The following is a 144,179-nucleotide window of genomic DNA, read 5'->3' as shown; positions in this document are numbered from 1 at the left end:
CCACTACTAGTTGCACGTGAACACAGATGTACCATGGGTACTGCTATGAGAGTTAGTCTCAACAGTAGTCATTTAAAATGAAAATGGGGGCATCCATAGTAAATACCAGGTGCTGACATCACACCAAAGATACTCTTCCCTTTCATCTTAAGTTACTCAAGTTGCTCAAGGAAGTTAGAGCTGCTACCAATGCCACATGTTCCCAATGTCTTTTTGTGAAGATAGGTTAATGATATCTGTGTGTTTTAAGTGCTACTCTATAAAGACACTCCTAGAATATTTTAAAGCCAGCACCCAAGAAATTCTAATCTCCCCAAAAGCTTGTCTGGTCTGATAATGTCAGTGAAGGCATTAAGTTCCACAAGCAGGACCTGCTTGCAGCAGCAGACCTCCAGCAAACAGCTGTAAAATAGCTGTCGTTAATACCCTACAGACAAGGCAACAGAAGCCTCTGATGACCTTCAGATATAGTGTAACATCAACTCTTATGTTTGTTACCATAGTACTTAAGAAAGTGGAACTTGAACAATACTCAGCATCCCTGCTCCATAACAACTTCTTATATAACTAGACAAGCAGATAAAAGCTGGAGAAAAGGATTAAATATACAAACAGAGAAAGGGGAGGATCAGCCTGCAGATTTCATGTCAGTTCAGCTACTCCAGTTTATTTGTCCTTCGGGTAGATTTTAATTAGTAAGGGATTAGCTGATAGACAGAGGACAGGGGTCGGTAAAGAGAAGATGAGGTGAGGTAAGAGAGGGATGCAGCATCTGGCACAAGGCTGAAATGAGTCTGTGAGAAAGAAGCTCAGGGTGTTGTAGAATGTGGCTGTATGGTGCATGGGAAATGAATTAATAACCCAAATTGTTTAACAAAAAAGAAAAAAAAAAGAAAGATAACAGCTGTGGTTTTACCTGAAGAGGGACAGATGTTCTAGCCTGTCTTGCCATTTGGCATATAGCAAAAAGGCAGCCCTGAATGGGTAGTGAGGATACTCAGACTGTCCACAGCATGCCTCATGATCTTCACAGAGATACAGCTGACATGCAGAATGCTATTTGTTTTTACCATCCTCACAGCCAAAAAAGGAGAAAAAAAAAAGCCTTTAGCTAACTCCTCCAGAAGTTGTCTGGCAGAGTGCCAGCGCAGCATAAAGAGCTGGTGCATCCCAGAGGATATCTGAGCCTTGCCATACTGGATCAAATTGAGGAGGAGCCCCAGAGATTCCCAGCTCTTAAATTACCATTCCCATGGCTGTTGATGGGAAAATTAAAAAAAAATCCTCTTCTATCCGCTTCAGCAGAGTCAGATGAAAATAACACTTGATTTCTAGAACCTGCTTTGTATTGTGATGCAGGGAGGCTGGAAACCAGTGTGGCGGTAAATTGTTAAGACGGCAATTAATAAGGAGGAGTCAGACTGAAAAAGATGACAGAAAAAGAAGTAAAATAAACTATTGTGTTAATAGAGACCAATGCAGAGAGCACAGAGAAAAGTACAGAGATGTTTCCTTCTCATAAGGAAAATATAAGATATGCAGCCTTTCTAAATGATGATGCTCCCTTGCATTCTAAAGGCAGAAGCTACCTACAGATTGCTGTAGGCTGCAGTGAAATGAAGAGGGAAGAAAAGAGGAACTGCCAGAAGAGGGTGGTATTGTACAACATAAAACAAGTAGTTTCTTCCATCTATGGGGTTACTGCCAAAGGGTAGAGGTTAAACCTCAGAACCGTCTTCCATTCTTAGCTTCCAAAATAACGAATAACTACAGCCCAAGGATGTGGAAGAGATGAGAAAACTGCAGAAAGAAGCAGAAAGAAATTAAGAAACAGGATAAAATGAGGTAAAAAAAAAAAAAAAAAAAAAAGAAGAAGATATAGTGAGTAAACAAACCTGAGGTAAGACCACATAGAGCTGATAGTAGGGCAGGGGAACAAACAAATAAACAAACAAACAAATAAATAAATAGATTTAACTACTGCCTTGGTAGAACACGTGATTTCCAAAAAAAAATCACAAAATAGATTAGGAAAAGATTGATTAATCAGTGTTAACTCTGGACTGAAGAGTGACAAACAACAGGACCTATTTAAAACAGATCTCCTGACCAAGTTTCTTTCTTCTTGTCATGTACATGTATGTAACGCAGCGGAAAGCACAGAAACAGAGTAGCAAAGTCCTAGGCTACAGCAAACGAGGATTTGCTCAAATACAACAGCTACAAGCACTGAAATAAATTAAAAAAAAAAAAAAAAAAAGCTGTTTACCTTCAGAAGACCTCAGGGAGGCAGGGATCTCCAGTGAAATGCCCTTGCCTTCACTGCCAGCCCTTAAATGAGGTCTAGGAGGGGGTGGATCCTGGCATTACATGCACCTGAGCTCCTCTGGGTTGGCCCTGCCTTCCCACCAGGTGCTCTATCCCTTGTTCAGGCTGTGACTTAGCACTTCCACTACACTGTACCATCAATGTGCAGAGAGTAACCTCATTGAAACTGAAGGATGCAGGTTATAAAGTGGAAATAGCTTAAACACAATTCATCCTTCTAATACTCTTCAAACATTTTTAAACTTCTGTCCTAGTCTGACCAATCCTGTACACTTTTTTACAAGAACAGATTGTCTTCAACTGGACTTTTGTATAGTGCACATTGAATTGTTGAAGCCTAATCAAGGAATCATGGTTAAGAATTATGATTTTTAAAATATAAACCTAAACATTTTCTAATGATGCACTCAATGAACCTTTTCCAGACATCAAAATTCTTTTTCAGAAATTAATAAATTCTAGATTTTTTGTTAATGAATCAGAAGTTTTACTTTCCTTAAAATGTGATTTCATCTTTCTAGTCTTAATAGACTCTTAACTGTATACTGGGTTATTCTTCTTGTTCTGGGTAAAGTAGACTTTAAAATGCTTGTATGAGAACAAATTGGCCACATTATCACACTGAAAATACTATTTGGAGCTAAATGTGGCTCATAGAGGAACTACAGCAGGCTGAAGTGGTGCTCAAACAAATTTGAAAATTTTACTTGCCTGATTCTGTACAATCACTGTGAGAGGTTTACAAAGGCATGGAGCAGCTGAGGTAGAAAGGGCCTTGGTTACCATCTTGTCCAATTCCACAGTAAGACCAGAGTGAGCTAGAACAGGTTGTTGAAGAATATCCAGTTGAGTTTTGAATATTTTCAAGAATGGACTTAAAGTATCCCAATAACACTATTCCAGGATTCAATCTTATATAATACATCTGTTTAAATGGAATTTCTTATATTTCAGTGTGTGCCTACTGCCTCCTATTCTTTCAGTGGGTTACTCTGAGAAGAGAACAGTTCTGTTTTCTTTACTCCTTCCCATCAGGTATCTGAAAATGCTGTTAAGATTCCTCTTGAGCCTCTTCATCTCAAAGCTAAATATCCCAGCTCTACTCAGCATGCACAGTAGAGCATATATATAATAGATTCAGCTCTGCAGACTAGTGCACTGCAGAAATACAAATCTGTAAGAAAGAAAAATTAATGGAATTGAGTTGTTCCTTCATAGAAAAGCAAGGTCATAACCTTTTTGAATAATATATGACAACATCTCAAGCTGCTTAATGAAAGTGAAAAAGCAATTCTTAAACAGAATTGCTTCACAGTAGTCAAAACTTATTCTTTTTTATTTTTCTCTTTGGAGTGTATAGTGAACAAGAATGCATTTAATTTATATTTCCCTCAAAGTTTATCAGTAGCCAAATTTCAAAATGAGAAGGGGCAATTGAGCAACACAAACAAGAACTATTAAGTAACTTGACAGAAGAAGCACAAAAATCTTGGTGTCATAAGGCTGCATTAGCTGCATTGCCAAAATGATAGGAAATCAGCTATTGGAACAGGATCCTCAGGGCAGCAGTCATGTCAACAAAACTGCTGGAGATCGAGAAGCATTTGGACAACACTCTAAGACATAGAGTTTGACTTTGGGGTGGTTATGTGCAGCTCTTGACAACCATTATGGGTTCCTTCCAACTCGAGATATTCTATGATTCTGTGATTCTAATATAGCTGGGAGATGCAGAATCAGTGTGCCACAGAGCCCTTTGGAAAGAATGTAAAGTAATAATACAAGTTTATTTAACAATCTAAGATAAGGTCATTAACAATAAAAGGAACAAAACTTGATCAGAGTAACAGCATTGTCATACTGGTAATGTTATTCTCAACAAACCATAAAGCATGTGAAATTCTATGGAGCAATCAGCAATAAGAGCTCTAGAATAAACTGTTTTTGCACAGATATGGAAACCATTATCTAAACAGTAACACATATGATACTGTCAGCTGCAGAAAAGAGACAGGAATGCGTCAAAAGTATAAAACAATGCTGTTTAGGTGGCTGGTCAGTACTTGTAAAATCAGCATGAAACTTCTCAAAGAACCTTCAATATAATAGATTTTTCACAAAATGTATGAGTTCAAATATATTAAGTTTATAACTGAAAGTAAATTAAGCAAAAAGACATATAGCAGAGGTAGCAACAGCGCTTAAATTAAATACTTCTCCAAGACTTCCCAAACAGTTTAATGCAGCCTCCAAACTACTTCCAGTTTTCCTACACTGTGTTAAGAAAATCTTGGAGTTAAGTTTGGATATTTACTCCTGCTAGAATTAAATGTTACCACTGCCATTAACAAATCTAATGACAATTACCAACATATATAGATAGGGAAGTTCAGGGGGGCAGTTAGGACAGAAAGAGTTCTGTTGGTATTGGCACAAGGTTCAGCAAGACAAAAGTAACACTCACCTTTCCTGAAAAAGGAGTGTAAGAAACTGTTAGTAAAGCCATTTAAGCAAAAAATCCACCATAATAAATTAAATTTACATGCATATTGTGTGCAATTTTTATTTATATGGATAGATTTTAAATTCCTCTTCCTTCAACTGTTTAAGTGCCACATAGCATTAGTGCACTATGTTATTTGCAAGACCATTTCTTCAGCCAAAAAATCTTGCTGACCAGATCAGTCCCACACAGGTAATACTGCTCGTACTCATCTCACTCTCATCTAATAAATTTAAAAAGTTAAATATTGATGAACAAATGCAGTCATTCTACGTAGTAAGGAATAGCTTAAGGAACTGTAAAAAAAAATAAAAGAAAAAACTGAACAGAATTAGATTCAGCAGTAAGGTGTAGCATGTCGTGCTAAATCGCTCACAGAGCAATTAACAAATCAAGTAGAAGAGCACAAGCACACAGAACACTTTTCTCTTCTTGGTTCCTCACTCACTATTTAACACCTGCCATCTATCATAAGCCAACAGTGAACTACTCCCATGTTATCCGCTTCTGTTTAGACAACGTATTCTTAAAGACCACATCTCTTCATGCCCTGCTTCATGTGCAGAAACATATTTGGTAATTTTATTTTTTTTTACAGCTGGTAAATACAATGTTCAACTTAATTTGCTACACTACCCAGGTCTATTTTGTGAATAGAATCCATCAACTAACTCCAGATTTACCACTTAGCTAAAAGAAAGATCCGTTCTGAGCAGCAAGAGGAAAATAACTTGGTAGAAATTTGGTAAATTGAATACAGTTCTCCACATTCTAAGATTAAGCAGTTCCAGGAATACCAGAAAGTTTTGTATACATATGCAAGTATGTGATAATCTGCTTAAGTAGATGTACCGTAGTCTTTATCTCCACTGACGGGAAGCTACCGACCAACTTTCTCTAGCTCTGCCCACTAGAAAAAAAAAAAAAGAGGAAGAAAAAAAAACATTTTAATCCTATTTAGGTGTTTGATTACATCAAAGGAATATCATACATGGTTTACAGAGAACTATAGGTGATAGGTGGATGGTCGGATTGGATAATCTTGTAGGTCTTTTCCAACCTTAGTGATTCTATGATTCTATATAAGTGTCAACAAGAGCATAATTTATCAGACTGAGGTATTTTTCTCAGAATTATGATTAATTACTCAGTTAATTCCATTCCTTTTCCATGCCCTTATCTCCCTTATCATCCTAAAACCATCTAAATTCATTGCTCCTTTTAACAAAATACAATACAAAAGCTTCAGAAGAAAACAATGATGATGATATCCAGCAGTTGTTGTAACTCCTTATGAAAATGTATACTCAAAACATTTGTTCCCATTCTAAACTTTAAGAGGGCCCAGCACTACCTAACTGCGTTGACAGTGGCAAAAGAGCAAAGCTTTTCAAAGATCACGGAGATATCTACAGATTCCAGAAGAGGTGTAATGATGTTCATGAAAGAAGACATAGAATCACGTTCATGAATCACCTGCTTCAAGTTAACGTTCAGGCCAGGATTCCACAGTGTTTGCTGAGACTACAGAACAAAACATCAGGCTCCTTGTCTTGCAGGAGAGAGATATCACTGAAAAAAAAGACAAGGTTGCCACACCATTCAGTACGAGCAGGAGTTGTCACAGCTACTATGTAAGTTTGGTGTTAACAGCAGGATGGGCTGAGTTACGACTTACATCTCAGTCCTATCAATAGCCATGTTGGATCAGATCAGATCAAAGGCCCAGTTAATTTCTATCTCAGCTATGTTTATGGCAAAAAGAAGATGGATACAGAAAGAAGACAAATAAGCAAGCACATAGTGATCTAGTTCCTTTTGTGCCCTCATAGTGTTTCATGATCAGTAATTAACTGTTTAAGAGAGTGCAATGGGAAGAGCATGTGTATCCCATTCATAGAGGACCATTCATAAATTTCTCAAATTACTTCTTATTCTTATATAAAGGACATATATTTCCATAAGACAAATAAATTAAAAAAACATTGTCCCAGTAAGCTGCAGAGACTAATAATACAAAAGGCTCAGGAAGAAGATAATAGCTATCTGAAAATTAAATTGGTTGTATTTTCTGTTCTTGTATGTTGAGAAAAACTAGATAATTCAATTGTCTCTTCAACCTGTCTTCTCTCTTTCAGGTCAAAGACTTCCATAATCCTCCAAACATCTTTGTTACCCTCCCATTAACAAATCTAGTGCTTCTAAATATATTATTCCGTAAAAAAAAAAAAACCTATTCATGATATACCAAAATTATTTTAAAAACAGATTTCCTTTGCTTTTTATTCCCTTCCAATAAAGAAAACTGCTTCTAACTTTTATCATGTTTAAACTAGAGTTGCCATTATCAGAAAACTATTCTTTCCAACATTCCTCACCAAATGATAATTATCATTAGATTAGATTAATTATCTGTTAATTAATAGGCTTTTGTTCCTCATGCATCTATTTTTATCTTTAGCTTTGTTATACACAGTCATCAGTGAAACTCAGGTCTGTATCTTTCCCCTGCTAGTGTAAATGGTAATGTTTCTGAAAAATTCCCTACCACCAGCAAATTTTGTCCTCATATTACTTGCTCTCTCTTCAACTTTAAACCCTTATAGTAACAGTTACCTTTTGAAATGCTTATCTCTTTCCCTTAGCTCTCATCTTATGACGAGCCATTAACACACAGTAAATTTTTCTTTTTTTTTGTTTTTTTTTTTTTGTTTTTTCTAAGTACAGACAGCATCAAAATTCACTGGGTATCCAAAGATGTGGTATCAGCCAGCTTGTTCTTGATGTCATGCTTATTTATTTTATCATGATTTCTATCAATTTGGCTAGTACTGAAGTTAGACTTGCTGAACTGCTGTTCTCCAGATTTGTACGGAAACACTTCCCTTGGGCATACAGGATGCTTTAGATAGTCACACCATCATCAATCCAGAATCCTAATCTCTATTTTCTTTTCATCTTCATAGTCATTTAAATCTTCCTTGGCTATTTTTCACAAAATAAGTAAATAAATAAATAAAGCTATTTAAAGCAGAAATATTTCTCTACTATTGACATTTGCTCAAACTAACAACTAATTTAATTTCCACAGCTTTTGATGCATTACTATTACTTTAATGACACAACAATAGAAATGTAGGTAAGACTTTGAATGCATTATATGAGTGCTCTTGATGTCTATGACCACCAGTAAAGCACAGCATATAGTACTCTTCCAGGATATACGCTGAGTTCAGTTTTGAGGGGAGAATGTATGAATTTACAGAAGAAATAGGTTTTAAATAACTATTGATCTGAAAGTGAGAAAATATTTGCAAGCCAAATTTCTGGACTCAAATCAGTTCTTTAAGAGAGAAACTATTTTTATTATAATTATTATTTGGGTTTTCGTGATGGATTTTATTTGCTCCTTGGTACTAAGGAGATAAATGAGAAAGACAAATTGTCTATGAAAGACAAGGAAAACCAGTAAATAAATAAATAAATAAAATCATGATTTTTTAACTGTCCTGAGTGGTATGGGCCTAAGTTCCTGTTTCTTTTCCTATAATATTTATTTATTTACTCACTAAATTTATTTTAGTGAGTAAATAAATAAATAAATAAATAAATATTATATATAAATTATATATATATATTATATATAAATTATTATATATTAAATATAACAGTGTTATATTATGTCAGTAAGAAAAATAGAACCTGATGGCAGGAGAATGGTAGTGGACAAAATGCGAACACTGCTCAACTGGAAGAACTTAAGAAAAAGACATTTTCATCATGACAAGATCATTAATACAGGACTAATGCTGATGACGATTACTAGCTTTAATATAAAAATCAGAACATCTATAAATTCAATAATAATTCAAAACAATTTTTAAGTTTAATATAATACTTTAGATTATGAAATATTTTATCTATGTTTCAGTTGCATGAGAAAGGGGAATAAAGAGACATTCCTTCTTTCTTACAGCTACTATCTTCTTTGTTCCTTCATATTTTTTTCTAACTCTCAGATCCCTTCTATTTGCAGATACAGATGTTGAGAAGGCTTTTTTTTTTAGCCAAACTCAGCAGCAAAGAAAGGAGCAGAAGAGCCAGGTTTCTCCCATTTCAGTCAAAAGCCTACCTCTGTGTCTGCTTTGTGCCCACTGTCAGGTAACACTGTCTTCTACAGTCAGAGAAAGACTTCAGGTTATTTAAAAGATACTTCGTAATTAACAAGTCTCACCCTTGCGTGACTTGCAAGACTTGAGTGGGGCAGATATCTTAGGCAAATACAGACTGAAATTCATAAGAAAAGAGTTGGCTAGACCAGTAGGAGAAATGACTAAGGACATCCTAGTCTCAAGCTAAAAGAGGAGATTTAGATTAGAGGTCAGAGGGAAATTTCTCATTGATAAGGTGGTGAGATGCCAGCACAGGCTGCCCACAGAAGCTGTGGATATCCAATCATAAGTTCATAAGTTCATAAGTTCATAAGGTTGGAAAGGACCTATAAGATCATCTAGTCCAACCATCCTCCTATCACTATCTCTACCCAACTACTAAATTAAGTCCTTTAGCACCTCATCTAAACGCTTCTTGAACAGCGCTAGGGATGGTGCCTCAACCACCTCCCTAGGCAGGCCATTCCAGTGCCTGACCACTCTTTCAGAAAAGAAATGCTTCCTGAGGTCTAATCTAAATCTTCCCTGGCGCAACTTGTGGCCATTCCCTCTCGTCCTGTCATTACTTATCAGGGAGAAGAGGCCTACCCCCTCCTCACCACAACCCCCCTTCAGGAAGTGGTAGAGTGCAATAAGGTCTCCTCTGAGCCTCCTCTTCTCCAGACTAAACAATCCCAGCTCCCTCAGCCGCTCCTCATAAGACTTGTGCTCCAGGCCCCTCACCAGTTTTGTTGCCCTTCTCTGAACACGCTCCAGGGCCTCAATGTCCTTCTTGTAGTGAGGGGCCCAAAACTGAACACAGTACTCGAGGTGCGGCCGTACCAGAGCTGAGTACAGGGGGATGATCACCTCCCTGCTCCTGCTGGCTACACTATTTCTAATACAGGCCAGGATGCTGTTGGCCTTCTTAGCCACCTGGGCACACTGCCGGCTCATGTTGAGCCGAGCATCAACCAACACCCCCAGGTCCTTTTCCTCTCTACATTCTTCAAGCCATTCTGCCCCAAGCCTATAGCATTGCATGGGGTTATTGTGGCCAAAGTGCAGGACCCGGCACTTGGTCTTATTGAACCTCATCCCATTTTGCTCAGCCCAGCTGTTCAGCCTATCCAAATCCCTCTGAAGGGCCTCCCTACCCTCAGGCAGTTTGACACATCCTCCCAGCTTTGTGTCATCTGCAAACTTACTGAGGGTACACTCAATTCCCTCGTCTAGGTCATCAAAGATAATCCCTGCAGGTATTCAAGACTAGGCTGGATGGTGTCCTGCACAAACTGATGTAGTGCCTGATTTAGTGGTTGACAAACCTGTCTGTGGCAGGAAGGTTGGAACTAGATGATCTTTGCGTTCCCTTCCAACCCAAGCCATTCTATGATTCTATGATAGAAAACCAGAACTCAAATTTAGATGGTACAAACTTCTGTTTACTGAAGACAGTCAATTTCATTTGCTTTGGGAACATGACTTAGCTGACACTCTGCTTTTCATACCTAAGTACCCTACTATTCATAACTAATTTCAGATCATCCTTATATGGCACCAGTTTTGCCCATCATTTACATAAAAAGTCTTCAAAAAAAGGTCTTTGATGGTCCAAACTTTTTTTTTTTTTTTTGCAAAAGAAACAGCTTTTGTTGTATTTAAACAGCATGTATATTACTTTAGATATGTTCAGTGATTCAGAGTTGACCATTAACAGGTCTAAATTAAACCATTTACAAGCACTTATCTTAGATGAATGGATATTTTATTATACACTTTTGCCCTTCCCAAGTCTTGGTAGCATATCTGTAATGCACTACTGAATTTCAGTAGAATTTTTTAAATTGCTTCTTTAAGAATATATAATCATTGTCGTCAGCAAACCAACTAAAAGAAGCACTTCTAGATTAATTAACAGTGACCTATAATTAAACACTACAGTACTCGGAGATGGAGTGGTCCCTAGATAATATTACTTTAGCTTTAATGACTGTTTATCATTCTTGTTTGCTTCCACTGTGGCAGTTATCAAGGCTAGTTACAAAATTTCTTAATTAGATGGAAGTGCATAGAATACACTGCCTTAACAACAACAACAACAACAAAAAGCCGGAAATATTAATGATTTAAACACCAACCCAATTTATGAAGATTCCAGCCCTACAATTTTTTAGTTAGTTTACCCATGGAGCTCAGTATTTTCCTGAAATCATACCTTGATGCTAAATAGCATTGGAGGTCTTCTAGGATTGTTCCTGAATATGTTTATTTTAAATTGTCTGAAACATAAAAGCATGTTTTCTTTTTTGCATAGCTTCTCCAACATGTGAGGGGCTCGCTTAATATTTTTAAATTAAAGCTTTGGTGAAAGATTTCTGATTCTTCGTTCAGGCTTCACTAACAGCCTTGCACAGTAATTAAGGAAATCTCTTTATCGCATATTTTCAAAATTCATTCTGATGCTTAAATTAGATTCACAATGGAATTAAAGGATCATATTCCTACTGAACTCCATAGGAAGTTTGGAACTTACATTGCTCTGAGGAAATAAGCTGTGACTTTCAGAAGTACCAGCAATGCGCTTACAAATGGTAGCACCAGGAAAAATTGATTCCACTGCTGTGAGAATATATCTGTTTCCCAAAGCAGGAGATCCAATCCAAAGTTAAACAAGACAAAAATAAGATAACATAGTGGGGAAACTTCTTCATTCAACTGTAACATGTTTATAAATGTGTACTAAAGCTTACCTGGATCATCTAGGTAGTCCTTATATTACTATAATATATACCATATGATTGTGAAAAATGAAATATGTAAAGCCAAGAAATGGTCCTGCTAAAGAATGATCATCCTGTAATACTCAAATTTTATATGGTAGAAATCTTGATCACTATTGCCTTGTACTGCGCTGCTGAAAAGGCCTCCCTAATTTGTTCTGTAGGAGTGGTAAAACAAATGTATACTATACATGAAACAAAATACATAAAGCACTACAATGAACACTGAAAATCAGAAAAAGATTGGGAAAATAAGAAGCAGACTTGGTTTGATCCCATGATATCTTTACTATCTTGTCTGAATAACTAAAATTAGACAACCTCAGGAAGAGAGGGAGGCAGCCATTTTTTAAATCCCAAGTAAAAATAGAATGCTGATGGAGTTCAGATGAAGGTTATTCATAAAGAAACCTGTACTTATAGTGCATGAAAACAGATTCTTGCTACCAGTCTAGATATTTCCTATAATAAAGCTCAGTTGCAAAAAAAGGTCTATTAAGTTGAACAGATCTTTACAAATTCCAAACTGGTAGTTTTTTAGGTGTAATGAAACACTATAAAACACTCTTGAAAACAAAAAGTATGATGTTCTTACACGTTCTAAATATGTAACAGGAATAGTTATTTGGGAAATTGGAACAGAGCTCTTCAAAAATATTCACTTACTGACAGTTCCCACTGTCTGTCTCTTATTTTCCTTCCATGCAGCACCTTCCCTCCCCCACAACTAATTTGGAATCGGCTTGTGCCAGCCCTGAACACTGCTGCAATTTACTGCTGAGTCATGTAATTTCCCCGCTGTCACAGAACAGCAGCACTATCGCCGTGATAGGAATATTGCAACAGCAACCTTTTGGCATGAGGACAGAGAGGGGCTCCAAGTCAAACGCAGTGGGTAAGTTTAATATACTACTTTTCTTTCAAAAAAAAACTGTCTTCTTCTTCAAAGGAAGTTCCTTGTTTTTTGTGATCTCAGGTTTGGAAATAGCACAATCAGCTCTCCCCATTATTTTACCTCTGCTCATGGGCCATACTTCTGCAATGCCCAAATGATCAACATTTGAAGGCAATAGGCAGCAGAAGAGACTTCCGTTGTTTATCATAGTGCTACTGAAGTCTACTGGGGTTGACAGATGCTGCTCCAGAAGGTTAATAAGATGAAGAAAGCTCTTCCAGCTGGACCGTAAGAGGGATTATGTCTGAGCAGCAGATAAAAAGATTATTCCAGAAACAGACACTGCTTTTTTTTTTTTAAACATCGTCACTCTTGTCTTTACCATTCCAGTCCCCAAGGCTAGAAGTGTTTGCTTTGGAGGGGTTTGTCCAGCTCTTGCATCCTGGAACCTGTTGCACTCTTCATTTAGTCGCAATTCAAAGCAGTTCACGGCTGAAGACACCTGAAAAATAGCTAACAAACAAACAAACAAACGACTAACAAAGAAGAAGGAAGTCTCTTGGGGATTTTAGTTTTTAACAAAAAGTCTTCTACTTGACCTCAATATTGTAATTCTTTGCATGATTCTTTTTGAAAACTGTGAATGATCAGTAGACAGCATGCATTTGAAAACTGGATTAATATTCTTGGTCATTTGCCTTGCTCTCCAAGTTCAGGGAAGCAGAGGTAAGTTCATATATAAACAGATTATACTAACTTAGAATGCATTGGTTGAAAAGAAATTGGAAGATCAGGTCATTTTATCACTAAATATATTAAACTTATTACATAATTACTTCTTTGGAATTTGGTGTCTTGACAATTTGAAAAAGCGACATCACAGTTTTGTGAGGCTGCTGTGAAGTTGGAAAGAGAAAGGTTGACAACATTTCTCATGTGTGTTCCCTTAGTTTTATTTTTTCTGTGACAGATGACATTTAGTTTCATTTTACCTGCATATATTCAGTTATGAAAAAACATACTTAATTTCAAAAGCAGTTATATGGAAGAGCCAAAATAACTGAAAGAATGTCTAAGAATGTGCTGTAATTGCTAGAGATTATCCATTATCCTTGAAATGAAGAGAAAGTAGTAAAGTATATTTTTGTATTTTCGGTCATTTTTAGAAAGTTCTGAAACTTTCAGATGCACAAATTCTTTAGGAAGAAAACAAACTGACAAATAAACAAGAAATTGCAATACTAAACAATATTCTGTACAGAACAGAACAAATAGGGAAATGTAGACGTTACAACAGGAAAGTAAAAAGGATGCATCTACTAACATAAGTACATATTTGGGAAAGATGAAACAGAATGAAAACACCTTATAGTCACAGTAATAGGACAGAATGTGCTCCTTTTGTGATATACAGTATGATTTTAAAAATGCATTCTGATAAACAGATCTCAAAGAAAATAAAGTGAAGTACTGATTTTTAAAATTATTTCCAAGTAAACAGAAATACAGACAACTTTGCTGTACTTAGCACAATAGGTAATTACTACAACTTTTCAAAACGTCAGAAAGTTCAAAGCAATTTTAAAGTTTGTTCAACAACAGAAAGTAAAAGTTGGTGATGAGATTTTTCCCTGTTCAGTTCCATATTCAATAGACTTAGAAGTCTGGGGAATGTCTTTAATTCTGAGGGAGTTTTCTTACTAATTTTTCCATCTACACTTGAACATTTATATGATTGAATTAAAAGCCTGCATCACAACCACTTTACATTTTGCTCAGGTTAATGAAAATTTTATATTCTTGAAAAGTCTTTTTTAAATATTATATTCTTATCCTTTCAAATATAACAACTAATGGCAGTGACAGCTATATAACAAAACATATATGTATGATATATGTATATGTATGTAGATATGTATATGTAGATAATTTTTTAATTATTTTAAAGAGAAAAAATATTTTTTCTAACATGAATTGGAAAAATGCTTTCATGGTAGTTTTATAATTACATTTGATATGAACAAATGTATAATAATTACCTTTCATTGTCATTTAATTATGCCATATTTAATATCTTTAAACTATGTTGTTATCTCAAATATATACATAACAATTCAAAAGATTATCAAATTAATGCCTGTCTTAGGAATCTTCTTCACTAGAACAGGGTTGCATCCAGAACTGCTGTTTTGTGACTTAGAATTAGGGTCGGATACTTTGGGAAAAAATTTTCAAAAGTACACAGGCTCACCCAGTCATGTGAATACTTATTTTAATCACTTATTAATAATCCTAACATAGATGATTAGAGTTATCCAAATTTGAAGTATATTTCAACTATAATAAATTAGAAAATAAAAGATTAATATATGAAGGACTTCCATCTTAACCGGAATTAACAACAAATAAAAAATCTCTAAATATTTATAGGGTTGGTTGTTGTTTTCATCCCTAAAAAAAGTTTCTGAAATTCAAATTCCTTTTTCACTTAACTTTCACATCAATATTTCAGGGTGAATAAAAATAGAACTTGCTTAGACATAGTATTTGATCCTTTCTTCCCTACCCCTGTTTCAGGACACCTTGATACTATCAGGGGTACCTCCAATTCCACAGCTAACAAACAGGAAATTGTAGGAAGCAACACAAAGCCCTCAGAGATGGAGTGTTTATCTTTGGTCATGGCTAGTGCCAAAATCCAGGAAATGACCTCAGGACTTGAACTCAGATCTTTGCCACTGTCCTGATGCAAACTGTCACTAATAATAGGAAGAGAAAGTGAGGGGAACAAAATTTGTTTGATAGCAAAAAAGTAAAAGAAAAATATGACAGTAATTATTTACTGCTGAATTTTCAAGCACTGAGTAGTCAGACCATCCAGTAAAATTCAGAAAAGCCTTAAACTCCAATAACTGTGCACTGATTCTGAGTAAATACTTGCTCTTTATACTGAGAATGTAAAGGAGACAGAACATTAATGGCTGCTTAGCGTTAATTTTTAATCAGCAAGCAAATATTCTCTGTCTACTCAGTCATTCTCCAGGCACAAAAGCTTTCTGAGTCCTCTATGAAATCATTTTAATTCATTCTGACTTACTCCTTCCCTCTTAACTGTTCCAATTCAACAACAACCATTTCAGAACTTCATTACTATAATTGCCCTTGAAAAAAGGGTTAAGCAGTTTCTTGCTAAACACAGAACGAAGTCAGAGAGCATATAAAGCTTCAAAGAAAGAAAGAAAGAGAAGACATCTGCTTTCTGCACGAAAATTATTCTCTACATTCACACATAATATATGATTACCAAGTTAAAGCTGGCTGTCCTGGTTGTGCTTATAAACAGATGAGAAATGAAATATTAAAAAATATATATGGGGATTACTCTTATTTAATTCCTATCTATTTGAAAAAGAGCCAAAAAATACTAAAATATTGACATGGAATCTTAAAGATTAATTCTAAATGTCATCACACCCATTAATAACCAATTAGTGAATTATAAATGACTGAACTGTTAGCTGTGTGAGTATTTTTTCTCCGAATGTAACTGTGGACAAGACAAACATTCTTAATAGTAAAATGCTTAATCACTTCACAAATAATATTTTGTAGGTAACAAAAAATACAATTTTAAGAGTTGGTCTTGATTTTAGAAGTTGGATTTGATGATCTTTATGAGTCTCTTCCAATTTAGGATATTCTGTGATTCTACTTGGAGTCTTAACTTGCTAGAAATCCAAATTACCATTTATGTGAATCTCCATTCCTCAGTTATCCGTTAATTGAAGCCTAGTGGCTTGAGTGGCACACTGTGAGATATGGCCTGCATTCATCAGGTGTAACAAACACTACTACTTCTTGCTAGAAGGAAAAATATGTTTTCCCCTCTTCTTTGGTACTTCTGTCCTATTCCCTGCTCCTCTGAGATTAAAACAAAAGACATTTACTCCCTCTCTATCATTTTTCTGTTTGTATCAGGTGCATGTATGTATGCACACTTTACACATTTTACACTTTGCCAGTTTTCAAGCATACCTGCTGCATTGTAGGTGTGTATATAGTCTCCTTGGTAATTGCAGCATGACTTACCACAGTATGCAGGCACATAACCTGACAGAGCAACATCATCGTCCTCACGTCACAACAGCACAAGGACCAGAGGTACTGCAGAGAAACTCCCCTGTAAGAGGCTCCAGAGTCATTAAGCACATCAACAGCAGTTAAGCAAACTGAGTCTTAAACTGCCTAATCACAAAGACATCTGCAAGTCAGTAGGACCCAGATTCCATTTAAAAATTAGGAAAACAGGAGTCTACATAACTAATTGAACTTAGGCCACCATGCTTGTCTTGTCATCAGCGAAGTTCTTTTGGCTCTAAAATTTCTGCTTCAGTGCAGATCTAAGAATATCTCCTTGTTTACCTCTCTGAATCTTTCACTAGCTTTCTCAGGCATTATCCAATCACGTATTAAAAGTCTTAGGATCCCTGAACCTAAGTTACTTGTAATGCCAGTTTTAGTAAGCGTGCTCTTTTCATACGTATTAGTCAACACAGAAATCCTGGCTTTTTCAGGCAGGAGGTAGTAATGCACTCATCTTTCACTTTATGATTTCGTTATGATTCCAATGGTGTCAGTTCTAATACAGTTCTCTTCCCTCTCTTCTCCCTGAAAAGTGGATAAATTTGATCTAGATAAAATAATTGGACGAGTTGATTTCTATCTGTCCTTCCAACCTAACTTGCTTTGTGCTGCTTGACACTTAATGCTTTTCAGCTATTCATCTTGGTTCAGTATGGCAGAGATCAAATCACTCTCTGTCAAAATGAGAAGGAATTAACCATCCTAATCGTCATTATATTTAAACAGAGCTACTTCAATAAGCCCTTTCTGCACAGCAACTCTTTGACCTGTACCATCATGATTCTTGAAGTGTTGATTTATGTGGCAAAATAATGCTTTAATTTGCACTTATGCTGTTTCACTGAATTCTCAGATGCCAGCCATACATTCTGGGTGTGACTGAAAATGAACAGTAGAGGTGCTCAAATGAGTGTTTCACCACTGAAGGTTGGATGTATTCTTCCAAGAACTACTAAAATATTTAAAGCACTTTCTTAAATGGTTTGATGAAAACCATATCAGATAATTTCAGGCCAAATGTATTTAAGATGGCCAAAGTAACACAGATATATATATATATTTCATACATCAACATTAAAAGCATTCATTTTTCAGTACTGTTTCTAGTCTGAATGATGCACCTTAGCCAGACAGGATTCAAATGATAGCAATGAAACCATAGAAGGCATTTGATATTTTCTCTATGAATTCCAGCAGCAGTTAGTAGAGATAAGAATTAAGAATGAACATTCTTCACCAGAACTTGTACTTACCTGTTTGAAAGTGAAGGGATATATTTCTGCTCAAAATGAGACATAGGATGTCAAGGAAAACATGACTTTCGGTTAAGAAAGAAATGCATCAGAATCATGTTTTGACTCTAAAGATCTTAACACGTTCAATATTTGTGGATGGTACAGGCTGCATTTATGGCAAATGTGAATTCATTGCTGGCTAATATATGACTACTCTATTTACAAAAACAGGAGTATCTTCCCAGTGGTATGTTAGTTTTCTGTTCTCATCTGTAGTAGGCAGATAATTCACCAAAGTTCTTACATTCTGAATTGCTTAGTTAGAATAATTCAAGGTTGCTACTAAATTGTCTGTTCAGAGAGGAAGAAATTATTCTGTTGGTTTGTAACGAGACCTAAGGTTACATTTCATAAATATTACATTTCAAATGACCTTTTTATTGGCCTTTCTGATGCTGATTAATTTAACAATTGTGTTTCTTCATCTGGCAATAAAAAAATCACACAAATTTCTGCAAGTAGCTGGGAACAACTGGGGGGCTGTGATGTCTAATTTAGTTTCTCAGCATTAACAACTTGCAGATATGAAATCCTTCTCATTTACTAACAGACATTCTAAAGCACTTTGATTGATGAAAACAGAGATTTTTTGTACAAATTTGTAAATCCAGGTTAATTTAAAGGTCTGTGCCAAAAAGAAAAAAAGTCTAATGATAATTTTATATGTATATATATGTATATATGCATATTTACAAAACAAGTGATGCACAAAGCAATTGCTCACCACCTACTGACCAATGCCCAGCCAGTCACCCAGCAGTGGCTGCCCACTCAGCCAACTCATCCTCAGTTTTCAGTTTTTTCTCATGATGTGATGGTACAGAATATCTCTTTGGCTAGTGTAGATCAGCTGTCCTGGTTCTGTCTCTGTTTCTCATTCCTCTCCTTGCTGGCAGGGCAGTATGAGAAGCTAGAATATCCTTGGCTCTGTACTGCACTGCTCAGCAACAAATAGAAACATCAGTGTTTTGTCAACAATGTTATCTTCCCAAAACTGAAACATGGCATCTTTACATACACCAAATAAATATATCAGCTTTGTCCCAGCTGAAACCAGGATATCCGTGAATGTGTGCAGGTAGCACTTTGTCATGTGGGATGTAAGTGAGAGATAAAGGGACTAGATTTATTGTATCTTCAGTACAGATTTTTTCAGGCAGGGCCTAGCAGTTCCCTGTCTTGTAAGGTGATTCAGAATGTAGTATAACAAGCTACCTAGTAGGTAAAGTAGAGCTTTTGTAATGCTGGGGGTGGGACATCAGGCTCATTATATTTATATAGGAAGTTTTCTAGTAAGCAACTAAACACAGGGTCTTCCACTCTGGAGGCCTGTCCCTGTCCACCATCGCTCTTTGCCATAACCAGATAACAAGGCTCCATTCAATAGGTGATGTTACGGTACAGTGACATGTAAGAATAACATTCGCACAAGCCAGTATCTCAAATAGCTAGATTATTTTTGCCAATATGAACTTTATGGAAATAAAAGTAATTAATTAATTGTTAAGATATTTAACTATTGTTGATACAGACAGTGAAATAACATACTGTATCAAATATAAATACAAGTAAAGCATATAATCTTGAACACATATGTAGGACCCAGACAGAATTTAATGATAAAGTTGTTCCATATTTTAGTTTCTCCCTGTTCATCTATGCCCCTCCAGCATGGTCAGACCCTTCTCTCACAGCTAAGATTGAGACAGTGCAGCATGAAAGGGATATTAAAAGGAAGACAAGGGGAGAACATGCCATAGGCATCTTGTCTGTCACTGGCACGTGCCGTTTGAATTTGGGGTCCTTGCTATTCCCACAATTGGAGAAGCCTGATTCTGAAAGAAGACTCCAGGACACAAACATCCTCTGTTTGTGCTTTCTATGCTCCACGTGGTATTTACACTAATCACTCCTTTCACAGATCTCAGGATCAGCTCCCATGACTAGACATCCTTACTTTTGTTACTGGGTGAACTGTCAATATGGGGGTTGATGATCATGTTAGTGCTACTGCATATTTGATTACATAAACACATTTATGGCACCTTTATTTAATTCTCCCTCTTTGATAGGCCCTTCTCTTGTTTTATTTCAATAGTTCTTCCTAAATAAGGCTTGTCTTTTTATTAATAATTATTTCACGCTGAAGGCAGTGTATCTCATTTATCAGTCAAGCATTCCTCGCTTTCCTAAGAACATCCTTATTTTTCAGATTAATCAGTTTCTTCACACATGTCAAATCTTGTGATGATTTTAACAATGAATTATTCAGACTTCAACAGTTTTTTCCTCATATCAACCTAAATTTTGCTGGTAAAACCACATTAACATATTGTAACATTGTTCTCTGTATAGAATGGTATCTTCATTATCTAAGGTCTATGACTATTAACAACTAGGCATGAAAAGATCTGTATAGAAAGTAAATGAGGATTTAAAGTTTTCGATTTCAGAAATTATTACTTCTGAAAACTTCCTGAAAACAAAATCTGAAGAACCAACATTATGATCTTGAGCGACCTCCATGAACATCAAAGCACTTTTGATTAGATTTCAATATGATTAAAATTTCTTTATCATGTCCTAAAAAGTGCTTAATCACATTATAAAATCTTTGTTATATTTGTCTAAATTCAGGACAAACATTGACTGACATTGACCCCTAGTAAAACTTCATCATTTTTTTCCTCGAATAGACAATTCAGAAAATGGGAATAATTATGCAGATTATTTCATGTGAGTATAAGGAAGGAGAGTAACAACTCTGTACAAGGGACCCTGGAGTTTAAGCTAAAACAGATTAAAATATAAAGAGACTCTGATGATGATTTACTCTTCTGACCTAAAACCATCAAAAACTCTAAAAATCTTAGACTTACCTTTTAAAAGTAAAACTGAAACGATCACCAAGTCAAATTTGCTAGGGTAAACATTAAATATATTAACTCCATATATTTAAGAAAAGATAACGACAACAACAACAAAATATTAGAAAGAGAACCCATGTAAGAATAGTAAAACATGTTAATATTATTTGAATTTCTGTTACATAAATTATGTACCCTGTAAAATTTATACCTCACCAGTTCAGCCTATGGTCATTGTGCTGAACAGCAGAAAGAAAAGGGCTCAATAATATAACAGCAAAAGCCTTTTATAATTTTGTTCAACCTAGGACACTGACAGAAAAGCATTTTATAAGCTGTAGATGGAGTCATATTACAGTCAAGCTCATGGCTGAAACGTCTTACATGAAGTTATCTTAGTCTTAGTACTAAGTTTTTCCATTCAAAATTTCCAATGACATGGGAGAAAGCACAGCTCAAAGGCTTATAAACAAATAATATTTGCATCAGAGAACCACTCTTCTTCCATTCATATTTAGTCAATATTAGGAAATAGGCACTGAAAAACAATTCGGAAAAAAAGTGTTGATGTTTCTCTAACTCACATTGGCCTGAAGTTTGGAAAAAAAAAAACAAAAAAACTAATTTCTAGAGCTGATGGTAATAAAGATAAATTTAGTGAAGGAAGTTTACTAACTGCAAAATATAAATTTAATCAAACCTATTAGTGTATGCATGCTTAAGCAAAATACCCCTCCCATTTAAAAATAAATAAAAAAAATAAGAAATAGAATAATTTAAAAAAGGAAATTAAATGTAAAGACAAAAAGGAAAAGAAAAAATCCCTGACACCTACCCTGAGTAGACCAGCAGAATAGTGATATCTGGATGCGCATAAAGTATAGTCATTTTTCAGACTGAAAAGCCCAAATAGCAGCTCTAGTTTGAGAATAGAGAGAGAATTCGAGGTCATTACAGCAATCATTTGTGAAGAATCTACTTTGTCAGTCTTATGAATAGTATAATTCTTAATTCAAGTTAATGACTTAGGGGCAAATCCTAGGGAAGAAGCAAATCCTTGAAGAAAGGCCTCTGCTCCATGCAAAAGCTATCAAAGAACTTAATGACAAAATCCTCTGCCCCAGTTGGTCAGACTGCCTGGGCAGCTGGGCTGTAGCAGTTAATAGAGCTTGTAACAGGTAATAGACTTACAGCTGGCTTCTTTCCACATAGATTTTTGGTATTTTCTCCTAGAGGATTACAGAAGGCAGCTTTAAGATTTTACTGGCATTGCCTCCTCCTTGACGGTAAATCTGTCACTCTCTCCTCATATATCATTAAAGCCATTCACTGTCTCAAATGATCCAGTGTTTGGTGGTTTCCAGTGGACTCGCAGCCAAGTTTTCACAGTGCAACCTCCTTTTATTCCTTATTTCCGTAAGGTTGCTTTACGGTTAACAATCTGGCATTACCGAGGAAACTAATCACTCCAATTGCATTTTATAACAAACACCATATGACTACATCAACATTTTCCCTTATCTTGAAGTAATTATAGACCTCCAGGCTGCTGCTTCTGGCATTTTTTTTGCTAGGCCATAACAATCACCTGTGTCTTCACTGTATAAACTACTACATTCATAAGATATTCCTCAAAATCAAGAAGTCAACTTATTTCCATCTCAGAGTACCATATACTTCAAACTATATATGTCACTACTATGGCTTTTACAGTGAGCATTGAATGTTAATTCTGAAGTTAAATGTGAATGATATGTGCACACTTATATGCACATAGACAGAGGTGGTAGAATTTCTCCCTTTCTGTGGTTGAAATGCTGTTCTTTTTTGCAGTAGTATGATTTTCTTTTACTTTTCTCTTATCATTTATCTGCCAACTTGTCTTAAAAATTTAAATAACAAAGTTGCCAATTGTTAAGATAATGTGTTTTTAGCTTCCTTAATTTCATGTTATTTATATAAGAACATGATAATTAATGTTTGTTAAACACAGCATAATATTTAGTCTTTCTCCACCAAATTGACAGTGTTTACTCTTTATTATTTGGGGACTATTTCTCTCACTATTTCTACCACTTACTTATCTCAATCTTTTCCTAATGTAGTTGTTCAACTTTGCTGAGAATAATTAAAGACCTATTGAGAGCACTCAGGTCACTATCATAAAGTGGCAAGGATGCATAATTTCAGTCTATTCTGATTAATATTTCAGTTTTGGTGAAGGACAGAAAGAGAAGTGCGCTGTGAAGTAAAAGAGAAAGACTGGAAAAATATATTTCTGTCCCCAAAGACAATAACAACTCCTGTTCAGCTTTTGAAAGAATGTTTTTCTGAGTCTAGTTCCCAGAGAGGGTGCGAGTCTGAACCCACTGAAAGGAGATGTGCCCAGAAGCCTGGAGTGAAGATAAGAACATCAAAAATAGTACAGCTTTTTCTCATATTAGACTTCATTTTATACAGTAATCTAATACAGATGTGCTTCACCTTCTCCGGGCTCCAAATAGTTCTTCATTAGAGTGCTTTACATTTCATTATAAGCTCATATACAAATAAGATGCTGTTGCACAAAGTTCAAGTGCCTAAGTGTCTTTTGTGAATCTGACACAAAATCACTTTTGAAAACAAGACTTAGGGCTTCTGAAACTTGTGTTTCATTTGATCTGGAAGTTAGACGATGATCTATAAGTAAATTAGTTACCAGGTTTTTGATTCCCTGTTGTCCAGTCACAGGACATCTCTCAACACATTCATTAATTCAGCATACTGACAATAACACAAAGAGCCCTTATGTTTGCATACATTTTTCAAACATGATCTTGCATACTACCTATGCAGTGTATGTTCATGCACATTTTACCTTTTATCTTTTTCAGAAATCCCCAGTAAAGCAAATCGTGGTGAAGCCAAACAACTTGCAGATGCCTCAGGGTCAGACAAAGCAGAAAGAACAACAAAGAGGTCTAGAGTGTCAACTATAAGAAGGATATTTGACATGGCAAAACACCGAACAAAGAGATCACCCTTTTTTTCTACTGGTGTGAAAATTTGCCCCCAAGAATCAGTGAAGCAGATTTTAGCCAGTCACCAAGCTTACTATAGATTAAGAGGTAAGATGATAATTGTAGATTATACTTTCTTCCCCGAAAATATTGACAAAGATGTTGCAGAGCCTTGGTATTTAACTCTGGACAATGTATCTGATATCTACTTTATGATTAAATAATACACGTACATTGGTACAACTCAAGACAGGTGATTATCAGAACAGAACAACACAATTCATTAAAAAGACTAATGATCTCAGTGCAATTGTATAGTTTTTTAGCATGGTAGAACATGAAGACCAAATCATGTTTGCATGAAGATGTACCACTTTTCTCAAAAGTGCAGCAGGTACTATCTTTGCTACTCAGAATTAATTCCACTCATTCAAGACAGGTGATGAAATGAACAGTATGTCATTTCACAAATACATTCTTGAATCTGCAGTTTTGTTAACAGTGTGGCAGTGCTGTCACAATACTGACACCAGGATAATTGCTGGAAACACATGCCAAGACTTTAGTCTCATTTGTAAAAATCTTGAAGTTATTTTTCTGCTCTTTTCCAACTCCCACTCTCCCTTCTTCCCTCTCTTTTCTCTCATATCTGTGGAGAACTTATAGATCCTAGAAACCATAGGGCAAACAGCCCTCTGTTCTTGATATTCTTTTCTCTTCCTCTCTCTCTCTCCCATTCAGTGACTATTCCAATTTCTATTAAAAAAAAAAAATGAAGATTTTGGGGCTGCAACTGGACTTTCCAATGCTGACCTTAAAACCAAGTCAGAATTTCAGGATGCAAGTATCTAAGCTGTCATCCTAAATTAACACTCTCGTGATCTTCGAAATCAATTTCACTGATGTGACTGTTCCTATCTACTGATCTTCAGCCATTCACAGAGCTGCTTCCCAGCTCTCTTTCAGGGAACCTCCTATTTCTCTATAAAGTGAAACCTGTACATGGAGCTGCAAAACTTTTACTCCAGCAGCCACTTTCCACAGACAGCACGGACAAGTTACACCAGTGTCTCTGGTCATTCGTATGGATACAAACACATTCAGAATCTACTGTGGTATTGAATTCCAAGTCAGTGGGCATTAGAGAGCATTCTGATACCCATGTCAAAGAGGCTGATCCTCAAAGCCTTTCTTAAACACGAATTAATCCTGAAAATCCCTAAAAATCACTGGTCATGTCCCGGATTGATCTGAAAACACAATCTCATAGGACACACTGGTACCATTAGCCCGAAATCAAAGTACTGTGACTGTGACATCCTCCTTTAAAAACTGACCATCTTGCTAAGTAACACCTTTTTGGAAAGCAGCACATCAACTTAGTGTAAAAGATTGAGTTCTGTAAACCATGTAGTGCAAGCAGGTTTAAAATTACAGATCTTTCCCAACAGAGCATCCTACAATCAGAAATTTCTCTGAGTACATGTCACTCAGTTCTTCAGCTGGAACATTTACCAAAAAGTGCACAAGAGAACAGAAATCTGCAGCTGAACACTTTGTACATGCATTCAGAAAAAAGCTACTTCTTGGATACTTGAGCACGTCCTCTATTACTATGTCCTTTTTTAAAACCTCAACAAATCTTTCTTTCAAGGAAAAGATCAAAAACCAAGGTATTTTTCCACCCAGCTGAGCATGCTAACATATCTTATGAATGTGATAAATGAAGAAAAATAAAAGTAGAAGTGAAAATTTTGTGATGCAAGCATTACTCTTGAAGTGGCACCCAGTAACCCTACTACAAGCCTTCACAAAAGGATGTTACTGTGTAGCCATGCAGGAGTCTTTCAGACTACACTGTGAGACAACCTTATCTTCATTTTGTTTTGCAGACATACCTTCAGGTTTGTTCTCGGTCTTATGTAAAGTCTGGAAGGCTATCTCCGTCTCTCCAAATCCTGTAGCACAATTAGAAATGTAACAACACTGTAGATCATATCTGCTCTCTAGAGAGTTCCACTGCTTCCTTAAGAAAATTAGCTTTTTTAAAATTATATTCTAATTACTTCATGCTAAAATTCTTTCAGGAGTGAGCATACAACACAAAGCTGCTCAAATATATGTGCTCAAACAGTAAGTATCATATAATCTTCATCAGGTTGAAGACAGTCCCTGCAAACACATATGTCCATGCCTGAGGCCCCAATACAAGAAAGACATGGACGTGTTTGTCCAGAAGAAGACTACAAAGATGATCAGAGGGCTGGAGCACCTCTCCTATGAAGAAAGATTGAGGGAGCTGGGCTTGTTCAATCTGAAGAAATGAAGGCTCTGGGGAAGCCTCATTGTGTCCTTCCCGTACATGAGGGAAGCTTATAAACAGGAGGAATACTGACTTCTTACACATTCTGACAGTGATAGGACAAGGGGAATGACTTTAAACTAAAAGAGGGGAAATCTAGATTAGATGCTAGATGGAAATTCTTTATTCAAAGGGTGGTGAGGCCCTGTCACAGCTGCCCAGAGAAAATGCAGATGCCTCATCCCTGGAGGCATTCAAGGAGAGGCTGGATGGGGCTGTCATTGGCTGGGCAATCTGATCTACTGATTGGCACCCCTGCCCACAGCAAAAAGGTTGGAACTTGATGATCTTTCAGGTTCTTTCCAACCTAATCCAATCTATGACTCTATGTAACTTGCATGGAACCAGTTACAAAATCTATTCATCCTGCCATGTGTCATGTTTATCTAAACCCTGAAAATGGGATTGCTTTCCATCAGATATTTTATGTTTATTCAGCAGTTGATATACTTAAAAAAAATAGAGTTGTGAGAAAAAGATAACAGAGTGTAGGCCTAACTGCTAACTCATGAATATATCTTTTCAAAAGACAGCCTGTTGCTTTATGATCTGAACACCTATGCTTCTCATACAGCTGTCTTGTTTGGAAGGCAATTTGTTTTGGAGTTATTATGATGTCCTAACAAAGATATGTGAATACATCCCTACAGCAAGTATGGATAATAACCATTCCTAGCACTGATCACATTAGTTGCAGACACTGGTATATTAGATAATGCAGATAATTTTCTTACCATAAGTCAAAGCAGGTATCAAGTATTGAAAATAAATTTCATCTTACAATAATGAACTATGGAAAATAATGTGCTAAATGCAGCAATTCTTAAATTCTTAAATTATTAAAATGATTTTCCTAACATGCTAGAAATTCCCATTCTCTAAAAGCATTTAACTTCAAATAACATTTTGAAGAAGTCTATTTCTTCATCTCAAGTGAGTGAACTTTATCCCTTCACAAAGTGAAAATACAGCTGGCTTTGTTGAATCTTAAAATACCAGAGGAGTCACTGAGTAGCAACAGATGCATTTACACATTAATGGAAAGGTAGAGTGATATCTGAGATAAACAGTAATGATTCTGCTCAAAACACAATGGTTCTTGCTGTCAGTAGGCTATAATGGCTATTTTCAACAGCTGCATTCAAAACGGCTGCAGGGGACTATTGCACTTCTGCAGGTGATTGGGGATATTCACCCAAAACAGCACATCCTAGACAGGTCTGTACTAGCTTGAGGATCCCTTTGCAGCAACCAGTGATTTTAAACATTACCTAAGTACAAACAGGATTGGTTCAAGGCCTAGCCCTGTGCTGTGCAAAGTTAAGTTAAATCCAGGACTTCTGGGCTTGGGGATAGGCAGGTTTCTGACAGGGATCCAAAGATTATTACTGTTAGCTGAACAGGCAGTAGCTGTCTGAAGGAGAGATCAGTTTATCTTTCAAAATCTTTTTACATTTTAAGTGATTTCAACGTACAGCAAGGAGGAGGCTTCAGCAAGATGTTGGTAAACGTACACTCAGAAGTGTAGTCCCACCTGATCCTCTCTGACTCACAAAAAGTCACTTCTGCAGAGATACTTAGGACCTCTATGCTAGGAAAAACAAGGAAAATAGACCCTACAAAATATTTCTGGGCAGATATTTTATATCTTTGCTGCTGGTGCTTTTATCCTTTCCTACTTTTGCATGTCATGATCCTCACTAAAAATGTTAGAGAGCAAGGTCTTTGCTGCAAGACCCTATTAGTTTTCCTTGAAATGCCTGAAGAGTTCTGACTTCTAGAAAACAGTTAAAAAAATGAGCAACAACCAAGACCAAGCCCAAATATATCTACTACATTTGTAACACCTGAGCAGTGACCCAATAGACTAATTATAGAATTAGCCTCCACTGTTATGTTTTGTACTCTTGAGTAGCAAATCAGTTAACATCCAGTAAATGAAATTCTTTAAAGCCATATATACAATCCTTTCCAAACCTCTTCCACTATCTTATTTTCTTTGTGTTCACTTTGATTTTCCCAAATGATGTATAATGCTACCATTCTCCTCACAGCCACAATCCCTGCTAGTATCCTTTGAGGCAACCTGGCATTTAACTGGATAATTCATCACCTCAGAGGAGATTTTTGATATTAAACATAAGCATGTACTGTTGTATAGAAGGAAAGTTCTTTCCAAAGGAATTTTACCTATACTAAGTTGTTCTATTTTTCCAGAGGTCCTTAAAGAAACATAAAAGTGTGTGTATGCTACAGAAAGTCCTTATGACTTCAAAAACGCTGACTACATCAGAAATTTATAATATAAGAAAATCATTGCAGTGTACTGCATTAGAAAAAAAAAAAAAAACACAATTTAACATTTTCTTACATATATGGCCAATATTAAAATCTTATATGCTTTCTGTTTAAATTGCTCTGAGCCTAGGTATGTATGAAACCTCTGTATACAGTTAAAATTTTTATTATTCCAGAATGAAGACTGCTAGATGTTATTTATCTACTTCCCTGTTTCCTAGAACATCCAGTGCATGTATCTTTGAGGTTAACAAAGTGTGCTTTGTGTTTGCCCTGTATTCATGCTGATGATATTGGGCCAAATTAATTTGTTACTTAAAATGAGGGAAATAACAGTCCTTAACTGAGAGAAAAAGAATCCCTCAGCATCAGGGCAAATGTCTGACAACTTAAAAATACTTAAAAGACCTAGAAATACCAAGATGGATTTATTTACCAAGTACAGTAAAATGTACATATCACGAATCACTTTAAAAGACTTTCACTTTACTTTTTGGTACAAAACATCCATCCCTAGCCCCTTTCTTCTTACTCAGTCTGCCAGGAAGCTGTGTGGGAAGCCTTCCGTATTTTTCTGGATCGGATTCCCGATACTTCTGAATATCAGAACTGGGTTACTGCCTGCCAGAGGGAAACCTTCTGCATATTCGACATTGGCAAAAACTTCAGCAATTCCCAAGAGCACTTGGAAATAATTCAACGGGTAAGGATTACCAATGTTTATTTAAAAACTGAGGGAGACTTCCAAGTCACTCCCCATCTGCTTATAGAAGGGCAAAGTATTGTTCAGGATGAGGAGGGGGCATGTACTCAAAGAAAATCATGAAAGTACAGTAAACAAAGGGGCTAGCAGACTTCTTTTCAATGGTTGGATACGCCCACCAGTAAAATGCTGTTTTTCTTAATCTTTCCACAGCGAGTAAAACATAGAACCTTCCAGGAAAGGTAAGTAGCACAATTAAAATCTCACCACTTAATGTTACTGCCTTTATTGAAGAAGATGATGCATAGATGTGTGTGGATGTGAGCACATTACGTGGGTTGTGCTGCGATGTATTTAGCATGTGCTGTGAGAGATGTGTATGCTTTGTGTTATAGAACTCAGTAATTATATCACAAATAATTAAGGCAGGTAAATACCCATGTTGTTTGTTTAACTTAGAAACATCAAAGGATGTCTTCTTAGGCTAGTATAGGCATGAATCCCTGTCAAAGTCATAGCCATATATTAGACTAGCATTGATGGGGAACACGACAAAAGATTACACACAATTCCTACAATTTTTAAAAGGCAAGTGAGGGACCTGAAAATAAGTTTATCTATCTGGGAGGCTACGGGATAAATAGTTTAAAAATTCTGTGCTTTTACTTTATCTTTTGTCTGTATTTTTACATGGCATGGTATTATAAATGAATACAGTGCTTTTCTCTGATAACTCCATTGGAAAAGGGTAAAGCTCCTGGCAATAATCAGACGTCTGAGATGGCAGGATTAGTTACAATATTGAGCTCCCTCTCATGTGTCAGTACTATAGTACAGCCAAAAATATCACTGTCCACTGTTACTGATGAATGTATTATTTTTCCTTCAAATATTCTTAGATTTTCAGAGGTAGTAAATAATATTTTCCATTCATATGTTGTACTGTCTCAAGAATAAAGAGCTCTCATGTATCTTTACTGATTATGACATGGGAGCTTTGAGTATTCTTCTGTCTATTAAATGTATTTTTAATAATGTAGGACTTAATTAAACTTTGCTGGAAGTCTAAAGGGAGATTTCACTCAGACTAGTGCAAACAACAGCAGGAAGGCAGTAAGTGAAGTGACTGCAGTTCTCATACACTGTGTAAACAGTGTGGTTTTCTCTAGGCACAATTCAGAAGGTGAAGTAAGATCTAAGAAATCACTCATATATTAGATGGAAAGGCAGGTAGCTGTGATTGCGCATTGTTGAACTTCACTATTACTACTATGTGGTTTGGAGAAAAGTTATATAACTTCTGTAAGAAATCAAACAGAGAGATATCTCAAATTATCTGACCTTATGAAAACAAACAATTTATTTCTCACCACATAGGATTACATAGACTGTGGTAAGTTAGAAGCTGTCCATACTCATTATTTATCGAACACCTAGGCTGGTCCTGTTTAAAAACACAGCTCCACCATCTTTACTATTATACAAGCTTCTTGTCTCAGTTAATGTCATACTACACATTTGCAGTGCCCTTAGGTCTTAGTTTTCTTGCATATTCCACTTGTATATTCTGCTTTAATGGTAGCCATTTCTATACAAATGTTAAAGAGCTCTATGTATCCTTGTCAGTTTCCATGATTGGGCTTTTCACTTTCATTCTATTTTTTTTTATTTTTTTCCACTTTCTTTACAACCCAAAAGAAATGAAATTCTTCACCTCAACTTATATGAAAGAAAAGTCTCACTGTGAGACTCAAAAGAATCTTATCTAAGAAACAGTTTAGACAATTCACAATACCTTGTTCATATTATTGTCAGTGGTCAATTATTCAGTGTCTCAGAGGATAGATAAAGAAGAATCTGCACTGTGTTCATCTATGTGACACTTTTTATGATTGCTCAGAAAAAAATTACTCATGAAAACTCATGATCAGATTTACAAGACTGGAAGGAGAAATATAATCTGGTAGATATTTTGGTTCACTGTAAGAAGATTGAAGACGAGGAAAGGAGGCAAGCATTTGTATAAACTGCTGAATATAAAACAGGATCAACTGTTGCATTGACCAGATTAACCATGTTGTCAAATATTTCACTACTTCATTCATTTAGCTACATTTAATGTGGAGGTCACTTCTACATTTCATTACACCTTCACCTTTGCTAGTAAGAATGCTGACAATTAAATCATCCATTTCTGTCTGATTGGTAGGAAAGATGAAATATCCACAGACAAAACAGGTGGCAAAAAGCCGGAAGATGTTCCTTCTGTTTCTACAGGTAATGTCAAATCTGCTTGCTCTGTACCTGCCCATCAAATTCAATTGCTAAAAACAGTGATCTTAGAAGGCCATAATTGAAAGAATGCTGTAGAAGGACAAGTTCAGTCAAGTACAACAGAAGAGGTTTAGCAATATACTTTATAAGAAGTGGTTCTTATTTTTTCTACAGCGTGTCTGCTATGCAAATGTAGCATTTCATGTCTGTTTCAATGCCTTTAAATGCATCTTATAAACTATATTTTGCTAGTTTCACCTGTAGTGAGTAGAGCACATTTTTTTTCAATTATAAAACATCTAGAGCATCTGCTGCTGCATTTTGTTAGCCATAACAATCAATCAGAAGAAAATTGATATTATTTCTGCCAGAAATTCACAGTGAAGCCAAGACATTAATTTGAGTAATTGCTCCATTTAGATATACCAACAGTGCTGCACGCTAGAGTTCTTTAAAATGACAGAAATCTATGAAATGATAAAAATCTGTAAATATGAGCATGTGGTTCAAGGAGGAAACATCTTGCACATATATTTCTATGAGGGCTGAATAGAACAGATTCATTGATTGTGACTTCTAGCATGGTACCTTTGCCTCCAGCTATAAAGCTGTTAAAACCTCTTGTTAATTTAAATTGACTCCTAAGGAAAAGTGACCATAATACTGGCAAAGAACTCTTAGCAAACTGACCAATAGAGAAAGGGGAAGATTTTTGTCCATCCTAATGCACAAACTGCTCTCATGATTTTATTTGAAACCCTGCCAGGTCCCCCGAGTGCATCCCTTTCTACATACACACTGGTACCTAACGGAACACTCCTCAATGAAATTGTCAACGAGACGAAGACTCCTGTGAAGGTGAGATCAAGACTCTCAGCCTGTTTTCCTATCCAGCCTTTTAATTCACCTCTTCTTTTTGAACTTTGCAAAACTAGCAGAAAAAGAAAGAGGGACAGATAAAAGCAGGAAGCCTTTTAAATGCTTAGTGTTTATAAACCATTAGTTCTCACTATTGTTACTGCTAGTGGGGTTTGTCAGCATCTGTTCTACATCAAGACTGATGTTTTCTGCAGTGCAGTAGGAAGTAGAAAAATATTGCAACCGCTTTTTAAGAAAAATATTTATTTTTTTCTTTTTAAGCAGAGGCCTGTTGCTTATTTTACACCATTTTTCATACTTGCTTTTCATTTTAAAACTTCTGGAAGCACTCTGGAGGCAGATTGAGCCCTCTCCTTGCTGGATGGGCCCTGCTGACGAGGAGTCCTCAGCAGGAGACCACACCTTGCTTCTTTATCTTTCATAAGATTTTCCCCTTCTACAGCAACACCTTGGAAATCCTCTCTGTTTTGTTTTTTTTTGTTGGCATGTTCTGAATGTAAACAGAGACTTATGCCACCCTATCCTACTTCAGTGAACACATGGTCTTGACATCAGGATGGAAATGTTATCTGAAACTTCACCCATCACACCACAGGAAATCGACACACTTCACTACCTCTCCCCTGCAAACTCCTCTGCTCTGGCACAGGAATTACACCAGGATAATTCCATATAAACAAATTTATTTATTTATTTATTTTTGTGCTGTCCGAAACTATTGCATCCTCAGGACCTAGGGAAATAAAATCATCTTAAAAGTTTCAACTACAACCTGTAACAGCTGTTGGATGGAAAGAGCGGAAACAAATATGAAGAAGAAATGGTTTTAAAATTGTCTTCTTTTTGGAGAAGTTTGAGATGTACTGTCTGGGAGATTGGCCTTCTGCCAGCCTGCTCTACAGCAGAAATGGAAATCCCCTCTCTCTGTGGGATTTGGGATGATGTTTTCTGTTCTTCTGAACCAGATTCACTTTGATCATCACCTTGCTCTCTTTGTGGTTTTAAAACAAGATATAAAAAGCCTGGATCTGAGTAGAATTATCCTTGAAGTAAATTCAAATATTAAAAAAAATTGTTAAAAGAAAACACAATATAGTTACTAATAAGTATAAATAAGACATATATATGCAATGAATGCAGTAAATTTGCCTGAGTGACATCTTTGTATCACTTCCTTAGGCACTTGCTCCAAGACTTTGAATTATAGAATCATAGAATCACCAACTCTGGGAAAGAACTCCAAGATCATCTAGCCCAGTCATTTACCTATTACTACTATTTTCCCACTAAACCATGTCCCTTAGAACATCTACACATTCCAGGGACAGTGACTCGACCACTTCCCTGGGCAGTCCATTCCAGCACCTGACCACTCTTTTGGAGAAGAAATGTATACTAATATCCAAGATTAATTTGAATTTAAAGCTCTAGTCTGTTTGTGAGTAAGGAACAATACATACCCCTTGGCCTCTACATTAAATTGTACTATACTTAGGATGAGTTAGGAAATCTTTCTGAATGCACCCACAGTGGCCAGCAAGCCAGCCAGAAAGCTAATTAGCTTTTGGAAATTAACATTGTGGAAGGGAAAATTTACTAAGCAGAGACCAAAACTTAACAGCATTGGGAATAAATAAATAAGAGTACTTTTAATAGCAGTAAAGTCATCTGCACAGAAAAGGTCTAACACAGGTAGGGCCAATTCTACTTTATCATTGGGAAATTAAATATGAGTGAACATCACAGAATCATAGAATTGTCGCGGCTGGACCACTAGAGATCAAATTCAACCCCCTACCAAAGCAGCTCCCTAGCCCAGGTTGCACAGGTAGGCGTCCAGGCGGGTCTGGAACATCTCCCAAAAAGGAGACTCCTCCAGCTCTCTGTGCAGCTGTGCCAGGGCTCCATCACTCTCATAGTTCCCACACACATTTGTACAGAACTTCCTATGCATCAGCCTGTGGCAATTTCCTCATGTCCTGTCGACATACAGTGCAGAGAAGAGTTCAGCCTCATCCCTTGGCCTCCCGCTCCTGATAAACTGAAATATTATGAGACAGATTGGCAGTCTTGTTCTTGTTAACCAATGTACTCTTAGAAAAGGATACCAACCAGCTTTTAACATTTACTCGTTCCTCTCCTTGAGGTCAAGAACTGTTCTCCAAGGTGGCAAGTAAAGCCATACCACTTTAATGACATTGGAAACAAGAACTGGGAACTCTGCAAAAATATGGCTTGATCTACTTCATCATCTTCTTTTATGAATAGAAAAGGTAGCTCTCAAGTGAAAGTAATAAAAACTTGTTTGCAAAGGCAGAAGAATAAAACCAAGTGGATGGAAGCTGTCACTATTTGTAGGATGATTCAGAAAGGATTTGGGGGATGGGTTTAAAAAGGGACCCATCAACCTCTTAAATATTGAAGTGTAGAGGGAAAACAATAATCACTCGCCTTTGTTCCTCTCTCTTTTTTTTTTTTTTTTTCTCTCTTCTCTTTCAGGAGCTAGGAACAAATACAGTCCCAGAACTGCCTGCAGAGCAAATGGTTGAATTCAGTGTTACTCTCACTGATCAGGAGTACACAGCTGAACTTAGTGACCCCAACTCCCCACAGTATCAACAATTAGCTGCCAAATTTCAGCAACAGGTAAGGAGGCTTAGTGAATATTGAAATCGTGGTTTTATAAAATGTCTAGATTTATAACATGAAGCTACCACCACCATGAAAAAGAACTAGAATAAACCATTCTCAGTTAAATGAAGTAATTTCTATTGTCTCAAGACCTTCAGTTTTCCTTCAGGTATAACCATCTTTTTGCATTGCTTAGGCTGTCTGTCCAGCTGTCAAGCTAACAAGCAATCATCTTGTTCATCAGTAAACCCTCAGATAACTGATGAGGAGAATGTTGCTCCCACTGTAACTTTAGGAATACCATTTGGAATTAATCAGGAATTCATGGACAATATTACTTCATCATAATTTAATTTCTGTAATAAACATAATGAAAAATGTAATATAAATGTTAAAAGTAATTAGCTACTGTGATCTGAACTATTTTTCAAGGGACTTAAAGTCATTTTTGTTGTGCATTACCATAATTTCTGTAAGAAATGGAACATCTGCAGTGTCTTCATATAATTAATAATGATAACGTAATGTTCAGCTACCGTTTTTAGAGTTAGCAGTTAATGATGATGTTCCCCAAAGCCTTGCTTAGTAAAATTAAATGAGCCTTCTCGTCAGTCTCATGGCATTTCCTCAGTACAAGCTATTTCACTATCCTGGTTCAGTTTCAGGTGTGCACAGAAAAATAGTGAAGAAAATGTTGGCAGAACCAACAAAAATTGGATACTCTGGAAATATCCAGTATTATCCTCAAACAGAACTGCCTGCATACATTGTTACACACGTAATGGTGCAAGTCAGCAATATGACTTTCATTTAATCAATTTTAAAATATTCCTATAGCATAGAATAAGTAGAATATGAGGAAGTTCTTACAGAAGGGAAAAAATGCAAAGTTTCTTGATTTATAAGCTATTTTCCATCGTTGTGAAATTTTATCTAATCACTTTATAGTGTCCATAGCTGTTCTTGACAAGAAATGTTGACAAAATAATGATTTGTAGTCCAGTAGCATGCACTTTCATCCAAAAAAAATCATGAAGGCAATATTATTACTTACATAATTACATAATTATTGCTTCTGCATCATTTTTACTACGTTAGACCAAGCATGAAATGAAGTAGTTACCTCCATGCCTTTCCTACTGCCCTCTTGTGAACAATGTGCAAAGGGCATGTAGACAATAACCAATTTTCTGTGCTGGATATTCACTTATCTTCTGCTTGCTGAAACAACAACAAAAAAGACATCTATACTGATATTGTGTAGCTGATATTTGATATTATTGTGATAATAACTTAATCTTCTTCTTTCAACTTACCTTAGAAGTACCTGTGGGTCTGACTGCTCACTCCCTACCATTTCTGACAAAGGCTCACAGAAGAATGAATGAGTTTTAAATTTGTACAGGGTTTAAATGGAAATATACAGCTAAGGAAGAGGAAAGATCTCCACACTAGTTCATGTACTTTTTAAACAATATGCTGAAATTAAAGTAGCTAGTTCCTCAAAAGGTTTTTTAATTTCTCTTCAAGTGGTGTTTCCTAAAACTCTTCCTGAAACATGAAAAATATACTCTAGGCATTCAACTTGTGGTTTTGCTTTTTAGCAGTAGAAGTCACACTGAATTAATGAGGTTATGTTTTTCTATAGATGCAAAAAATATTTGAGAAACTTCCAGGATTTAAAGAAATCCACGTATTAGGATTTAAGTAAGTAAGAAAACGGGGGTAATTTTTCTATTGGCTATTTGGATTCTATTCTCTCTTCTTTCCTTTACATGAAGAGACCTATTCATAGTGGAACGTGTGTTGCTATAAATAGAAAATAATTGCCCAGGAACAATACAGTAACAATATGGAGAGAAGTGCAAATACATCCTAAGTGAGCTTTCAAATTATTAAGGAGTAGCTTTCATTCTCTGAGAAATCTTATTGCAGGTGAATAAAATAAATGTTTTGAAATGATTTCTTTGCTAGCAACATTGCATTGAAGAATTTCTTAAACGACAAGGAGAGTTAAAAGCAAGACGATTTAGATGGCTACACTTTTGTGTGTAGATCTTGTGCTCTTCATGATCTAAGTGTAGGTGCTTTGGAAAGAAAGTTGCAGGTGGACACATGTTCACAAACAAAATTTTCAAATAGGTTTCTCCCAGGTATGTCAAACAATTCTTTTGATTAGATTCCTGTTCTGTCTTGCCAATTCTGTCAGTGTTAGCTTCTTTCTATGTTTACTGCTGATACAGACTGCAGTATTCTTTTTTCAATAGACAATATACCGTTCCTTTCAAAAACTTCAATTGTTGTGCTTCAGTAGACAAAAATATATGAAGAGCCAAGGGAAAACCAAATTGCTAACAGCAGTAAATAACATAAAATTGAAAGCGAAGAAAGAGAAGGAAGAGACAGAAATGTGTGGGCTTATGGTACAGCATTAGGAACGTTCAACTCTTCTTGTAATATTTAACAGATTTTGAAGAACATTCATATCACAATGCATTTTTTTAAAAAATACACTTTCTCCTAACTTTTTGCTCACAAAATTGCTGGTAAATAGGACTGAAAGAAATAAACAAGTGAAAATGACTTGCATAACATTTTGATAATTAAAGTAAGAAGAAAAAAAAAGCTGGCTACTGCATAACCATAGCAGTCTGCAATAGCTCCTTACAGATAAAACTTACATTAAGTGATCTCTTTCAGTTGCGATCTATGAGATCTTTAATCTACTTCTGTTTAGTATTGCATTCTTAGCTCTCTGTAGCTGATAATTAGGTACATTCATCAATGTGAATGACCAGAACTGCCCATCATCTAGTGACTTAGCTAGCTAGGTCCACAAAAAATAGGCCTTAGATGAGTTGCTATCCATTCTCCTTTGACCATATCGCTACATTTATTAGCAGAATCTCCCACAAGGCAATATGAAAAGACAGCATTAGAGACGCACCAGAGAATTCATCAAAGAATACAACAAGAAGAAGGTCAATATAGGCATGCCCTTCAAAGTGATTAATAGATCATTACCCCTCTGACTAGGATCTGAGTAGGTGTCATGTGCAGCCACAACAATAGTTGCTTCTACTGTCAGAGGTGTTCACTACCACTGTAAAGGAATGATCGGCAATGCTCAAGTTGCACCAGTGGTAGTGAAAAACAGGAAAGCTATTTCAAATATTTCAGACTATCAAGGTAAAGTAAAATTCCTATTTTTCCACTCAAAACATGACAATTTCCACAATTTTGAAGGGAAAAAGAGTAATGCTGGAGAGCGGGCTGTCATTTTCACACAGAAATAAAAATCATAGGTAATGCATAAAAGATAAATTGTCAGAACATATTTTTGATGTACAACTGATTGATTTATCAGTATATATAACTGTTTCTTTTTCTTTCACAATTCTTCATGGTACCCTTTTTTTCTGTGATGAAGACAGAAGAAGGAGAAAGATGGGTAATTTGTTTCTAATTCCTAATGAAGTTTGAATTTAGATAAATCAATGAATAGTATTTATCTTGATATGACCAAGTAAATAGATTTGTATTCTGTACAAGTATAGAAGCTGTGACGTAAAGTAGCAGGGATAGCTTTCACTTTCATCTGCAAGGTTCATACAATCAAGCATGTCAGGATGTCACTCAGGGAAAACAAATGGTCAGACATAATAAAATGTACATTCAGATGGCAAAATATCAGTCATAAAGTTAGAAAGAAAGAAAGTTAGAAAGAAAGAAAGTTAGAAAGAAAGAAAGTTAGAAAGAAAGAAAGTTAGAAAGAAAGAAAGTTAGAAAGAAAGTTAGAAAGAAAGAAAGTTAGAAAGAAAGAAACTCTATATAAAATTTTCAGTTTTGATCATCTCTTTCCTTGCTGTGTTTCCATACAAATGTTATCTTCAGTAAGTATATAGGATTTGTTTGGTTACCTCTGTTATCATGGCAGATAGAATGTCAAAGAGACCAGCTACTAGCTTAATAAAATACAGGGAGTTATTGACGGGTAATACTATCACCTATTTGTCTTCTTTTGCTTAGAAGTGCTGCTGGGGAATAATTTGTATGGCAGATCCTAGAATTTCTCTTTTACACCTAGTTTAAATGGAAGAAATTTCTACTTCTTTTTCTGGATTCTTGCAACATCACATAAAATGAATACATAACACAAAGTAGATAGGGCTTACTTCCTTTCTCTCTGAGAATTTGATATTATAGCAAACAACAAATATTTTAGTTGTAATTTTTCATGTTAATAATGTGAATTTACAGTTTATGAAAAGTCATATATCTTCTGTTAAGTGAGTAAGAAGCTATATCTACTCATTTGAATTTTGAAAAGCTGTCTTCCATAGTGAAATATGATTTGCTTGCCAAATAAGCTAATTTTCCTGACTTATTTCATCCCCCCAAAATTGCCCCAGATGTGATAGGATTTTTGCTTATCTGCAGTTTTATGAACTTTTTAATCCCTTTTAATACATTCCTATGTAATTAGCAAGTGGTTATTGCTTCCTGTAACTGCCAGCATGCATTTACAATTGTTTAAATCTATGATCAACTGTATCTAGAGATATTACCAGCTCCATAGGTCTCTGAGTCATAAACTGGATTATGTTAGAATATTTTTATAATTTTATTCAATATTGGAAGTTTAATTTAAAAGTATAAACAGAAGGAGGAAAGGCTTAGGCATAGTAAAAGTAATTTGAAGATTACAGTGTCATAAGAAAGCAGTATATCTGTGTTATTTCTACAGAAGAGAATATGTTGTAGTTGCATGAATTTTTTGTTTGCTTCTTTGTAAGATCAGCCTTCAGGCAGTAACTGATTTTGCTGCACTGAACTCTTTTGCAACTTCCCTTTGCAGGTCAAGCAGCACTATAGCACGATACATGGTAAATTTTGAGAGAGATGGCTCAGAAATCAAAAGCACCGCAGATGATATCTCAACTATTGGATCAAATAAGGTTGAAAATGAAAAAGCTCCACTTTCTGCAAAGGACGAGAGAGAAATATCAGCAAGCAAACTCACAGTGACAGACCTTCAGCAGCTGGTTGCCACAGCACTCCATGAAGACAGGTCCCTGCCAGTGGACCTTGGGACACTTCGGTTTACTGATGGTCAGTAGGCAGGCCAATACTGGGCACAAGTTGTAAACTTGCCCTTGCAAATAGGTGGAGTTTCGGTACAGCATCCTTTGCTCTGTTCAAGATTATTTTCATTCAGTGTATCTCGGTCACTTAAGTGTTGCACAGTATTTAAAGGATGCACAGATCAAAGTTTAAGTTTGTAACAAAATACAGCTCTGTGTTTATGTAGTCTAACTCCCAATCATATTGGAGGGTCTGTTTTAATTTGTTTAGAAACTCTTGATATTTTGCATGCTAGGGCAAACCAAAGAAGAAAAAATAAAAAATAGCTTGAATATTCATTAAATCATTCTGAATTCCCAGTATGGACAATCACCTGTCTTCAGTAAGATAAAAAGTGAGGGGTTTCTCTAACCTAAGTTTAGCTTTCTAAAAGCTAAGCCTCTACTGTAAGCAAGCCCTATAACTTCCCACTATAAAAACAGACAGGGACATTCATCTTAAAGGGCAGAGAGGAATACAAGCTTAAGATTTAAAAGAAGAGGAATACAAATTTAGAGTGTCAATATAGGTGAGAGTAGCCCTATCTGAAGGGCTGCATCAAGTCCAGTACCACAGCTAATAAATATCCCCTTATAGTCCAATAGTAATTTTTTCAAAACTAGCAAAGCCCTAGTTTTGGGGAAGTGGGTTAAAATCAGGGAAATAATATTAAAGTGTTGCTCAAATGTATACTCGTCAAAATGATGTTCAAACACAGACCATATCACAGTTACATTTCATTTACAGGTAGCAGAAAGTGTGTAGATGAGTTAATACTTTTTGTAGTATTCAAATATCATATTTTAATATAGACTAAAGATGCCAAGACAAATTTTCGTGCACATAGAATACTTAAATAGTGTCTATTTTTAATCAACTTTTCCCTCTAGCTGTGTTTAATAAGCAGTTTTAGAAAAGCAACATGCATGTATGCATGCTTAAAGAGCTCCTCTGAAACAGTTCAAGCAGCGCTAAAGCCAAAACCCTGAGAGTAACAATGGCATGGACTCCTGGTAAAACTGAAAAGAATTTAGGCTTAATGAACAGCACAATGTGATGAATCATCATAACCCATGTGAGTTAAACTGAGTGGTTCAGAGATTTTAATCATTCATCCAGCTATGCCCAGTTCAGCTCTCTGCAGCCCTGCCCTATTCATACTAAATAAAGAATACAAAGAATAATGCATATAAATCTTCTGCTTTCTTCATAATCACCATTTTAATTTGAAATTTATACCTCTCTGTTCTTAACATTAATTTTTAAAAATCATCTTTTTAATGGAGAAGAGTTTTAATGTTTTTTTCTTTGTTTGAACAGTTTTCAGTGTACTATTGATGAAATATTGTTTGTTTTCTTTCTTTCTTTTTTTTTTTTTCCAGAACCTATGAAACCATCAAGCGATTTTGATAATGATATCCAAGGCATGGTCACTATTCCTCTGGCAGGCCCTGATTTGGTGAGTTAATTCCATCTCTTTTATTAATTTACTTCTTCATGAGAATTGACCTTGAACACTGAAGGTGCTTGTAAATATACACAAAAGTGCTCTTTTGCAGAAATACGTATCTGCCTTTTATAAATGCTATCATGATGAGTGTTGTGGTGGTATAATGCAAGGAGATACATGGTTTAAAGCATTTGCAGGTGAATATTGCCACTTGATTGCATTTTCCAGTTTTCATTAATAGTAAACAACTGCTCACCAGTTCAGTAGAGCATCTCAATGAGAGGAGAACAATTGACAAGGGTAGTAAAGGTCATCTTTGACTGCATTTAAACACCAGGTAATGTGATTGGGATCACATGCATATGTCAGAACTCTGGCATAGCCCATGACCTTATGCCGCATTAGGTTCCCATGACTAAAGATTATTGGTTGTTTGAGGAATGAAAGTTAAACACAATAATGAAAACTACCTTTAAAATCCACTTCCCTCTGAAATCCTTTCTTAGGATGACACCATAAGCGTGGAACTCCCACTGGTTTATCCTAGCCCAGCAACAGTGGACCAAACTGGAGATATCTTTGTTGAATTTACAACCGGAATTCCAGTTCTAAGCAGAGAGATTGGTGAACCTGAAGATTTTGATAGTAATTTTATTACATCTGAACCTGTGTTCCCAACCAAACCCTCCAGAGAACCACCTCACGTCAAATCTCCAGACACAGAAGCTGTCACTACTGATTACCAAAGATTCACAGTGCCTTTCAATGCTCTGGTTAGCCCGGACAGCCCTCCAAAGCCAGAGGATTCCTACCTGCCTCCTCCATCAGATGAATCAGATATCAACGACTTAATCACTGATATTGATGAGACTCCAACAGAACAGGTTGTCACACTGGCAGTTAACACCACAGGTAGCTTTACCCTACCTACTTTCCTTCAAGCTACAGATGAGAGTATTGAAGCTGAGACAAAGAAAGAACTGGTTGGAATAACAGAACCACCTTTCAAGGAACCTGATCTAGACAGCCTGTCTGGACAAGGTAAGATGCAATCTACCTTTTCACAAGAAAGAGTAGGAGAAATGTTGTTATTAAACATATGGTCACATGTAGATACAACAAATACTCTTTTATCTTTTCAATTTCAGTGTTAACACAAATATTTATATGCCATCGCTGAGAAAATTATACTTTGCATTTCTGAAACAAACAAAAAAAAGCAAACATAAAAGAAACTGCAAATGGTAAAGCATAAGGCAAAAAGGCAGGATTTGTACTGTGTATTGTGGTAGAATTTCAAATTGACAGAGCAAAAAGACATATTGGGAAAAACAAATAAATAAAGGCAATACCAGCAAACACAAACAAGACGTATTACAGAGTTGAAAACAGAACGTAAATTACTATGGCTTCTATAGGCAGGTCTGGGTGATAGCCACAAGAATATCAAGAAATAATATTTTCCAAGCAAGGAGTACTGTGCATCAGAAAAGTCTACACTTCTGCAGATCTGAAGAATGTTAATACTTCTTAAAAATTACTATTTTCCATATTTGTTTATTCAGTCTTTTTCATTCAGTAGGGTTTTTAATGGCACTCAGAGGTATAAGGAAAAACCAGATAATGAATCAGAAAATGTATACATGGTTAAGAATATAAAAGCTGCCACTTGAGGCAGGGAAGAGCCCAAGTGTTGTGTATGGTCACGTTGCTGCACCTGGTAGTTTCTCTGGTAGAGTTAGCTGCTCTTACCCTTTTAAGAATTATAGTTCTGTTGTACAAACTGCACAGGATTACCTTCTACTGGAAAAGCATGTTCTCACACATGCAGAACATTGGATGCATTCTTTTGTGACATATTGCATGCCATGAGCAAGCACAATCCTTCATCATTTCATGTACAGGTTTATTACAGTACTGAGTCAAAGATTTGCCTTTATACAAAGAGTTTTGAAGTGAAAGAAAAGCAAATAGTCTATGATTGGCAGAGCAACTTAAAGATTAGAAAAAACATTTCTTATAAGAATCAACTGTGAAATGGTCCTGAAAGTTTGTGATGAAAAGTGTTGAAAGTATCAATTTTGGTGTGTACCGAGAAGTCTTACAATGCTGCTGCTAACAGTATAGCAGGGAGAAGACCTACAAACTTTCATTCTGTTCACTCATGGGATCAGGGCCTTAACATAAAGCATGTTTGTTGTGCATTTTGCTAGATAGCTGAAAAGCATTTTAGTCTAACATCTTCCAGTGACTAGAGAGAAGCAGTTAGGACTGTTTCACCACCAGAAACGCAGAGCAGTACATGCTGAGGATCCTAGGTCTTTTTTTCCTTCAAAAATTGTAAACAGCTTGTTTATTGCAATGTTTTTAGTTACTGCCTGAGTGCTTTTCACTGGATGGGAGGAAGAGATGAACCTCCCTCTGGCTCCAAGGTTAGTGCTTGTTTGGCTATTCCCCAGTGGCAGTGCAGGACCATCCTTCACTCAGCTCTTATAAAGGTTTCAGGTCAAAGCTTGATGCTATGATTCCAAACCATCCTCATAGACATTGCATTGCATAGTTTAGTGACTATCAATGCCATGAGGCAAATGTCAGAACATTTTAGGAAATATCGTGCAGATGGAACTCACTACCTAAAGCTATTACTGTCTGTACTTAGGGCATTTAATTTTTCACTTAAAACTTACAACTTCTGAGTTCTGTGAGTGCAGGTTTGGAATGAACCTTTTAATCACCACTTTCAGAAAGAGTTACTAAAACACTTAGTAGTGCATACTCTTTTTTTTAGCTTCTAGTCAGTACTGTGCACAGCATCATGTTTTTACATTTTTCCTGGATATTGCATATTTAACAGGAAAAGTATATATGGAAAATCAGAACAATTTTTATTATATAATTTTTATTAAAGTCAATAGTACTGGTGATATTAACTGTAATACTGCAAGTAAAATTCATGACTAGCAGGTACAGGCTTTTCTCCATTTTGTGCCTGGTTTCATTTGAGAGTGTTTCATATCAACCTTGAAACTGTTGTGAAAGAGCAGGAACTACTTAAATCATTCTGCATGAGGCTGGACAGCCTGCAATTCTATTGCATGCATTCCCAGCCATTTTCCTGGACTACAGTACAAAAGTTGGACATTCAGAACTTAATATAACTTTAAATTTACTCACATTCATCATGAAAGAAGGAGATGGCTTGCAAAAATAACTTAATCTGTTATTCTTTCTTGTGTCTCAGTTTTATGTTTCCCAGATGGACTTAATTGCATTAGTTATTACCTGCACAAAACTGGAGACAACACATTACTACAGGGTCCTCAGCACTGAATGGCTGAAATCCACTCCAGCCACTTTCACTGTGTCCACCTGAAGTTTCTGAGCAAGTGAATATAAAAATATTTCATAGCTTCCAGGAAGATCTGCAAACCCACACACACAAAGCTCTCCATACAAGGTCTAGGGAAGGGAGAATAAAAGCAAGAAGGAATTAAATCATTGAGAGCTGTTTTTAAGCCATGTAAGATGAGATTTGTCAGGAGTGGGCAGACAGAGGGAAGAATGAGCTAGAAGATGTGAGGCTTCCTCCATGTGATATTACACAGTTTTGGGGTGATTATGATGTCCATGGGCAGTAAAAGGCAGACCAGTGAGAATTAGAGAGACTTTTTTTCACCAGACAGCGATGGTAATTACTGAAGCCATTGAAGCAGCCCAGAATTACTGGGAAAATACAAAGCTACCTTTCAAGAAAGCCTGAAGTTTGAATTTCAAATTTTATTTTGAGATTCTCTAATAACACCAAGAGAATTAACATTGGTACAACTGTCCAGGCCTCTAACTGGAAAGTTCTCAATTACCTAGCTATGGGGTTTAAACTTTAAGTAATTATAAAAAGGGTTTTCTTTGCTGAGGCACCTTCAAAATCTGAGTTTTCATTCTGTATTTACAGATAGTGTCAACAAAACTGCTCTTTTCTACTGAGATACCTGCTCAACGTCTTCTAGAACTCTTATTTGTATTTTTTCTCTCTGGAATCAACTCATCTCTCTTTCTTTATGGCTATATTTCTTCTCCCTTTCTTTCCAGTCTTCCCATGAGTTTACCTAACACAATATGATCATTCAGAAAGGAGTGTTAGAAATGTTGTTATTTCAAAATCCAAGAAAACTCCGATAGTAAGAAACTGCAAGTAAATGTAATAACAGATAAAGGCATTTGTGAAGTCTGCAACAGAAGTGAAATACTTTTGCTCCTAAACAGTATGAAGAATTTTACATTGTATTTGTTTTGACAGTAGGCACTTAGTGTTCACATAATCCTGGTAAATGGTTATCTACAAGCTCTAACTATCATGGAAGAAGCACTATTTCTGGAGATGTCATTACAGAAATATAGGAGAAAATGAAACAAATGCTAAAATACTTCAGCTATTTTGTTGTTCTTGTACATCTTGAGGTCATCAAGCTGAATCATCCTCAAGAAACACCTTCAGTGAAGATGACTCTGCAGAGTGTATCACAGTGTTTTTCCTGTGAGGGAAAAAACCACATTGTGTAGATGGTTGCATCATAACTGTATGTGTATCTGATAAGAGATGTGTTCCTTTTAGTAACTGCTCTCACATTTTATGCAGCCTTGTTGTGAGACATCCTTTGATTTCCTCCTCCTGCCCAGCAGTTAATTCAGTCATACGCTCCCTCTCTCTCACTGCTATTTCATAGCAACCTCTAGAAAAACTCAGTTTTCTGGATGTCTGGGGATTCTTTCTGCCTCTGGTTCATTCCCAGCTGCCTGCGGGCCATCTATGGTTTGCACAGCTCTCTATTTGGCATAACCAACATTGTCATGAAGATGAAAATGCCATTACTTCTTGCAAGAACATCTCCAGATATTCTGGGTACTGGAATTCACATGGCTGTTTATACAAGGTAAGAACTCTTCTCTTTTCCTTCCATGATTTTCTGTTTTTCCTTGTGTTTTCTTTGACATTAAACTGACAGACTTTTTTCCACACTCTCCCTCACCAGATTGTCTTGGTGCCATTTCACTTGTAACTTCAGATGTGCCAAGAATGCTTTCTGCAAAGGTGCTGCTTTAGCCTGATGCTTGGAAGAGTGAACAGGTAGGTCTAGCAGTGTAATCCTCTCAAGCATTAAAAACATCAAAAAAAGTAACGTGTATATTGAAGATGAGGCTGACTGCAAAAATTTCAGCAGACATGTTAAGATATGACAGGCTTAAAAAGAAGTTCGTCATATATTCATGATTAAGTTATAATCGCATACTCAGAGTATTACAGATATTCTGAAGAGTCCTAGGGAGTATATGGATTAGTATACCACAGCAACTGGTAACAACTACTTATTGCTTATAGACATTGAAACTCCCAAAGAACAGTGCTCTGGTTATGTTGAGATGCACAAACTACAGGGACCCTTAATAAGACTCAGTCATCCCTGAAGCATCTGCTCCAAAATCCTTATCCATATCACTAAAATTGAAGCACATATTTAAAATAAAACCAGCAGGATCTTCTCAGTTAGACACCTTCCATCTCTCTCTTACTTGTTCCATAGCAAAACTATGATAAAAAATCACAGTACCTATATCCAAGGTGCACCAGAGGAATAAGATAGTCCTCACTGCGACCTTCATTCCACTGTATCATTCAAAATCAATTACCCATAGTATGAAAAAAAAGGTATTCAGTGCTTTGATTTTTCTTCCTAAGTCTAGAAGTGCTCATTTGATGACAAGATTTTAAGATAATCTCAGATTTCACTTTCTAATTTTACGTTTTTTCTTCTCTGTTTTTAGGTCCTTGGGTCAACGCATTACTTGAATGTATCTCATGAGCCCTCTATGCTCTTTATAGCATTTTGCAAACTAATAAACTTGCCTGATGGTCCCATGACCTACAAAAATTTGTTCTTCCATTTTTTTTATCACACGGTAGTGAAAAACACAGGAACTGAAGAGGTATTTAGAGGATACTTTCAATTCTGAAGGATAGACAGCATCAGAATATGTTTCTAGTCATTCTAAAGTAAAATAAATAGAAAATAGTACTTCTGCTTCAGGATCTTAATTGAAAGAGCTCCAAAATCATATCAGAGGCATGGAGGAGTATGCGTGGCATTTAGATGGCTGCTTCTTTGTTTTCTGATTTGCAAAGATTTATATTTTTTTCACATAACTTCTTATTTAAAATTCATGAAATACTGTTTTTGAATTTAACTGTACAGCCATCACCAACTGGAATAAGAACTTTTAATGCACCTGAAGCTACAGTTTTAAGCAAGATGTTTTTTATTCAGATTTGACTCCACTTTGTTAAAAGCATGTTTGTATCTGCAAATTCACTGCTTCTCAGTTTTGCTTCTCTATTTAATTCATTGATGCAAATACCATACAAGTTCAGACGTCAGTTTAGCACAGCATCTTATTTAAGATATAATTTTATGATTTTATATGTTAGCCAATGTTGCTGAACTTTAATACTGTATGACTTACGAGAGATGATAGCCACAGCAGCCTCAGGCAATGTTCACGTCTTCATTGGGGTTCACTGAAGACAGAGGAAAGGGAGTTCTGTTTTCAATGAACACAATAACTGGCTTCTGGAGGCTTCATATAGACAGAATGAGAACCCTAAAAATTAAAAAGACAAAATTAGTCATTAATTCTGTGACCTGGTAGGTTAATGATCCCCTTCCCCTGTTGTACTCCTAATCCTCATCTTATCTGAGCCCCAGCTAAAAATAGAAGACATCAAACTCAAATTCAGTACTCTACTTATTTATTTGCATATAACACTCCTGCATCCTGGGAATTTGTGGCATTTCAAGCATGCAGAAAATATCTAAATTAGAATTCAGCTCCTTGCTGTACCATTCCACCTAATATGTACATCCGCAGGGCTGTCCATATGGAGATTTTTTACCCTGATTGTGAATCAGTCTTTTAACTGCATACTTTTCTTTTGTTTTTTCTTCAACCAGCTCAGTTACAAATATCTCCATATAAAGTGTTATGCTTTAACTTTCATATACAGAGCTATATGTCAGTGGACTTGTAAAATGTGTCCATTTCCAATATGAAATGTCAGTGCTTATTAAGCTCATGAATGAAATGAAATGCCAAGTTTTCCTGATGTACAACCTTCTGGGCATACTTATTAATGCAAAGGCACTAGAAAACCTTTCAATTACAATTTGAACTTTTGTAAACAGCAATTCCTTATTCATGGTCAATTTGAAGGCTCTTCCTCACTTAAAATACATAAGAGAACAAACTAATTAGACAAAGTTGTTGAAATGGCAATTGATTTCTTTTTTTCTGATAAGTAAGTTGAACCTATGCATTTTAATCCTCCAGCTGGGGAAAAATGCCTGCATGCAGAACTCCTCTTACAAAGATTTAGTACAGCAGTGCACCCAGGAAATTGTCTCTTCATTTACTATTTTCACGTCTTTGCCAACAGCAGTTTAATTTTAGATATAAAACTATCCTCAGTACAGAACGGCCCTGCCTTGTCCATATAAAACATAAAACACCTACAGATTTCATCGAACAACTTTACAGGATTGTAAGTAGTGTAACAGGCTGAGAGTTAGAGTTGAGTTTTTTATTACTGACAGTAGTGTTTAATTCCATGCCATTGTTTAACCTCCAGTGTGGTTACTCTGGGGGGTTCATTTGAGTTCAGCATCTTATTTCATGGTCGCTGTGGGTTCTTTACACCAAAACAATGCAGCTGTAGAGCAAACTGTGTGCTGAAATGAAGTATGCTGTGACTAAGAATACCTGAACCTTCAGTGTTCATGCTTTTAAACTCATAAAATAATTGCCTGTCTATTTTCTGTCCTTCTGTTGTAATAATCTCATCTCAAAAAGGCAAATTGGGTGAAGGGTTACCACTAATTGCTCTGTGAGGAAGTAGTTGAAGTGTGCTTTGAGTTCTATTTCAAAATAACAAATACATATATATGCGCATATATATACGTATATATAACAGCAGTATTTTAAATGCAAAAGATCCTTCTGGATTCCAAATGTCTAGGTCTTCTTTACATTTCAAGAATATTTTTAACTCTCTAAGACTGATCTCATCTCACAATCTCATACAGACAGAGGAAGAGTTTGGCAAAACCAGTTGCAAACCATTTTACTGCTCTTTTCAGTACATCTCTTGTGAAAGCAGTAACATGACACAGAGTGCAAAAAAAGAAGGGTCAGAGACCCTGCAACTTGTGCTGCATTGCAGTGAGTACTCAGCAGGATTTTAGGTTAACCCATTTCCTGTAATGCTGCAACAGAGTGCCGTCACCTTTGTGCTCTGTCACTCCCAGCTGGAGAGAGTGACTAGGAGGCAGAAACTGGCAGCTTATGAGAACTGATGGTGCATGCACCAGGGGTCAATATAGCGTGCCCTCAAGGCTTCTTAAGTTACTGTTTGTAATAAGAGAATGCTGGAAGATATTTATAGTCTATGCATAGCATTTAAATATATATATGTGTGTGTGTGTATGTATGAATAGATAATTATTTATAATAGAGCTCTATTCCAAATCTGTAACATACATATGGTTATATTTCTTCACACTTGCTGCAGTTTTAACAGCTGTTTCAGTACCTATTTCTCCTGAAGTTACATCTTCCTAAACATAATCCAACAATTCCATCACAGCCATGTGCACAGGTGTATGTTTCTGTGCTTTCCTTGCTCTGTGGAGCCATAGGTTCATCCCATCAGTAGATCATCCTATGTTAATACCTCAAGCACTAATGCTAAGAAATCTTTTCTGGGTTCCCATAACTGATAAGGGACTCTCACCCCTTATCAGTGTCACAAATAACAGCAAGAGCTTTGTAAACAGAGAACATCACCAGGCTTGTTTTGGATTTGTTTACCTAATCTGTCTGTATCCTTGATTACACAAGAAACACAAGGGCATGACAAGAGAAAATCATCTCAAGATCCTGATAAAGTACTGGGGCCTTGAGCTGTGGTGTAGTGTTTGGTGCTTCACACTTCATGCAGAACCCGGTGTCCATACTACATTTTGCTCTTCTCTTCTGGCTGCAGCCCTTTTATTTTGTTAGCATCTATTATTACTCACTGCTTGTTAAAAACAGACTTAAAATACATTGTGTTTTCAGATAGATATTTTTGTAATGGAATAACGTTTGCATTACTTACAGATACAGTGACTGCACAAATGGAAACAGCTACTGTAACGACCTTTCCAAAATTACCTCAGTACTGCTAAGAGAAGAAGAAGTGGTTGATTTAGATAACTAAAATCACGTAAGAGGAAAATTGGGCATCAGTTGATCAAAAGACACAACGTATGTTTGGACAGTTATCTTGTTAAGTACTTATCCATTGTCTAAAATGGAGAAAAGATGACTGCCTTAGAGGATACACCCAACTTTTAAATGCCCCCTAGAAGTGAGATCAATACCACAAAAAGATGCATTCTCAAGATTCCCTAAGAATCTAAAGCAGAATCAAAAATTAAGCCCGGCTCTTTCACAATCCACACCTTATAGTTTAACCACTAGTTAGTCATGTGGCCAACTTCACAGAATGAGGCTATACATTCCTACTAAAGCACACTAGCCTTACCCAGGGTACAAAAATGTATGTTATATCAATAAAGGAAAGAATAATGAAAGGGAAGCAGTAGTGGCTCTATTTAAAAACAAATAAATAAATAAATAGGCAGATTAATGCTTTGGCCAAGTCATAGTATCTGCAGGGAGGAAGAAAAGATCATGCCAAAATACTAATGTAAACAAGATACGCAGAAATTTTACCTTAAGGTTTTCTCTGTTTAAAATACATTTTTTTTTCCTAAAAACAGCAATACAGCAGCAGTTCAGTCCTTGTCCATTTAGAAGCAAAGAAATAGAAAGGGACACAAAGACTATCCATGGGCAACTCCTGCGTCCTTCCTGAAACAGTTGCCACCTCTCTCAGTGAGGGTTTTTCCCAGTGCAAACAATTGTTCAGTTCCTTCATTGGCCACTGAGAGGAAGTAGAGAACAGAAGAATTCATTAATTGGAGGGAAACTTCTGTCCTCTCAGGTGATGAGTGGTATTGCCCTGCTGGGGCTGCTTAAAGTTCAGAATAAGGAGCACCCGTAAATGTAAAGATGGAAAAGGACACAGTTATCAGACTGAGTAAATGCCTGTGGGACAGAGGCCATCATTTTCTGAGAGATCATGGCAGGAAAGTAGCTGAGAGCCACTTCCAGTTTCATCAAACTTCAGATTTGGATTTCAGCGACATCCATCACAAAGCCTAGGCCCATGCCAAGCCCTAGTGGGAACCTCATAAAAGTTTAGCAGCAGGGTCATATGGAGGCTTTTTGAGAGCAGCAAATGATTTCTTAGGGCTTGAATTTGTTTTCACTGCTGCTGTTGCCTTCTAGGTAAATCAAAGGAGATTGCCTCATCGTTTTGCTTAATAACATTTTACGTTCACTGGCAACTAATAGCCTTAACCTCTAGCAGAGAGGGGAGCAACAGAATGACTCTGGCATAGAATTGATCCAAGCAGACAACTCTAAGCTGCAATCTACTCTTTCTGTCAATATAAACTGACAGCACAATTACGTGTCTTCAAAACAAGACTGCACTTAGGAATTGCTCAGGAAATACTTATGGCGTGTAATTATTACTTAACACATCACCTACAGAAACCTCATCACACAAACATATGGATGAGGTGTTTCATTCATGTAGTTCTTCTATGCTGATGGAAATAACACCTTCATGTTTAGGTAGCATTAAGTCTTCCTTTTAAAAGTGCTTCAGGGTTAATACAAGATAACATTGGCTCCATGTTTAAGATTTGCTACACTCGTTTTTCAAACTAGCTCTTTCATTTTCCCGTTTTCCTGCAGCAGTAAAGATCATGGATGAACTAGAATCATCAGGTGATGACATTCTGGTTACAACCAGCACTTACAAAACGTTGCCTTTCCTCACTGGTTCAAGTGACCTCTTTGCCACGCAGCCAGAGGTCACTTTTGCAGCAGCACTGCCACCAGACCAAATCCTACTGCCTACAGTGACCAGCCCATTCTACAGCCACTCTGTTGTCATTGACCAGTCCCCTGAAGTACCAGACACTTTGATGCCAGCAGCTGCCAGTGTTCTTCCCGACAGTGCCAGCACAGGAGTTCAGGACATTGCTGCTGAGTTGGACGGCGTCGGAGCGAAGAGCACGGCAGCGCTGGATGAGGCAGAGCACGGCAGTGGCGACATCTCAGTGCAGACATCTGAGCCTGCAGAAGCCACCCAGGCTCCCACGCTGAAGTATGTGACCACCAGCTCCATGACAACAGCAGCCAGAGGCAAAGAGCTCGTCGTTTTCTTCAGCCTGAGGGTAACCAACATGCACTTCTCCGATGATCTCTTCAACCGGAGCTCGCAGGAATACAAAACACTGGAACAACAGTTCACGCAATTGGTGAGTGAAAAGCATCTTGAACAACACATGCAATAGTCAGACACAGCTGGAAAACAAATGCACATCCCTCATCACTAAATTACGTTAATTATTGCTCCATAACTCAGGAAAAACAGCAACTAGCTTCTGTGAGAGCTGTACCAAGAGGTTTTGGCAAGGAAATTCTGATGTATGCCAGTTGGTTCAGCCAGTCCCGGATAGCACAGTATTTTAACAGCATCAGCTCCTGCTGCAGTTCAGTCTGATAAGCACTTTTAAGGGACTCATAACCCTGGGATGTTCTCAGAGTGTGAAAAAGCATTTTGTGAAATCAATTATTAAAGTGTTTACTTGTTCAAGAGACTCCAGATATATGGCTTGCATGTCATTATTTGGCTTTATCTTAGATCAACAACACTGAATACATCTAAGACTTGTGCCTCTATGCCAAATTTAAAAATAGCCTTATAAAAGATATCATAGCTTAGCAGAGACTAAGCTAGTGATTAGATATGGATTTTCTTTATGGGTACAATAGGGCAACAGGTCAGCTCAGTAGCATGCCTGTTATGCTTTGCCCTAACCTGCCTGGATTGAACGTTTGAAAATAATTACAGTTGGCTTTTGAATGCGGTGATATTTTTTCTTTCAGATGAACAAGTTCCCCAGCTGCCATGCATTTCATTACAGGGAAAATTGCTGCCGTCCAACTCAATACATCATTAAGAAAGATGCAAGAGACCTGAAAATAGTGAAGAATAGAAAAGTGAATTTGGTGGTGAAGTTCAGTAACCATATTAAATTCAGAGAAATAAGTGTTTACTTGATATCTAAAAGCAACTATAAGAACAATTATAGCAGCTAGACACTGACAGTAAGATAAAATAAAAGCAACTTTTTATTTTGCAGCTACTTCCATACCTGCAGTCCAACCTTACTGGTTTTAAGCAACTGGAAATACTAAACTTCAGGAATGGAAGTGTGATTGTCAACAGTAAAATGAAATTTGCCAGAACAGTGCCATATAACATCACAGAAGCAGTACACTGTGTTTTGGAAGACTTCTGTGACGCTGCCGCCCAACGCCTCAATTTGGAGATTGACAGCTACTCCCTGGATATTGAGCCAGGTAAGGTTATGTTATTAACATATTTTAAACAAAAACCAAGCAGGTATTTTTTTTTCTCAAATTCTACAGTTTTAGAAAGATTACATTTTTTGGAAATAATTATATTATGAATAGCCTACCAGTGAATGATTAGGAGCAATAAAAAAAAATCTTGTAGATTCAGCTGTCTAGAGATGTATTTCCATTCTACAGTGAAATGCTGAGTGCAGGTGTTGATCTCTGCACATACACTAACTGCTTTTTAGATCAAGATCCAAATACAGGGATACAAAAAATCTTTAGACTAATGGCTGGGTGAAGACAGGCATAAAAAGCTCAAGTACAGTTCACAGGAATGACTCATCCAGATCTTTTTTCTGAGTAGGTAAAACATCGTTTCTGATGACTTTAGCAATCTAAGAAAATCGTTGTTTAGGACATCATTAAATCTATCTTTAGAGGGCTACAGATTTCAGGAGAGAATGAGGTAATTTCTAGGAAAAGTAGAATTCAACAGATACTCACTGACCTGAGTATTACTAATAGATAGCTCTCCATGGATTTGTAATTCTAGAATCTCTCCTGATTTAAAAACTACAATGGTCGTAAAATAATCTAGGTTGGAAAAGACTTTCAAGATCAATCAAGTCACCTGGCCTGTCAAGTTCCCATCTCTAAATCATGTCCATTAGTGCCCTGTCCACACATCCACATTACCTACAAGGATGAGAATTCCACCACTTCCCTGGGCACACTATTCCACTGATTGATCACCTACTCCAAGAAAGAATTCTCCTTGATATCCAATCTAAATCTCCCCTGGTGAAACTTGAGACTATTTCTTTGTCACCCGAGAAGAGTCCAACACCCTCCTCGCTGCAGACTCTTTTCAGGTAGTTGGAGCAACGAGTTCTCCCCTCAGCCACCCTCAACTCTAGAACAAACAGCCCCAGTTCCTTCAGACACTTCTCATAACCATTTTCTACTCTCTTCTCCATTTTTCTTGCTGACCTCTGCAGATGTTCAAGCAACTCAGTATCCTTCTTGTAGTGGGGACCAACACTGAACACAGCACTCGAGGTGCCACATATAGGGGGAAAATTATTTCCCTGCTCCTGCTGGCAAAACTATTTCTGATAAAAGCCAGGATGCCATTGGCCTTCTTGGCCACCTGGGCACACTGCTGGCTAGTGTTCAACCAGCTGCCATGGTATACTGATGTTCTGCTGAATGAAGGATAAAGAAGTCCTAGGAAAACTGAAATCTGGGCTACCATAGGGTCTTTGCTTTGGTAGTTAAATATTTAATAAAACATGTTTAGAAATTCAGCATATTTCCATGTGTTTCATAGCCCCACTGTATTTTTATTTGGTGGAAGGGCAGGAAGCTGAGTAAATTATGGTAATGCCAGTGAATTCCTATTTATTGTGAAAATAAGAGCCATCTAGTGGTAACTGTTACACCACAACAAAATGCTGATGGGAACTGACAGCACAAAACACGTAACCAGACTCAGCAGCTTTTACAGCTGTATAGGACTAACTACATTGGTCATAAGTAATAACAAAGAACAGTGTAGCAGGCTTTTAAAAATATCTGCACTCATTTTGGTTTTTTGTCAGCTAAACAAAGTGAAAACACAGAGAAGGTTACAAAGCACGGCAGGTACATAGCCCAAAGCTTTATTAAGGGAAATGAAACACCATCACCAAGAATGACCCCCTAGCACAGAAATCTGCTCATGTCTAACTCTCCCTGTCACAAAGAAATATGCTGACAGCTTCCAGCTTCTTAGCACTGCAGGACTGTAGCACACACAGACCACAGAGTCACAGAATGGTTTGGGTTGGAAGGCACCAAAACCCACACAGTTCCAACCCTGTGTCATGGGCAGGGCTGCCCCCCACTAGATCAGCTGCCCGGGGCCCATCCAGTCCGGCCTTGAGCACCTCAGGGATGGGGCAGATTTTTGAGTGATTTTGATTTCAGACCAGCCTTGAAACCATGCTCTTCTCCACAGCTAAGACAAGGTGCGCAAACCTCCTTTGGAGAGTTCGGATCACTCAGGACCTGCTGCGCTGTGTAGCCCTGCTCCTGCCTGTCCATCTCCTCTCATTTCCTTCTCTGTGCTCACTTTTCTTCACGTGGTCATTATTTTATGCCTTACTGGATTCTCACATCTTATTGAAACAGCGTGCTGACTAAAATAGAGATTGTATCCCCTGTGCCACTTGTCATCTTTTGCCTTCTATTTATGGGCCTCACCTTATGACACGCACGAAATTGCCTCCAGGAGACAAGAGGGCTGCAGCCCTCCTCCTTACCACTCCATCAGCACACAGCTGGGCTGAGCTCTGCCTTTAATGGCTCCTTCTGCATCCTATATGCATTTCTAGGAAGAAGCAGAGAACAGGGAAGGAGAACAAGACTTGTGTGACAGCTGAAGTCAGGGCTTTGCGCTGCCTCTGACCTGGGCTCCCAACACTGGCAAAAGCATTCTCCTTTAATCTCAAAGATGCATCCCTTACTAAAAATAAATACATATATATATACATATATAAAAGAAAAAAAGAAAAAACAAATACACAGCAAGATTTCCCTATGCTAATACATCACTTCAGATGATGCCCACCATGCACTTATTTTCTGCAGTTGTTATTTCTAGCTTGCAGTCACCATAGTGTTGTGCCATACTCACTAAGCTGATTCCTTTCCCTTGTTATGCTCTGAAGTATGTGTTTAAGATGCTTCCTAGATCTTACACATACACAAGACAGTAGCATAGCATCCTTGAGTACAAAACTAGTGCTTTAAAGTAAAAAAAAAAAAAAATTAAAAAAAAGGATCAAAATATTCAAGTATGAAAAGCCTTGTCAGTGAGGCAAAGATAAAAATCACAGGATGGGGTGAACAACCGTACCAGTAAAAACTTGCATGCTTTCTGTGTCACACAGAGAAGAAAAACCTGTGTTCCCTTATGCTATACTGTACACCATTAACATGCACAAGCGTGCACTGTTTTCTCTTGCTGCCACCCAGCTTGCCAAATACTTGGAGGTTGACGTCTCAGTGCTCCCGTTAATGATCTACCCATCCTTTACAGCTGATCAAGCAGACCCATGCAAATTCATGGCATGTGACGAATTTTCCAAATGCATAATGAATGAGTGGACAAAAGAGGCTGACTGCCTTTGTAAACCCGGTTATGCAAGCCAGGATGGATTGCCCTGCAGGAGCCTGTGCGAAATGGAACCACATCTTTGCGACAATGGTGGGAAGTGTGAGTTAGTTCCAGGAAGAGGAGCTGTCTGCAGGTAAATAAATCAAGCTTAACAGGAACTCTGTTAATGGACCCCTGGTTCTGTTCCATGAACAAATGGAGCTGAGTGTGTACTTCTCAACAGCATAAACTGTGCTAATAAGCCAAGAACTCAATATTCAGACACTTCAACTAACACTGCCACAATTCATTTTCTGCAGTGGAAGTCACAGAAAAGGGAGAAAAATTGAGTTGAGCACAGCGATTTGCAAAAGTGGCCGCAGTACAGCGGCAGCATTTCAGCTGGGAGCCCGCCATCTAACGGGGTCCTCCTGAAAGTTCTACTGCAGTAGCAAAGGGAGCTTCAAGACCAACCTACTACATAACCACTTCCCATTTCAGAAAGGCTTGGGTGCAGAAATTACCAAACCAATGGTTGGAATTATGAGGAAGTAATACATGAAAATTTTATGAATTATAGCAAATTACATACTAACCTTATGCTAGTCGCAGACTGACAGCTTGTACCTATTTGTACAGTCTGTATAGTAAGCTATGACTAGTGTGGAAACATCTGCTTGTGAATTTATTTGGAAACATACTAGTTTTTCTATCAACTGGAAACCCTCTGTTCTCATAAAATACGATAATCTTCTGCCCTGCCTTAAAGGAAGCACTGTATAGTGGAACTTGTACTCCAGATCCTGCTGGTCAGATTAAAGTCACCAATAAAGAGAATATAGGCTTCAGAGGGATGTTCAGGGATTATTCTGAAACACACTTGAACTTCTAAGGTACCACAACACAAATTTTATCTGAACATTGTTAAGTGGGCAACGAACCAATCCGTGGCTTTTTGTTTAACACTTGCTGTCATGAATATAAGAGCATTTTCCTTCTTCTGTTAGGAATCACATTGTTTCATACAGATTCATAGCAATTAATTGTATTGCAAATGCCGTGCTTATCTTTAATTGCATGTTTTCCTTTGTTTTCATTTGAGGTATTCTGCATTTTCTGCCCTGAAGTTCTGTATATTTGTCTCTTCCTCTCCCCATTTTAGATGTCCTGTACGCAGACACAAGTTTTACCAAGAACAGCGCTGTGCAAAATTTGCTCCAGAACCCACACAACCCTTCACTTTTAAACCTGTCATTCTTGGCTCACTGAGCCTTGCTTTTCTTTTCGTCATTTTAATCATTAAGTTAAGAAGAAAAAGCAAAAGAAACTCTCACTTGGAGTAAGCGGTTCCATCATCTTTTTCCTCACATTTCAAAAAAAAAAAAATTCCTCTTTTTTAATTTTGTAATTTGAAATTTACCTAAACAAAAATGTTCTGCATTGTAGAAGGCCCACTCTCAGCAGCCGCAATTCAGAAAATGCTGCAAGGATTAACTCCGCTTTCGAACACGATGAAGCCATTACTAGCTTTTGCCACACGGTTTGTAGTGTAAATGCTTGTGCCAGTAGTTCCTCAGAGACCACTGACCAAGAAGCATTGCACAGACTTGAAAACACAATTCAGTATGGAGGTAAAACGCATGGAACTTCTTTTCTTGTTCCTCAGCACATAGCACCATCCAGATAACAGCATGTCTTAGCTCTACAACTAAAATGAATTTGATTTTAAGCTCTTGCTTAGCCATTTCAGAACTAAAAATACTAATTTCTGTGTTTACTTTTCACACTTACTGACATCTTGGTTTCCTCATAGAGCATAGAACTGCTTTTCTTACAGCTCTTTTGCATGGCTTTGGTGCCCCGTTTGATCCAAGTGCCTTTTGCAATTTATAGAGTGAAATAACCTTTTTTTTTTTTTTTTCCTGTCCAATTTCATGCTGTAGGTCACCAGACGAGTTTACAAAGCCAGGACTGACAAGTTAGTCTGTGAAATTCTGCATTTCCAGCATCAGACAGACAAAACCAAGGTTTGTGATTATTTTCAAGATCTTTAAACTTCTACTGTTTCCTCTTTGCAAATGTTAGCAGGGAGCCTCTCTGTACTTGTTCAAAGAAAGCATAGGATCATTAAGGTTGGAAAAGACCTCTAAGATCACCTAGTCCAACCACCAACCCTTCCCCACCATGCCTACTAACCACATCCCTCAGTGACACATTCACATGGTTCTTGAACACCTCCAAGGACAGTGACTCCACCACTCCCTGGGCAGCCCATGCCACTGCAACATCACTCTTCCTGCGAAGAAAATTTCCTAATATCCAACCTGAGTTCTATGTGGAGAAAAGCTCACTCTTGGAGGCTTGAGATGACAAGAGCAGCAGTCACTTAAATATCAAGAAGGAAGGAATACCTGAAATAAAAGTTGAAAGTTCAACACAAATCAAAGGGGAAGCTTTAATAGGATTGTTTAAGAATACATAGTGCCATTTTAAACAACAGGAATTCCAGCTTAGGCAGATTAACATTCATTTATCAAACGTTATTTCAAGAACAGGGTACTCTTCTATCTTTGGAAGGAGGAAGAAATGGCAGCCAAGACAAGAATTTCTCTAACATTGCCATACTCTCTTAATTCTGATATATCTGAATGTATTCCCTTGAAAAGTAGAAAAAAAGCTTTTAATTTGCTGTTCGTGTTTTGTTTTTTTTTTCTTTTTATGCCAGCTGAACTACTTAAACATTACTATTTACAAGAGAATTAAATATTTTAGGAAAGAAACAAATGGCACAACAAAGCTGGGCCTTTGTCATCTACACTGTATTTAAATTGTTAGGGGTGCACTGACACAGCTCTCCTCAAGATCTGGTCATGGAAATGAATTTAGTTGAGAAATGAGGCATCTAAAAATAGATGACAGAAGAAGGAAAAAAAATAGATATTCAACACAGCTTCTGTGAGCTGAAACTCAGAGCAACACTTTTACGTCTCTTCCAAATTCCTTTGGGGGCAGGAATGTAGAGCAGAATATGGCACTCCAATTGAATTTCAGGAAGATGCAGATATACAGAACTTTTGAGCCGAATTGAAAAAGGCAATTTTAGAATTTTGTTTTGCAACGTATAACATGTTTTGTGTCTCCACAAAGATCTGGTTCTTCTTTTTCTGAGCTCAGAAGAAAATAAAATTCTTGCAAGCGGGTGACGACTGCAGACAGCTCTGTGCATGGTTAGCTCTCTGGGAACGTTGCCTGTCTTGCTCAGCAAGCAGCCATATGAAAAATAAAACCATTGTGAGTCAAAGCAGAATGTGACAATGAGCTAGAATGCATGTGTTCGAGAGGATAGGCCCCTTCAGTCTGAAACAGCAGATGTCCTGAGAAAGTGATCCTGTCGACCTGATTCTATGCTGCCTACATCAGCTTGGCATGTGCTCTTTGTTCCTTTGAGATTAAAGTTGAAAACATGAGCTCATTCAAAATGCAACATTTCACTTTTAATACCTCCTACTCCTGCCAGGGACACCGCTGGATCTTCTCGGTTTAGCCAAAAGGGCACTGAAAAGTAAGACACAGCTTTCAGTTGAAAGGGTATTACCTCCAGCTGTCTGCAACGTCTATTATTTTGCAGTTGATCTGCCAGATGCTATTCTATCTATGTGTCACTTATTTGTGCTCATACATGGCATTTGGGGTGAATAAAATTCATTTTCAACGTATTATCTGGCAAAATTCAGTAATGGATCTAACCCTAAAGACAAAAAAAAATACTAAATCCAATTTGCATGGATACAGATGACTTATTTTGATGCAATACAGATGAAGCCTAAAAGTCATTATAGATTCCCCCTCAGAAATATACAGAATGTCATTCTTTGCTCATCAAAACCAGTGACTATCATGCAGCATCATCCTCTGCAAGAGTCACTCTCAGCCACAAAGATGACTGAAATCATTTTTCAGATGAAAACAAAGATTGCCCTTTGTTTGATTCCCGTGTCAGCCACTTGGATGATCAAGCAAACAGTATTTTGGATTAAAATGATAAAACAGCACTGCCAGTTAGAGCTCCCCATCAGCATCACAGCTTCAGTGTTTCATTATTGCAATCACGAGACAACCTAAAACACCACAGAGATGGAGGAGCTGGACTCTTAGCTCAAGAGTTACAGACATCCTGTTTCACAAACGTGTGAGATTGCTCAGCACTGCTACCGCTCTCACACCAAACCAATGCTGAGGAACTAAACGTCCCAAACTCTCATTTATTCCAAGCATGCTGTAATTGTGAGTCCTGTAGATCCTTTAGCTATGGCTTCTTTTGCAGCACACTGCACTGAAAGAAAATGTTCACAAGTATGCTCTTCAAATGACGATGATAGAAACAGAATTTGTTATTTCACACAGAAACACAGCGTTGTCACGCCAGGGAGGAAAAGTCATAATTCTCTGAGATTTACTATAGCTTCAGGTGTAAGATCAACTTAATTCTCCTTAGAATGAACTGGAGATGATCTTCTAAGATTTAAGCGAGTTATTCCCTATAAGCAGCAGTTAGATACGTAGTTTGGAATTCAAAATACTTTTCAAATGTCTTATCAGAATTTCTTTTACAGGTATTCAGAATAAGGAGGTCTGCATTATTCAAGACTGGAGTTCAGGTGGACAATGCTAAAACAAAAAAAACTATTGAGGATTCCAAAAGATATATCGCTTTTTCTTTGAAATCCAAGTACACATTAAACACATCACATCATTACAGAAAACAGCTTGACCTCGTTGATCAACTATTTGACCATGTCTAATATTTGCCTGGTAAGAAGTAACTAGTGTTGAGGTGCATGCATTAAGCATACAGTGTGTATATATCTTAATCCTATTTGTAAGAGCCTAGTGCTAGAAACAGATTATGCTCAGAAATGACTGTTTTTTTTGTAAAACTTTATCAATACAACCACTCTGGTAAAAACGCAGACAAAACTCTTAAAGCAGACCTACATCACTTTATCAACTTTTCTTATATACACTAAAGCAAAGTAAGTGGCAAATATGGAAATAAGAGCTGTCACTACTAACATTCTTACCTCTTACCAAAGGCTACAGTGAAAGTGTTTGCAACATTTTCATTCTCTCCCTACAATGCTCATACCATAAATCACGCAGAAGTTGTAGCTGTTTTTGAAGGGCTTCCCAGAATTTAAGATCACAGAATCACAGAATTGTAGGGATTGGAAGGGAGCTCTAGAGATCAAAGAGTCCAACCCCCACAAGATTTTTAATCTCTGTTAATACAAGCATGATGTATACATGTACACTTTAGCGGGGTAATTCCCAGTAACAGAACACACCATGGCTGAGGTTGGCAGGGACCTTTGGTGTACTTGGCCCAACCCCCACTCACGCAGGGACACCCAGAGCAGGGTGCCCAGGGTCACATCCAAGTGGCTTTTGAAGAGCTCAGGCCAACTCTGTAATCTAAGGACTTCAAACTCTCTGAATAGGCAAAACACTTGTAGTTTTCTTCATCCTTCAAGAACATGGGATTCACATTCCCAACTACCTTCCTAATAGGAAATAAATTAGTCACGCACAAACATACTTTAAACTCAGTACACACCAATCATATCAAGAGGTTACAGGCAGTTTCTCTAGAAGAAATCTTGGCAGACAACGAGTGGCCATTATTTATATAATAGGTGTTAACAATTTATGCTCTATGAATCCATAACCCTGATTCAAATATGAGCATTACTTTACTTTGAACATCTTTTTCTTCAGTATGCATACATATGTGCCATGCCCGTGCTGAATAATATTCAGGCACTGTTTGCCACTTGGCACAAACCAGATTTACAGCTCAAAGTGAGCTTCTACAAAGTTCATGACTATACTGGATGACAGCTCCTCATTCAGACGTGAAACTTTCATGTGTTCAGGACAGTAGCTGATTTTAGTTGTAATTCTTTTTAGCTTTCAGTACCAAACAGTTACCACAACAAAGAACAAACTTTACCTTCTTATACGTCCTCGACAGTGTTTATACATTACAAGTAACTGCACAAACAGGTCTCCTGGCAAAACCAACAGAACTGGTGATTATGTACAAATGAAAGCAAAGCACCAAGAAAACAATTTTAAGTTTCTGCAGTTGAAATCGTATTTTTGCTTTCTCTACTAGGAACTACTTTAAAACAAACCAGTGAAGAGGCCATTTTACACAGTAATGCTTCAGTATAAAGCTCACTTTAAAAACACTTCTGACATGGCATGGGGCATCACCCATGCCAACAGTTAGCTTTTTACAATTGCTCTTGCAAATAAAGACGCATTAAGAATGCTAAAGGCATTCTTTCCTTTTTTTCTTTTTCATTACAAATGTATTTTTGTATGTGTTTAGCATATTTCCCCCCATATCCATTATTATTAGCTTCAAAAAATAAGTAATTCTAAGTCGTGTACTTTAATGATGATTATTCATGACTGTATTTATCATTCTTAACTATTAATTACCAAATATATTTGCTGGATGTAAGCCTTTTGTATTTCAATAAATTATAATAAAACCATCTCCCTGAAAATTTCACTGGGATCGAATTGGTATTTAATCTCACACTAAAGTACATCACATTGTCTTAAATGAGATGTTAAACCACAGTTCCAACCATAGCTTAAAGATACTGACACAAACTTATGCCTAAAAATGATCAAAGCCCAAATCACTTCAGCTGTACTGAGTAGAAAAAATAATACTCTGATTTGGCCCTTGAAAGAGGCAAGTTTGATAACCTTCACTTCTTTCTTTAACACTCACAGCATATAAACTCAGCATATCCTAAATAGTTTCACTAGTCACTGTGATGATGTAAAACGAAGCAGATGCAAATGGTAAACAGCATAGCAAACAATATGTGCATTGGAAACAATAAAGCTCTCATGGTAAAGCAGCAAAGGTTTAAAAAACAATTTGCAATACAAGTAAAAGTACATTTCAACAAGTCCTCAGAAATGAGATACATACAGAGGCAACAACGTAAGAATTTCTTAATCAGAATGCTGTATTAGGAGAACACCCAACTTAAAGAGTAGAGAAATATCTTAGCTAATGTGGATTTTAACACCATAAACATCTGGCAGGATTTAGCACAGAAGTCTTTGCATCTGTCTCACCCCTTAACTTACCCTTACTTACTATACTTACATGTTTTAAAACATTAAACGAGATGCAATTGAGGTTTCAACATGGAATGCATTTTATTTTTATTTTTTAAATTTTCAGTACAGTATTAGGAGGTCATTTAAATACTTTAAAAATATTTTTTGGGGAAAAAAACCAACAACAACAAAAAAAAAAACCAACAAACAAGGGCTTCAACAACAACAACAAAAAAAACAACCTCAACAGTGGGTAATAAGCAAGTATGTAGTGATCTTACAATACTTGAGTAGCACTCTCTAGACTGGTCCCCTAGTCAGGAATGTAGCCCAGCATGGAGATTCTCCTCCTCTCTTTATTTTCTGGAGTGTTTCATGAAGATCTCAACAATAAGGGGCAACTGCACTAACAGGAGGAAATGTTTATAAAAATCAGACACACAGAACTTGTTTCTTCAAAACCAAGTTGTCTCTTCTTTTTGTTTTCCCCTAGAGCTGTAGACCAGAAGGGCATTAGATATCAGCACAATCCCTAAGACCAGAGACTGGTTCCAAAGCATCCAACAGTATCACTATCTGACACAGCAGATGAGAGAACAGAGAAAACCTGCAGTAGATGAATATTTCCCATTTGAAAAAAAAAATTAGAACAAAAAAATTTTATTGCACAAAAGATGTTTTGATTGACAAAAACTAACGCCGCATTGTTTTGATACAGAACAAACAAAGGCATGCTACTGTGCAAACTAGAATACCCTGACTTATGGAATGTATCTTCTCAAGCATACTGCTGACCAATGCAGAGACAGGGAACGTGTAAAGTGAAAACATCCAGCCACCAGTCCCTCTTCCACTATTTTAAAGTCGATTTTATTTCCCTCACACCTAACATTTGTTTATCATATAGCTAACAAATTCCCATACACTCAATTCAGAAGTTTCCTTCCAATTTCAGTCTGTAGATAACTTGCTGTCAAGGAACAGCCTGAATCGAGGAAATACTGGCATAATGCAAGGAACAGACTGGAAAAATTAAGTTAACCATTTTATTTAGAGTTCCCCATAGTTATGTTTACAGATATATATATATATACATACACACATACATACTTAAGCATTTAAGTATATATATGTGTATATACATACACACACACACATTAAAGTACTGAGGTTCTTTGCTTATTGTTCAGTTTCATTAAGATCAGTTTTATGTATAAGCTGAGCCTGAACATGGTAAGTCAAGAATTTAAATCCAGATATAAATAAATGTAAGATAGAGCTTCTTGGCCTGATCAATTCAGTGATTTTGTTTTCCTTGTGTCAAATACATGATCAAAGTTTTTGCAGTCTTAAATTTTTGGAGTCTGAAAGTTCTGAAACCTTCACTGCAATTCAATAACGCACTTAACTTCATAAGAAGTACCTTTTAAGTCATGCAGTACTGGATAGGTCTGCATACAACTTGCCAGTCAGCAGTATGATGCAATTCTCCTTTCATTTTCCAGCCAAAAATTACTGCTTCAGCAAAGAGGGTATTTGGGGCAAAACAATAACACATTTGCCAGATTACAATCACGTAATCAAAAAGCAGAAGGGGTATCTAATTTAAGTTGAAGTTCCCTGATGTGGCCAATTTCTGCAGAGTTAATATGTATTACTCAAATATCTTCACATATATTACAGTAAGGAGTGCATTTGTAATAATAATTAGACATAGGCATGCAAGCACAGTTTATGGTCAGCAAGGACATACGCATCATGAGCATTCTCTATCTGTGCTATAAAACTGTACCTCATGGACGTTATTAATGACATATCTATATAGGTGTAAACCCAAGAAAATAAAGATTTTCCAAAAGGTTTCAAACATAGTAAACTGAAATTATTTTTGTAGCGTGAGAGGCTGTCAATTTGTAGAGAAAGACTTCACTTTTGAATCAGGTTTAATAAATAACTGGACATCAAGTTATGTATATTTCCAATTCTTAACAGAGAAATGAACATAAAGTTTATTTTGTTGAAATAATGGCCAGCATGGTGAAACAATCACATAAGTAAACAGGATCCATCTTAAAACTTAATGAAATTAGTAATCCCTATCCACAAAGTCTCTCACTGCTTCATTAAGGAACTATTAGAAGCTAGGACATGTACAAAGGAGATCAAGATAAAGATCAGTATCCGAATGACTACAATACTATAGAATACTAAAAACTGTAGCTAACTCATCAGCTCGCAGACGATGCATTATGGTACTGGCCTAATTTTACACTATCTAAACAAAGGTACAGACTTTGTGCATCTCATTCCAATTAAAATAAACAGGTCTCAGTGTTCAGGTAAGTTACATTACCATCCGGAAGCTGACCAGATTTCCCTTATGCTATCCTTATCTGGCTCCAGGTAGAAGTCTTGGACAACTTTGCATGCATATTTAAATTATACTACATGGATTAGTTGTCCAAGAATGGACATATTTTCCTAATGGAAATTCACTCAAAAAAAAAAAAAGATAAAGGAGATCTGTACTTCAAAAAAAAAAAAAAAGAAACAAAGAAGCAGTGTAAGTCATAATGAGCAGTACATTCTTTGTGTACAGTATTACACAACATTGACATACATGAATCCTCATCTCAGAATGTACAGAAAAATGTTTCTCTTTAACCAAAACAGAGAATGCATTAGGTAGGAAGCTATGAGTCTCAAGTATAGAAGGATTTCCCATCACTTTCAGAAAAAGTTAGTAAATACAGACACTAACCACTTGTCAAATCAGGACAAAAAATATCTCAGATTATACAAAAGTACACTCCAACTTCTCCAGAACGGAAGTCAAAGCTAAGGCCCCACAATTCCAGTTATGAGATACAGCATATACTCTTCACTAGGCCACCACTTAAAGCCCACTATTTAGTATTTTGAAGAGGGAATTTTATAAAAAGGTGGTTGCAATGCCATTCTTTGTACTACGTACCCAACTACCAAGAGATCATTTAGAAGTGTTAAGTGTTGTAACAGAAACTGCAAAGAAAAATGCAGTCTATAAACATAATGCTACAACCTACACTGACTGAAAATTCTTCAGGGTCCTCATACCTAGTAAAGCCAACTACACAAATTAAACATAATAGAGTACAAATTAACAAACCACATGATTAATAAAATCTGTTCACTTTATATTAAACATCTCTAATATGATTATAGAACACGTATGTCCTCTGTTGCACAGAGGAGCTCTTCCCTTTGTATCATGGGCAAAGGTTCTCATCTTGAATGCTACTGTGCAAAACAACCATTTATTTCAACAGGTTCTGCAGCATTGCTGTAGCATATGTAGGACGAGCTTGTCTGCTTTCAATTGCATTTTGAAGATACTGGATACCTCCACAGCGCTCCCAAATTTCTTCAAACTGTCTCGGTAAAATTTCAGCACCTCGCTTTCGAGTTAGGCCAGTCTCTTCAAGATTAAGCTCACACATATCCATGTCATCCTTACCTGAAAACGAGGAGGGAAAAAGAAAAATCTTTCATTGAAAAATGTCTACGTATTTCAAAGATCACATTAGCAAAATTAATATCTTCATTAATTAGATTTCCTCAGTCAAGTTCCAGTTTGTTAATAGACTTCGTAGCTTCCAGTCTTCAGAGAGACTTCTACTCACAGGACAGAAAACAATATCAAAATAAACTACTTTCAGATGCCAAAACTGACAAAACAATGGTTAAAAGTCAAGCAAAAAGAAAAAAAAGCAAGATGCCAAGAGAGAACAGCATCTCAATACACTCTCCTGAAATCCACTATAGGAGGAATTTGTTCTGTACATACATACAGTTTTGCAGTCAACTGTTGTTACTGTTTTGTTTCGTTGTGCTTTTGTAACCATAGCGAAGTGACTAAGAACTTGAGACTTGAGCAAATTGCCTGTACCCTTAATCTGCCAGCCTCCCATGCTAACAAACTAAAAGTACCAGGTGGTACTGCCCATATGGAATCCGATGAAATGAGTGCAGTTGACTGACTGTATTTTAATCTTTCTTTTCATTGGTGATCTATTGAACATGGTATTCATGACAGCACTACTTCTTTAAGATAAGAGCTTTGAAACTGAAAAGCTCATCAAATTTTATGTAGTAGAAAATAGAATAAGTAGTAGAAAACCAAGAAAGTTTGGTTGCTAGTAAAGCATCACTTTGTGAAAATGAACAAATGGACTTATGGCTCTCTCATCAGTTCTTAAGTCAAAGACAAGAACTCAAAACACCGAACTGCAAAACCGTGTTTTTTGCCTCTTTCATTATCCACCAGAAGAGAGTACAACAAAGCCAACAGTATCACTGGCTGCATGAAAAAAAGGAAGCTTAAAGGTGATTCTTCCCTTTCCCTTGCTTCCCTGATCTTACAAGACTCCACCTCGAGTACTGCATCCAGCACTGAGATCCCATTATAAGAAGGACACGGACCTTCTAGAGCAGGTCCAGAGAAGGGCTGTAAGGATGACCAGAGGGCTGAAGCACTTCTATGAAGACAGGATGAGACTTTGGGTTGTTCAACCAGGAGAAGGCTCTGGGAAAACCTGAAAGCAGCCTTCCGTTATCTAAAGAAGCCTACAGGAAAGGTGGAGAGAGTCTCTTTGTCAGGGAGTATAGTGATAGGACAAGAGGTAATGGCTTTATACTGCAAGAGGGTAGCTTGAGGTTAGATATAAGAAAGAAAATCTTCACTATGAGGGCAATGAGGCACTGGAATAGGCTGCCCAGAGAAGCCATGGATGCCCCATTCCTCATGGAGTTCAAGGCCAGGCTGGATGTGGCCCTGAGAACTGGATGGTCTTTAAGGTCCCTTCCAACAATTCTGTAACTAATTATCCATTGTCACATCTAGTTTTTATTTCAAATATTTAGGATTAAAATCCCACTCTTTTGTAGCAGGCAACATAAGCATTGTAAAAGCACCAGCTTGCTACTAACACAACCCAAATAACATTAGACCACCATCTACAGAAGTCATAAATCTTCAAATTCTGCCCATGACATGAAATGCTGATGTCAAAATGAGGATGCAGCTAAGAAAACTTTCATCATCTGACCTTTTTTTCTAAAATAACTTGTCAATTCTGAACCTTTCCAATAGAATTTTGCTTTTGATACCAACCTGCTACCAGGAGAATGGGTGCTTTGTCAGGATGAAGTTCCATTTGTCGAGCAATCCACGGCCCATCAAAATGTGCATACCACCAACCCTTCTTCTTGTTCTGGGGATCTTTGTATTGGTCCATGGGACGAATGAAGGGAATGCGGAAGTAACGCTGTTGTCTATTTATTTCAATCTCCTGCTGCCTCATTGGTAGCTGAGCTGTTGGGTTCTGCTGAGCTATTACAACAGAAAAGCCAAAAAGAAAAAAGAAAAACAAACAAATATTAAGATTTGCTAAATTAATTAGCAAAGACAACAACAACAACAACAACAAACACGGGATAGTCTCTCGGAATACAAGTTTCATCAAAGCTAAAGCCTTACCATGTCATATAACGTGTGTTCTTCCAATTATTCTAACTACAGTACTGCTATAGAAAGGTTTGTTTTAACTATTACACCTGCATGTAAATCAATTGGTCAGCGGCCTCAGGTAAGTTTAGTCAAAAGCAAATAAAATATCACATTCTGTTTTAAATTAGTATTTAAAGGAGAAATTTCTATGTAAAATTTCTTACCAACCAGAAACATTAATCAGTAGCTGTTCCAGATCAGTCTATTTCTTAGTAAAATAAGGTCACTGCGCAAAACAGCATTTTCAGTTACAAAAATACAAAGCACCAGTGAAAGACTTTTCTTTTTACAAACAAACGTGTGTTACACTGTTAAAAATCACTGATTTGTTAATGGAAAGTCCATAAATAACCACTTACAACTAAGCAGTCCTCAAAAACAACTGCTTAGACTGCTGCATACTAAACTATAGCATTAGAACTACTCTCTGGATGCTTTCTTTTTGAAAGGAAGTGGTTATATCTGACCATTAAACTGACTGAACTTCTCGAAGAAATATCTTTGACAAACGTTTGTCGTGTGTGTGTTTGGAGTCCCACACACTTACTTGGATATCAGATTCTAGAGAAAAAATTTATTTTGAACAAAAGTAAATACTCTTATGTTAACGCATCAACAAATCAACTTCCTTATTGTTAGTACAGAATATAGTAGTTTTAAATAGTAGATGCTCTTATAAACAAGATCCTTCCCTTCAATAACTGCCTACTGCAAAATTTTATTGGTCTTGTTTTAATAGTTTACAATAAATACCCTCTTTAAGAAATTCTGAATGCAAATCTATACCATCTGTTAACAGCTGAGTGCTTTAGCATAAACGGAATAATTAAAAGTGAATTCCTTTTTTTTTTTGTCCACTGTATACGAAGAAGCAAAACTGATTTCAGAGTTAGAATTGAATATGTGAAATTGACCATTACTTCTAAGAATGCAATTTATAAACAGAACTAGTAGACTGTAAGAGTACCTTGAATTTAGCTATAATATTTTTGCTTGAATGTGAGTATTTCTAAATATGAAAAGTGGAATTTCAACAGAAATGTATTATACAAATTATACCCCCAATTCCTTTGCCCATGTCTACATAAAATAAATAAATAAAATAAAAGTATTAAAATAAAGTTAAAGTATTTTAATAAAAGAACACTACTTTTATACACCAAATCTGAAAGAGGATGTACTTTATATGGGGATACAGGCTACAGTACAGGAAATTACTTTTGTGTTCTGCAAACTGTCTGAACATCTAGCAATATCATTTGAACATCATACTAAAGATCAGTGCTTTAGTATTCTCAGACACTTTTCATAATGTAACAGTAGTTGCTAAGATTTATTTTTAACCTTTTGCATACTTAAATTCAAGAGGAAATCTAGAGGCTGGAAATGCTAAGCAGTCAGTAAAGACTAACTTTCAGCACTATGGAAAGTAGTTCTTCACTCAAACAAAACCACCACCTGATAGTTAGTGTGCTAGGAATACAGCTGTTATATTAATTTGATTCCAGAGTTTTGCTACAAAAAAAAAGAAAAACACAACATGTGAAGACAGTAAAAAATGCTATTTTTATAAACATTACTTATTTTGGAACAACAAATATCTCCTCAAGTAATATACATCAAAAGATTTCACTCTCCCTTCTTATAACAGTTGAAATGGGAAAGGATCTCAGGAAATGAACAGCAAAGTCCATTATTAAGTTATTAAAATAACATACAATAACTAGCAGTTGAATAAAACTGCAAATAGTAAAATAGCATTTTATCTGAACAATTAAATTCCACATAGATGTGTAGCAAAACACTGGATTAAATAATGTTAGTATAGAGCTCTTGAGTGTTCCTAATCTTCAAAGTTAGCTTAAATAACCACCTCCCCACTTACTTGAGTTGTTCAAAAATGGTGCAAAATCTGTAAACAAACATTACATGTTGAACAAAATGCAGTAATGCTGACCTTTAAGTTACAATTTCGTTACCATATTTTTCACTGACGACACCAGAAAAATAGAAATTCTAATTTAAAAAGTACACATTGAGCTATTTCTACTTATTTTCTGCTTCCTGACATAAATAAAATGGCTCCTTTGTACAAGTTTCACAGAATCATAGCTTGGCCTGGGTTGAAAAGGATCTCAAAGATCATCTATTTTCAAGCCCCTGATTCCCAATTGCTTCATCAGGATTTAATTTTGAAATCGAATACTTTGCAATGCTTTATGAATGTATCAGTACAGATCGCAACAAATGCTCTCATAATTAATACAGAACTTCTAATTTTTCGTATTTCTGTTATGAAAGAAAAAGATTAATTCCCAAACCTCTATCAAAATTAGAACTGCTTATTCTAATAATACTAAACAAACCATCCTGTGTCGTTAGACCCTGCGTTGTACAAGTGATTTAAATCAAAGGATAACTGTAATATCAGATGACATTAGTAAAAAGATGGAAAACAGGAACAAGTTCATTCGAACTATGCATCTGCAGACAGTTACAAGATTTTTAGCTCTTACATGTATAATAGGTCAGAGTTCCTTCCTTCTACATATTTGGATAATTATAATTATACTACAGGAGCATTTAACATCTATGTATTATTTGCAATAGAAATAATTATTTCTGACATTTTCAAGGATCTCTAATGTTTCTGTGACTTTCTTAAGAATTCAACGTTCTACATTCAGAAATATGAAGCTCTATTTCAAGAAAAAATAAAAAATTGCCATGAAAACACTAAAAATAATGCTGTAAATTTCTCATTTTTACTAAAGCTGTGAGAACATATATATCCCAAACTTTATTTGCAGAAGTCCAAAGATTTTCTGCTCTTTAAAATTTCCCATTAACAACAGAATAGATGAATATTTACTAACCATTTAATTTAAAATATATATATATATAAACTGTGAGCTCAAGTTCAAAACAACTTGCTACTGTGGAAGTGCCTGAAATGCCTTTTCATGATCCATTAGTTTTCATAAGCACTTAAAGCAGTGTTACTACAAGAGTCCGGTCTTTGTTATGGTCTTTTCCAGGAGTCCAGATCTCCCCTCCTCTATTCAGGGAGCCAAAGTTCTCTGAAAAGCCCAGATTCCCAGATAATGCTCAAGTAATACCTAACTCCGGAAATGAATCAAAAGAAAGGTAATATTTTTGTGTAATGACTGACACTGTGAATAAGCAATGCACCTGGGATCTACATTCCCTGTGTCCCAAGACCTGTACCCAGGCTAATGGGACTTTGGGCAAAACATCTCATCTGCCCTTTCCTCTTCTACTCCCATTGCAGCCAAAATCAAAGGATGAGAAGACAGACCTGGTTGTATTATTCTACCAGTCTGTCATGTCTCTGCTCTTTTCTTAGGCTCCTATTATAACAGATGATAATTGGAAAAACAAAATCCAATCACCACTACCAAATTTACATCACTCCACAAACAGGACACCTAATTTTCAGGTTTGGCAGTTTCACCCATGCTGACTCCAACACATTCTCATTGAATTTAAAAATCAGTCACTGACTTCCATTAGCACATTGCTTTGATAAAAAAGCACTTATCAGTGCAAACAGCAGAATGACAGCCTAATAAAAAAGCAGAAACTATGCAATATTTGTCATCCCAAAATCAAAAAATGCAGTATTTGTAGAATTGGTGAAAGGAAAATGTAATTTGAAATATGTAAGGTTTTGAGCAACTTAGATGAGGAAATACTTAGCTCCTTCTAAAAACTTCCCTAAGTACCTACCCGTATCTCAAGAAATGGTAAAAACATGAGAAACCACTAAATTGTTATTTTTTGTCTGGACCATATTACACAGGAGAACATTTTTTTTTCTATCTTGTTTATTTGTTGTTGTTGTTTGTTTCTAGTGCCACAGAGACAACTGGACTACTTATGACACACTAGACTATCTACCCTTAGAGACAGTTCAGAATTATACCTCACAGTACTCTTCTCATTGAAAGCAGTATTTTAATCCACAAAGGTCAGAATTAGTACGAACAATCTTCAAAACGAAATCTCAGAAGTCTCAAAATGCCAACTGGATCTTCATAAATGGAAAATCTACCTTAGTCTTAAACAGCACAGCAATGAATGTTAATTAAAATGCCAGTAAATGCACTACCAAATCAAGAATTGTTTTTTTACAAATGTGAGCTGGTACGAGATAATTATTGAATATGTATGCATTTTCATCTTCAGAAAGTATACTATAATCTGTGAAGTATTTGCCAGTTTCAAACTTCTCAAAATATTTACCCTAGTTCAACATGAAAACACTCTTGGGAAAAACATCTCCTTCAACATAACAAAACACATTATCCTAAAAACATTTTCTCTGCAATACGTTCACAAAAAATTATTATAAACACAATATTATCTCTTCTCACCATAGTCTGTGACTGATTTGGGAGCACGCTGTTCTGTTTCTGCATTGCGTTTCTTGTTCTTGGATTTCCAAGCATGATATACCTTTAGCCTTCTGTGAAACTCTTCTCTGCAAGCTGCCAGTAGTTCAATATCTGTATCAAAAGCAAGAAAAGAAGAGAGGACTGAGAAAAAAAAATTGAGGAATGACTGATGAAATGCTTTTCTGTATTAATTGGTATATAAAACTTGAGATCAAGTTATAGCATTACTATGTTACGATAGCAGGAAACTGATATTTTGTGAGCTTTAACTCTATAAATGTAGCCAAAAGCACACTATTTCCACAACTAAGGATTGTTTTTTAAAATACAGCACAGCTTTTAATTAATGATATAATACAGTATTAAACATGTACAAATTTTTCTTTACAGTAACAGGGCCCTAACTTTGTCTTAGAAAATCTCTTGCTGTGCTACATATCCTTTTGTCTTTAGAAGTATGACAGTGCCCAGAGTAGGTTTTTTTTATTGTAAGATTTGTGGCAGTGAAATGCTACAGTTGTAATTTCCAATTTACTAAATTTGCTTGTTGACATAATCACAAATCAAGTATTAGAGAGGCAAATTAAATGTCACTCTTGAGCTTTAGTTATGAAATTGAAAAAAAATAATACTTTCTTAGATTAGATGTAGGTGTCTCTTCCTCTTTGACATCTGAATACTTTGTCTAATTTATTAAAGATATTTTAACTTTATTGAATTTCATGATACTAAAAAGACTGAACAATTACTAGAGTTCTTCATTAGTCACCTAATAGGGTCTGGACTGCTTTCATTAAAGATGAATATACATTAGCACCACGCAGTACTGAACCTACTATTCAGTTGAAACACATTACTGCAGTTCTGCATGTGTAAATATAGAGACACAAAATTTGGACCTAACTTTGGGGGGTAAATACCAACACAGAGAACGGATTTCCTTCTTATTTCTACATACAGGGATTAATTCCAACCAACTCTTCCACTCAGAAATAAGAAAAACTTTAAAATTTAATAAAGCAATAGCACATATCTGTTTCTATCTTCATAACATTGGAGAAAAGGTAATTAATGTTACGATTATGAACTTTACGAATTGTTGCACCTTTTCAAAAATAAAGAATAATCTGAACATTCAAGACAAAAAGTATATTAAACTGTGCTTTACATATTCTTGCTATTTGCTAACAGCAAGGAATAATAAGAGTTCTTAGAACCTGTCAATTCTAGATAAAGCAATTTAAATATTCCCTTTTTTGAATTACATAAAATAAATTATAAGAAATTATGACATGTCTAAAACAGCTTAATATACTAAATATATAATCAGTAAAAACATAAGGCAAATTCTGTTTTCACAGCATAGAGAGCAGCAAGCTATATTTCCTTAGGGAAAAAAAAAATTAAATTAACATGATGTTAATTCAAATCTGCATAACTTCTGGACCAAGTTTTTATCTTTATCATAGACTGCAGCTGTATGAAAGGTGTCACATCCTAACTTCTTTTTCCTCTCAATTAAGAAGAAAAAACCTACCACAAGATGTGTTGATCGTATCACGAAGCTCTGCATATTTCCATTTACTCAGATCATGCTTCTTAGTACCAGCAGCAGCTTTTGTAGCTTGAACTGCAGGACCTCTATAACCATTAAAAAACCAACAAAAAAAAAAAACCAAACATACTTAAATATAAATGTGTTTTTTACAGGACATGTAATTATAGAATAGGAATTACTACAACAGTAGGAAAAGATCCTATGTGCAACACTGTAGTACAGTGTTATGGCAGCAGGACTGATTCAGAAATGAATTGTGAAATTATTTTCTATACTTATTTTATTTCATCTATCTGAGAACAGCAATAGCTAGGCTGGAGAGGGAAAAAAACCAAATAAACATTATTTATGAAGATGCTGAGGAATAAAAATTCTTCTTGGAAGAAACACTGACCAGTGTTAAAAGGCCCCAGCAGAAACTGTTTTTCAAAGGCAAAAGGTACCTGTCATGAAGTACTGCACAAGAAAGTTAACAGCATGTGAGAAACTATTACTAAAATTTCCAACTTCTCAGTGGTATGAATGAATTATCCGTTTAACAAACGGATGTTACATGCATATTTATAAAAACAAACCTGAAATAACTCATTTAATTTTACCTTAAAAATGAAATAGAGAAGGGGTGGAAGGACACTTTAGGAACAGTCCCATGGATTATTACAGCACAAACCAAGTTGAAAACACTACACCATTCAGTGAAGATAAGAACATTTGTGTCTGCTGTTGAAATCCTTGTTTAACGTAATTTTACCAACATCTACTAATGCCCACAAATAATAATATGAGGCAATTGACTTTTCAGTCTCTAAGACTGGTTCAGAAGACATTATTCAATCTTTAATGGAGCAGCAAAAGCCCTGATGCAACATTTCACATTATACATTCACAAGAAACAGCAGAAGCCACAACTCTTTAGAAAAATTCTGTTTGTGAGGCAGTATCTTTATGGTGCTATTTTATTATTATAGCATTTACAAACCAACGAACATTATTTCAAGCTTATTTCTCTGTAAAATCTAAAGGTCTCTCATGAGAAACTACACTAAATGCTATATATTTATGTGGTATTTTTCCTTTTTAGTTAAGAGGATATTTTTATATTTTCTATGACATTTTTCTCTGCCTATTTCTCTGAAAGTGGAAATAAAAAAATAAATTGCAGTTAAGTTTTATAGAATAAAACATCTGTTTAGCTAAATGTTCTTCTTAATAGCAACTGAACCATCTCTTGAAATGTAATTAAAACTACAGAACCTTAGTGTTCATTGCTGCATCAGTTTAATTACGCCTCCTCACACTATTAATCTGAGCCAACGCACAACTCCCAGTTTACATGAGAAGTTTGAAAAACTGCCTTGTCTTTTTATCAGTACAGAGCTAAGGGGCAGTAACTCCTCCTCATTCTTAGCAGTATTCATGATTAATATAAATCACTGAATAGACAATTCCTTTCAAAATATGTATTTTAATGTTTTGTTACCATTAGTTGCTAAAACATTAGAGGATTGCTACTAAATGCAATTTCAACTACCTGGCGTCTAACCTTGTTGAACAAAGGATTTGACAAATCCAGAGGATTTTCCTTATTTAGCAACACAACCCACCACTCTAAGAGTTTGCAACATAATTTAGAGCAGCAGGACTAGGCTGTAAGATCTCTGGTTAAAGCAGCAATCTTTAAGAATGCTAATCCAATTGAGTGGCTTAGCTTTCCCATTACAGTACTACTCTGCACTCTGCAGATCACTGTTGTTTTCTACGTGACTCTACATGTAACAGCCTGGCAGTAAGAGGAGTATCATGCTTGACAGTCACTCTTCACCACTCAAACATTATGTATCATAAACAGTATTTGTAGATTTCAACTTACAGTCTCAAGTCAAAAGTTTTGATTATTTGAGCAGTAAAAAAAAAAAAGTCAAACAAGCAGAAAATATTGCATTTTTAAGTAAAGCCTCTGATTTGGTCAAAGTTTTGTGATTATTTTGCATGTTAAGGTTTGTCCATCATCACCACAACTGTGTCCATACATGCACTACAATCTGTCCCTCTAAATTTGCAGTCTAACAATTAAATTCAGCACTGTTTACTGCTGTTCATAAAATAACACTGTAAGAAACAGTTGCATTCACAGTTATTAACATTATGACTATCATTAATCATGTCTAGTCAATCTTCATGTCTAGTCAATATATACACAGCAGCCTGGTTTGTTTTACAACTCCAAATATTTGTACTTCTGATTTAAAACTCTGACAAGTAGTGTCAGAAGACTTTTTTTGCCTTCACAGTCCATCAAACACCTGATTACCCTCTGACACGGAGGTCATTTTAACCATCCTAACACTCAAAACTATGAGACTGTTGCAGTACAATTGTATTTAGATGTAAACCTACATTTTCCCTTACTCCTGCATTGTACATAAAACCTTCTATTACTACCCAAGAAATCTCAGAATAACATTGTGTTTACATGCCTTAAGGGAGTTTCAATATGCTTTTAACAAAACAATTTCCTTAACTGTTTTTATTTGAATTAAATTATAGGTGGAATGTTTTCAAATTAAATAGACAGTTATATTAACATAATTTACTCAAATTTGTAGAAATTCTTCTTTCCAAGAAGCAGACTCTAGTATTTTATTATCCTAAGAACAGTGAAAAGTGAAGAAATCTGAACAAATCTTACCAAAGTTATACAAAATACCAGGGTACTGAAATTTTGTTATTTATATAATCAAGTAAATTAGCATTAAAAAATTACTGAAAAATGAGTGTTAATCAAAAAAGGTGCTGATAAAGGAAACTTATCTGAAACAATCTGTGTTCTTAAAAATTAAAAAAACAATTTGTGTTCACTTAAAAAACAGATTTCTTTTTTTTTTAAAAACACATTTCATGTGTGATTTCTTTTCATTAAATGATTTATTCATTCAATATTTTCTTCTCACCTACCTAGACAACATTTCTGACATTTCTTTGGCCATTTGTTCCCTATAAAAAAATTGACATATAAGCATATACCAAATATATTAAAATTTAAAAAGCCTTATTAACTGTGATAGTCTGTTGCCAACCAAGCCAAAGCTAATTAAAATGCAGAAAATGAGCAGCAATTTATTTAATAACATCCATTTTAAAGCATAAATCACATACGATTCTTTAGTAAGAGCAAATTAATTGTATGAGGCTGTGAAAAAAATGGCTGTATGTGAAAAAAAAATTACACTAATTATGATCTTGAAATAGATGTTAGGTTTTTAACTTGTTTACTAGACAAATGATTAGGGGATATGAAGTTGATTTAAAGTTTGCAGTTGCATTCTAACAAAGATTGTCACAAATTATTAGTAAATGGGAAGACTAGATCAATTTTCCTCTGAATTAATTACTGTTACTTCTTTTCTATTAAAGTATTCAAATGGAAAAAAAGTGCCATACGCAGTCATTTGCAGCTTTGTTCCATTGGCTCTGCAAACAGAAGATACTTTTGTTAGTTAGCCTATTTTCTTAGTTATCTTTCTAAGAATCTGAAAGTAGGATAAGGTGGATCATGGTAGCCATTCCCATAATTTATATTTTTTCTTCTTTTCTTTAGTATTGTTTTATGAAGTTAGACTGAGATAATTTAAGAAAAACTACGAGACTTAGCATTCATACATTTTATGTCTGGATAAACACACCACAAGAAATAACAAGACTTATTTAGCTACTCTGGAAACATAACAGATAGTTTCTTCATGCAAGCTGTGGAAATCACTGAACCTAACTGACACCAAGACACCGACTGCCCCACACTTACAAAAAAAGTGATAACATTAGATATGCTACAAATTAACACTTACTCAGACTGTTGGAACAATCCAGACAGAATAGATAAATTCATGTGATCTTCAGTGAAGTGAACTTTTCTGTGGTGCTTTATGTCATACTACGTTTCACTAAGACACGTAAATTATAACATACTGCACAGATGAAAACAGGTCACTAACTGATTTTTGTTCAAATGCTAAACATGTAAGGAAAGTTCCATTTATGTGCAGTAAACCCCTTACGATGCATACTTGCAAATTCTGGACGAATAATAAAGATGAGTGAAGCTAGAAGCCCAGCACACTCAGTAGTTAAGAATAAAAAGCTGCCTTAACAAACTCTTCTTTGAGACGAATCAATCGGTATATTTGTAAAATAAACAACTAATACTTACAAACGTGTAAATATCAATGAAAGAAAGGTATTGAGGAAAGAAAAGAGTAAAGCACAGGCTACCCATTTTCAAACATACCAACACATAAGTGCCACAGGTTCCTTAAAAAAATGAGCAAAACCTGGATGTACCTTTCAGCTGGTACATAGACGTCATCTTATTCTTACTGATTTCACACTACTGGTAGCACAACACAAAAGGAAATAATGCTTTCCTCATGCCAATGTGTAAAGCTGGAATGATCCTTTTAATTTTTTTATTAAAAAAAAATTGTGTGAAGCCACTGTAGAACCAGTACACTGCATGAATTCATTAGGCAGTAACATACTTTGCACCTTACTGACCTGAGATTTAAAAGAAAAGGAAACATAAGTCACATAAGAAATGTATCCTGCAGGAGTACATGGGTCTCTAATCCAGAAGATGTCTGAATACAAACCTCCTAGACTCCAGTAAAATGTTAAGTGATTAACAGTTAAAATAAGTGCTGAGGATTTAAGTTTAAATGACTAAATTATGTTTTGCTCAAACCAATGAAGAGATTTGATTTCAGAGAGGCAAGCCCACACGGGTAAGAAGAAAATTCACACATGTAGAAATGTATCTACTACTTTTCTTATAGATTTATACCTAATCTTGTTCAAAAAAGGATTTACACAGCTAACTTAATTGCTCAGACCATTCTATACATTCTCGTCATTTCGAAGAGTCTTCACAAGACAAAGGTTAGGATCACCTGTCAGCAGCAAAAAGCACTGTATCAACTGGAGTTTCACTGACCTCTTTGAGAAGTTAGTGAGTTCTCTGAGTCCTTGTAGACTAATCCCTCCCTTCTTCCATCTTTGAGAGAAATTTGCTATGTTGTAACACTACACGACTTTCACTAGGAAAGCACAAACATTTCCAGAATGCTGTCTGTAAAGCGCTTAATTTGGATACTCAGTTGAGCATATTAAAGTCATGTCTGAGACAATATGACAGCAATTGTAAAAAAACTGAGGGCAAAACCACAGTAACTTGAGCCAAGCTGTCTACAAATTAACATTGTACATGACAAAAAAAAAAAAAAAACCTACCTAGCTATGACATGTAGACATACAACTATTAAAAGTATACATCTAAATGAAATTTGATTAACAAAGAGAACTTATCTAAGAGCTTTAAATTTCTTATAAACCTTCTTTCCACTACAACAAGTGAAGGTCACATCACTAAACCAATGACATGATCATATGGGTAGGTTCTACTGCAATACAAACAACGAGTCTCATTTTTATCGCACTTTTACGCAAAATCCTTATGTTCAATTGCTGGCTGCAAAGATCCCTTAGAAAGCAAGAGATATCTTGCTTTGCAGACAGTAGGGATCTGTACGCTAAAAACAAACACTTCCTGACAAACCCAAAAATTCAAACAAAAGAAAAGACATCTAATTTTCAAATCCATCCGTGTTACATATATTAATTCTATTTAAAAAAAAAATCTTACCAGATAAGATAATCATTTCTGCCTTCAAAGAGTGCTTCTTGTTAAAATAAAATACACAAATACATAATATACTATTGAAATCATCAAAAAGAGTACATTATTACTACTTACCACTAAAGAAATTCCATTCCCTACCTTAAATGAGTCATAAAAATAGCAACTTAACACGGTTGCCATGCTTGTCAAAACTCAAGAAACAAGAGAAAACTGCATTTCTATTCACAAATACCTACTAAATTACTGATATAGCAATTAAGCAAACCAGAGACACTAGTTAACTAATACAAAAATACATAAAACAAAACAAGCAAGAGCTTAGTATTCTCAAAAGAATGAGGTGAGTGAGAAGAAAAGAAATTTAAGTATTAAACTCCATACCTGCTCAATCCTACATCAAGCTTTGTCTCTTCAGTGCTGAGTTCTGCCCCAGTTTGGGCAATTCTCATTGCAAGTTCACGATCACGACGTTCCTGTTCAAGAACTGCCTGGTGCTGAGTTTCCTCTTCTCGTTCTCTAGCTAGCTGAGCCTCAATTTCAGCCTGTATTATGAAAACATATTTATATATGTAACATATATATAAAAAAATATATAAATATATAACATATATATAAAAATGCTACATAAACGAATAGCAAAAATACGCCTAGTATATTTACAGATTTAAAACATACTAAATTTAGAGAATTAATGATGCTAACGGTATTGATATTTTGCTTGACACAAGCAAAACAGCTACAGACTGCTATCCTGATCCTCATAAAATTTATTAAATTATTAATGTATTATCAATTTAGATTGAAGTGCAAAAAATTATTCTTTATTTAAAAAATCATTAAGGCCTTGCAAAAAATAGATTTTATTACAAAATATACTTGAAAGTTGCCTATTACTATTAAAAATCTGACGACACAGAGCCCTATGTTTATTCTCCACATCACTAACACTGCATTCCCTTACTATTCTTCATTTAACATTTAAGACTTTGCATCAAGCACTGCTTTGCACACAGGTCTGGGGGTTCATTTTGAAAGGAGATTAACACTGGAATCCTCTGCAGACTGGATCTGGGTTTGAATTTAAGTGAACTACCAAATTTCCACTTACTGCAGTGGAAAAATAATCTAAATATAACACCTCTGAAGAACAAAGCTGTAATTCCAGTTTTTCACTTTTATTTAATAAAGAATCTTACACACATAAGAAGAAAACGTCACCATTCAATTCTAAGTTCAAATAGCCACCTATGCCAACTATTAGCAGTGCCTTCCTTGGTGCCCAAGCCAATGTAGGACACAAAGTCACTTCCCATTCAGCATCACAAATTTGCACCAGGAGTACAGCAACACCAATAATTTGCCTTCTTAGTAGCATTTGCCTTCTTCCAGACCTCAACACCTTCCTCCGATGGCTGTGACCTTCCAAAGATGATCACAAGTGGCTTTGCAGCATATGATCAGCTCCTTAAATCAAATCTATGAACCTATGAACAGGGAAGTAATTGTCCCCCTGTACTCAGCACTGGTGAGGCTGCACCTTGAGTACTGTGTTCAGTTTTGGGCCCCTCACTGCAAGTAAGACATTAAAGTCCTGAAGCAGAGAAGGGCAACTAAACTGGTGAGGGGTCTGTAGCACAGGCCTTATGAGGAGCAGCTGAGGGAGCTGGGATTATTCATTCTGGAGGAGGATGAGGGGAGACCTTATTTCTCTCTATTTTCAGGGATTTGATTTAGTAGTTCAGTGTGTAGGGATGGTGATAGGAGGATGGTTGGACTAGATGATCTTGTAGGTCCTTTCCAACCTAATGAACCTATGAACCTTCAGCACTTACAGACAAATCCTATCAGGTCTTATGGGCATCCATCGATCCAGCTTTAATGTTCCCTAATCTGAATTTCATTTACTTGCTGCCAATTTTTGACAAAGATTCAGTGACCTGGAACTCCTGAAGGCTAGTTTTATAAGTAAAAGCAAATAAACATTCAGCAACTTTTTGTTTGTTTTTCTTTTCCTACTTTTGCTTTATTCTCATCATTATTACAATTGTAAGATGGCAAACATTTTTCTCACTTCTTATTCTATTCTCTATTCCTATTCAATCATGTCAGCAAACACTATCAAAATAATTTTAGTAATATTAAGCTTATAAACATTATTCTTTTGACTCTCTCTTATGTCTCTGAGAAAACATACATGCTTACTACAAACATTTTCCCAGAAGAAGATTCTTCATGGCTCTCATTCACATGCACATTCTTATCTGAAAACTGAATTTAGCTTATGCATTTTTCCCTTGCAGTTATAATTCAGTTATAGCACTACTTCTAGACAGATTATATTAGGTGTATCAAATGCAACACACTATAATTTTGAGACACATTTATACAACAATGCCATTAGACTCAGTGGAAATGTTAAGCTGTGAAAAAGATTCATAAACAAAAACAAATCAATAAAACCATTGCTAAAACAGTACCTGAATACGCTTTTCTTCCTCTTCTCTCTTTTTTCTTTCTTCCTCTTCCTGTTTTCTCTTTGCCTCTATTTCAGATTTCCTATTACAAAAGAGGAAGAGGAAATGAAAACTTCTGGTAAGTTACTACAATGCAAGAAAACAAGTATTATCAAAGCATCTCCCATAAAATTAAATGACAATCCAAGAGACTGTACAGTGATGACAAGACTTGTATTTAAAGTCAAAGACTCATGCAAGTCCATCTGTATTATGAGCTGCATCATAAAATCTTTCCAATACTCTATTCTGACTACACTTAACAGTAAAACTGTTGGGAACGTAGAGGAAATACTCTAACAATGAACAGCACACACAATAGAAGTACAATACAAGTGATGCTTGTCAAGCATAGTAAAAATAAAAATAAACTAATTGAGTGCTTTTCCTATTTTCTTATTTTAAAGCCAGCAACTTATTCAGTACTCACAGGCGCCTTTCTTCTTCTTCCTTCCTTCGGCGTTGCTCTTCCTCTTCACGTCTCTTTCTTTCTTTTTCCATTTCCTCCTGGATGCGTCGTAGCCTCTCTGCTTCTTCCTCTTGCTGTTTTTTCTTTTGCAGTGCACTCAGAAGCTGTTCTGAGCTTTTAACTAAAGCATCATATTCTTTCATTATCTGTTCTCTAGTCATCATTGTGGTCTGCAAAATGATAACAACAAGAGGGGATGGATAATAATCATTTACATTTGTAATGCACTTTAAAAAAGTGTATTCAAAAATTGCATTTGAGAAATGAAAAGTTCTGAGCATTGTAATTAAATTACACATATACTGCAAGGTAAGTGAACTTAAGCAGATCTTGTGGACCCAATGCTCTCTTCTCATACTGAACTGCAGAAACTAGCCTCCTAGACACAAATTTTCCTTAAAACATCCATTCATTGCTGAAACCTTGTCATTATGCAACAGAAATTAACTCTTAATATCCTAAGATGATAACTAATAGCCTACTATGTTCATTTCTGTGTTACGTTCTTACATTCTATAGTGCTTATTTACATTTCTGCCTTTTATATCGCACTACACAACAGCTTTAATAACTCTTACTGTGGGCCACACTCTGACTTATGGATTTAAGAAAAAAGTTATTGATAACCGATGTCTCAAAAGAAAATTAAAAAAAAAAAATAAAGCAGTTGCCTTCACTACACACTTTCAAATTTCACTGATAACTACAGTTTAATTCCACTTTAGAATGCACATTGATGCATACCAATAAAACTGTGACATAGGATGTTTTCTGACCGTTTTGAGGATACACCATGACAATAATCAAGTTTTCTGATTTTCATTAGAAAAAAAGCAGTATAGGTTACCCATACCACCATTCCAACAGTGATTTTAAACAATAAAACATTTACACAGGACACTCAGAAGGCTATAACATAGTATGAAACATAAAATACAAGACATTCATTTTTTTTTGCTAACATCAACAGATTCCAGAGCACTTTCATTCTGTGTGCTTTCCTGCAAAGAGACCATAGAAGCAAATTCAACTAAATTCCATTTACAAACATGCCTGTAAAAACTTACAACTTAAATATCAATCTCCTCACTCTGTGCTGTTTTTTAGGTTTAACTCCTGATTAATAATAAAAGCAGTAAGTCAATTACTACCACCACCCATCTCATACGATCAGCATACACTCATTCTCCAATGGTGATTCCACAAATTATAACAAAATCCAGATTAACTTCAGTAACATTCACAAATAATATAAAAAGGATTTAGTAGTGTTTACTGCCTCTGAAAAAAATGATATTTCTATATTTAAATGTCTTTCCTATAAAAATTAAACACCCTGACCTTTTAAATTAAGTTCTCAGAGGATTTCTAATTCTCTGATTAATATCATACCTTAATTTTGGTCATTGAAGCATCAATTGAATACTCCAGCTCCTTGATCTGCTTGCTTGTCTCTGCCTTCCCCTCCTTCAGAGCACTTACTACTTCATTAAACTTATCAAGTCTCTTTTTCAGCGTACGCACCTTTATCAGACCATCAATGCTGTGAATATAAGGCAGTTTATTTGAGATGTTTTCACAAGTCTGTGTTTTTAAAGCTACCACTACCATTCAACATCAAAGAGGTAAACAGAGAGACAAGTTATGCTTTCAGATAGAGTCCACCACCTTCCTGAAATTCAAACATTATCAGTGTGAACTAATTAAACTGCAGAGAAGCCTTTTACTAACAATTAACATTAATACCAATTATCAGTGACCACGTCTTTAAGCAGGTAGGAAAATTGATTTTTATTGTGAGAAGCAGTAGTCTCCCTTCCCTCCCCCCCCCAGTAGTAAACTATTAGAATCATCACCACTTGAAGATTTTGCTGGCGTCCTGTTACGAGTGGTGTCCCCCAAGGGTCAGTCCTGGGGCCCATCTTATTTAATATCTTTATTGATGACCTAGATGAGGGAATTGAGTGTACCCTCAGTAAGTTTGCAGATGACACCAAGTTGGGAGGATGTGTCAAACTGCCTGAGGGTAGGGAGGCCCTTCAGAGGGATTTGGATAGGCTGAACAGCTGGGCTGAGCTCAATGGGATGAGGTTCAATCAGACCAAGTGCCGGGTCCTGCACTTTGGCCACAATAACCCCATGCAATGCTATAGGCTTGGGGCAGAATGGCTTGAAGAATGTAGAGAGGAAAAGGACCTGGGGGTGTTGGTTGATGCTCGGCTCAACATGAGCCGGCAGTGTGCCCAGGTGGCCAAGAAGGCCAATGGCATCCTGGCCTGTATTAGAAATAGTGTAGCCAGCAGGAGCAGGGAGGTGATCATCCCCCTGTACTCAGCTCTGGTACGGCCGCACCTCGAGTACTGTGTTCAGTTTTGGGCCCCTCACTACAAGAAGGACATTGAGGCCCTGGAGCGTGTTCAGAGAAGGGCAACAAAACTGGTGAGGGGTCTGGAGCACAAGTCTTATGAGGAGCGGCTGAGGGAGCTGGGATTGTTCAGTCTGGAGAAGAGGAGGCTCAGAGGAGACCTTATTGCACTCTACCACTTCCTGAAGGGGGGTTGTGGTGAGGAGGGGGTGGGCCTCTTCTCCCTGATAAATAACGACAGGACGAGAGGGAATGGCCACAAGTTGAGCCCGGGAAGATTTAGATTAGACCTGAGGAAGCATTTCTTTTCTGAAAGAGTGGTCAGGCACTGGAATGGCCTGCCTAGGGAGGTGGTTGAGGCACCATCCCTAGCGCTGTTCAAGAAGCGTTTAGATGAGGTGCTAAGGGATTTGATTTAGTAGTTGGGTAGGGATAGTGATAGGAGTATGGTTGGACTAGATGATCTTGTAGGTCCTTTCCAACTTTATGAACCTATGAACCTATTTTGAATGGAGTTGACAAATTTGAGTTGTGTTATTTACAGACCCATCAGGCTGAATCAGATAAAAACAATACTGAATCTGATGAGAGAAAAATGGAATCTAGGATATCTTGCAGCTTCCTAAAGAAGCAATACTGAAGACAAATGATAGAAATCACAACTCTGCAGATACAGTCTTCTTAGAAATCATCAAAATCAGAAATGACAAGGACCAAAATGAAATGTTTTTCGAAGGATGTAGAAAAAATATTTGATAGGAAATCCACTAATAAAGAACAGAGTGTCAGATCTCTATGAAAAAGGTGTCAGCGATGCATAATGACCACTGTTTTCTCCATCAGTACTCATGCAATCAAATTATAGTTAATGCAGTTATTTAATTTAAAGAAGAGGCAAAGTAGAACACACAATTATTATGATAAAGAAGAAATAAGGCCTATAACAGAAGGTGTGAATGAGTAAAGAACAAAAACTAATGAGCTTAAATTGCAGCTAGACTTAACTGAGCATTCCCAGTAACTACACTATCACTGAAGGATTTTTTTAATAGAACCAAACAGATATCTCTTAGGGTCTCAGATTTACAGAATCAGACAATCATAAAAGGCCTTGAGTTGAAATGGTCCTCTAGAATGAACATCAAGATCCAAACCCCTGTAATATGCAGTGTCACTGCCCACCAGAGCTCAGGCTGCCCAGGGCCCCATCCAACCTGCCCTTGAGTGACTCCAGGGATAGAGCATCCACACCTTCTCTGGGCAGCATGTGCCAGGGCCTCACAACAACAACAACAACAACAACAAATCTTTCTTATTCCTAATTTTGGCTATACAATTATTTAGGCCATTCATCCTTGAAAGACAGGTAGAACAGAGCACTTCTCAAAGCCTCTTTCAGTCACACTTGGCATCATTCTAGGACTTCAGATACAGTTAGCTGTACATAGTACATCTCTCTACTGGTTTCAGTTGGGACAGAGCTGATTTTCTTCATAGTCTGATATGATGCTGTGTTTTGGCATAGAAAAAAAGCAATGTTGATAACACACCAATGTCTTAGTCATTGCTGAGCAGTGCTGAACAGAGTCAAGGACATTTCAGTTTTTCAGCCTTTGGTAATGTCCTGCTAGTGTGGAAAACCTGGGAGCACAAGGAGCTGAGAGGGGACAGAACCAGACCTAATCTGGCCAAAAGCATACTCTATATCATATAAGATAATGCAAAAAGTTTAAAAATGGAGGGAAGTCAGACTGGAAGACATCTGCTGTTCAGCAGCTAGCTGGAAATTAATTAGCAGGCAGAAAGCAACTGCATTATTCATCACCTCTTTGTAAAATAAACATATACATAGATATATATAATCGTAACTGTTATTTTTTCCTTCTTCATTTTCTGTCTCAGTAAACAGTTTTTATCTCAACTCATGAGTTCCTCTTTGTTGCTTTTTTCCCCATTTCTCTCCTCCATTCCACTGGGATTGTGGAGTTAGGAAACAAATATGAGGTGCTTAGCAGCCTGCTGGGTTAAACCACAACAGTGTCCTTTTCACATTCCTAAGAAAGTATTATACATGTATCCATTTTCTTCAACCAAGGAATATCCTCTTACCGTGGTTTGTGTTTTCTCTTGCAAAGCCACATTCGAATAGTCTTTTGTATTTTGATGCAGGCACTAGCTCGGTATTTTATCTTATTTTTCACTGTAAACACACAAGAGATACTGAGTCTCAATGGTTTAAACAATTTAACACAACTATATTCCTCACATACCTGTGAAGGCTACAGTACATAGACTGCATGTGCTTTGAGAGCTAGGTCAAATACATAAAATGCATCAGACAACAGAATTCACTATCCTGAGAGAGAAGCCCCATAAGGGCTCCCCCTGTGATAATTCAGCACAAAAACTAAAAAATTCTCCAAACAAAATCACTACTACCAACAATCTTTATTCCTCACTGCTTTATTTCTACTCCTCACCACAAGCTGAGCAGGCCAAGCACTTACAAACTGCGAACCCATAGTGCTGGGCACTTACTTATTGGCAGTAGTAACAGGAGTGGAGATGCTTGCCCCATTATGTATGTCAGTGCTCTCAAGCCTGCAGTTTTTGTCTAGAGGTAACTCTTAAACAGATGCTCTCCAGATTGTCACAGCTGGGAGTTCAGCTAATGCTCTTTCCTGCTGATGTAAAAGCCTCTTCCTCCACAAGACCTGCGACTGCTAGCTACTTCTGAGCAGGTGTTTACCTATATACATCAGTGAGCACCCAAGCATCCCAGATACTGGAGATCAGAAGATGCAACCCACCATCCCTTTCACAAACCTCTACTTTACTTTAAGTCCTTATATATGTCCCTGATACATAGCACACAAAATCTCACCAGCCTTGAAAGCAAATTACTCAGATTTCAGCACAGAACCACCTGAAATACACGCTCTTTGCCACATTTATGGGAAGTTATAATTGCTTTGTTTTTCATACTTTAATTTAATAAAACATTAAATACATACATTTAATTACTGAGAGAGAACACCACTGAACTTTTTTCCAACGACTGCAGATGAGCCAGTGATTCACCCGTTTAACTAGCTCTGCTAAGTGATCCGGATCAGACTTCATTATCTGATCAAACTCTGCAAACTAAACACAAAACCAGTTTTACAAATGAGAAGAACAGAAAGCATTAAATATTACTACTAAAGAGCATCTTGAGTTCAAAAGGTAAAATACTTTTAATATACACTATGTCACCATTATATTGGCTATCAATTAATTCAAGTCAGTATATGTCTGGCACCTTTCATGAGAACAAGAATTAGCACTGTTTTACTTTTAATTGATGCATAACACTGTATTTTGCATAATCCAACAATTCATCATCATTAAAAATAATTATTGCTTGAATTATTGAGAATAATTTGTTTTTCCACTTTCTGCATAGTCACTCTAATCTTCCACATCTACAAGACACCTCTAACAATACCTGTGCGGGAAAACACTTCTCAGTTTTTAATTTTTGCACAAGAGTCCAACTAAAGTCAGTCTTTTCTGAAAATGCTATACTTTCTGACATTTATCAGACAGTCAGGACACTCTTCTAGGACTACAATAGTTTTTCATATCTATTCACAATAGCTTTCTACGTCTTTCTCTCCACAGAAGTAGCAATGCTCAGAATCACATTTCATCTATAAATTGATCTTAGCAGAAAACATTTACTCATTTGCTCTGATTTGCTCTCTCAGTATTCAGCAAAACCTTAGTCTTAAGACTTCTTTTGATAAAATCAAAAGTCGTAAAGGGTTCAACATCTGGGCAACCTGTAGCATATAATCATTGCTTCAAGAATACAGCAGCATTAACAACAATACTATGAAATCAATTTTTATTGATGGTAGCATCAATTTTTAAAAGATTATGAATAGTATCTATGAAAAACTCTGGGCAAAGTTGGTCATTTTTTTTAGCAGGGCACTGAACGACATCTTCAGAAGTTCCTCCCTTCCAACCCAATTTATTCTATGAAACCCTATTTATTTTATTTATATTCATATAAAAAAAGAGAAATATTACCTTGCCAGGTCTAAAAAACACCTTTGTTAACCCAAATTTGTAGTCAATTTCATTTAGTCCCAAAGCTTTAAATAGCGCCTGAAAAACAGCAAACAGGAAGATTGATATTCTGTCTCCTTCAAGATAACAATATATTTTCAGACCTAAATAATAGTGAAAAACATTTCATTTCTTTCACCTTGCAAAAGAGTCTGGGATCCAATCGTGCCAATTTTTCAGGCAAATATTTCTTGTACATATTATATAGTTCATGAAACGAAGCTCGTGAAGGGAAACCACCTTGCATCAAATCCAGAACAGACACCATTCCTAAATTCATAGAAACACATGCACAAAAGTGAGTATCAGTAAAATGCAAAGACTTTCTTCAGAGATCTAAACAAAAATTTCAGCTGGGACTTGACTAAGTCTCTAATATGTGATCATCCACAAGAGGTTAATGCTGAACACATGAGTAAAGTTTGACCAATCCCCTCCCTGCCTGAGATGTAAGTAACATCCAGTCATACAGAGCATTTGTTTTTCCTGGTCATTCTTCCTTTTTAGAAGACACGGTATTTTATAATTCATTTTGAAAGAAAGAAAGAAAGAAAGAAAGAAAGAAAGAAAGAAAGAAAGAAAGAAAGAAAGAAAGAAAGAAAGAAAGAAAGAAAGAAAGAAAGAAAGAAAGAAATGATACCCAACCAGGCTTTTATTTTTAGCATGTATATGATATCTGTGGTACAGATACAGTGTAAAATGCAAATGCTGTGCAAAAACATTTTGTGTTCCCGCATTCCTAGTTATCAGTTGTTGAGATGTAATTTTAATGTTCCATATCCTGTTACTGCATTTTGGCTGTACCTACCTAGCACATCAGTAAAGTACAAAGTCAAGAAAAGGTTCAAGTCACTTCGAGCAGCACAGGTCATGCCAGACTTTGCAGACTGTTTCATAATGCTAACAACAGAATTTACATGGATGTACACATGGAAAAGAGGGCTTCTAAGACTGCTGTAAAACACTGCAATTGTCACAGTAGGAGGAAAAGTTTCTTTTTTTTTTCTGACAAGTTAAGTGTTATTAACCTGAAGGAATCCACAGATAAATACTGTTCATAGAACTGTAACCACTGAAAAATTATTAAGCTTTTGTGCTGGTAATACAGCATGCTAAACACACAAGGGCTTGTCAAAACACCAGCTGCAGAGCCTGGAAATATTTCAACTTCAAAAAGAGGAAAAAAAAGATTAAACACAAGCCACTGAACATACAAAAAACACAGAAAAGAAAAAATATATATATTGAAGTACTTTTTTGAATAAACACCCTATGGAAAATGACAATACCAGCACTTCTAATTACCAAATAATCTTTGGTAAAGTTAATTAAAATCAATAGAAAAAAACAGTTGCTAGAAATTGAAGAGATTCTTCTTACAAAGATCAGACCTTATGGCTGAGGTCAATGGCTTCTGGATTTTACTGATTAAAAAAAAAAAGAACAAATTGCAGCACTCCTAAGTAACTTTTGTGTGACATGAACAAGCTAACATCTAGAAATCAAAAATTCAAGCAAGGAAATAGAGCTTCCATCACACATATTTCAAGCTTTGGTGAATCTATAATGTCCAAATTAATAAACAGAGGGAAAAATACCAGAGGCATATGCTACCTGAACATTGAAGCTGGGAGAGGATCTGTCCTCCTTCAAAATGGTGACTCGTCATCTTTAAATTAGGTTTGATGCAACGAATAAAGCTAGATCCCTGTTATTAAAACAACAAGTTAACAAAATCTAGACATTTTGAAACCTCCTGAAGTAAGTTAGTAATTACCAGGGGTGGCAAAAAGGGAAGAAATAAAGTAACAAGTTTTCTGAAAAGAAACACTGACATACTTTTGCTCTCATATATCTTTTTTTACAGTCTAGCCTTGGTCTTTGTTGTAATTTTGAGTTTTCAATCAACTGTTTTCCTTAGCACTAGCACAGTCTAGGACATAGCAGTCTACATTCTGCTGTGTTTATTATCTTCTCCACATCAATATCATCTAAATACCTCAGTTCTCCTGAGTTCACATGCTACCACCAGTCTCCTGACACTAGAGTCATGCAAGACAAACTGGACCTTCCATTCTTTTAACTTTCACTCCTTACCACTTCTTTTGGTTCATGCCTTTGCTCTCCCTTCCCACACACTGTTCCCATCTGCTCATATCACCACAAGTACTACTTCCATAATTTTGATCACTGCTTCCCCTGATAATTCACAGTTATCCTCTCTTTAAGTAAAAGTGAAATAAAATATTCTACTTATAAATGCTTTAACGCAGCTTGAAGACAGACTCTGAATTATTAGTTGCTATCTTTTAAATAAAAACCTTTAAATCTTTTGCTAATTATTCATCTATGATTACCAGTGAATGGAGGGAAATTAAACTGACAAAATTGGAGACTGCAGCTGAGACGGTTCTAATATTTTATTTATTTATTTGCCTACGCTGTGTAATTTTCATGCTACGACATTTTTCTTTTCATGATTTTTGAGTTTTGCTTTTTGAAGAAAGCAAATTAATATTCATTACCTGCAACATAGGCTATTTCTAAGGTGCCACATAACAGCAAATTATGAAGCATTATTTACCACTGGACAGCTACTACCTCAATTACATGAGATAATGGATTATGATCTGTTTTAGAAAACGATGGATCTGCATTTCTGTATATACTTACAGTACTGTGAAGCTTCTCAAGTAGCAAATTTAACTGAGTCTGTAAAAGAAAATTGGAATTTCAATTGTTTTGCCATGACAACCACAGAATCATACACACAAAATAGTGATATGACATTACTGCATGCATGTTCATTGTTAGTAAATCAAACAGAACTGATAAATCACACATTCACATTTTTTAACGGACAAAATCATGCAAGAGTGCATGAATGGTTCTGAAGAAACTGCTTGTGTTTAATTGAACAATACCATGTGTCACCAGTTATTACTGTAACATAAATATCATGAAGAAGTGCAAGAATTTTTGGAAAAAAAAGGAAATATCTGTGTAATAATGTTATGAAGGAAATGAGACAATAATAAAAATATATGTAAAAGTTCAGATTTAATCTTTAAGTGTATCTGCAGTTAAATAACAAAACATGTAAGATATGCTCAGCTTTTTTTTTTCCTTCTTCCTTTTGAAGATACATTGGGAGTATTGAGAATCTTAGTCAAAAGTCATTTCAGTGCATGAATCTGCATAAGGTATTTTTAATTCCAAACTTACACATTTTTAATGCTGTAGTGATGACAATAGTGGAGTCATCAATAGTTTTAAACTACATTTACTTAAGCTGTATTTAAACATACAGTTTTAAGAACACAATCCTGTGATTAACTGGGGGCAAGAATGTGGGATCACCAGATATTTAGGATGCCGAGGGAAAAAGTCACCATTAAATACAAAATAATAGGGACTTAAGTATTCCAGAACTACGTCAGAAAAACAGTTTTAATTAATGGATGTGTCTGTTCTACCACACAGATTATTGTTGTGTAAGCCTTTCTAGCTTACTAGCAAACATTAAGTATGTGGACTGAAGTAAGACAAAATTCTAACTATCCTAACAGATTCTTCATTTTCTGTACTGGCACAGAAGAGGAAAGTATCCTTTCCTTTGATCTTTGACTGATTTTTTTTCTTTTTAACCAAAGCTTTCAATTACCTCGAGTCCAAAAAATCACATTTGAGTCACCTACAGCTGTTAGTCTTCCTTTCAGTGGATAAAACTGTATTTTTTATGTTTCATGGATACAGTTAGAAAGACATGGAGTTTCACGAGAGGTATGACAAACACCAATAACCTCCTGCTCAGTGCCCACATACTCTTTGTATTTCCTTCAAATATAATATTTATGTTTTCTTAAGTAGGAAATGCTTGGTTCTGGATAGGAAAAATTATTTTCATCAAGTATGGTTCTGTTTGAAGAAAAACAGCCCTTCCTTATAGTCCATGACTCCACAAGAAATAAACCACAGCTTCTCTCAGGTAAATTTCACTAATGATCACATGAATAAGGCATATTGCTAAAACTACTGCTCTTTGAATTAACATAATTTAAGCCATCATTACCGTATTAAGATAGAACTATCCCAAGATTTTGTATGTCTTATGAACAAATTCATTAACATTTTCTCAACTGGTTTATAAGAATTAAACTCAATTAGTTATAAGGAAGGGATGAATAAAATGCTTTGTAAAAACATGTCCCTGCATCAGCTAATAACTAGGTATTCAGAAGAATTCAGGACTCACTGACATACTGACACGCTACAAAACCTTGTTCTTACAAACATGCAATTTCTATTCACATAACAGAACTTATTTTGGTGACACCTAACGTGAAATTATCAAGGCTGTTAGTGTTCATCCATAGTACATGTTGTGTCTGGGAAGGTAACATTAAATGAATTACTGAAATTAACACACACGTTCAAAATGCCATGGAACTTGAAAACATTGAAAGAACTATAGATTGATGGGCCAGATCCAAAAAGGACTTTTATTCACATTCTAGGCACAGAAGTGAAGAAGAAAGTCCAAAATGCAATCCAAAAAGTTTCCACACAATTGTTGCCTAACTTATAAATTGCCTCCTTACTTATTTCAGCCTTTCTTGGACAACTGTTATCTTTCATGTTTCCACATTTACTGCATGTGGGATGCTAAATCCAAGAGGAATTGAAAACTCAGATGGAAGAAAGTAGAAATTATCTCTAAGATCCATGTTGCTTTAATTTTGAAAATGCAACTGTAAAAAACAATGAATCCAGCTTCACATCAAACAAATCAGTGTTTGCAGAGCTTGCTTGCTTAGGAGGTAGCATATTTGCAAGTACTTCTGTTTTTCATTCTGTCTTCTGCTCATGCATTTTACATTAAATCAATTGCTGTAGATTAATTCTACTACCAGAATGTAATAAAAAGGAGAAGGACATAATCAAAGCAAAATTCAAGAGAGCAGGATGCCCAATATAGAAGTTTAATACCCAAAACACTACCTTATAAACCAGCTCTCTCTCGTATGCTTACTAGCTCCACCATAATTTAATTTTTGTCTATGTAACAGCCCATCTCCAGAACGACCTCGGGAGAATTCCCTCTGTTAGATTGACCAATAACTTGGTGAAAAAGAAAAAATGTATTAAAACAACTAATTTATCTGAAGCAGATATGGTTGCTATACAAAAAGTAAGTGCTGGTACCATATCCTTCCCTTTCTGACAGCTTCTGCATTTTTTGAAAACAGTCCTAAAAACTAAGCCATGGGACACGGTTATGCATGAGCAAATTTATCTTGCAGTCCCAATTCAGTACATAACCTTAACATGGAGTAGAAATGATAAAACACTCTTGCCACTGGCAAGACCCCATTCCACTTGCAGGTTTTTGGACTGTCTAAGGTACCTGCCTTCACCATGGGGAGTCCAGGCACACGATTTGGGGTTTTAACTCTCTTACATTAGGAGGATACCAAAAATGTTACAGCATTTTATTTGAAGGCATGTAAATCCTTCATTGGATCTGGCCCAGATGTGTTGAGAAGAGCTCTTGATGAAAATGCAGAAGCTCTGTCAACAGTAAAACCATGAGATTGAAAGTTACCTGAGGCCCATGGCTGTGCCTGCTTTTCCTCTCTTAATTCCCCTATAGTTCTCTTTCTAGCCATCCTGAGCTGGAATACTCCAGCTAAAATAAAACTGCTGAATGAGAAAAGGATGCAGAAAACATTTGGAGAAGACAAGGTATGAAGATCAGCTTTACAACAAGCAGAAGGAGAAAATGAGGAGAAGCATCAGATTCAGGTATCAAGAAAGGAAACATTCAGCACAATGAACATATTTCTGTGAAAACCATGACTACCGATATTTTAAGAGAAAAAACAGTGGTTAGGTTAAGTTCTGAATTTTGAGCAAGATAAACTGCAGCCAATTCATTTTACACAGTACATGATTAAGACAGGATGGAAGAACATCTTCTGCCACATTTAGAAGTCCTGAAGGTCCAGAGAATTCAAATTTAGATCAAGATCTTTGTGGATTTGCAAAATATGCTGACATGAATTAGTGCATAAGCTTTGTAAGAACTATTATAAAACATATTTTGACAGAAATGCATAACAGTTAACTTGAATGCACTGTTAACTTAGGTAATTTAGAAATGGCATGTATTACAACAAATAGATTAACAACTATATTACCTTGAATTTGTTTCCCACACTGATGAAACTAAGTTTCCCAGCTTTTTGTTTGGGATCTTTGTTGTTGTTAGTGTTAGACTCAAACAGCTGTCGAACAAACTTGTCCTTGGATTCACATATAAGAGATTCAAGTGACATGTGCAAAGCATCATTATTTTTTTCCACAAATTGTGTCTAAAAAAGAAAAGTGAAGAAATTACAGCAATTAGTATAGCTGCTGCAATGGTTAAAATCTTGAGGAAAATTAATAAAAAATGAAGAAGTACAATTCATTCATAAGTTGAGAAGAATATTTCAGGTAAAAATCTTCACTTTTCATGATAAACTCATCAACTGCATATACAAAATACTAATAACAGAAAAGTTATTTTTAAATTTGAAGGGTATTACTGGAATCACAAAACACAGATCATTTGTCCTAAATCCTTATTTTTTCAAAAATTACATTTCAGAATATGATATTGGAATGTTTCAATGTTTCTGTATGATGATTAATCATAATAACATACAACCATCCAGATGGTATTTGGGGGTTACAATTTCAGACACTTCATATTCTCAAAGGAATGTTTCTACTGACAGAAGAAAAGGAAAAGAAAAAGCATAGCACATGATATTTACCATAGAATAAACAGGCATTGAATACAAGAACAAGTAAACTACTGAAAAGTTACACTTCAATCTAACGCTTCTATGTTACACACTACACATACCCTTCATCCAGGTGCAAACTTCTGTTGATGTAAGATTTGTAGTAGATCAAAGATCAAGATATTTAATGTTGATACTGTTAGCTATAGATCTGTAACTAGCTCTTACACAAAATACATCAACAGAAGTCTTTGGGAAATTAAGTGAAATTAAAATGTATGCTGAGACATACTACCTGTGAATTTCTTTCTGATGAACAGAAATTCTGTTGCTTTCTCTTTTTAAACCAATATACATAATAAAGTATTAGAAAGCAAAACAGAAATAGTTGACTACTTTTTGCTTAAGTAAAATTACCGTTTCGTAGCATACTGCTCCTGCAAAATGCCGGATAATAAAGCCTTCATCATCTCTGATATTTCTGTGAACAGCCAGTTTAGACTTTCTAGGGATCTGGAATTAAGAATTTGAATTATAAAAAAGAACTGAATTATACCAGAAAGTGAGAAAAATTTACTGCTAAGACATCATCATGATTTTGCCAGGAGCACTAAATGTTGAAAGTAATACTTCCTCCAGTACAGTTGTGATGACCACTACTATTTCAATTCAAACCAGAATATTTGAAAAAAAATCCTGTTTTCATTCTCATTCACACAGTTAAGAGACCTCAAATTCAAAACAGAAGTGACCACGATTCCCATGATCACTTACTTAACTTTCCTTTTGCCTTTCCCCAACAATTTCTATTTCATTTACTTTGCAGCTGGTGACAAGTTGATGAACAGTCTTATCATATAAACAAGATAAGTCTGAAGCTTAAAAGGCAATGACCTAGTTGATTAGACACATGCTGACAAAAACTTTTCATTACATAGGAACCTAATTAAACAAACAAAAGGAAAACATTTAAGGTTGGCAATTTTATTTGGCTCCCTTTGCTTGCATTTTTTTCTGCAATTTTTTCCCTTTTTTTTTTTTTTGGTATTTCAACAGAAGTTACGTATAAAAGTTGCAAAGGTTTGCATAAACCATCTACAGGCTTCTCTAAATCAAACAATTAACAGCAAACAAATTTCACCTGGTGTGTTACTCATTTTCATGACTAAAGTGCTAGCTAGATCTTTCTTGCATGTCAAATATTCTCTAGAGCAAGCAACTTTGGAAAGGAACAACAAAACAGCTACTTTGATATTAAATAATCTAAATTAAAATGTATTTTTGTTTCTTTTTCATGCACTACAGGCTAACAATCTTGAAATATATGGCTTTACTTCCAACAGGATATTAGAGTTCCCAGAAAACTTAACAAGCCTTTTATGAACTTTTCAACAAACACAATAACCAAACTGACCCTTAACAAAAGGATATGGATCTGTATGCAGTGTGGTATGGAATTTCTAAGGAAAGGTTTTCATTAAATGGAGTGTTACTATCAACCATTTCAAGAACAGTTTTATTAAAAGAAGTCAGCCAGCACAAACAAACTTACAGAGAGTCTGAAATGGTCCTTGTGTTTTTGGTGCACAACTGAAGTGAAATGCTGGTCACTCGGTTGAGGAAGACGATTTTCTTCATCCAAAATATCCAGCACACCTACTAACTTTGCTTCAATCAAATCTATTGATAAAACAAAGTATGTTTAAAATAGAATATCACAAACTGAAGATTGCATACGTAAAAACGCAAGCAGTCTAGTTCTTTATAATTATATTGTAAAATCTGGCAACGTAAGAAGTTCTATAAACTTGATTTATTTATTTAATCAGGATTCTATTGCAAATTCTAACTAAAACACAAGAAACAAAGGAAAACGAGATAAGGCAAGGATTGTTTTTTACTACAGGTCTCAAGTCAAATACAGTCCTCTAACTCCCATAATGTGTGAAAATGTGATATGAGCATAGGTCATTATTGGATGATTGCTTGTAGCAGACAACTGCTACCACTGACCTGGCCCAACACCTTAAACAAAATCATGTTTTTACAGAAATCACAATTATTTTTCTCACTCACTTCAAAAGGCAGTAGAAAATCCTGTGATTTAATCTGGACATAATGTTATTAATTTACCTAAGAATAATTAATACAAAGAATAAATAGGTAAAATCTGTGGTGGAGTTACATGAAATAGTAAAAGGGGTCATTACTTGTATTCTTCAGTTGCTGAAGCCACTTCTGTGGGTAATAAAAGGCAACTTGTCTACAGCCTTTACAGCCCAACACATTTTTCCCACTATGAGCCAGAAAGAGCTTCTCTTCCAAAAGTCACCAAGAAATCCCCTCTGATTCTGAGATACATTTCAAAACAAAAACAGGAGGGTAGCAAGACCAACTCCTTTTAATAGAAACATCATAATCTGTAGACAGTTAACATTTTTAGGAACAGGCAAAAACATGCATTACTAAATCAGAAGGAGAGAGATGTTTTCACTCTCTCCTCCAGATTTCTATTCCTTTTCCACAGGGTGGCTGAGAGGGTTTCCTTGACAAGAGCTATGTATAGTTAAGTCAGTGTCACCAACTGCACAGTCCTATCCTACAAAGTGAAAACTTCTTCAGCAGAGCTACAGAAACTTAGAGAAGCCAGCATTTTGCAACAGATCTTGAATTCTGCCACTGAATCCTCTGCTCTGCCAGGACTGACTAGGTACCACAAACTGCTGTAAATGCAAAAGCAAGATCAAATTCTCTTCAAAATACACCAATCTAGAGAACACACGTTGAACATACAGGAAGGAAAAAAAAAAGATATATAAGTGCCCCTGGCATATCAGTCTGGGCAAACCTAAGAGCAACAGTAACTTTGCAGCCTGCTGCCTCTGCTTTATTTTGCTTCTTCACTGATTGGCTCACCAAAAAACAAACAAACACAAGGACTGTAGGGTGGGGAGAGCTGTTCGGGTTTGGTTTTTTAATTCATTGAACCTTCTCTCCGAACACCCTCACACCTTTCTTTATTTTATATTTTAGGCACATTAAGTAGCTTTATCAGAAAATGCCCAAGAAGTTTATGGATCCCACCTGCAGTTACTGCACACTGCAGGACAACATGAATCCATCACCAATTGGAAATGGAATGTTAGAGAAAGTTAAAAGAAATTACAACATTTAAACAGTCATTAAGAGCATGACAATGCTAGTGCTACCTTGTAGCCCAAAGAATGCCTCCTCTGCTCTAAGCTTCTTTTCTACATGATGCTAATGAATGCTTGACATTTCAAGAAATACATACCTATACAGTCTTGATTATCTACATAGCGTACTTCATTAACCCCCAGGCCTTCTTTTTGGTAAAGTTCTTGTTCCTTTATGCAGAAAAAAAGGAATAATATTAGAAGAATATCACACAGTGCATTTTTTACCCATCAAAACAGAGCATGAATGAACACCCATTTCCGAATTTCCTTGTACAGCTTAATATATTTCAACTTCACATTCTTAATGATAGATATTCCCACTAAATACAAGATTCTGCTTAGTATTTGCACGCCCCATAAGAATAAGAACTCTTCATTGACTATTATTTCTTTTAAAGAAAAGGGGAAAAGAAAGGAAGGTGTCACATTTAAGAAGATATATTCTCTCCTAGCACAACCCTGTATCACACAGTAAGAAGGCCATTTGCTGACTGACTTCTTGTAATCTGAACATAATGAGCAATCGCGTGTTACTTTAATATCATCTTACTGAGGCTGAAAAAAAGCCTCCCTAAATATAACTACTACATACCTCTTTCAGAATCCTTTCATTAAAAAACTGCTGCAGTTTTTCATTACAATAGTTGATACAAAATTGCTCAAAACTGTTGTGTTCAAAGTATTCTGAAAAACATAAGTTAAACATCTGTGATAAACCAGCCTTCCACGAATTTATGTTCAGAGTAAATAAGAAAAGTTTCATAGCACTAATATTTAAAGATGTGTTCTGGTATATATGTGCTTCCTTCCATAAAGCAGAATTTCTCACAGATCTTCAAGCTGCATGCAAGACAGAGATGAGAACACTCTGGCAGATCATGCAAACACCTGACAGCTGTATTTGGCAGCACACCAAATCAACATGCCTTACAATGAAACTGTACCAGTACAACTCTACGCATCCATGTCTGGCACATGACAGCTTAGTTCAGAAGACCCAAAAACAATGGTTTCTTCTCACACTGTTCTTAGACAACCTTAGCAGGACTTCTGCACTGCTCTGATCTGAATCTCAGTGATTCAAAGATGGCAAAAGCTTTACAGGAACCATCAATGTTAGGAAGCAACTTGAGAGTCCATAGAATGGTTTTGGTTGAAAGGGACTTTTAAGATCACTTCTCACTATACCAGGTTGTTCAAAGCCCCATCCATCCAAAGTCCAACTCTGTCCATCTACCAGGAACACAGTATCTTAATTGAAAGGCTTCATTTGCCTATCTGTAAGCATGTAGTGATTAAAAAACTGTCCAACTCGACAGCACTTGTTACCATTCTTTCCATCAAGAGAAGCTCTGTGTTCTTGACATCAGGATATCAAGATTTTTATATCTGCTCTCTCAATGCCCCCTTAAGACCATGTAAACCATTCCATATACAACCACTAAAAACAAAACCATCAGACTCGCCACTATAGATCTGATCATTGAATCTTTGGTGGCAGCAATAGACTACTACAAAAATACACATTCTTTTTTACAAACACTCACCAAAACCAGCTATATCTAGAACTCCAATGAAGAAAGAAGAAGTCTCAAATGGAAAACACTGGTTCACTCTGTTCACCACATGGTCAAAGAGATGACTATACACCGTTTTAGCCAAGGCATCACGAGCATTGTTTGCTTGTTCCACCTTCAAGGGGACCCTATAAAACAAAAACAGAGATCTTATATTCCAGAATTTCTCACTTTAAAATACTGAAATCAGGCCACGAACCTTTCCCATCTTTTTAAGTTAGGGTACAAAAAGCCTGAGCCTAATCCAAGTACCAGGAAACATTCTTGCCATATTAAAGTATCTTGTATGTAAAAAGAAAGAATTACATTGTTATTCTAGTAGCAACAAGATACAGATGATTTCATTCGCATTCACAAAAATAATCTAAGACTATACTTCTAGCAGACAGAGAAAGACATCTAAAATACACACATTCCCACCAACTATTTATTTAGGAGCTGCCTAATTACAATGAAGGCTATTCAGTTTTGCTCTGAAATTTTTGACTCCATGTTTTCATAAAGACAGTAACTATAGCACTGTAAATGAACTGATAACAAAACAAAAACATCCACATAGATTTTGTGGTGAAATTCAGATGCGATCCCAATGTAGGAGGATTCCTTTCAAACACCAGAAAAACAACTTCCACCATTTTTATAAATTCATTCTATACTGCAACTATTTATTAGAAGTTTACACTGCAATTAAGTACTTATTATCTGCAGTTTAGAACAAAAGTTGTAAGTTCATAGCCTATGAAATGCATGACAAAGAACTGTGGGAATACTGGGTAAATACATATTCTAGCTATCCATATAATGCCTATCTCATTAAGTTAATATGACAAAAAGGAGATTTAACTACCTTGCTTCTTGGATAAGTATATTCTACACTTCTTTTTTCTTTTAATTAGGATTCCAAATAACAGACAGGAGTACCAAAACTATACACAGCTGTACTCTATGCAGTTCAGGAAATACTAGTAGAAGTCTTCAGTATAAGACAGTTCACTAAAGGATAATGCTTTAAGAAAGTTTTTAAGAAATAATGTATTAAAAAAGAAATGGACTTTTGGTTTTATGGTAAGATTGCAAATTTCACTTAGATCCTAATCATGATACCAAAAACTTGAAAGCAGAATTTGCACGAACCTGAACAGAACCCAACCAGAACATAATCAGACTAACCGAAGACCAAATGATTTGTACTTGTCAATAAAAAAATTAAATAAATAGATAAAAATTAAATTTAAATAATGAGAACCTCTTGACTAGGTTGACTAGGCTGTATCAAAATTTCATGCAAGAAAAAAAAGTCTAAACTTTATAATGACTACAGCAACGCAAAGGTTTTGCACAGCACTGTGTCACAACATACAGATATACCTAATACTGAACAACTCAGTAGAAGAGATTTTTAGGGAAAGAGCCTCTGCTAATCAAAAGGACACAATTTGCAGGGAGGAACAAGGGGAAGGAAATTTTGTCACAAGACTTTAATCACAGGAATACAGGATGATAACAAGAGCTCTTCTGCCTATTCTAAATAGTTGGCTTAATAAAACAAAGCAATACTGCTGATAACTTGCCTCTCAAACCTGGACAACTACAGCTATGGTAAAAATTAGTACTAAATCAAAGGATAGAATAGGTAACAAACAATGCAACTTTACAAATATGCAAGAATCTACATTTTAGAAATAACTCAACTGAACTATTCAGTCAGCACCTCAAGGTCCGAGGCTCAAGATGTGACACCGTCAGAACTGCTCTGACGCCCTCTCCAGGAAGTGTTCTTCAGTAGAATATGGAGAACTAAATTAGAATAGGAAAACTAACACTATGCCGCTTACCCACAATGCATCATTTCCTTGACTTCCCAGGATTCACGAGCACTAAGCTAACTCATAATTACAATTTCTGTATTTCTGAAAGATGATATATCTGATGGAGAAATGTGGGACTGATGGAGATCACTTTCTACTGTGACTGCTAAGATAGGGAACCAGATACTCTTTTCACTAAGGACATCTGCAGCTAGATTACATTAGATAGTAATTAGCTTTAACATACAATCTTGTCTTCCACTAAGGATCTCCTGACTTATCTTAGGGTAATAAGTAGTGACAGAAATCTTACCTTATAAATAGAAGGAAGATACCTTTACATTCCACTCTGATACGTTTAAGAGATCAGAATGCTAATTCCCACGTGTCAGCAGCAGCCTATTGCATAATACATACAACAGACTAAAAGCATTCACACTTTCAATTTTTTTTTTAGTATTTTTTAAGTATGTTAAACAATACAACAAATAGTTATACTCCTAGAGCATGTGCTTAATACAATGGACCTATTCTTCAAAATTATCACGCTCTACCATCTTTAAGTACAATTCTAGAGACTGTACAAAAGCCTATTATCTGAAATTACAGTATGCAGCAGAAACTTGAGGAAAAAAAATGTAACCTTGTAATGTTTTTTTTGTTAGTTTGTTTGTTTTTGTACACAGTTGAAGAATGACAGAACCACAAAATAATGCTGTAGTTTCACTGAATCTGTAGGTACAGTAAAGCACTATAACAGAACTGATGCTCAGAACAAGTGACTCTCCTCTTGTGAACTTTCCTGCCTTAAGAATGTCTGCTCTTAAGAATGACTGCAAAGCAGTCTCTCTTCTCCCATTTCTTGTCTGAATAGAAAAAGATGTATTTCCCTTCTTCCATTTCTCCTTATCCCACATCCTCTATCCATCAGCTACTTGCAAAGAACATGGAAAAAATTCTTCCCAATTTTCTAGTCATTTGCAAAACTTTATTTGGTCTTCATACTGATTTACTCTATAAGGTTTCCTAGGGGAAAGCAACCTCATAGGCTAGGTTTATCCTACAGTATTAAAATGTTTTCCAATATTTAACATGATTCAGTTTATTTATCCAGACAAAACGATTTGCAATTAAATATACATAATTTGCCCATAGCTGTCAGCAAATGGGTGAGAGAGAGCAGATGAAGCAATACCCAGGAGTCACTCCTGGGTATTGATGACAGTTTCACAAAGAAAATGAAACAAAGCCTACCTAATAAAAAGTTTACCTAATTAAGGAATACTTAAGTACTATCACTACAAATGCACTTTGGTAGAAAATGTCCTATCCCAGAAGGAGTATAAAGGTTTGAAGCAATGTCAGTAAAACAGTTAAGACAACAGCCAACAAGGTGATTATTACAGTTCTGGGGGGAGACTAAAAAGGACACAAACCTGCCAGGGAGTTTTGACAGCTGCACTGCACAGTAGTATTTAATAAAATCCATGGAGATAACATTTAGCATCACTCTCCTATGGTTCCTTGCTGGCTCCATTGTGCCCAGCAGAACAAAGCCTTTGTTATGCTCCAAGCTCAGCGATTTCAGCTGAGCTATTTATTCATTGTGACCTACAAGGGCTCACATGATCTGCTCTCACACAAAATGTCCCTAAGAAAGAAAGTAAGCAATGAGTAGCTATTTGGATTGCTGAACAAAATAAAACAATGTACTTGTCAAATTTCTAATATTGATAGCAATCAAATTGTTTCTAAATCACACTGCCATAGCAAAACCTGGTGGCTACTTAATAAATATATGAAACAATTCACTTTACTCTCCTTGTACACGCAGTACGCTGTATGTGAAGAGGATACTATTGTGCATTTATTAGCATATATTTGCTTTTAGCTACAAAGAAAAGGCTAAAGACAGAGGCTTAGTGCATTCATTCTTTGAGATTATTGAAGGAATCCTCTGAATCTTTCTTTGCCTTCCACAAAACAAAACACTGGGGAAAACTAAGATCTACTAGAACAAAAACAGAGCTACTTGTTGCAGACTTTTGAAACAGTACACTGCTAACTTTGCCCCAGGCTTACCAGAATAAACACACTGAACAAAAAGTCTTTACAGTCATAAATTCAAGGTGAATTTGAAGTGGTAGCAAGAACTATATATATGTATCAGAGTAAGTCGGAGTCATGTATAAACACCTGAGATACAATCGGTTAGTAATAACATCAAAAAATCAGAGATGCCTTGATAAGAAACCTTGCTTGACAGGGTCACTTGAGAAGCAGCGAAAGAGAAGCAATATTTATGATTCACTTTATTTCAGTGTTTGATACATCCCCCCGAACATTCTCAAAATTGAAAATATAAGCCACAGTTCATCTATTTGCTATGTATACAAAAGCCAAAACCAATCTATTCTCAGAGACTGAGCCAATAGCTCACAGCACTTCCAGGGGGGTGCCATCTGAATCTGACAGGGATGGGTTTTGCTCAAATCCTTCTGCTTAACACGTTCACTGAACCAGAATGTCAAATGATTATTAATTTTATTAAATACTGTCAGGTAATACTGGACTAAGAAAGAAAGCAGGAAATCTCAGTGATAAGAATAGAAAGAAAACTATTTTTACCAACAGAAGACATAGTCTAAAATTCCACAAGATAGAATCTACTAAATAAAAACGTGTAGCAGTATACGTAGAAATCAAAAATACAAATGTAAGATGGAGAATAACCAAATGAGCAGTGACTCAAAGTAAGCTGAAAAGTGGATCACAAGATGAATCAAGAAAAAAGAGTTACAAATCTCATTCCATCATGCATTCACAAGTTACATCTGTCCTCTATGACATATAATTGTCTGCTGTAACTTCATCTGTAATACTGACACAGGTTCTGCTGGATTACTAGATCAGAGACTGCTGTCATTGCAAGACTTGCATCTTTCTATATGCTCAGGTTTACATGACGATAAAAAGGATTTCTAGCTTACCATATCAGCTGGTAAGAAGGCAAGATGACAGTGATGAGGGTCCCAAATTTCTGATGGGGAAAAAAATTAACTACTTTCCAAAAAATGCACTATTGAAAGCATTATGAAGAAATACAGATGTTGAGCTTTTAATTGAAGGTAGAATAATAATCTCCACAATCCTTGCTTAACATTTGTCTCCTTACTGTAACTTTCTCAGTGATAATCACTATCAGGTTTTACCTCCTGCATGTCCTTTCTTTCCAAGTGTAGAAATAAGAACCAAGACCTACTTGTTTGCTCTACCTAGAAATAAAGATCAGTTGTTTCATAATAACACACTATCAGAACAGCCCACACCCATGCTGAACTTAAGATCACTGATACTCCCAGAAGAAAGGTGGCTAGCAGGGACAAGGAGGTGATTGTCCCTCTCAATTCTGCCCTTGTGAGGCCATCTGGATGGTCATCACATCTGGAGGTCCAGGTCTGAGGCCTCCTGTACAGGGAAGATGTGGATCTGCTGGAGAAGGTCTAGAGGAGAACCATGAAGATGGCTGGAGCACCTCCCTGACAAAGGGAGCTGGGCTCGTTCAGCCTGGAGAAAGCTGTGAGGAGACCTCATTGCAGCCTTCCAGTATTTAAAAGGGGTTATAAAAAGGAAGGGAATCAAGTTTTTACAAGGGTAGACAGTGACAGGACAAGAGGGAATGGTTTTAAGCTGAGTGAGAGAAGGTTTCGACTGGATGTCAGCAGGAAGTTCTTTACAGAGAGCGGTGAGGTGCTGGAACAGGATCCCCAGAGAAGGTGCCCATACTGGGAGGTGGTCAAGATAAGGGCACATGGAGCCGTGGGCAACCTGGTCTAATATCAGATCTGAAGGTTGGTGGCCCTGCCTCTGCCAAGGGGTTTGGAACTTGATGATCCTTGGGGTCCCTTTCAATTCATTCCATTCTGTGATTCTATAATGCACATTAGCACAATGAATACGGCTTTCATAGAGTACACCTTCTGGTATAGCACGCATAAAGCCATATTCCTGACTCAGTGAAAGCAAGGCAATCTGATTATCCCCCTGCATCAATACAAAGCCCCTGTGCACTCTTCCGATGAGTGAATGTTAATTAGTTTCCTAATTAAAACATCAATGCATTCAGCTAAATTCAGGGCAGCTTTGAATTTGCTCCAAACTGCTTAGCCCAGATTCAGGTTAACAGCTTCCTTCAACTCCAGGAAAAAAAAATAAAACGCAGCCTGTACTAAGACAACCTGGCCATAAGACCAAACGTATACAATTCAGTTGCATGCAGCACCCACGCTAAATAACAGCAGTGAGCTGCAGCTCGCTTCGCATTGCTTTTCAGCCCCTCAGCCGCTCGCTGCGGAGCCCCGCGCCCACCCACCCCAGCTCCCCGCCCACCCGCGGGGCACTCACTTGATGACCGTTCCTTTGGCGCCCCCTGCCGTGGTGAGCATGACACGCGTGGTCAGGCTGACGCGCAGGTCCTCCTCGTCCAGCCCCAGCAGCGCCGCGCAGCACTCCAGCGCCGGCTTGCTCCGTGCCTTCAGCGTGCAGCCCCCTGCCAGATACGACCACAGCCATTAGCCAGCCACCCCTCACCTCCCTTTTTCCTTTCTTTTCTTTCTTTTCGAGGGGAAAGGCTATTTGGGGGATCAGGATGTTAAAACACATGGCACCACAAGCAAGGTTTTGCCACTCTGCGACTATTTGTATGCCTCAGTATTTTGTATTTTGTACAGTCTGAACACACACTGTTCAGAAGGTGACCTGCTTTCCAATGAAAGAACTATCCCAAAATATTCGCTTAAAGAACACTGCTCACACATACAGGTGAGAGTAGAATACAGGATGAATTTGTAAGAAACATTTTTACAAGGAAGAATTTACCCCAGAAAATGTGGGTCTGAATTTCCACATGCAGAGAAAATAACTATTCTGGTGCCCTCCTTCACCTTGTCTACTGACTTTCCCCACCACCCATGGTTTCCCTTTCTCCTTGTTTGCTGGATTCCTGCAATTGCTTCCCCATTCACATTCTCATCTTTTTCACGCTGTCCCACCTTGCTTTATCCTTGTCAGACACAAACTCCAGTCTCACAGAAGGCCAAGTATGGAAGCCGGTGTACTGGAGAGCCCCTGAGGCCACTAGCCTTCTCTACTCCCATTCCTGTCATTACAAAGGTGGTGAGATCATAAATAGAAACTGGGGAGGGTTCTGATATGACAGCTTCACTGTGACAATCATTAAACAGTGGGAACAGGTTTCCTGGAGAAGTTGTAGAACTTCCTCCTTGAAGGTTTCCACATCTCCAAGAACAATGCTAAGCTATCCACTCTGAATTCTCTATAAGCCTGTTTGACCATGAAATGTTGGACAACAGTCTGCCATCCCTTCCCAACCGAAAGTTTCTGCAATTCTGTGATTACGCATTTGGATCAGGAGCCACTGAACCTGTGAGGCTAACACTTGTTTAATACACCTTTTCAAATGTTCTTCAGCATGCCTTTTCTAAACACTTCTGACAAGCACAATGATACATGATTTCAGACTAAGAGGAACCAATCTTATATATGTCCTCTTTTGCAAGACAAAACATCTCTTGGCTTTTTTTTATTATTACTTAATTTTCTATAGTCATCTTTGTTGTAAGTCCAGATTGGGAGTTTCTTCAGTTCTTAATCTGTGAATAACAGTTCTTGATTTACAAAGGCTAAATACAGTAATATGGCAAGAATGGCCATTCCCAAAACAGAAATCTCCCTTTCCTCAGCCTTCTTGAACAGTTTGCTAGTAGTAAGTACCAGCAACGCTCATAGCAACTTTTCTTCCAAGTTAACATCTTAAAATGATGAATTTTACATTTACCAAAAATTTTATTCCAACTTTTCATCTCTCAAAAATATTAACCTAGCATTTTTGGAAGCCAAAGGACATTTCATTGAAGATGGAACAACTAACGAAGATTTTTCATGACTTTAGCAAGAAGTTGGATTTATTTTTATATTGTTATTAAAATTAAATAAGCTTTGAGACACAAAATGTCTCTCTATACAAAACTTTGCACAAACAAATCTTTGAACGATTTTGGTGAGTACATCTGAAGTATAGCTATAAATATTGATTTCCAAATGGGATGATTTAAGGCTGAATTACCCTTTAATAGAAGACAGCATTCTAAAGCAATAATTCAAATGAAAAGGAATCTCCTATAATCAAGAGGCTTTTTTTGTTTTTTTGTTTTTTTTTTGTTTTTTTTTTTTACAGAAAACAACGTGCATTTCTTCTAACCTGAAGTGCTCCCAGCTTCCTCAAAATCAATATTTCCAAGGTGAAGGACACCAGCCACTACTCGAAAAAGGTCAAGTTTTTCTGCATCATCTAGTCCAATCTTCTTCATTGCTGTGCACATTCTGTTGAAGTCTCCATGATCATCTAAGAGTGGATCCTTCAATGAACCTGCCTTAAGATACTATTAAAGCAACAAGATAGAACAACAGAAATCAGAATGAGATTTTAAAGTATATGTAAACAATTATTTCCAGGCAAGAATAAACCATACGAAAAAGTATTAAAAAGCATGCAAAACCAAACTAAACAGAGATTAGAGCTCTTCATATAGTATGTGATTTGGAAGAACCCTAATTTGTTTTCATTTATTGATACTTCAGAACATGAGCCTTAAAACTTCAGTCTGTCTTCAGAAAGCAAAAAAGGGAGAGTTTAACAAATATAGACAGGGAAATAGAGGATGGTCACCAGTGGAAAAGGAAACGTTTAACTGAAGGAGCTTTAAATGTACTTCTACTAAGGAGTATTTCTAGCCTTTAGCAACTGAAAGACAATCGAGGTCATCATAATAGGATGTCAGAGTGGGTTTGTTAGGCCATGAGAAAGAGGCACAGGGCAAATAAGAATTGAAGGCATATTCCCTGTGAGTATCTAAACAGATTCATTTAGAGAAATATACTTGTTAATGTTTGCTGGTGAAAGAGAAACTAAGTAGAGCTGTGGATAAAAGAATAGCAGCAAGGTTTTAAAATGTCAGTTTCACATTATGCTGACAATATCTCCTATTTTAAATACATCAAAAGTAATTTTAATAATTGATTTAAATAGTGGAGAAACATCCGCATGCAATCAAGCTAAATGAACATGCATTAACTCAATTGAGTTTTCACAATTACTTGAAAATGGTTTCAACTAAGAATTAATTATTTAAGTAGAAGCTTTGTTAATGTTAAATAAGCTAACAATTATGTCAAAACAAAACACCACATGCATCTGAAAAATTCACTTCACACAACATTTAGACACATCAATAGAATTAATCTAAATGTTTTAATTATGTAAAATGATCACCTCATCTTCCTGATATGGAAAACACAAAAATAATTTAAGTATTAATCAACTATTCAAGCTATTTTTATTAAAATTAACAATATTTTTCATTAAATGACAGCAAATACCAATCTGATTTCAAAACCTAAACAATACAATGTATTTCCTGTTAAAGTGGCTAGATTTTGTTTATATATAATTGAAATTCAAACCTACATCGCTCCTTCAAATTGACATCGCTGTAATATACTGGTATTAGAGCAGCATATGTTCCACTATTTAATAGCCAATACCTGTTTTCAGAATCATTCTATCAGGATGTTACACTTTTAGACAAACCATTTCTTCTGAATTAAGTACTTCAGAGACATATTTTATGGCAGAACATCAAATTGTAAATCTCATCTGGAACAGGAGTTGCTCAAGTCCATCTTCAAGTAGCAATAGGAGAATGGTATTTTATGCCTCCATTAAGTGGCTAACCTCTCTACAAATCTTAATTTAAGGCAAATTAGGCAAACTGCAGCAAAAATCTCCCAACCACCTCTTAGACTACACACGTCAAGAGTTAAATGTCTACCAGCTTTGTGCCTCACACTATTATCAAATCAATACTTCTGTATCTCACTCTCCATCATCCCTGATTACAGAAAATAGCCTGCATTCAAGAAAAAGAAATTGGCATTACGTGCACAACATTGCAACATATAAACACTAGACTTCACAGTGTTAAGCAAAGGAATTATCTATACTGCCTTTTTCACAGCTATGCACAAGCTGAAATCGAAGATCTCAAAGGTAAGAGAGACTGTATGGACATGTGGGGATAAAAATTCTCAAGTCAACTTCCACAGGTAACTTGCTCTGTTACTGAATCACAAGTATGGGTTTCTTTAAGCAAAGTGTTATCTTCCAGCTATTCAAATGAAAAACTCTTATTTTAGGTATGAACAGATGAAAAGGGTATTAGAGTAGAATTATAATGAAGCATTTAAACTACCTCCAAGTCACATATACGATTAAATCAGATTAATTTTGATAAGTGTCCTCAGGCAAACAAGCTCAAAAGGCTTACTCGATTTTTAAAAATTTAATAGGAGAACATTTTTTTTCCTCTTCTTCCAAGTTCCACCCTCTCCTCTAGGAAATGCCACCTTCTGTATGTAAAAGTCCACAGCAAGGGACAAAAACAAACAGCAGCAGTGTAGGAAGGGGTATATACTTAAAAATCCAGAGAGTAAAAATGGCTTCAGAAAAAAAATACAATTTCTGAGCTATTCCTAACAGCATTCAAACTTTGAAAGAAAATGAGAAAAAGTCATGGGTCACTTTTTGTTTTCTATGGAAGACATGCTGCATATTATTGTAAAAATGAAAAGCAAACGATTTTATGTAGTGTTCCATTTGGAATTTTAAGATACACATTAACATACATTTTTAGGACAAAATTCCAAAAACTTTAGCAGCACCCATTTAGACCTATAAAGATGTGTAAAATGAACATTTCATTTCACATTGTAAAAGTGTAATAATTTTCAAATCTATCTGCCTCAGTTAACATAATCTTATTGAAGATGCAAAACTTACCTCAGGACTCTTGCGATTTTGCAAAATCTGCTTGTCTGTTTCTTTGGTAGCAAAGTACCTTGTACAGCCTCGATTTAAATACTATAAGAATAAAAAAGAAGAAATGCATACTTAAAGATAGGAGTGAGGAAAGCACGCTATTACTTATGGCTTATTTCTATCATATAGCAACAACACGCTATTCTAAAGCATTTTCAAAGAATGAATTTTATTTATATCTACAAAATCAGAGAAGTGCAACAGTAACAAACTATTACTGTAATGTAATGGAGACAATGCAAATCAGAAACTAAGAAAATACATTTTCCTGTACCATTCATAATATCTAATTCCTCCACCAAAAACTGTATGTAACATCAGATAAGATTTGCAGTAATCTTTGTTTTCAGCAACACAGAAGTTTTATTTAGTACGAGGGGTGACAGAGGAAGGATCAATGCTGTAATACCATCTACAGTGTACTTCTATGGTCATTTTTTCCTCACTAGTGATATATTCCTATGGTTAGTCAGAGACACAGCGTAACACAAGCAATGAGATGTGTCAATCTAACGTAAGTAGAAGTCTAAATCAAAATCTGGCTTCTGATATCCATCTCACATTATATAGTAAAGGGAATGGGTCAAGCGTTCAGTTGACTGACACTTCCAGAAAAATGGGATCATCAGCTTTTTCCTCCTGACTGGTTCAGTAAAAAATATCAACTCTGTCAAAATCTTGGCAGGAGCTCTTTGTCTAAGGGAATTGAACTGATTTCTTGATCTGCCCACAAACAAGTAAGTTTTCAACTGGCTGAACACAGATAGTTTTATGTTTTGATTAAAATGTATATACAGAATTCTAAAAAGGAATAGAAGAAAACAGAGTGATAAATTTGATATTTAAAAAAATTGACAAAAAACTGTTTAAAGTTAGCTTGTTGAAATATTGAAAAGTTCTGTACATCAGCAAATAGGAATGCAAAGCACGGTGTATTTTAAATATAACAGTATATCCCTATACTACACTATTAGTAAAAAGATCTTAGAAACTGAGGGCAGGATGTTAAAAAAAGGTTATGCTCAATAATAGAGCACGGAAACTTATCTGTCACACTGAAAAAGTGAACCAGCATGGCAGCCAAAAATTACTTATGTCAGAGATATTTAATCGCAAGACGTTGCCTTTCATTTGAAAGCTAAAAATTTAAACCTAAGAGAAATATTTTTAAGGCATGCAAATACACAGCTTGAGAATATTACATGTAATGTCTAAATATCATTCAGATTTATTTTCTAAAAAAAAAAAAAAAAACAACCACAAAACAAACAAACAAAAAACACCTCTGAAGTTTAACACTCCACTGTAACTTCAGTGACCCAAATGTAACACAAGCTGAATTCTCTTTTGGACATTGGGATCTGAAAAAAAAAATCGGCTTGTCATATTCATCAGCTGTACTCTAGATCTACTGCAAAGTTTGACTTTCAAAGCCACATGGTGCAGCCAAAGCCACCTGGACCAAAAACACTCAGTGACTCTGAATCTCTGAATATTTCTGCAGTGAAAGCCAAAATAAGAGCAACAAGGATTGCGTGCTTTTGTGCACTATGTGTTCAGAGAATGGGCTGGTAAGGGCAAAGAGAAACCTACAACTCTTTATAGTCTTTTGCCTAGTAAATTCAGGGGAAAGGGTCTAATAGAGGAGCAGCCCTCATCAGCATTGCTGAAATCCAGGAATAGTTCAGGCTGATAAGCCCAATGCAATTGTTTTGGTTTACAACCCCACAGCAAGCAAGCACTACCACCAAGACAGCCAAAAACATAGGGAGGAGATGACAACAGATCACTTAAGTCAAAGGGAGGCATGGCAAATGGGGGAATAAAAGAGAATTAAGTAATCCTTCACCTTTTAATAGTGTTTCAATTCTGTGAAAAGTGAGAATTACCTCAGATTTGATATGGTCCCATGTTCAGGTTAATAAAGTTAACAGAAAACAGGCATTGACTAAAATTTGTGTCATAATACCCATGCTGGTCCTAATTTGGACTTTGACTTGATTATCTACAAGCCATGTGTATAATAAAGCCAGTGTAAAATATATCTTTCAGGATGGAATTTTCTAAACAATCTATTTAAGAATATAATCTTCTCCTTGAAGTTTTCTTTTTTCTTCTTTTTTTTTTTTTTTTGCCAAGCCTCCAGAAGATTAACATTAATATCTAAACATTAATCAAACACCAAATGCTGGTTAGCACAGCACCTCTAGCTATGATTATTAGTTTGAGAGATGGTATTTCCTTGATAATTTGAACAAGACAGACATGCAGTCAGCAAAAAATGAAGTAAAAAAGTGACCCAGGCATTATTATTCAGTGCCACATTTTATGACATAAAAACCTGGAACAGCAAACGAGTGAAAAAATAATCCTTAAAAACGTGATAAAGATTTAGGAAGAAAAATTTACCTTTAATGTTTTTTTCCTAATAATCTCCTATAGAGTGATATTTCAGGAATATATAGTACAATATGATCAACATTTTTAAAGTATATTTATATTAATTTGCATACAAAGATGTGCAAATACTGAGACAGTGATCATAACTTTCCTTTTGATTAAAGATGACCAACTTCAGAAGGTGAAAAAAAAGTAACAGATATTTCCAAGAGAAATGAGACTACCTGCTGCAAATTTAGTAGTTCAAAAAATGATATTCAAGTCTGATAAGGCAGGTGTCACTGTAAGCTCTTTTGAGGTGAAGCAAGTACAGTGAGTGCCTTCTGTACAAGCATCCATGTTTGCTCGGTACTGTACTGCACCAGCCTGATTTTAAGCAGGTTATAAGTGTGACCTTGATATCAACAATAGCATGCACTTTCATAAGCAGTGCTCTTGATTAAAACATTCCCACGAGAGGGCATGTAGCATATTTAGTTACAGAATTAAAAATCTATTAACTACAAGAAATATGTATTAATGAAAAAGAGACTACCCAAAAATATTCATTTAAAAAGTTGCTGAAGGTTTCTGCTTTAAAACATTAAAAAAAAAACCACACAGCATACTGCATGTAAAAATTGGACAATAAAGTTCTGGCTTTTAGGAAGCAGGACTATGTAGTACAAAATGTACTATATGGAACTGTCTTAGGTCTCATCTACATAACCACTACTTGGTACAAAAGCATCAGGAACTTTACATCCTTAAGGCTTCTGGCTTTCTTCTGAATTTTGATGAAATTGAGTACAGAAGATACCAGATAAAGTAACAGATAAGCACAATTCACCAAGCTTTATTTCGGAAAATCAGGTTGTAGAAACAAAAAAAACCTATGTAGAAACATAATGTTTTGTTAGCAGTACTCCTCACCCCCCTTAAGCCAGTTAATTTATGTCCTTCTAATTCTATATGCTTTCCAGGTGTGTGTTACAAAGCCCTGACCAGCATTGTGCAGTAACTTGCTCTGGGCACTTCAGATATGCACAGTTCTGCTTCAGTGAAATTCCAAGTCAAGCATATCGCATCCCAAGAGACAATGGAAAGGTGGAGACAAGTGACAGAACTCAAGCAAACAAGTAACCGGTGTCTAGCAGTAAGATTTGCTTTGTCAATATTTTTCAACACAAGACAACAAAGCACATGATGATGTTTGTATATATTACAGTTTAAGTGCGATTGTCAAAAGGAAAATGTATATGTTTATAAATCAATAACAAAACTACAAGAAGTGACTAAAGTCTTCACCTTACAAGTAAGATAAGTGATGTCAGTCTAAAATGAGGAAGGGCTTAGAAGTACCCCAAAAGGGAAGACAAACAAAAGGAGGAAAAAAAAAAAAAAAATCAAGAAAACAATGAGAAAAAGTTACACAGTTGCACTGGTTGGATATCAGTATAACATTATTAGTCCATCCAGAAAAAAAATGACTGCAACGTAGCAAAGGTTTTTGACTAAGGACAAGAAAGCAAAGGAAATCATGTAACTCGTCAATTGCTTTTGAACACAATTCAGTGTGATATGGAAAAGGAGGAGTAGAAAGAAAGAAAGCTGAACAAGAAAAGCTAAATTGAAGTAGTAAAACTATTTAGTGGAAAGATGGGAGGAAAAGTATGCAAAAATGTAATGATAACACAGAAAAACAGCCTGTTTGTGGGATTTCTGCTGGAAACATAACACACAATCTGGGTTAGTCAGGCAAAACCACATGAACTCAAGAAAGGGAAAAAATGACAAAAATAAAGCATGGGGAAAAGAAGTGAAGACAGTAAACAAATTAAAAGAACAGCCACACTGGTTTGAATTAAAAAGTCAATACATAGTATGCAATATCTCATCTTCAACCATGACCTGTATTTCGCCCAAGGATTTTACTATTCCTTTCTGAGCTGGGATAACAAAACTGCACACAATTTACAAATATGGCAACATAACACACCAAATCACTCCCCTTTACATTCCTAGTAATTCTTGAAATTCTAGTCTTGCTTTTTCTCTGCCACTGAACATTAAACTAACATTTTTAAAGTATGTAGAACCATTCACATCTTATTTCCTTCCTGTTTATAAGTGCATTTTCATGTAGGTAAACAGCATTACATTCAGCACTGACTGTATTTGTATTTTATTTTCTATTCCACAGCTGAGTGACTGAACAAGTAAAAGGTTGTTGAAAGACAGCCAAGACTCAGAAAAAATAAGTAGTCCACAGGAAAAAATAAATTAACAGACATAAAACGTAAGTAAAAGCAAGCTTAATGAAGAGAAGTAATCCTGGGCAGAAGAGGTGAGCACGACCTTCAGGTTAAATGGAGATAAAAATGAGTTTTCAGCCTAAGGGATGAGTGAGTGTTATCATATATAACCGGGAGTAACCAAGAACAACAGAGGAGTGTGAAGAGAGAAAAAGAGACACTGGGAAAATGCTAATGACAAATCTAGACAGTAAAGCAAGACTGAAACAGGACACAACGGTGTTGGAAAGAAGAGTGATATGAAAGTATATGGACTTCAACAGAGAAGTACAACCATCTTATCACTGATGTGATCCCTCGTATGAAATGTGAGGTAATAATTTAAAGGACAGAATCTCAGGACAGAAATATCAGGTCTTCCTTAATGCGCGGTTGGAAAAGAAAGAAATAAAAGCAGTTTTCATCACTTAAAGATCCCATAGAACAGTCGGATCATGGTCAAAAATTCTACATTTTCCACCTCATAAAAAGCCAACAGCCAAATTACGAGCAGCTGAGTACGTAATGGTACCTTACTGGAAAAAGCAAAGATTCCACAGTTTTAAAACACAGAGGAAAAGTATAGGAAGATTTCCAGTAAGAACAAGATGACAGTCTTATGTCCGGATCAAATAGGTTTTTAAAAAGCTATTTTCTGAATTTTGTAGCAGAAAAGAGTTTATCAAAGATAATAAAGATATATTTTGAAGATCTACAATAGAAATTCATGTGTGGCAGCAATGTAAAGTTTTACAAGTACTGAGTCCAATACTTACCCTGAAGCTGTCAGGAGAGCTTAGATACAGTTTTTCCCTAATGTCTTCTGGAGCACCAGCACAAAGCCTGTAAAAGATATGATAATTCCTCTCTTCTTTGCCTTGCACACAGATCCTAGATTTCTCCAGAAGATAATGAGATACAAATCCACCAACCACCGAGTTCTAGGAGGAAGAAATATTTTTCTCATTATTTGAATGTTTTTTGTTTACCGTTTAATTGTCTGATCATTTCAATTGACCCTGCAGCAAAGATATATTTATAACTAACAGGAGCCAAGCTTAAAATAAGAAAGTCTCCTCTACCATAACTTCTCCCCACCACATGTACTGTGCCTACATACATTCCTCTCACCAGAAGGCTCTACTGCATAACCATGAGCAGAAATTCTCCACACATATGCTCAAGTTATCCAAGCTAAACTACATGCAAAGAAAAGTCTTCACAGTGAGTAGGACTTCTGACCAAAAAAAAAGTTCCAATTCCATGACTTTTTTCTCACACATAATATTAATATGAAGTCTCCAAATTTCATAGAAATATATAAAAAATCAGAAATTTGTATAAAATATTAAAGTGAAATAAATAAATAAAATAAAAAAACAGCTTACGTACATACGCAACTCATGATTGTCTGTGAATTAAAGGAATGCATAAATACTTAGCAGCAATTAAGTTATTATTTAGTATGCCTTTTCCCCTTAGTGTGATGAAGTTGCAGATGGAAGTTATTTTCCCACAGACTTGATACGCCATTTTGCAGTAATAACACAATACTGTGGGCTTTTTTTTCATGGAGATAAACACAAATCCAACAGGCAGTGCAAGAACAGTTAAGTATTTGGTGTAAGATAAGTCTATTTAACCTACTTTCAACCTAGCATTTCCATTCTATAGCAAAAATTATCACTATTATCTATATGAAAATTCCAGTACCTTTTCATTGAAGTGAATTTCCACAAATTTCCCAAAACGACTGCTATTGTTGTTGCGAATAGTCTTTGCATTTCCAAAGGCTTCCAATAAAGGATTTGCTGTTTATGAAAAATAAACATTTACAGAAATGTTAAAATGCGATCAATAAAGTGCCAACAGGAAAGAGAAAATAAATTCCTGCTCACTATTCAGTGAGCTTACTGGGAATAAGGCATTAAAGGAAAAATACTACTTATTTTGAGTAACTAACTTTGCAAATTGTACTGGGTATTCAGTGGTGGAATTTATCATGAAGTGTTTAAATGTCATATAACACTGCAAAATACCTGAATTAATACAGTAAGAAATTCAGAGACAATCACCAAGAATGATTCAGTGATGTTCTTCTAACAGCAAGCAGATAAATAAATTATACACAAACTGTAAGATACAATACACAATTTGACATTTCCCAATGAGTTGTTGCTCATAAAATCTAAACTACCCATTTATCCCATAGACAAAAATGCCACTGAAATGTCATGCACGTTGCATGTTAGATTGATTAGGAAAAAATGACATATTAGAAAAGTTGCTTTCAAAACCAACTTAAAAATGCCCTTTCAGAATAGCCTGATTAAATGAATGAGAGGTTTTTGGTTTTGTTTTCTTTTGCTGGCTGCAGTTTTCAAGCACCTTAAAAGAAAAACCCATACAGCAAGAGTGGCAGCAATCTAATGTAAGTTTCATATTTATACAACTCATGCATTGTTTAAGCAGTTTGAAAATGCTTAGTAGTTAGGAAACACAAGCCTCCTGACCGTACTTTGCTAACTCTTAAGATAAAAGAAAAAAAAAGTACACATCACTTTCCTCAAAATACCTACAACTATCAATTAATTATCCAACTCTTAGGTCACCTTCTAGGTTCCTTTAGCAAACAGTGAATTTCACTAAGGAATTGTTTTAAGTTAACCGACAGCAACAGCAGATTAAAGACCGTAGTACATCTCTGGAATAATCCAGTGACTCAAATAATGTAAAGAGAAATATTGTCTTTTTTATTATTATTTAAGTAAGAGTAATGAAATTCTGAAATAAATCTACTAGAAGCTATAGAAGACTGAAGCTTTCTCAGAGTAGTTGGTTTTTGAGATGAGAGTGTCTTCTCAAAAAGTAATTTCCTGGTTAATCAGGAATTCCATGCAACACTGAAGAGGCTCAACCAAATAATCAAAAAAAAAAAAAGTCTTTTCTGACCTTGTTTGGGAGTCTATTATAAAGACAGACACTATGAAAAAGAGATGACAGCATTAATCTAAATGATATGCCTTGTGGTAAAGAAGACAAAGAGAAACAACCCTGAACTATGTAAGAAACTTCCCCACTTTATCTGACTTTGAGAACTTTATAGTGAGAAGGAGGAATTACTTTTTCCTAATAATAACAGATACTAATCAGAATGTAATCTTAGCTTTGCAGATTAACGCAACATAAAATCGAATGTGTGCTACATGACAACTCAAACTCTACATCAAGGACTGTATGACATTATATTAAATACAAGTAAAGCAAATCATAAATAAAAAAATGTATTTGAAGAACCTAAGATGAAGGTAAACTACCGAAATTTTGCCATAGGAACTTTGATAGTATTTTCACCTGAGCTGTTATTTACTGACATTTCAAATTGGAAAAGAATTTTTTTTTTAATTATATTGAACCTTAAAGTGAATTAGGTAAAATTCAATACCTTCTACAATTCTATCATCAATATCTTGACCAGTACCATAGGATTCAGTCAAATACCTGTAAAGCAAGGTAAATATCAGTAAACTCTTGAATATTTTCATGCGTTTCCTCAATTAAACACAAGTTCCATGCATACAGCTTCTGCATTCACAGCCATCAATGTTAATAAATTGCCTAAGTGTAGATGTTGAAACAGAAAATTACAGTGCATAAGCAAAGTAAGAATCAGTTCAGCAGTTGAATAAAGAATTGAAAACAAATGCAAAACTTGCTCATATGCTGCACACCTCTCCTTCACCGCTCCCACCACCCCACTCCCAGCTACAGGGCATACCTTCTGGAAATTTACAACTAAATCTGGGACACATTAGAAGCTGTTCTTGAAATAGAACCTTCCAAAAAAAATTCGGGAACATTAACAGAGCTATACCTTTTGCCTCCTGATGATTACACAAGGAAAAAGCCTTCCTGTTTTAAAAACTCAATGACATTTTGTACACACACTGTGGGGGCAGTGGCAGGGATGCAGCAGTGTTGACATTTGCCTGCCATGTAATCAGAACTTCCTTTGCTGAGAAGCAGAAGAATAACATCCTTTGAGGACATTCCTCAGAGAATGTTCTCCCAGTGCCTGCTGTGTTTTGTGGGTTTTTGGCTTTTTTTTCAGCAGGATCAAAGTTGTGAGCTGTATTCTGTTAAGACCTTGCTGCTACTCATACATCTCTCCACTGAAGGTTGCAAAGGGGCAGAGAAGAACAGTGTGATGGACAGATGGTCAGCCATGATGATTCTTCCTGGGATATGAAAGATAATACCACTAGCAATACATGATGCCAGGGAAAAGATTTACAGAGGGAAACAAGACAAGGAGGGGACAGAATGCATTCAAAATGCCTGCAACATGCTTACATAGATAGTCAGGCCACTTATATTCCACATGAATTTAAAGGAGCGTTACTCTCCAGTTAGTGTTGCAGAGTGATACAAAGCAGTTAAAGTATGACACAAATATGGTCAAGATTATTAAAAACATGTATGAGGAAGGCTGATTGGCAATATGATCCCCCTCTACTTAGTTTAATATGCTTGATTCAGTATCTTTCATACATAAATATTGATAAATAAATGAATCCCATTACTCAATATTTATTCAGTAAATTAGGGTAGAAGCATACTACGGAGTTCCTGCAATTGCCTCAGAAATTAAGAGTTAAGAACCACAGCTCATCAAGCAAATGGAAGGAACAAAGACAGGGAAAACAGATAATTGCACTTAAGGCAGAAACAAGTACGTCTTGCAAGACACAGTTAAAATGCCTAGTTTCCATTTCGTCAATGATACTAACAGACACACAATACCAAAATGACTGCATCATAGACCATAATAACTACACGATGACACTACAAGTGAGTTAAGCCTTCTGTAAATGTACAGCCATTGCCATATGTTCCATTTGCTATTATGCCAGCACTTAAGTTTAACCATATGGATATAATGTATTAAAGTGGATGTAGAAGCACGCACAACCTTCTGAATTGGGTCTTAAAGCTGTGTGGCTGAGTACCTTACAATTAGCTCTGTACGTATTTCAAACTAACACATGAAAACAAGAGATTCACTGAATAACTTTGGTTCAAAAGAACAAACCTCAAAACAAATTTAGTGTTTTCCGTCTTGCCAGCTCCTGATTCTCCAGAAACTATGATGGACTGACTCATCTTGAGTACTTTCATATCACGGTATGCTTTATCAGCTTAAATGAAAGAACACATGAAATGTGACAAAAATTATGCAACTCTCCTGAAAATTACAATAAAAACTAGCCGCAATACAAACACACAAACTCAACATTGTAAAAAAAAAAAATCTTTACAATTGTGTGTTACAATCTATTGAAGTTTTTCTTTGAATTATATGATGACTGTCCATCCTCCGACACAATTACTTTTCAAGTGATCTGTAATCAGGTTTACACCAATTGTAATATTTAAATGCATTTTCTGCCTGTAACAGGACCACAGAATTGTAGGGGTTGGAAGGGACCTCAAGTCCAGCCCCCTGCCCAAGCAGCTCCCTAGCCCAGGTAGCACAGGTTGGCGTCCAGGCGGGTCTGGAACGTCCCCAGAGAAGGAGACTCCACCACCTCTCTGTGCAGCTGTGCCACTGCTCCGTCACTGCACTGGGAAGAAGTTCCCACACACATTGTGCAGAACTTCCTCTGCTTCAGTTTGTGGTCATTTCCCCTCATCCTATCATCACACACTGCTTAGAAGAGTCCAGCCTCATCCCTTTGCCTCCCACTCCTTAGATATTTATAGACATGGATCAGGTCCCCGCTGAGTCTTCTTTTTTCAAGGCAGTGCATGTGATTTGGCAACACAGTAAAAGACAAATTAAATTGCTATATTTTGCCAGTTTTATGTTTCTAAAAATCATATTATTTTATGATTGTATATTATATTAAAATTGCTCAGACCTAAAACATTGGAGGAACAGAACAATCATAAATAGTTACCAAAAATCTTCAAACTGCGTATCGAGGAGGTGAAAATTGGCAATTTTACCCGCCATTTATTATTTGTAACAGCATACAGTAATTGAATTACTGCTGCAAAGGTGCAATTTACATACAACTGCAAACTGTTTAATGCTTGTTTTGTAAAAGACAAAATCAGACTCAGTACATACCAATAGCAAAGACATGTGGTGGCAATGTCCCAAGTGATCTACCCTGGTACTTTTTAATAGCATCTGAGGAATAGAACTTAGGTATATCAAAATATGGATTCACTGCAATAAGAATGTTGGCTACATACGTCTGTGAAGAAAAGAATTAACAGCAAACTATTAGCTAGTATACAACTAAAGTGGTTAACAGCAAATTTCTATTATTATTGAAGAGTATAGGCAAAGCATAGCTCTCTCCAGCTAATGCAGGTACAAGAAGGGGTATGTTTGCAGAGTTCTTCTAATTATCTTTCCAGGACTTCTGTAAAAAAAGCTCTTCTCAAGAGAATTTCCTAACTACTGAACTGTGGAGCACATCCCGAATTTGACCTTCGTCCCCCTCCTTTTAAATGATTTCCTATTGTATGAGTTGCTGGATCAGGGATAAGACATCACTACGTCCTCCTATAAAGTGAAAAAAAAAACAAGCTCTTGGCTAGCATAATGCAGTCTCCTCCAATGAGGACAATAATTTTTCAATATCAAATGGAAGCAACTCAGCAGGAAGGACTGACAGAATACTGCCTGGGAACACGCTCAAGCCAGGCAATAAAAGCATTCAGCTGAGAGAAATTAGCTATGGCTGCTTCCATAGTGAAAAATGCAGAATAGAAATGCTCTATAATTGACAAAGAATTTAAGGGAAAAGAAAAACAAAATCAAGTCTGCTCTTTTACTCTTCCATCTGAAAAGTCTTTTATACTTTCATTTTAACGATCAGATCACATACAAGGATGATCTGATGTTTGAAGCACAGAAAAAAAAATAAGCAGATTCGTGAGAAAAAAGTATAAAGAAAATCAGAGAAAACCTCAGACTGAATAACTTATTTGGTTCATTGTTAGTGAATGTATACCAGGACTGAAAATCCCCAGACTGAATTTTAGACACTCTCATGAAATGTTGATAGAAGGCTGGATCACAGACAATGCTCTAATTTGCTCAGATGCTTCTCTTTCCATCGTTATTTCAATAATGTAGAACACAAGCACAGAGTTCTCTAAGAGCTGTGAGTACTAAAACCAATTTTCTTTTCAGTAACAAGGCAAAGTTTGTTAATCAGAACTAAACAAAATACACCAAATACAATAAATTCATACTCTATCAGAAAGGTACTATGGAAAGGTAAAGATAATTTGATATTTTTCCAGAAAACATATGTACTCAAGACAACGTATCAGTAACACTTGTTTAAAGAAAAGTTTTCTGAACATAAATACCATCCTCCCTCATGATACGTTCAGTTTTAGAGTTTATTCCATTGTTTTCTGTGTGCGCTTCATTATTATTTTTCCAGTAGAGCATTCAAATCACCATTTTGATTTATTTATTTTAAAGCTGGCGCTTTATCTTGAACCCATAAAACATTTATAGCTCTGTAAAGTTAACTGCAACAAAGGAAAACAACTGTACTTTCTTTGTGCATATATGAGTGTACCACTCTAAATAATTTCAATTTAGAACAGCAGACTAACCAAAAGGTTGATTATTTTTTTAAACACTAACACTTAGAAATTATGTAGATGTTTTGCATTATCACAAGCCAGCTTTCTATTAGAAAAAAATAAGAAAGAAAATTCTTATCTTTCTTGTATTTCACAGCTGTCAGTGTCAGGGCAGATGGCAAGGACAAAATGTAATTCAGTCAGAATTCATTAAGTACAATTAGGGAATCTGATAGCAATATAAAAGATTAAGATGGACATCTGAGCTAGGAAGTGTCAGAGACGGCACCTGTTTGCTTCGTTCAAAAATAATGAAGAACGAACCATCTTTGTTAATAGCTACTGCAGTCCTGAAGTAAGTTCCCAACAGGAATAGACATCTGTGATACAACACTGTGCTATAGTTGCAACTGAGCGCTCCTGCTGAAAAAAAACCTATTGCTCTGCCTGGTAAAAAATTAGCTAGCATCAGTCTGATACAGGGTCTTAAGCATGGTAGCAAATGCCTAATACCTCCTAAATTTACAATGTTAAAATTTCTTTTAATGTTCTGTGATTGGAAAGAAATAGTAAGAATTTTTTATGGATTCAGGCTTTTTTGAAAGGATATTTACCAATAGTCTGGTTGACATGACAGGTAATACTCACGTAAATTCTGTCCTTACTGTACCGAACTTTGATATTGTGAAGGAGAGTGGCTTCATTTAAATACATAAGGGAACCTGCAAGTAGAAGACAGTCATACAGCATTAAGACCACAGGACTACCTTTGTGTACAGCACAGCAACTGAGTCATCGGATTAAGGAACGTTTTACTTCCTCTCTCTTTGACTCCAGTTTAATCCTATCATTCCTATCATTATGCTTTGTTGAGGCAGAACTGCTGACTCAATCAATATATGCTTCAAAAAACCTTCTCTTCATTGTACAACCTACGTTAAAGAAAGTTGATGAACAAAGAATTAGACTTCAGGAGCCTCAACGCAGATCCTGCAAGTACAAATTGTCGGCTCTAAGGTCCCTTACAACATCCTCACACACACAGTGTTTTTCCCTACGTGTTGTTCTACAAGCTTGGAAACCAATATCTATCAAAATCCATCACACCAACTCTTTTCTTCCTTCTATCTCCTCTCTGATCTCTGCAACAGCTTCCACGGAGCAATAATACCTAACTGATGCTTCAAATAAAAGCTGGCTTATGGAGATTTTCAGCTGCTTAATTTCCCCAACTGTTTTCTAGAGGCAACAGGGAAAATGTGATTACAACATCAAGCACCAATGCAACCTTTCACATCTCTTGGCCTCCTCACATAAACTGTCATGGGGGGGGAAGGGAGAACATTACCACAGCAAAACCTAGCAATTTTTTTTTCTTTATATATTAATACGAAATAGCTGCAAACTCCACCAGCACATCAGAAAAAGGCAACATGAGGCAGAGAGCAGGCGCATGCACAGTTTCAACACACTGGCAAAGCTAGGCCTTGTTTTCAGCTATGAAACTGGAATATGTTTGGCAGCCTGAAATTACAGAGGGCACTGCTTATTACACAGCCCCAGTTTTCAAATATGCCTGGTCATCTTTCTTTATTTGCCTAAAATTCAACTGCTGAACACTATTTTGTCTTGTTACAACTGACTGGCTACTGTACTGATTATGTCTTGTAGAATTAGTGGCACTTGAAAAGTTGTATACGTTTGACTTCTGCTTATAGAATAAGCGCTGAGTGATAACTGTAAACCCCTACTCCACATGAGGCCCATATATGCATCGTAAGTATGCAGTGACCAACGAAGCGTAGAAAGATAGTGTCATTTCTGAATTTGAGCCACGTGGGACCAATGTCCCTAGGGCCTCAAGGGCTCTGGCAGCAATAGACAAATTCTAGCTTATTTTTGTGGATACGCAAGACAGACTGGAAATTCACATTGCCTGAAGCCAATCTGCTCAGACAATTCACTCAGCAAGCAGCTCCTAACTTCTCCCTCAATGCTCCTTCTACTGACTCAAAAGATACTGGCAGTAGAAGAGTGGCTGCACCTCTTACCACATATACCAAAACCAGTTTGAAGCAAAGGTCACTTAGCAGTGGCTTGCAGCCTTCTTCTGGCTTGTGTACCTCCACTGAATAACTGTGCTTCCTTCCTGCCTAGCTAAAATACAGCTTTACTTCAGATGACTGGAGGCATTTATGTTTCTCAAAGGACCTTGCAGCTTCTGGGCTGTTTAGAAGAAAGCATCTTCCTCTGAAAAATCCCTCATACATACAAACCTTCTATGTCAGAGGCTCCCAGACCACAAATTGCAGGGCTGCCCTACCAGACCTATTTCTGCTGTCACCTCTTTCAATTAGGTCATCCCAAGAGAAAGAGAAATTATAGAAAGAAATGAATCAGAAACTTCTGTTTGCTCTAACGAAATAGAAAATCTTCATCCCCCATATTGTGGGCATAGGTGGGGAGGTTGTAAATTTTAAACACTGTTGATTATGTTTAATCATTTTAATTCTCAGTACGAGTTAAGAAACTGCTGTACAGTAATAGTCTTTGTACGCTTAAAATTCAAAAGAAACAACCTTCTCCCTTGATTTCATCTTCAAATGAACTACATCATGTGGTTTGCATGACATTTTAAAGGAAATCGTTAGGCATCCCCAAAAAACTTGGTAATCATCTGAACAATATAGGACCCCAGATTTCAACATTCTCTTAGCCCCCACTATTCTGAGGATTTCAGTCCTCATTAAAGGCACTGTACCTGCAGATTCACCATGTAATAGGAGCCTGACTCCAAGAGAAACACTGCTACCTCAATGCATGTGCAAAATAAAGCTTATGTCAGCATCTTCAAAAATGCACATTTTTTAGAATAAGCACCGTAAAATCTACAACTACATCCAGACGCAAAGACAGTAACCAGAGAGATAATTATTGTTATTCATATTGCTCATTCCTCAATATAAGCAGCATACGTGCACAGGCCCTACATTTATTTACATACACAAGGTTCACAGAAGTGATGTCTGGCACTCAGTGTCAGGAAATGGAAGTGGAAGGGCTAGGTTCACAAAAAAGTCCTCCCTTTCAGCCAGTCTTCCATCTCTCCAATATACTAAGGGTGGGGAAAAAAATCAAAATACTTCAGCAGATTACTCCCTGAGTTAATCACTAAGGATAGGTTCGAATGCTGTGTATTATTAACTAGTTCTTCAGGATTTTTCAGAACTATTATAATGAGAGACAGAAAGTACCTAGTAGTTCGTCATGTTTCCTAGTGATCTGTATTTAACATGCTCTTCTTAGAGATCAACACTCGGCACAAATCACAGAAAGGCTTCAGTTAGAAGGGACCTTAAAGATCATCTAGTTCCAACCTCCTTACTACAGGTTCATCCAACCTGGTCTTGAATGCTTCCAGAGGTGGAATATCCACAATCTTCTCTGAGAGATAAAAAGGGATTAATATATGCTGGAGATAAACCTCAATGCTGAGCAAAAGGTAGAAATACACGGGAAGTCTGAAAATAATATCTGATACAGAAAAGATTGCTGAGCAGCACATTTTTGAAGTTTTATATTTAATTTAGTAAACCATAGAAGATATTCTCTTCAGTAGGAAGACTGTTCTAAATTAATTGAAAAGTACATAAATAAAATCTCAAATTACATCTGTTATTTCATTTCAATTTTCAGTTCCCTGACTAGTACACTGAGATGCCAGGACACCTCAGCAGCATCACTGTGACAGACAAACAGATTAAATGCATTTCCCTAACAACCATCATGAGCACAGAAGAGAGAGATACCAACTTTGAAAAGTTCTTAGCCACATTACATTCACAAAAACACAAGCAACTGGAAGCAAAGCTGCCAGTTTGGTTCCACCTGTAAAAGCACTGCATCATCTAGCCCAATCAGAAGCCTCAAGTCTCCTTTTCTTGTTATTACAGAGCAGTTGTAACAGTCGTACTTCCTGCCAGGGGATATAAATACAATTCCACAATAGAAACAGTAGATCTTAAACCATCCAAATGAATTTGAAAGTCCTACTTTTTATTTATTTTAAATGAACAACAGAAGCAAAAGAATTCCATTCACCAGAACTTCAAGATCAGATAGTTTCTGTGAATAGATTTGTTCACAGAAAGCAACAGTTCTATAAAAGGCAATCATTTTCACTCATCTTTCTTGGTACTCTCTCTCCTCACCCTACATCTGGGTATTCAATTTGTTTCCACACAACAAACCACAAAATATTTAACAGAATAAAAGCCCTGCACAGCAACACAATTTGTATCATGCAAGATCACTTCAAAAGTCCTCCAACATCACTCATCTGCCTGATTCAGTATAACCTACTTCCATTTCCAGTGGACCCAAAGGGCCCAGATTCCTGCCTGCAAATTCTGAAAGGTTATGATAATTTCAACTTCTCATACTTCCACAGGAATGCTGCCAGGAATGAACGGGTTACAAGCAGGAAAATGCAGTGAAATACAGTTACTGATTAAGCAACTAATTCTTTTGCTGTGCTGTAAGAGATTTAGCTAGCCACGAAATACACACTGCAGTTGATCAAGATGCTGCATATATCTGAAGTCAGTCAAGTAACAGTTGCACTGTTAACATAACATAGAATAACTCATGTAACCATGGGTTTCCTCTAAAGTGCATGGATGAAAGTTTAGAAAAAATATGCAATGAACTATATTTAAAAGGGGCTTTCTTCCAGTTTAAAGGGTTAGTAAATTTCCTATACAACTTCAAGCAAAGAAAACAACACAAATAGGAAATATTGTAAGCTAACAATATGATCTTTAAAAAAAAAAAATTAATTTATTTTTAAATTCATAACTTACAATTATCTTCCACATCTTTTTTGCTGTCCTCCTCAGCAGGAAACACTTGATTGATAGCAGCCTGGAAAGTCTGTTATGTGAAAAAATATTAACACTGTCAAAATTCCTTCAAAATAAGGAATTCAAAGATGTCTTATGTCACATTGCAAGTAAACGTACCACAATGGTGCAAAAGAAGCTTCCAGCTTTGTAACGGCTTTGGAAATCCTGACCTACTAGATGCAGATAAGAACTGCAGCATTTGCATTATTGCATGACATTACAAAAACACAGAAATGTTTGATCCTTTTTTTAGAATTGCACGTAATTGTCACACAGAACAAGAGACTGCACCAAAAAGAAAGATGAGAAAACCAACAATACTACAAAGGTAACAGAACTCTAAAGGGCAAACAACTACCTCACTGAAGCAAAAGAATAAAAATGAAATTATTAGCTCAGTGGAAGTACTGTGCTATAAAACATTCTCACCTACAATACAGATATTCAGTAAACAATACTCGCTATATACCCAAATTCTCTAACTATGGATTTTAACTGTTTTCTTCAACAAATTATTCAAGTTACTCAAGTAAAAAAAAGACTTATCTTCAGCCCCTTAATTCCAGAGGTGTATAATCAGCCACTTATGAACTGTCCACATCCAAGTGGAAAAAAATTATATTAAAAACAACTGTTTCTCCTTTATTCTCCAGAAATCTTAATTCACATTACTGTAAAAACAAAGGAGAAACATTCCAGGGCAAATGTTAATACATCTACACAAAACTACTGCATAGCGCAAGAGGATTAGAATTATACTTTTTGTTTATGGTTTTAATAGCTTGCTTAAGCCATCTGGGAATGAACAAAAAATGCTGATGTACCAATTAAACACGACAGCCACCATGCTGCTACAGGCCTCTTCCCTGTGGAAATGCAGATAAGATGTCTAGTTTACTCTTTTTTTTTTTAAGATAACCAACCAGATCACAAAAAGAATGATCCTAATAAATGAGAAATTTGCCTCTTTAATTTCGTATCCAGGGAGAAGCATCTCAGATGGAAGTTTAGGAGAAATACAGCAATTAGCTCATCTTTGCTTTGCTACAAAAGATACAATAAATGTGATCTTGTAATTTAGACCACCACAAACATCTGCAAATTCCAGCCTTCTCTGGAGAGGTAAAGATTAATATCATCACTGAGCAAAAGTAATTCCTGCCAGTTGAAAAACATTCACTCTGCAATATCCCTTCCCTACAAAGTTATCATGCTGTATGCAAATTATAGTCATCATAAATTATATTTCGCCATCTCCTTATCAGGATCAAACAGAAAAAAAATGTATAAAATGCTTCTGTAACAGAAAGGAAGCTGCATGGTGACTTTGGAACACTTTGATGTCTGTCAGACCACCATCCTTCAGAGCGTGGTGAAGCTGTGGTGGATCAGAACGTCATCCAACCCAGTTCAGTTCTAGCAGGGCAGAGAGCCCTTCCCTCCCTCTCAAAGCAATGTAATTTGAATAAATTACTATCATTTTTTTTCTGCAAGTTTGTTGACAATAAAAAGTGTATCTCATTGGGTGAAGATTTGAACAGAACAATTTCCCACATACTGAGTTCACAGAATCACAGAATTGTAGGGGATGGAAGGGACCTCTAGAGATCATCCAGTCCAGCCCCCTGCCAGAGCAGCTCCCTAGCCCAGGTTGCACAGGTAGGCGTCCAGGAGGGTCTTGAATGTCTCCAGAGAAGGAGACTCCACAACATCTTGTTTGTTCATAGTGAAAGAAACAGCAGAAAAGATTAAGAAAGTTTGACTGGTTTCATAAAAATCTAACTTCACCTGTTCTTGTCGACTGACAAGACTCACGTTTAACCACTACTAAGGACAGGACTTTTTATAAAGGAGAAAACCTATCCAGCTACTCTGTAACACTTCACAAATCTTTGATGCTCCAACATCTGACAGATCTAAAACAAGGTTATAGCACATCTATCTCAGAAGGGCTTTTTCAATCTCAGCCTTCTGATCAAAGATAAATCTCAATGAGACATTAATGAGAATTCATACTGACTCCTCCTCCATTGTTTCACACAATGGGAATTGTGAAATAATAATTGCTAGAAATTGCATCATTAGATATGCTGCAGGGACAGCTTGTGACAAACCAGATGTCCTTCTCCAAGCCCTTCCTGTCTTCTTTAATTTAGTATAGTATCATGCCTAAATATTTAATGAATGTCAATACAAATAAGCAATATAAAGATGACTGTTCTCCTGCTGGATTTTTTTTTAGATTGGCATAGTTTAAACTACGTCAACCAAGAATTTTACTTCTGTCAGTTGCTCCAATGCCTCATGTTTAAGGTGATTACTTGTTGTGTAGATAAGTACATTATTTAAAGGTGTAGAGCTGTAAATATTGCCAAGTACTATTAAAATCTAATCAATTAAATAGAAAAATGGGTAAGCTATCATACATCTATCATTTAAAAAAATATCCAAGGCAATGTTGTCTTGTATTTTGAAATAAATTGACTTTAAGAGGAAAACACTTCAGGTCAAAGGTCCATTAAAACATAGATTAGGACAAACTTGTCCCAAAAACTGAAATTATATTATTCTTATAAACTCTAAAATGTTCTCAGAAGGTAAAACCGAGGATTTGTGGGTTTTGTGTAGGCTTTTTTTTCCCCTTTGTAATGAGGCAGCCCTTGAAATCCAATGGCAATCTTAACAATTCTTCCATAAACTAGATGAGTGAAAAAAGATATCTCTCCGTTCAAGCAGGATCTTCTTTCTGCCATGTAATCCAATCTGTGTAACCATGCCTTCCTTTATACCTCCCAGATACAGACAGGGAGGCATCCCTGCTCTCAGCTGCGTTTCACAGAACAACTTAAAGCAACACAAATGGTTCGTACGGCAGATAAGAGCCTGCTTTATTTGCTCATGCGAGCTGCACTCACTGCTAAAATAATGCTTCTGCTTGAAAACACTGAACTTTGGACGTTCTGATCCTTACTTTCAGAGCACATTTATTCATTTATACTTAACCTGGTTAAATGCCATTCTGGTTATTCAGAGCATACCAGGATACGGGCCCCACAAAACCTTCCAGGACCCTTCAGGGACTTTCTCAAGAGACACAGCTGCAAGCTGGTGTAGCTCTGCAGCACTGACAGAAACTCGTTACTAGAGAAATTCTTTCACCACCCCATGCTCCTCAGTAATATGTGGGTCCTAGAAAGGCTTCTCAAGGTTCAAGCCCCTCAGACGCATCTCCCTAATCACTTAATTCAGATTTGCTACCTCTAGGAAAATATTAAATTCCCTGTTTGGCCATTACACTAGGATCTGCCTTTGCCCTATTTCAGCATCAAACAATACAACAAAAGCTATTTTCAGCAGTTCCTAAGGTCAGGATTTTCTGTAAGTTTGAAAAGTACATTCTGGATGCCCACCTGTGCAATCTGGTCTAGAGAGCCTGCTTTGGCAGGGGGGTTGGACTAGATAAACTCTAGAGGTCCCCTCCAACCCCTACAATTCTGTGATTCTGAGTACAGCATGTGTAAGCACAGCATCAGCCAAGTGTAACAACAGGCTGTCCTCTCATTGCCTCCCTCCTGGCACCGCAGTGTGGGACAGCAGGAAGGTGGCAGGCTACCAGCCTGATGGGATCCCACTCATTCACAATCCATTCTCTAGTTTCTCTCTTTTCTTTCCAGCTTTTTCAGCCTTGAAAGCCCACGATCTAGCTTTGGGGAGCAGTTCCCATCACACAGCTCACGCACTCTATTCAGATAACAAGCCCTCACCACTTGCATTACTCTTACACAACACAGACTTGGTTCCTCAGATCCCCATCTCTCTTTAGACGCGTTGGCAGGGATAAGTAAACACTGTTGGTAACTCTACAGGAGCTCTGGTATCTAGAAATGCTATTGCTGGTTCATAAGTAAATCAGCATGTTTGTCAGCTACCTCCGCCAGTCTGGGCTGGGCAGCTCAGCTTCCCAACACAAAGCCGTCCGTGGCCACACATGCACTAGGTTCTCCTTCCTGCTGCTGCTTGCTGCCGTCCTGGAAATTTTCCACTTCTCGGTCGCTCAGGCGGATCCCCTCTCTGACCTAGTTTGCTGTGTTACACAGCTCCACTGACATGGCTGAGGGTGCCACCACAACGCCAAGGCTCGCTGTGGGCAGGGGAGGGAGGGAAGGCTTCAGGATAGCAGGAAACTGCCACCTCACAGCATTTAATGTGGTTATTAGCAGTGTATTTTAATTAACCATTAATGGTATAAAAGGCAACAATCAAAAAAAGCACACATGCATGTTGTCTTTTCAATCGGTTATCTTGGGTAAGGTGCCAACTTCTCCAGAGAATATATATGACATGTTAATGACCCAGATTAAAAAATAATAATAAGTTACACTGCCCGGGTATGTTTACACGATTGGGTTACTCATCTCCTCCCTGTAATTATCACGGGCAACTCTGGAGATGCTGGATCACTCCTGAAGAGCACTTTTGAGCTGTCATTTTGAGCAAACAAAGTTGGTAAGCGTGGGTGCAAGTGCTGACTGCTCCAAACCAGTGGTCCCCCAGTGCACAAAAGCGCTGTCTTCTCCAAAAGACAAAAAGCAAAAGAAACATTTCACTATAAAAGGAAATTGATGTCACCTTGGAAAGACTGAGAAGGTAATTAAGATAATGCTTTACTCCACCTCTGTTTATATAAGTGTGATACACAGAAGTAAAGAACCACAATCCCTACCGAATTTAAATGCCCAATTGTGAAATGTTTGGTCCCTTACATGAATGAGCACAGAATGTTCACTGTGTACCACAAAGGTAAAATATCTGTATTTTAATATCCATTTTGTTTAAGAAAATAACTAAATAAATAAGGAGGGTAAAGGGGGCTCCTAAGAGAGCAGGCATATTAGAAATAAATAGAGATTCAAAAATCTCTTTATTGACTTTTGTTTTCAATATGTCAACTTTTGCTTACATCAGAACCTTTTGGGCATATAAACAGAAAGAGGACGAGGGCTCAACATCATTTAAATCAGTAAAAGCCTACTTAACCACAGCTTTGGAATATTTAATATACTCTTATCTGAATAATTTTGCTGTTTCCCAGACTGAAGAATACATATTATTACTGAACCTACAGATCTTATCTCACACACAAAGCTATCACACAAAGAAGATGTTATACTTCTTATTTCTAAGAAAAATCTACTTCCTGTCATATATATATTTATTTATTTATTTTTAAGGAAGTCTATAAACATTCCTCCCAAAGGAAGAACTGCTGCATAACCTTTTGATCTGTGACAAAACATTTTCTATTATTGTAGACATGAAAAAAAAGTTATGAAAAAATACTGCCTTTGCATACCTGCAGTTGCAAAACAGACAAAATCATTAGAAACTGCATATATCGTGTATCCAAAGACCAAATTACATCTTCTATAACAGTGCATAATCTTAATCCAGTTAGTAAAAATCAGGATGCTGGACATGTGAATTAGGATAATTAATAGTAACAAGGCACTTCCTGTAAAAACTGACATTTAATTAAGATGTACTGAATCTGAAAGATGTCACGATAAATGAAGCAGCTTGAACACACTAATTAGGACTTCATTTCATAAGCTGCATTTCTTTCACCTTTAATTTAATGTAGCAATTCCATAGGACCTCTGTTTGACATTATGTTATCAGTCTCAAATTCAGAAATATCAAGTATACAGCACTAAATCAAATAACTATGGAGATTGTCTTCCTATCCTTCTTAAGCACATATGCACATTCAGCTAATTGACAGAAAACATGCACTTTTTATCAGTGGGATATTTCACTAGCAATGCCTGCTAAAGCAGAATGAAGTTCCTCAGCCAAAGAGCAGAAAAGAAAACCTTGTTCCCCACTCGTTCAGGCTGCATGTAATGGTGGATATTGGCAAAGATTTGGTCCACGGGTTAAAATACATACATACATGAGGTTTTTCTCTGTTCCTTCACTTTTCAGACACTTACCTTGCCTTTCTGATTCAAAGGTTCAATAGTTAAGTAGTCAGTACCAATGTCCACAATCATGCCCATCTGAAAGCCATCAGTAGGGTGTGGAGCCCAAACGGGCTTCCCGTCCTCCATTGTGGGATCTATCCAGTATTTCCTGTAACAACAAAAAAATTGTATACAAATCTAGTAAGCTACCAGGATTTAGTACACAGACATTAGTTTATTATATTTATTCCTGTTACCCAGCATCAAAGCAGCCAGACAACAGACTGGAGCCAGCCTGTCAAGACAAATTCTTCCAGCCCTTTTCCATCCTGTGATACTTCACCTATAGAGGACTCACTTAAGCTCGTGTAAGAAGATAATTCAAAAACTGAACAATTTTCTGGGTGGTCCACAGACCACTACTAACTGCAGCTTTTTGCATGATCACCCCAAGCTATGAACAAAAAGGGTCTAGCTCAAGTGAAGTATGAAGTACAGGACAGATTCAAAGCTAAGTCTCTGCAAGCGTGCACCTTTATAGATAAGTATACACACGCACACACTCATACACATACAGTGAGTCATATGACCAAGAGAGGCTTGTCTTTACCTGACCTGGGGTGCAAATACCTTAATTTCTGTCATTAGCATGTGTCCCAGTATGTGAGGTGAGCAGCAATGCAGTCCCTTCTCGTCTGAGATAAATGACTGTACACACTTCTCACACAGCTGGGCATATGGCTCTTAAATAACCCTTTCATGTATTTCTTACAAATATATTGATTTGTCACACTATAAGCATATGCAACACTAACATCTAATAGAGCAGCACCAAAAATCTTCTTCTTAAGGAACTTTGACCTTATTTTCTATAAAAATATGGCGTGAAAATAGTTTTACGTTACATGGAATCTACAATACACAAGCAAAATACATACTAAGGCCAAGTCATTCAAGCCTTAGACTCCTCAAGTTATGCAGCTAAGTAAGTTCCCAGTTAAAAGAAGTATTTGATTGCATGCAAAGCTCATTGAACTAACTAGGAAAGTTGCCAGCATTGGCACATTCTGAATGGCCAACGGTGCCATTTTAAATATGCTGAATGAGTTCTTTTTTGAAACCTACTTTAGAGTCCTTACCCTAATGAGAATAGGGATTCCTCACAACTTGAAAGCCTCACTTCTCCTGGCTTTTCCTATTTTCTCCTCCAAAACTGATTCACTTACCCAAGTGACATGCTTTAGGGATTCCAGAACTTGTAAAAACATTTGCCACATCACTAAGGTAGAACTTGCCCCTCCCAGCAAGAATCACATGAGCCTGCAAGCTGGAAAGAAAACACTGGCAGCAAAGCCATGTGTTAGGAGACAAGCACCATGTCTGTATTTTCCTCACATCTAGAAGAAAAAGGAGCATCAAAATTTCTCACCATTAGTGAAGAGGCTGCAAATCCCTTGGTCATAAGCAGTGGAAAGGACTAAAGTCATTGTTCCCCTAAAGAGGTTGTACAGCCACAAGCAGAAAAAGACACTCAATCTCACAGAGAATGTGTCAGGACATGCTTCACACAACCTGCTTTTTGCTGCCTCCAAGGAATTTAAAAAGGACTGAAGAGACAGCAAACGCTTGCTGAGATCACTTTAGGAATGCTGCTGCTCCTAACATCCTCGTTGTCAACATATAAAGCAACCTGTCATTACTTTAAATCCTCTGTCATTTAATCTTGAAGGTAATTCTAAAGCAGAGACCAAGGAATGCAAAGTCAAATAGTTTTTTAAATCAAGTAACGTTCTGATGAGACTTTAAAAAAAATTACTGTAGCATACTTCATATAGAGTAGATCTCTTTTTTGTGTTTAAATATACTCAACTTATCAGTTAATTCTTCCCTTCACACACAGTTCAGGATATGTAAAGATGATGAGGATTTTAACATACAAAAGTTTCCAGCATATTCTATTCACACAGCTCATGCCATTTAAAGCAATTTCTCTAACACAGGAAGACTTACAGTTTCCTTTCCCCTGTGATTGAAGCACATTAACCTATTATAGCTACTCACAGAGAAAGTTTATGTGCTAAAACATGAGGCATTGCATTCACCTCTATTACTTCCATACTCTTCCCACACGCCACGAACTCTGCAAACTAGGACCATCCTTAGCATGTTGCTAGCAACATGGGATACATCCCGTAAAACAACATCTGCAATCACTCACAGTTGGCTGCTGGCCATATTTTCTTTACTGTAGGATATCATAAATCAGACTGAAGCAACATCACTGCTCTGTGGGTTATTTCTTCCAACCAGACCTGACCTCTGAGTACCACTGCCGCAATGGGTGCAGCTGCTAAACATCTGAATTTATTTCTGGATATAACCAGACCTTCATCTCTTCACAAGCCTATCATCTTCTTGTAAAATGCTACTTCAAACTGGCACTTCAGCCATACACAACACACTGCTGAAAACAAGGCTTTCCTCTGCATGTGTATGGTTATCTCTCCAGATGTAACAACCTTGCACAAGGAAAAAGTCCTGACATTACAGACAAAACTGCTGCTTTCAATATGAATCCAGTCCCTCCAGTTGGCACCTGGAGGCTTCTGCTTCATTCACCTACAGAGGTTTCTGCATTCTTGCACGGTCTGAAGCCTACTCCATGCTTTAATAACAAATGATGACAGGGTAATGTCACGAGCTAAAAAACCCTCTTGTATAACAGAGCAATGAGTGAATTCAGCCACCAAAATGTACATTTGAGAAAAACTAATTGAGGCTTTGGAAGTATGTAAGAATTCAGTGGCTGACTGCATCAAAATTAAAGAGTAGTAGTTATTAAGGAGATTACTAATTACTTTTAAGAAATACAGTCTTCTGCCTCACAAGCATCACAAAATCAGTGGCTGTAACATTTTGCAGTCAGCACTGCTGAGCATCTCTGTTAGTTGTGACTCTGACAGGCTTCTGGCAGCACAACAAAACTGGTTGCTGAAACCCATCAAGCCATACCTGCTCTACTATCTACCTTCCCATCTGATGCAGATGCCCCTGCCCTCGAGACTGATGCATGAAGTCTGTTCCAGAACCAGCTCTTGCACAGCCAGTTTCCAGCTCAGCATTCTGAGATAAGCTGAAACACAAAAGTACAAGTTCAACTACCTGAGACAAGTCCTTTAAGAAAAGGCAACAGCAATTTACCGAAAATAAATGAAAAATGAGAATGAAAGAAAATGCTTTATTGGTTAAAACATACAGATCAGAGAATGCAAACTGGTAAGCAGCAGCAGCATTTCTGCTAATCACAGCAGGCTGAACACCTTAGAAATATAGACCCAGTTTTTCCATTTCAATGCCTAGTGCTTGCAGCTTCTCACAACCAAGTGCCTTCGCTTAATTTTCTCTGACACACTTCTGTAGTTGTACTCGCATTATATTTACCATTCACATAAGAAATACCTACTCTGCAATTGTCTCTATTCCATAAAACATTCTTGAAAAGAAAGACAACACCTTACACTTAAAGCAAAAGACAGTTTTATTCTCTCCAAAGTAAATGTAACAGTTCGCAATAAAAGAAAAATCCCCAAACTCAGCAAAGAAAGCATGCAATTCTCTACACTATTTGAACATTCATAGCTCTCTTTCCACTTTCTTAGGAGAAACGTTTATAAAGAAATTCTGAAACCAAAAGGTAAAATAGCATGTGAACCCAGAAACATATCCTGGAAGAACAAATGCTGAGGAGTAGAAGAGGCGGTGTGGTACACTCTACAGACTTGTACCTACACCATCTCTCTCTCCTGTGTCTGAATTTGTGCTCTGGTCAGGTCAGTACAGCTGCATTTGTTGCTCTGCTTCCTTCCTGTCCACCTTGAGAAACACCCATCTTTGTTACAAGAGGGTCCTGAGTAAGAACCAGAGCTTTCAAAAAACAATGACTTCATCTGCAAATATTTAAATGGCTGCTGCATCAAGGCAAGTTTTTAAGAGCAGCCAGATTTATTAATGAAATAAAAAAAATCCTTCACAGGAACATAATATTTTTCATATTTACCACTATTCAGAAAATATGGTCTTACTTGCACCATGCTGAATAATTTTACAAAGCCTACCCAAAGGTGCTGGGGATGAGAAGCTCAGTGGAAAACCTCCTCTTCTGAAAAAAACAATGGGCTTACTGGAGAAAACTTCATTGCATGCTCCACCAGCAGCATTTGCTGGCTTTTTTGGAAATGCACTCCTCACCAGACAATGTTAGCACCAAAGATGTTTGTGGCAATCAGTATACAAGAAGAACGATTCCGTTCAACTCCAAGCTTATAAAACTCCATGGTTGTGGTCTTTTGACTATGATACTAGAGAAACTAAGGTTGATTCACGTGAGGATAAACATTTGCTGATTTCCTCTGTGATTCTTGCACTTCTATTAGCTTTTCAAGCTTCCCTTCTCTCAAGGACGCTGCTTGTATTTTAGTTTCTACAAACAACATGCATTGGTTTCTATCCCAAATCTCATTAATTAAAATAAATCAAATGGAATTGCCTGATAGATCAAAAGAAAGTAGCACACCATCTAGACGAGTATTTTCAACTAGCAGCAAGTAAGAGCAACAAATAGTAGTAGCAAAACCCAAAACACAATGTCAAATTTCAGTAACACAACAAATTCAGTCAAAAATAAAGCTAAGGTCAAAATTAAAGGAAGAACTCCTCAGTTATGGTCTGGAAACAACTTCAGAAGCCTTACTAAAGAGTGGGGAGAACCAGCTGAACAGAAGAATAAACCGAGGTAGCAAAGAAAGTTGGAGATGGGTAGCTCAAACCACACTCCTGCAGGCTGCGAGCATCAGACTGGGTTAAACAAGGAGAAGGGAGCAGGGCAGGCAGTGGGGACATGCTGGGAAGTTCAAGACAGGTTTCATCATGCAGATGAAAACCTCAAAATAAAATCAAGTGCACCTCAAGCCATCTCACAACAAATTAGGAGCATGAGTGAATGCAGGTCTCGCAGTAGCAGCTAGTGAAGCCGAGTGTGAACTCAGCAGTTTGCGTTGCTGTGGCTGAGGCCTGGCCACTAGGCCTGAACTCACCAGCAAACCTGGCCAGTAGCCAAAGGCACACAGCATCAACCTCTCCAGACAGCACAGGAACAGTTTATGCCCTCCCATGATACCTCTTCTAACAGTAAACACAGGAAAAAATAATTCTTTTTTAATGATGGAGGCTCTCTCTTGGCTGAGGAAGCTTCGATTCCCTTCCAGTTGTATCACTTCCCAGCTTCCCCCACTCAGCTGTCCTGTCTCCCCAGTGGTTCAATCAGAGCCTGCAAGCAGTACACCCTGATGCTGGGAAACTGATCATTTTCAAGTGACCTAATGCAAGAACTCACTTGTTCAGAGTCCTTTAAGCATACATGCCCATCAGTTTTTACTTCAGCTTTTACCAAGCTGCTCCAGAAAGAGGCTGAGCAAGGCTGAATCCCAGTAACTCACGCAAAGATAAACCCAACAAATGCAACAATTTACAAAGAAGCCAGAGATGTATCTTGGTAATTCACTAATTCTTCTTCCATTTTTTGGTAAGGTTTTTTATGTTTTGTTTTGTTTCAGAAAAATGCTTGAAGCAGAAACAACAACCAGTGACACTATCATGTTTTACCCTTTTAGATGAGTCGCCCTCAGCCCTTGAACTTCAAGCAACCTTACAATTTCAGCAGAGAAAGTAAAGGATAAACTGTAACCTTAGTCCTTTCTGTATTAATAACAATGTTGTTCTCCTTGGCTGCACTGGAGAACACTTTAGAAACACCTCCAGGGCTGGGGGGTGGGTGACCTGTCACACTGCAGCACACAGCTCTCACTCTTGCCTGCACCCATTTGTCCTGGCAAGCTTAGAACTCCAGGTCTCTAACCCTCCCTCTACAGTGGAATAAAGCAAAACACAATAAATTGAGAGAAAAGCAAAATGGAAACCCATGTTGTTTTATCAGTCTGATAAATACATATGCTTACGTACATAAATAACAACCAAACAAGACACCAATTTGCATTATAACGTGTTTTTTAAGTCCAGCAATAGGAGAACATTGCCAAACAATACCTCCAGGTATATAGTGAAACAGGAGTCTTAATTCTTTCACGTGCAGAAACAGCTCCCAGAATGCTTACAGAGACAGTTTTAACCTTCTTCATTTTTCCACATCAGCTTATACATCCTATGGAAAGCATAGGTGTAATTTATAAGTGCTGGGCAGACACACAGACAATCTCAGAGATGTCAATGATAAAATAATTTAGGAGTATGAGATTGAAAGCATTCTCTTAATATAAAAGAGTGTAAGAGCAATCTAAGACAGTCTTAACAACAGCAAAGCTTCCCAGAGAAAGTGAAACAGAACAAAACAGAACATTTTTCCAGTAAATCCATCAAGTTTGGTGAGAATATCAGTAAAACAGACCCTTTATCACGAGGCAAGAACATGAAACACAATTTTAGTTTATTATTTAGCCATCATTCAATATCTTATTAAAAAAAAGACGTGGAATATAGGGTTCAAGAATGAAATCCATCTGAAATAATCTTTAATTCTTGCACTAATCTAGAAGAGTTCACATTTTCAAAGAAGTCACAGTGCTGTAAGACTTAGGCATCTGAGCAGCAACAGATCAGACAAAATCTGTTGTTGATACCAACAGGAATTTGGCAGCACTAAGAACTGCAGACCAGAACAGTTTCCACATTAGCCACATCCTGACCACAGCTGAATTTCCTTGTTTGCTCCTTTCCTTTCTCTTGCATACAGCACAACTCTTTGATTTTTGGTAATATATTCATTTTCTTCAAGGGCTTCCTAAATTTTGACAGTGCAATGCAGATTATGGGACCCAGACCACAGCTAATCTTGGCTCATGTTTTGCCACAGTGCAAGACAAGTATATTCCTGCCAGCCAGGCTATTTTGCTTGTTGTGGGTTCAGTGTCTCTGGGCCTTGCAGCAGGTGGCCAATGCAGCTTCACTGCTCACTGCTTTCACACAGAGCAAGTTCTAAGAAACCTAGCTGTAAAACATTATCCTTGCTTCTTGTTCTCAAAATTGTTAGACAAGCTGAGGTAGAAGTCCAAGAGTATTTTAGTGATATTAATACCTCAAATCAAAACAATCCTTCTCATTCATTTAACAGCAATGACACACACACACCAAAAAAAAAAAAAAAAAAAAAAAAGCCTCTCTGCTCAAAAGATTTTGTTATATCAACACTGACCAAAAATTACCAGGCACCATTATCACAGAAATTAATAATAATTTTCTGTTTCAGTGTTACAAAATCCATAAAAGGGACCAGGTCTGGTCAAACTCATCTTTTCGAAGGAAACCATGATAGCTGTAAGGCCACAGCTGCAGGCACTACAGAACAACCACTGCCTCTTCAGAGTCAGAGGGT

At 36.5% G+C, this 144,179-nt stretch overlaps 2 protein-coding genes across 5 annotated transcripts; one reads left to right on the top strand and one right to left on the bottom strand.

Annotated features, from left to right (window-relative positions):
* Positions 1 to 13,319: 13,319 nt before the first annotated feature.
* On the top strand, positions 13,320 to 59,393 carry IMPG1 (interphotoreceptor matrix proteoglycan 1). Its single transcript, XM_065730923.1, has 18 exons — positions 13,320 to 13,386; positions 23,839 to 24,072; positions 29,161 to 29,327; positions 29,541 to 29,569; positions 31,537 to 31,604; positions 32,368 to 32,459; positions 34,980 to 35,126; positions 36,760 to 36,818; positions 38,542 to 38,562; positions 39,970 to 40,223; positions 41,618 to 41,694; positions 42,192 to 42,726; positions 52,603 to 53,171; positions 54,060 to 54,279; positions 57,362 to 57,572; positions 58,581 to 58,757; positions 58,865 to 59,049; positions 59,362 to 59,393. Exons 1-18 carry the CDS (start codon positions 13,320 to 13,322, stop codon positions 59,391 to 59,393), a joined length of 3,144 nt encoding a protein of 1,047 aa, XP_065586995.1.
* Positions 59,394 to 65,601: 6,208 nt separating this feature from the next.
* MYO6 (myosin VI) lies at positions 65,602 to 136,928 on the bottom strand. Of its 4 annotated transcripts, XM_065730916.1 has the most exons (34): positions 136,766 to 136,915; positions 130,731 to 130,800; positions 126,517 to 126,590; positions 124,385 to 124,514; positions 123,344 to 123,449; positions 121,697 to 121,752; positions 119,965 to 120,062; positions 119,028 to 119,192; positions 113,540 to 113,620; positions 110,903 to 111,083; positions 109,027 to 109,171; positions 102,785 to 102,942; positions 101,830 to 101,921; positions 101,333 to 101,405; positions 99,590 to 99,717; positions 98,455 to 98,550; positions 97,447 to 97,620; positions 93,920 to 93,958; positions 92,861 to 92,954; positions 91,386 to 91,516; positions 91,208 to 91,285; positions 90,145 to 90,274; positions 89,240 to 89,330; positions 86,158 to 86,308; positions 84,727 to 84,935; positions 84,261 to 84,339; positions 82,165 to 82,325; positions 79,533 to 79,562; positions 79,047 to 79,085; positions 76,071 to 76,174; positions 74,513 to 74,644; positions 72,001 to 72,027; positions 69,720 to 69,938; positions 65,602 to 68,063 (listed from the first exon to the last, which is right to left on the bottom strand). In XM_065730916.1, exons 1-34 carry the CDS (start codon positions 136,880 to 136,882, stop codon positions 67,864 to 67,866), a joined length of 3,858 nt encoding a protein of 1,285 aa, XP_065586988.1. In that variant the 5' UTR covers positions 136,883 to 136,915; the 3' UTR covers positions 65,602 to 67,863. The 4 variants fall into 4 exon arrangements, with proteins under 4 accessions (XP_065586988.1, XP_065586985.1, XP_065586986.1 ...); XM_065730913.1 differs by lacking the exon at positions 72,001 to 72,027 and having other exon boundaries at positions 136,766 to 136,928; XM_065730914.1 differs by lacking the exons at positions 79,047 to 79,085; positions 79,533 to 79,562 and having other exon boundaries at positions 136,766 to 136,927.
* Positions 136,929 to 144,179: the final 7,251 nt, after the last annotated feature.

The sequence above is a fragment of the Cyrtonyx montezumae genome, unplaced genomic scaffold, assembly GCF_038088225.1.
Source record: "Cyrtonyx montezumae isolate F1298 unplaced genomic scaffold, pur_monq_1.0 scaffold_13, whole genome shotgun sequence".
Classification (NCBI taxonomy): domain Eukaryota; kingdom Metazoa; phylum Chordata; class Aves; order Galliformes; family Odontophoridae; genus Cyrtonyx; species Cyrtonyx montezumae.
Note: the sequence above shows the minus strand (reverse complement) of the source record. Positions and strands in the feature narration are given on the sequence as shown.

Bases quoted from the DNA above. Each gene is read 5' to 3' on its own strand.
- IMPG1 (XM_065730923.1), top strand. From the start codon at position 13,320: ATGCATTTGAAAACTGGATTAATATTCTTGGTCATTTGCCTTGCTCTC. The intron at 29,328-29,540 runs GTAAGGATTACC...ATCTTTCCACAG, and splicing joins ACTTGGAAATAATTCAACGG to CGAGTAAAACATAGAACCTT. The intron at 59,050-59,361 runs GTAAAACGCATG...TTCATGCTGTAG, and splicing joins AAACACAATTCAGTATGGAG to GTCACCAGACGAGTTTACAA.
- MYO6 (XM_065730916.1), bottom strand. From the start codon at position 136,882: ATGGAGGACGGGAAGCCCGTTTGGGCTCCACACCCTACTGATGGCTTT. The intron at 91,286-91,385 runs GTGAAAGAAATG...GCTGTTTTTCAG, and splicing joins ATCCCAGACTCTTTTGCAAG to GCGCTATTTAAAGCTTTGGG. The intron at 79,086-79,532 runs GTATGGCACTTT...ATTTTTTTATAG, and splicing joins ACAAAGCTGCAAATGACTGC to GGAACAAATGGCCAAAGAAA.